The sequence below is a fragment of the Tinamus guttatus genome, unplaced genomic scaffold (assembly GCF_059628265.1).
Source record: "Tinamus guttatus ecotype Peru unplaced genomic scaffold, ASM5962826v1 Tinamus_guttatus_pri_ptg000497l, whole genome shotgun sequence".
NCBI classification, from domain to species: domain Eukaryota; kingdom Metazoa; phylum Chordata; class Aves; order Tinamiformes; family Tinamidae; genus Tinamus; species Tinamus guttatus.
The window spans coordinates 54,972-176,867 of record NW_028289031.1 but is presented as its reverse complement, the minus strand read 5'-3'; the positions used below and the strand labels follow the sequence as shown (position 1 = coordinate 176,867).

Genomic DNA, 121,896 nt, shown 5'->3' with positions numbered 1-121,896 from the left:
AGCTCAGCTTTATTCCATGGACCTGAACACACTGAAACGGGGGCGAGGGTGGAAAGAAAGAGGGTGGCAGAAAGCAATTGCTGTGCCGCTTCTGCAGGGAAACAAGAGCGGAGAAAACAGCCGCGCGGGCCCGGCAGCGCCCGCAGCCCCCGCGGCACCGGGCGGCGGTGCCGCCCGGTGCCGCGGGGGCTGCGGGCGCTGCCGGGCCCGCGCGGGGCGGTACCGCTCCAGCACCGCCCCCGGGGGCGGCCCGGCAAGGGGGGACGGGACGTGCCCGGCCGCACGCGCCGCCGCGGCCTCCGCTCGGCCTCGGCCTGGGCCTGGGCGCGCAGGTGGGTGCGCGGGGGCGCCGGGGCGCGGGGGCGCCGCGTTTCTGCTTCCGCGGCTCCCGGGGCCCGGGCGGACGCGTTTTAGCGCCGTGCAAACGCGAAACGCGCCTCTGCCGCCCGCTTGGAGTGTCGCCTAGCCGCCGGCGCGGTGTTTTTGACACGGCGAAGTCAGCTTATCCGTACAGGGAGAGCCGGGTTGCAATGCGTAGGTACAGTTTTCCTTCGCGTTAAATCACGCGTAACGTGTGCGTGACGCGCAGGCGGTGCCAGGCCCTGGGTACAAGCGAGGCTGCAGTCCCCTGCCCCTCGAGCGGGACTGCAAGACCCAAAAGGCAGGAATTTGCAAGGAATTTCTCGGGACCCCGGCCCCGTGCCGAGGCTGGAGGCATCTCTTGGCTGAGGAGCCCCTGGCAGCAGGGGTGACCGGCGGCAGCTTTGGCCTGTCCGAGCCCCTCAACATGTGGACGTTTGGCTGCTTTTTGCCTTTAAGTGGAATTAGTTGTGCCCTGGAAGTTACTCTTGGTTAAGTCAGTAAAATTTAAAAGCATTGTAAAAGTTAAGTATTGCATAAAAATTGCAGCACCGTGTTTTTATGCTCCAGTTAAGGAATGCTGCAGTCATTCTGTGTTTATTTTTGCATTTTATGTGTTGTTTATTTGTATTTCTAAATTATGTCTTTAAGGGCTCAGCAGTCTTTGGGCAGAACTAATTTCTTTCACTCCCTCTCACCTGGTCAAAGCAAAAGTGGTCACTCCGTTTTTGGGTCTCGCTGTTGAGATGTCTGCGTTTTGCAGCACGGAGGGAAAAGCTGAGGGCGCCGTTTGATCGCTTCGCAGCTCCGAAACACCGCGGGCACAAGCACTTCTCATACGCAGGGCTTCACTCGGCTGAACGAAGAGCTGGGGAGAACCACAAAGAGCGTTTGCGCTCTCCATTTGCGACAGAAATACGTTTGCTAAATGTTTCGCTTGCCTTTCGGTTGCTGTGTTTTCCAGATAAGGCGCGTGGAAGGGGAGCCCATGAGTCTCTTCCAGTTCACCTCTAGAAGGCTGCTCTCCCAAGCACGCTGCTTGCTCAAGCCTCCTCCTTCAAAGAAGCAGCGCTTCTGCTTGGAAATGGCTCGTCCGAGTTCAAGTAAGATGATTATTTGTCTCTTTCAAGATACTAAACAGGTACTAAATTAGACTGGAGCCTTCAGAGCTATCTGTAATGGGCAAAAATCTGTGTTTTAATTCAAAAAAATGTAGATTCTTTTAAAACTTAGAAAAGTGCAAAGTTGATTTTTTTTCCATTTTTTTTTCCCATGCTAAAATTTGTTTTCCATTCCTATAAACTTTTTGGTTCTAAAATCCCTCACGTAGCTGTACTCAATGTGACTGCCTGCTGTTTATGGTGTTCATTACTTATGCATGTAAACATATACTAGTTAATTGCACTTCCTTTTCATATTCCTAATGGATATTAAAATCCACTCCCACATTTGTGCAAGAATTAGGGAGGGCCTCAAGCATATATAACAATTGGGAGCAGGCCCTGCGTAACTGCAGAAGCTTTGTTATAGTCTAGTAGCAATGAATGCTTTTTTTTTTTATTATTTTAAACCTAAAAAATGGGCCTTAATTTGATGTCCAAATGGGTACAGGCTGAGATACAGGAAACACTGTTTAAACATAAGAAACAAAATCCTTATTCTGAGGATGGAAGCAGGGTGTTCAGGGGGTCAGCAGAGCCTCCATCCTTGGGGATACTTGAAACACGACTGGGGTGGCCGTGGGCTGCCTGCTCTAGGTGACCCTGCTGCTGTGGGCAGGGGCCACCTGCCCTCGCCTCAATTCGGCCATCCCCAGAGGCTGACACCAACCGCTCCGGGATCCGGAAAATCTAAAATACGTCGCTTTACAGCTCGCATCCGAGACAGACTGAAGGGGGACTGGTTGTCTCGTATTCGATGCTTTTTGGTTGTGCTTAGAAATTTCTTCTCCATTTTAGTGGGGGTCTATCTTTTCCCCATGTTAATTTACCATACAGGGAAAAATGTAGGTAATGTACACTAAAAATAGAAAATACAATTTCAGATCTACAGAGTGGGAAAGATGCCATATCATCTTTTCCCAAATTACCAAAATTCTCAGGATGATACTTTGTAGCTGTTCATAAAGACTGAAAGTTTCTTTCATCCCAGGATCTCACCTTACAGTTGGTAATCTCTTCTTGGGTGGCCATGGCTGTTGTACTGCACCATCTAGCACAGGGTTTGAGACTTCTGTCTTTCAAGCATAAAATAAATTCAAAGTTCAACACATACTGCCCTACTGGGTTTGTTTAGAAGTATTCCTGAGCATCTCAAAGAAGCTCCCTTCTAGTTACAATAGGCAGAAGTTCAGAACAAAAGATTCTGACCTTAAGGCTGCGGCACGTGTACATGTGTGGTAGCCGTTTCTGAGTGGACACATTGCTGAACGGCCTCTTGCATAAAAGGACACACATTTGAGCAGCTGTTTCCTTTCCTCCCCTGTGCTTAGACATGGCAGATTTTCGGGAGGCCTTTGCCAGAGCGAAGCACATCGCCATTATTACGGGAGCGGGCGTTAGTGCTGAGAGCGGCGTCCCCACGTTCAGGGGCGCCGGGGGCCTCTGGAGGAAGTGGCAAGCGCAGGTAGGTGCGCGCGGCGCGGCTGCACACCCCCTTCTGCACCCGCCCAGCGCGGGGCTGCAAGGGCCGGGATCGCTCGGCCGCCTCAAGGCGGGAAGCGCCCCCAGTATGTGTGGATCTCCCCGCTGCCGGGTTCTGCAGCTGCTGTGGGAATGAGGACTCTTCGAATGCCCGTAATGCCGCGCATTGAAATACTTCACCTTCCCTTTGCTGTACTAAGCTCCGATAGTTTGACAGGTAGCACAGAGCGTATCGTGAAGAAGCAGGTACCACGTTATTGATACAGGCTGTTTCCTTGTTCAGTAAGGCAGTTTGACTTGGCATCCTTATAAGGCAGGAGCTCTCGATCCACGTTCTTGTCAGCTGCATCTGGTCAGAAATAGTCTGCTTTTGATGCCTTGTTATCCAGGCAATGGTGTGAAGGGCAATACGCTATCAATCAGGCTTGATCACGGGGAGGAGGGGGGATTTCCTCCCATTTTTGTTGTGTCTTTTTCAGGAACTGGCCACCCCCGAGGCTTTTGCCAGAAACCCCTCTCGCGTGTGGGAATTCTACCACTACCGCCGAGAGGTGATGCTGAGCAAGCAGCCCAACCCCGCACACATGGCCATCGCGGAGTGCGAGCGGCGGCTGAGCAAGCAGGGCAGGAGCGTCGTGGTCATCACGCAGAACATCGATGAGCTGCACAGGAAAGCCGGCACGAAGCACCTCCTGGAAATCCATGGTGAGAACCAGCCCACCTGCCTGCGACAGGGCAGCGCAGCCTGGCCGAGGGGGAGGGAAGGGGGCAGGGCTGGCAGAAAAAAACAGGCTCGTCATTTTAAACAAGACCTAGTGGTACCATGAGCTGTGCCTCAGAGCAGGTGCGTGATTCCTAACAGACGACACTTTGATTTGTGCCTTTCAGGTAGTTTATTTAAAACCCGATGCACCAACTGTGGAAATGTGGCTGCGGATTACAGGAGCCCCATATGCCCGGCATTGGCTGGAAAAGGGTAACATCTGCCTTGTAAATTCTGTATTTCCTATTCTGTCTGATCCTCCACAGTAAAGAAGCCACTTCGGAGGTGTACTGGAATTTCAGGCAACCACTTTTTTTTCCCCTGTACTAGTACTGATGCTTAAAATTTACCCAAGTATTTTGAAATGTGGGTAAACTGTTTACCCAGCTGAAGTAGAGCTCATAATATCATGAGAGAAGTCTGCTGAATGAAGAACACGATGATAAACCCAATATAAGCACAGTATTATTTATGATTTTTATTAAAACAATATCAGAATGTCTGGGACTCTCATACTGGATGTTAACTTGATTGAAGAATGCTTTAGAGAACGCTAAGTTTTTATTAGTATACCAAGTGCTCTTTGCATGACTCAATCCATACTCCAACTTTGTAACTTCAGGGCTCCCAATCCGGAAATCGAAGATGCTGCAATTCCAGTTGAAGACCTTCCTCGGTAGGTATCGCCCTCTCTACTGCTTGCTTTTTGTATTTCAAGCACATCAAAGGCTTATATTACCGTTCCATGGTTGTGGAAGGGCACATTCCTCTGACGTATAAGGTGTGGGGACTTTGTCCCAACCACTGAAGTGGCATTTTGTGTACTCAAGAATCAAGTTAAAAATGCATAAACTAACAGATTTAGTTGTAAGTGAGGTGGGAGGACAACTGCATTAAGAACCAAGTGCTACACAAAGAGCAGCTGCTTTTTTCTCAGGTGGCGCTTTCCTCTAGTTACTCAGTGTGATGCTCTGTTCAGGTATTTCTGCCAAATACCCCTTGCAGGCTTTAAAAATGCCCTGCTGGTTTTTTTAGAACAATAGAAGCTTTATTGTAACAAGAAGCTATAGTGTTTTTCATCCAGTTCCTAAGGAAATGGGGCTAATGCGATGCTTCTGTCCTTCAGTTCCCTTTCTCCTTAAAAACTCACTGGCCACTTTTCTAGCTGACAGAAGCAGAGATCTGTATTGTGCTAAGTTCCCATGAATTTCATGAAACTTGGGAGCAGGTAAAGGAGGACACAGTTACATCCGTGTGTGGAAACAGCTCTGCCATGGCTGTCTTTTGTCTAGCAAGTAGTTTAGGGAACACAGAGGGCAGTGGAGAGTGTGGTCAAAGAGTGAAGAGAGTTGAGACACATCCAAGTTAAAGAGGAAAATGGCCTTCTTGCAGCTGAAATGTTCATGTCATAAGCAGAATATTGTACCTCTGTGTTTTTTTAAATAGGTGTGAGGAAGATGGCTGCAACGGCCTCCTCCGCCCCCACGTCGTGTGGTTTGGGGAAGCCCTGGACCCTGAAGTTCTCGCCGAGGTGGAGAAAGAGCTCGACATGTGCGACCTCTGCCTGGTAGTGAGTGACTGTTTATTTATTTATTGTGCATCCCTCACAAAATAATCCCAAATAACAGAAGGATGTCTGAAATGCCACTGAAAGCAAAGCCAGTCCCTGTGTGTTTCAGGGATTCCTTTAACTTCTTTTCCAGTTATAGCCTACAAAAAGGCATCTCTGGGTGTATTCGAGAGAGAGTCTTGATTCCTACACTATTCTATATGGCTACATATGCAGTGACACCAAACGTATGCTGACTGGTTTGGGTTCTGTGTGTATGTTTGGTGCTATAGTTGCTCTGCAGGTCCTGTGCACTGAGCGGGCTCGAGGAGGGGAGATTTCTGATGGTTTAACTAGCAGCCTGCTGCACTCATGACATTTTTCCCCCCATCCATGCAGGTTGGAACCTCCTCCGTGGTGTATCCTGCTGCTATGTTTGCCCCTCAGGTATCCAGCAGAGGAGTGCCAGTTGCAGAATTTAACATGGAAGCTACTCCTGCTACAGACAGATTCAGGTAAAATTGTGCAGTTTTAAATTAATGGGCTTTAGTTTTCCCATCCCCCTTAGATGTCACCTTGTACTGAACTGTTAAAATGCCTAGCAAGTTTTTTAAAAAACAAACATGCTACTTCTTCCTCCAAAACTTAAGAAATAATATTTTCTTATTGTTTATTAACTTACACTGAAGCTACAGCTGTACTTTTCAAACAAGACACTGAGGTCTGAGGGTTGAAATCCAATTTACTATTTCACAGCAAAAGTTTTCAACCAGAGCCACAGCTGCGTAGCAGGGTTTTCACCCTTTTAACTACATGCCACAAAATTGACCCTGGATCCTAGGCTGGCTAAAAAAACCTTTCAGGACCATGACTTGAGGGGAAAAAAAAAAAAAAAAAAAAAAAAAACAACACCCGCTCTGCACGCTGGTTACCTGCGCCCTCACGAGGCTGCTTCCTTCCAGGTTCCACTTCCCGGGCCCGTGCGGGACCACGCTGCCGCCGGCGCTGGCCCGCCACGACACGGAGCTCATCGTCTGAGCGCGGCGGCGGCCGGGAGCGGCGGAGCAGGCGGCGCGGGGCGCTCGGCGACGCGCTCGCCTCTGCTGCCGCCCCGCCACGAGCGGCCGGCGGGCAGAGGGGAGGGAGGGGGAAAGGGCCGCGCTCCCGTCGGACTGTAACTGCCCCGTGCGGGGCACAGCAATAAAGGCGCAGCGGCGGCGAGCCGGGCCCGTCGCCGCCGGGGGCGCAGAGCGCAGGCGGCCGGTCCCTGTGTCCGTGTGGGGGCTGCGGGGGCGGTCGGTGGCCGTTGGGGGCAGTCGGTGGCCGTTGGGCGCGCGGGGCGCGCTGGGAGGGGGCGGGTGCGCATGCGCGCGGGACGGCGGAAGGCGTCAGGCAGGAGTGCTTCCGGCGGCGCGGGCGGCGGGGCGCCATGGCGCGGCGGCGGAGGCAGGCGGCGGCGCTGGGCCCCGCGGCGCCCGCCGCTCCCCCCGGCCCGCCCTGCTCCGAGGAGGACGACGAGGACGAGGCCCCCGACGAGGTGACCTTCGGTGCAGCCAAGGCCGCGGCCGAGACGCAGCGGAAGATCGCGAGCGAGGCGGCACGGAGGTACTTCCCCCCCCCCCCCATGCCCCGGCCACCAACCGTCACCGTCCGCTCCCCAACGGCCCAACCGCCTCCCCCCCGCAGGCACCGGGAGCAGCAGAAGGAGAAGCGGCGGCGGCGCGAGGAGCTCTTCAAGGAGCAGAAGGTACCGCGGGCCCCGCGCCCGCTGCCGCGTCCCCCCGCGCGGTGGCCCGCGCCGCCCCTGACCGCCGTGTCCCCCGCAGAGGAGGAAGCTGCTGCCCGAGGCCCTGCTGCAGGAGCTGGCGGCCGCGCCGCCCGCACGGTGAGCGGCAGCGCTGGGGGCGCGGCAGGAGCCGCGTTCGCGCTGCTGTTCCTCGATGCCCCGTGGTGAAACCACACGCACTGCGGTGGCTTCTGCCGAGGCCGGGGGTCTGCAAGGGAAAATAATCTGCTGCTTTTGCTCTGCTTCGCAGGCGAGATGAGGCGGCAGGTCCCAAGTCGGGCCAAGGTAAGTCCTGCCTGGCCCAGCAGCACCCAGAGCTCTCTAAAGTTCCCATTCTGTAACAGGGGCTGTGGACGGGGAGCTGTGCCTGTACCAGGGCCTTTTTGAGAAGCTGCAGCCTGGACAGATACTGGTTGTCTGGTGCTGCAGGAAAATACTGAAATACCAGCCCAAAAATGGCAGGGTTTGTGTTTAATCTCTGATTCTAGAGCCTTTCAAACTGTACCGTGACTTGTGCCCAGACTGCATAAGGAAATAATGAGCAGGTGATAGGATAAAAAATCTTTAGTATTCAACTCAGTTGTAATGATAGTTCTAAATATAGCTGGTAATTACTTTTATACAGGATATATAATACTGTGATTTTGTGATAAGAGCAAAAATTAAGTAATGTTATTCAAATCCTCAACTACAAAACCAGCCTCCTGGATCCTCATGAGTATTTTAGCCTTCCTTATCTGTACTTCACAATACCAAAAACAAAAATGCTGTGGCTGTTTTTTTTTTTTTTTTTTTTTTTTCCTGCAATTCTCATTCCAATCTCCGGTAATAACATAGAGGGCCTGTTTAAGTATTGCCACTTTTTTTCCTTTTATTATTTTAAAAAATACTGCTGGTCAAGTAGAGAGGAGCTTAGGATGGTGCTGTAAATTTTTGGTCTCCACACCACATATTTAATAGGGAGAACAAGGCCAACAGTGGATGCTTTGCACGTCTTGCCTAGCTGCTGTGTTGCACAGGATTGTTACCTGGTATTGAATCCCGTTTGTTGTTGTTGACAGTGTCTAAGAGCAGGGAGGCTGAATAGCTCTGGTTCCCTGAGCCAATCTCGTACTTTTCCCCTCCTGTAACAGTCCTTCTGAGGCAAATGCGTTGTAGCTCTTGCAAGCCAGGCCTTCTGAAAAGGGGACTAAAGTCACCCTCCCCTCCTTTCAGCTTAGTGAGCATCTTGTTCCTGTTACTCTTCTGTGTATAGCTATGAATTGTCTGTTCAATTTTCTTTATATGAACACCCTGAAGCCAAGGTCGCAAAAGAGAGCGAGGGTCGTGTCCCAGAAGCGCGCAAGAAGGCCAAGCCCAAGGATTCCAGGTAGCTGGAAGTGGGAGCCTCCGTGCTGCTCACGGGGCTGCTGGGGAAGGGGCCTGGCAGCTGCTCTATCACTGGGTCGCTACCCTCTGGGCTTTACAAGGATTTTCTTGTTTTTCTCCTTGAAAGCACATTGTGGGATAAAGGCCCCTTTAATGCCTTCCAAAAGAGCCTGCTTGTGAAAACAAACGTTTCAGGAGGCTGCAGGGCCTAGTTCCCACTCCAGCTCCTCAGAAAAGCTTGGGGTGGGGACTTTGCCCTCTGCCATGGGCTGATGGACTGGGACCGTGTGGGGGAGTTGGTTTCTTTTTCCTCTGAATTATATCTTTGGTTAATCCTTTTTTTTTAAAAAAAAGTATTATTACAGGACTTTAATGACTAATTTATTATCAATTTACAAATAGTTAATTTCAAAACTTACCTCATAACTTCTTTAAAAAAAAAATGAGCAAAGGTGAACTCTTAAAACTGTGTTTTGGACTTCATTGCTGTGTGATTAGAATTTTAAGCAGCAGTAGCTGCACAGAGGAAGGAGGGAGCTTCTTTATGTGTCAGCTTTCCTTACTGACCATAAATGCCAGATTTCCTTTTCAGGCACGGAAAGGAGGAATTACAGGCATGTCCTTGGAGATGGGATGAGATGTGGGCAGGCATAAGCACAGCCATAAAGGGTCTTTTACCCTGAGCCCACTTCCCCTGGGGGAGGTGTATTTTGTGCCTGCCCCCCTCTGGAGGGGAAGCTTTTGTCAGGGCCACTTCCAGGCTGAATAGCAAAATAAAGGCAGTGATGGCAGGGGCTTAGTCTGTGTGTGTGATTTTTTTTTTTTTTTTTTTTTTTTAAGCTTTCCATGGCAGGACTGGCACAAAGCCTGACTGAGACTCAGAACCCAAGTTACAGTGTTTGTTGTTGGGGCCAATTCTTAAGCAGCTACTAGAACTTACTTCCTTCCCTTTGTTGGTTTAACCAGGTCAGAAGGCAGCTACAGGGCTGTGCGCTTGAAGGACCAGCTCGGGGCAGGTCTCCACCAGCAGACAGCCCAGGACTTCTTGTACACACACCTCTATGGCCCGGGCACCAACCGCATGGATGGTGAGCTGGGTCTGCTGAGCATGGCCCTCCTTTCTGTGTGGGGACTGTTAAACTCAGTGAAGTAGCCTCACTAATTCATCTCCATTTCAGCAAATGAGTTTTTCTCACTTGAAAACAAGAAAAACCCAGTTAAAAAGGCTGCTGTTCAGTTTGTGGACAAATCTTGGGGTAAGTGTAAAAACTGAAAGCAGGTCTTTCCTTAAGGCTGTGTAACTTCATCTGCCTTCTTTCCTGTTCACAGCTTTTCTGTTTGCTCTGGGAACTGTAGCTTGCTACACACTGATAGTGAGGAGCCACCCTGGGCACACTACAGCAGGGGGGGATGTACAGGGCCCTCCAACATGTTGCCTCCTTTTTCATACATTAAGAATCAGTGCAGTTGCTGCTAAAAGTTGCATTTACTTGCTTAGTTAAATAGCATAGTAATTGTCACTTCATTTTTATGAACTCTTGTGTTAAAAATTATATAAAATAAGTGGGTATGAACTCATAGGGTAGTGATGCCAGGATCACAAGATTTCTGCATGAAAGGTTTTATAGTAATAAAGACAGACCCATGCATCAGCTCCAGCCCTCCCAGTCAATCACCTATATGGAGTCTGTGAATATCATAAAATGTAGAGGGGAGAGTTCTAATTATTGCTCCCTGGTAGCCACATTCTGCTTCTTACCTTCCCCACTAAGTCTCTTTCGCTTGGGCTTGAACTGCTACAGTAATCTGTGCTTTGTGCCAAGAAAATGTTGATTTTTTCCCTTTTTTAAGGACTTGAAAAAAAGCAGAAAGCAGCCAAGTTTAAGAAGTGCTGGCTGGCGGCAAACATGAAGAGCCTTGTGTGAAGATGGCTCTCCAAGGAGGTTCTAGCAGGGGCTTGTACCGAGAGGTAACGTCTCGGCGCCTGCCTGTAAGGAGAGGTTTCTGTCTTCCTTCTCCCTCACCCTCCAGGGCTGCAGAGCTGCCCGTGGCCGCTACTCCTGGCCCCTCAACGCCTCCCTGGCAGTGCCTGCCTGAGGCACAGGGCAGCACAGAGGCAGCGAGCAGGAGCCTCAGCAGCACTTCCTCACATGCTGTTTTACAAGGCCAGTCTCACAGAGCTGTCTCCAGGGCTGGCAGAGAATAAAAAGGAATTGTTTTGTACACGCTGCCTCTCTCATGTTATTCCTGCTTTTTCAGCCATGCTGGGAAACACCTGGGGGCAGCTGCAGCTCCGTGTGGGGCCTGCAGCAGTGCCACTTGCTTGATCAACAGCCCTTGTTTTTGCAAGAACACCCTAAATCTCTAGCTCAGCACAGGGTTCAACCCCTGCACTCGGCCGATAGAGGCAAGAGCTGGCTCAGGTCTGGCACCATGAACCACAGTGCTGGTGCAGGGCTGTAGTGGAAGCCTTGTTCTAGGGTACAGCTCCAGGACACACACAATGTAGCATACAAGTCCATGCTACCATAGATGTAGAAGTAAGTTTTTAATGGCTGGTTAAGTATGGTATCACTACATTTTATTGCAATATAGTACTATTTAAGCACTTTTAAAAATGCAAGGTGTACAAAGATTAAATTAAGACTGTAAATTGACTAAATATTTGGTTTTTATATAAATAGGTCATAACCACACTGTGTTGACATGTAATACTGTTATAATACAACAGTTAAACTGGTGAGTCTACACAACAGAAGCTGTCTGAAGTTAAACAAGGAAACAAAGTTGAAAAGACCATGTTAAAACAAAAAAAACTACTAAGATCAACAGGTTGGGATTGTAAGTAGCAACAAACATATTCACTCAGCTCCTGAGTAATTCAAGTTTTACAGTACACATTAAAAAATATCATTTCTTCCCATCAACACTATATATCCAAACCATCAGGTGTTTATGCATTTTGCAAATTACACTGATTGAACTATGTAACAATGGGGGGGGTGGAGGTTGGCAAGTCATCCTGCTCGGCCCTGACATCACCCACCTGCTAATACTACATCCACGCCTGGAGTCTTCTGCCCCACCACGGAGCAACAGGATTTTTGGTTCATTTTGGACAATCGTTTAAAGGATTTGTAATGGTCAATTTGCATGTCGGACATTATCAGTGATATTTTCGACTCTTAGTTGTCCAAGAGGTTTGAAGATGGAAATTTTCTCCTAACACTAAGTTAGAAATCATTTGCATCATGCTGTAAACTAGGAAGCAACATAAAGCGACAGACTCGTCCTTAGTACATAATTAAAATTCCAAATTCCAGTCAGCGGAGCTGCTCTGCGCGGCGCCCCGCTAGTGCAGATAGTCCTCCACGGTGGCGAACGCGCACGAGCCGATTCCCGAGCGAGCCATGAGGCCCAGACACTGCGATGCCTGGCCCATGGCGAGGGCGAGGGGCGGCTGCTTTGGCAGATTGTGAGTCTCTGCAAGAGAATTGACAGTGGCGGCGCTGCAGCACATGGTTACTGGCACCGCAGTGTGGGGAGAATCCAGGCTAAGCTTGCTTAAATAATTCCAGGATCCCTGTATTGGCCTGCACACCTTGCCCCAGCTTAAGGCAGAGCAGGAGCAGTGAAGTGACATACTCAGATTCCCCACACAGCGCCAGCAGTGAGCAAGGCACCTCGTAGTTTCAGAACAAAGGATTTTACATGGATTGACTATTAACTCCCTCAACACTCTTCATTTTATTCTGCCGACAGACACTGCCACAGTATAGCCCAGGCCCCTGCCCCGCACGGAGCCCCACGGCCTTACCTAGTATTGCACTATTGAGCACTGAGCACACAGGTTCTCTTTGTATCGGGTCAAGCTGGTTTCCCACAGGACTGCTCCAGGGATCGGAATACGCAAGTAAACTGAACGCATCCTGTGGAAAGATTATTCTTGTTAAATCTCACAGCTGTATTTACTAGCGAAAAAAAAAAAAAATTCACCCTGACTCAGCACAAAGGTGGTTGTACTGATGAGGGATGCCAACGCTGGGATTACAAGTTAGTACGGCACTTGTCCCACTTCAAGCAAGCAGAGCTGACCAAACACTTCTTCCATTGGGAAGACCCCACAATGTTTTCCTGCTGCGCGCAGAAAGGGGCTTCAGCCAGCAGGACTAACGAGGAGCACATCCAGACCCTACCTTCAGCATTTTCTTATTCGCTGTGTTTTTGCCGCACTCTCTTCTTAGCTGCTCGCTCATTGCTTGCAACTCTCTCCCGAAGTGGATCATTCTTTCGATAGCCGCTTGGCTGCCGCCGCAGAGCTGCCGCCGTAGCTGACTGGAATCTACTTCTGCAAGAACGATACCGTCGTCACCACCATGAAACACGCTGGCAGCACAGGCCACGGGAACTAGAGCATCAGCTGCATTCAGAACAAACTGGGTTTCTCCGAGAGAAACAAGCAGAGCCAGAGAAATACTGTGGCACTACACTACATGCTGCTGAACTCTTCCTTAAGTAGTGGTATCTTAGAGGATTTTGTTAACAGCAAAGCCAGTCTAGAGGTGCTGGTGTTTTTTTTTTTTTTTTTTTTTTGGGTCATGGTTGTTTTTTAAACCAAGACATGAGTTAGAAGTGTTCGTGTTTTAAAGACCTGCTGCCTAAATACACATCTTTTTATTTCCCTCATGCAATGCGATGTATAGACAGAGCTTCCTTGGGAAGCAGACTCTGCTTCTTGCTTCAAGAGGTGCACGCAGTTCTAGCTACTTTTTTAGTTGTTTGGCATGGTACCTCTAGGGTACACCAACTGTCAAAATTGGGTTAACGTAAGAAAACGTGTGTATTTCCCAAACTGCCAAGACAGGCACTGCTACAAAACCACCAGCAGAAACTATTCAGATATATGAAGTCCTTCCAAATGATCTAATATAAAGTCCACGCTCCTTGTAAAATGTGTTAGCTTAGTAACTTGCACATTTAAGGCTCTCTTTATAATCTAGGGGAACATCAGAAGCAATTTCTTTGCTGCATACTACATTACTTCCATGTTATTTCACAAATAGGAGTGATTTCAGAGGATATTAATATTTGCGAACAGTAAATCAATCCTTATTTTCTTGGAAGTCTTTTCCAACAACTCCAGTAACCTGTAGGAAAAGGTTTATCCATTCCTTGCCTTTCCCCCGCATCGATGACACTAACAGAATTCTGAACTACCCTTCTGTTACAAAACGGTTCCTCCTTCTTGTTTTAACCTTGCTGTATTATGGTATTGGCCACTATTTAAAACAGGTACTTGAGAATAAAACAGTCATTTTCACTTTTTCTTAGAAGGAAGCATATCAGCTCTGAAAAATACTGCCTACGTAAAGCTACATACAGAGCAATACAGGGAATACTTCAGAAAGCAGAAATAGAATACAAATAATTCCCAGAGTCTGGGGCGTGCGCATGCAGCTGAAGAGGCAACATGTTTTTACAGAGGTCGAGCACCCTCAAGTCCTTGTTCAGTGGTGGTTGTTGCTAGCAGCAGCCCAATCTAAGACACCATTTTTCCAAGGCTGAAAACAACCACAATTAAAATGAACCCAAAAAACCCACAAACCAAAACAAACAGAAAAAGACCACAGCAGCTCTGCACCCTGGGCAGCTGCTCTGTGGGACAGGCTGCAAGAGAGCAGAGATGCGTTTTCTGTGCGCAAGCAGCGAGGCCTTGTTGTTATGTGGCCCTGGGCACCGGCCCTCGGTGCTGGGACAGGGCCGCCCTCTCTCCCCTGGAGATCTGCAGGAGCGAGCGGCCAGACCGTGGGGCTGGCACGAGCGCGCCCCCAGCAAGGACGTCTGCAAGGGCTGCTGCTCTCTGGGATTACCAGCAACACCATCTCGAGTCTTGCGTTTCGTGCCGGCTACGTAACTGAGGCCCGGGTAAAGCCATCTAAAAAGGCAGCTCTGCAAATGCAGAAATGTCGGGCTGGATTCAGCCCCTTCTCAGGTACTTCCACCAGTAACAACCACCGCGTCTAACCCTCCGCTGGGCACGTGGGGCATCTGCCTGCAGCCTCAGTGGCCGGGGAGGGCTGCCCGTGCCGCGGCGTGCGGAACGGCTCTCTTGCCAAGGTGCCCTGGCACGCAGGGTGCTCAAATAACTCGCCTGTCACCTCAGCAAGTGTGACTGAACAGGAAACAGCTCAAGTTAAGCAGGGTCGCCTTTTAGAGCTCTACTATGCAGAACAGGGCATTTCTTCAGTGGATAACAATCTTTCACATCACTTTTTTTTTTTTCTTTCCCTGAGCATTCCCTATTAACGCCTACGGAGTTTATATTCTTCAAATACAAGTGATCTGGAGTTTCAGCTCTTACTGCCATGTGCTAGGATGCCATGAGGACCATGGTGATAAAAGGATGGAGGGAAGACGGAAAAGTAACTGTTAGCCTTAAGCTAGGTGTGCTAAACCACTAAAATAACCTCAAAGGTATTTTCTTAGGAACTCACGGATATTTAAACTGGCATCAGTGACTACTTCCCCCTGCTGTCACGCAAACATCTGTTCCCCTTAAATCAGTGTTACAAGATTTACATAAAACATCAGCAAGACAAAACTAAGTTCTCAGCGCATATCCCTAATTTTCAAGTTGGGAAGCATTGCAAGTAAAAACATAACCTTGTTGCCATCACTTAATAAAAATGTAAGAAATATCACTGCAGACCCATTTCTGTGTCACATTCTTCCATTTCGTGATCATGTTTAGAACTACCATTTAGGAAGCCATTGGATGAAGCCTCAGCAACCCCATTGGAGTAGTGATCTGTTTCCATGTCTACATCATTGCTGCAAAGAGAGGAATACACAACAATTTTCATTCACATCCAAGCACGTAGGGTCATCCTTGTCTCAACCTCAGCACATTATTTTATCCTGGCTAACAATCCTGCTTTCAAATACTACCAGGTTGGATCGCAGATTTTTCCATCACGAGTGGTAATACCAGAGCACCAGGGATGTTAAGGCTGTCCCAACCACCACTAACATCCAGAAAAATAACATTTTCAGGTGATGAAACATTAGGTGCCCAGCAGTACAGAGGAATCAACAGCATCATACTTTCTAAATGCCTGGGCAAGCTACAGCTTGGTAATTATGCCCAGATTAATATATTTATTTTTATTCTCTGAATTGAAGAGATTGTGCAAACGCACAGTGACAGTGATTGCAGTTAAGCACACAATTCTTGTTAGAAATGAAATGCAAGAGTCCACATTTCACATGCCTCTGTTTTGTTTACCCTGCAAATATTGCTGCAAATGGAAAGAATCTAAATAACATCTCATTATCCAAACTATTTCCTATCCTATTCAATCAGAACTGGGTAACTCCTCTAAGAATAGCACTCTTGGCTACTCCCCTCCATAAAAACCAGTGTGTTCTCAGGGGACTCAAAATTATTGACAGTGTTTTAAATTAAAATCCCAAGTGCTTAGGAGCTCGTTAATCTGCCCTATACAACTTCGTAGCCGGTCATGGCTTGCTATAAGCAGTTTATTTTTGCTTCCTGCATTTCTTTAACCGAGCAGGAAAACAGCATGGTCCATTTATCAAGAGCAGCTGAAGCACAACGCACACTAGCGCAAGCGTGTACCGAGCTGAGGAGCAGCAGTGCTCTGCATGTCCCCTTGGCCGCTCGTGCTGCACATTTCAATTCTCCCTCAAAGGAAAGTCCCGTCCCACTGAACTCCTCCCTGCTCTACAAACACGTGGGGAACCCAAGCACTGAGGTAAGTTGGAAACACCTGGAGTTTATTCACCTGGAGTAGCTGTTAACCTGCTGCGATCTTGATACATTTATGTTGTTGAGTTCTGGTACATTCAAGCTGGTGGTTGTGTGTTTACTGTGACAGTAAGATTGATGCGCTTTGTTTGATATTACTCCATTACTGCAGCTACTTTCAAAGCCTGGAAGAAAGAAGTTTACACAACTGTAATTATTTATAAACCCATCTGTAACAAGTGATTTGTACAAAGGAAACAGGCCTAACTCTCAGCAAAATACAGAACTGGATTTTCAGAATTGATACACCACTGCCAGAAAATCTTTTCTAGTCCAGTGCAATCCTGAGGAATGGAAGCAGACATTCATCTTACTAATTCTTAAGTACATAATTCTCCTGATCAATATACAATAAAATTCAGTGCTGAAAACACTTCATGTGTTGCTATACTCACACATAGCAATCCCTTTCCCCCATATAATTACTTTAATTGCTAATACTATGCTTTGCTATATAAAATTATACCATACTGTTCAATTACTGGCTAATATCTCATCTGACCTTTCTGAAATATAATGAAGAAACTGCTATTTGAAGCAAATATGTAATTCCCAGTTGTATCAAGTCCCAAAGCAGAGCTCCCTGGTATCTTCTAATACAGACACAGGTCCCAGGGAGTGCTTCTGCTTTTGCCACCTAGGAAATCTCAAGGCCCCCTGCTTGCCACTGTCCCACTCACTACTCAAACACCAAGCAGTCTGAATTTACACCCGTCTGCCTGAGGCACAAGTTAGCACCCAAAGGACAACGGAAGTTTACCTTGCAACCCTCATCACCTACTTCCCAGAAGCAATCCTTTTTAAAAACCAACCTACCTTGCAAACAATTAGTAAAAGCAAGAGCAGACGCGAAAAAGATTTGACTCCATTTATATGCTTCCCATTTCTCAAACAACTGAGAATACGTATTTTAAAACACTAAATCACTAAAAAATCACTGTTCTGAGTAGTTCTGAATTCTGAAAGAGTTCTGCCTCAATTCTGAAAACAAATAATCAGTCTTAAAGTTTCAGTATTTGTTAACTTTTCCCAGTACTCCAAATTACAGACAACTCTTTACATATGTAGTATGTTCTCCAAGCCACCTTACCAGAAAAGTGTGTGCTGCTCCCTTTTCCTGTTGCCAAACTGTGAATATTCATTCCATGGCTGGGGCTCATGCTAGGACTGCTAAATGACCGGGGGCTAACAGGGTAACTATCTTGAGATTTTGGACTGTGGCCTCCCAAACACCGCACTTCGCTGTCAGTACCATTCACCATCTCTATGAACTGGCGCACCCTGAACAAAAGACAAAGCAGTTAAGCCAATAAGCCACTTCTGCATGTCACTTTACTAATGAAAACCATTATTTTAGAGTCAATTATGCAAAGAGTATTTAAAAAACACCAAAATACTGCATGTCAATAACCCAATCTTCAGTGAGCTTAAGAGTATTCAACCAAAATATAAAATTGGTGAATTTGTGAGGGAGAAGAACAGGAACCTTATCCTTCAAGGCCAGATTTCAGCAATAAACCTAAGCCATCAGAACTAAGTGAACTTGTTTTTTTGTTAACTGTTTTGTTTTATTGGCAGGGGCAACGTTATTCCTCAAGAAGGACATGAAGTTATGTAGTCCTGAGTCATTGCTCTCAAAGTAAATGTCTGGAACAGTAAGCATGACAATGATGAAGTTTAACATTAAACATTTGTATTGGAAAAGTTTCAAAAGAAAAGCAACCTCATATACAAACCTTCCCCTTAGAGGCTGTTCCTTTTTTGACAAATAACTTAACTTTATTAGGGACTTTGATGAAGTTCAGAAATACTGCATGATGTTTAGCTTTGGACTGTCTTAATAAAATAGGCAAAATTTGAACAACAGATCCTGGCTTTCACCTAGGAGGTTCACGTAATAAGGCCTAGGAGTTCTGTGATCAACTCGCAGCAGTATCATAGGAATTCTGCTTAGCGCTCGAGCACAACAGATTTGATCATTTACCTTCTAAGTTCTTAACGGTACATAAAATTGTATTACTTTCTCCTTATGTTTGACAACAGTTTGTTTTTGTTTGGCACCAAACTTTACAACATGATACAAAATGCTGGAGCATCAGTGCAGTTGGCATGTAAGAAATGCCAGAAGGAACTGAAGGACAACGTGCGCTGGGAAGCCAAGGCAACTCTTTGGGAAGGAGTGAGATAGGTCGTTGTTTATTTAAACTGGTCTGTAAATCAGGCATCCAGAGCAAGGGACCAGATTATGTGACAAGACTCAAATGTCTCGAATGTGGTAACTTCTAGGATTGGAAATGATTTTTAAAACAGCGCTAGAGGACAACTCTACGCTGAGATGTGAATTACGCTGCAGAACACAGAACCTTGATGACAAAACCTAATAAAATATGTAGCAAATAAATATAACATAAAGAAAATGTGAACTAAATACATTTGCTAAAAATGCTGCTTAAGTTTCTGTGAAAGCTTTAAATGAGTAACTGTCTAGTCCCAGAAGTACTGTGTCATCTATAAACACACATCTGTATAATTTGAAGACTCACTTTAATGCAAATAAGAGATTAGGATTTCTTTCTAGTAAACTTGGATACAACTGTTGTGTTGTTTCAATGGCTTCTCCCATTCTTCCTGCTAAAACCAATTTCTGAATTCCTGTTCACCAAAAAACAAATAAGAGATTAGGATTTTTTTCTAGTAAACTTGGTACAGCTGTTATGTTGTTTCAATGGGTTCTCCATTCATCCTGCCAAAAACAATTTCTGAATTTCTTTTCATCAAAAACAACATCAGTTTAAAAGGACATTTTAGGATCAACATGTATAAACAAATGACTAAAGACACTGCAAGCATCAATCAACAGGTTTTCCCTTTTAGAAAAAAGAAGTGTAAAGACAGACCACAAATCATTCCTTAAAGCCTTCATCAAGGAAGCTTAAAAAAACTGCAGTTCATCTATGAATACTTAAAGGACTACTCATTAAATACTAGTGTTTATTGCCAGGGTATAACTACTTTGGACTCAAATCGCTCATTTAGAGCTGGATTAAGATTACAGACACTATGCTGCAAATTTTCTTTTTCATACCATTCCAAATAAGCACATGGCCAACTACGGTCACCCAAGACCATCCAGACTGCAGCCCATTCCCAGAGGTTTGATTCTGGGCGAGAAAAACCCAATTTGTTCTACGTGCCACAGTCACAGAAATGCTCCTGTTCTTGCAGCAGGGACTCACGCAAATGGAGAAGGCACCGTTTTAATCGTGTTGCCAAACAGAACTCAACTATTAAAGTTATTTTTCCTTTGTCTTTTTTCCCCTCTTCACAACTGTAGGCTTGAAAATATAAAATACTTTTTTGACATAAAAATACTCTTTAAACTCCACTACTTTTCACAATTGAGCTGAAAGTCTCAGCTTTTGTCAGGACTATATTTTATATTTGACCATTAGCTCTTACAAACACAATTCAAGAGACATTAGAAGACATGAGACACATTTAAGACAAATAACTATTTTCCGTTCAAGAGACGCAACTGGTAACTTTCCACATTTCTCTATGTTAAACAAATTCCAAAACTATTAGTGCAGAAGTTCATCTTAATTGTTCACAGATGTGTAATTTTAGGTGAAAGCAATGAATTGCACTACAAAGTAATGCTGAAAGAAAATTCTATGATAGCATTTAAGAGAAAGTTTCAGGTTAAATGTGTTTAAAAAGAAAAGGGAGAAGGATGCAACGTGCTTTCCAGCCTTACTTTGTCTATTTTTAATGGAAGCTAATTCTTCTAGCACAGTCTGGTCTGTGGACCTGGCGAATGCCTCTGCTGTTGCACAGTATCCATGGTGAACTAAGTAAGATGAGACCATTCTAAAAATAAACAAAAACAAAACTCAGAAACATTTATTAGCTGCAGGTAAAAATAAAGCTGAGGGCTTCTTGAATGCAAGATCCCTTTCCTGGGGGGAAAAAAAAAAAAAAAAAAAAAGGCAAATTAATTAAACTCTATTTGAAATTCAAGACATTCCTAAAGCAGTCTGAAAAAAATAATATGGTTAGTTATGAGCCAGTATCTTCTCCAAAATACTGTGGGAAAACAAACAAACAAAACTCCACCGGAAAGTCAGTCTATTTTGGTAATTTTTATAATTTTGTCTTTACCCAAAGGTAGGATCAATTACAATATTACCTCCGTTTTTTTCTTTTTTTATTGTATATATTGAAGTAAAAAAGTTGAGCATTGTTTTTACTGAAGAAATAAAAAATGCAAAGCAATAACTACATTTTTTCCAACCAATACAGCAATGTGCCACAGCAGGAAGGGAAGAGAAATTTCCAGAGCACAATTAAAACTGCCAGCATTGACCATAGCATTTTTTCTAATCTCACCAACCCAAATTAGTCCCAAATCTGAATGATTTACACTCGTTGTTAGAAATTTTTAAGTAATACTATAGATAACTCCAAAGCTGTCAGTCAAACTACTCATAAGAAATTTTAATATTATTTGCACGGTCAAGACAATAGAAAAGATGTCTTGAAAACCTTTGAACTCACCCAGTACAAACATTTATATATTTGTAACAACAGGATACAAACTCTTACTTCTGAATCATTGTCTGCCACTCTCCTTCCCGATCTCCTATGGGAAATCTGTCAATCTGTGCTTGAATTTTGGTTCTCCATTCTCGCATGTAGTCTTCAATATCAAATACAAATGGATGTTGTCCAAAATTAGCATCCACAACCTCTCCTGGTGTTTGAAGGCCTACTGTAGGGTACAAGTTTGGCTGCAAGAAATTTTTTGGTTAGTTTTTCCTATTATTATCCATTCCCCATTTTTTTTTCCAAATCTCTAATATCCCAAATCTTACTCTTGGTGTGTAGAAACAAACACCTCTGGATGATCTGTCCAGTGGTTCAAGGAACTTAAACCAATACAGCAGTAAAAGATCTGATATATTTTATTCCCAGTGGTCAAAGTTCTTTGAAATAAAAAAAGCCTTACTGATAAATCTTGTTCTAGTCAGAAAATGCAGTTTTTAAAACTGTGCTAAAGTTTACAAATTTGGGTTCGATTTTATAGAATATTAAACATATTTTTAATGCTTTTTTAAAGAGATGGATTAAGGTTTCTTTTAAAAAGAGAACAAAAATTAAACTTACAAAGTGGGCCATTTTCCTTTGGGGGTGAAATACTTAAAACATCGCTGAATTTTAGTGGTAAGAATTGACAGGATAGAGAACTCATTAGCCTCAAAGTCCAAGTGTAGCGCCTAAAAGGAACTGTAACAGTGCATTGAAGTTCTCGTGAATTCCTGGACTTGTATCTAAAAAAAGACTTTAAAGCATTTATTGTGGTTTTAGTTTTACTTTCTCCTCAGAGATTAGGTCTTGGTGCAAATTCAAAGTACACCAAATATGAGAAGGGTAAAATCTGCTTGGCGGGTTCAAAGTAACTTTCTTAAACATGAGTAGAACCTAAGCAATGGCAAATTTTTTTTTTTTTTTTTAATCTACATCAGATTTACACTTCAATCAAAGGACAGTCCTATAAATAAGCATACTATTAACATATAATATGCTTAACTATAGCATATTCACATATAGTAACTAATAATCTAACTGAATTTCAGTTCTCGGTGAGGAGTCACAAACATGCAGGTCACTAGGAACACAGAATCCCAGTGCAGCTAAAGAAGAATATTCTGGTTGTTAAAGCCATAACAAAGCCCTTTTTTGCCTTAGGAAAAAAAAAAAAAAATCACAGTCTTATCTAGACTAGGTAATGCTGCAAGAGTCAGATTTCTTTCATGAGATAAAAAACACTCAACAGATGATAACGAGGAGGAGTCCAGCTCCAAAATTCAGATTAAAGTGTCCCCGTGTGTCTGCAACATCACTAGCAAGGACTCTGCCACCGCCCCTGTCTCCTAATGCCTGTCCCTGTCCCCCCGAGCTGCAGCAGCGGCTGCGTCACAACCCCATAAACCTGAGGCGACGGGGAGGAGACAAAGCAAAGCAAGCGCAGTGTCACACATAGAGGACACATTCGCAATGATGGAAGCAAAGTACAGTTTAATTGAAAAGACTTTGGGGATCTATGTCCTCCCTAGAGCATTTTTTAAAATTTATTTTAACATGTTTCATATTGTAGAACAAATAGAACAGAAAAAGATTTTGAAATCTAGCCATCAAGTAGGAACTGAACTTATCAGCGTCTCAACTAACCAACCTTTCTGTATATGACATATAGTTCTGTGAATATGCACCATGTTGGTGCTTCAACATTGGACATAAGGCCTGCACCTGCCAAAGAGAGCAATAACTAATTGCATATATTACTTTCTGGTAAATTTCAGATTTATATTCAGGTACTTCTGATTGAACAGGACACCTTCCCGCCCATCTCTGCACAAGGATTGCTGCAAAAACAAAAAACTTTTTGCTTAAGTTAACAAATCATAATTGGTGAGAAACATCTGATATTATATATGGATTATCATTGTGTTTCCAGGAAGCACAAGATAATTGTGAATTACCACTCAATATTACACATTATTATCAGCTATTTGAAAATGCACTTATCTTACCGGTAAGTCTGTGAAAGCGATGCCTGTAACAAAGACAAAATTAAGATTAGTTTCCATATGTCTGAATTCTAGCCTGATTTTCTTAAGTATATCATTGTTTGTCCAGAAAACTCCCCCAAACATTCAAAAATAAGTACTAAGTGTGATTATATCCATGATGTTTGGGCACAACTGAGGTTTTTGAGTAAAATGGGGCATCATCTGGCAAAAAATGATTTTAATTCAAAGGCGTACATATTTTCGAAGTACAGCAAAAAATTTAGAACTACCATATGGATATGCAGACTGAAAGTTTTAAAATTCTGGTATTTACAAGATAAGTAAAAATATATGAAGATCTTCTTGCACTTGCATATCTCAATATTGAGAAGAGGTCAGTGGTTTTTCTGTTCACTATTAAGTCTTCTTCCTAAGTAGTCATTATGGTTACATGGAAGATTATATATCTGTAATACTCTAAACCAGTCCAGTAAGGCGCTGTAATCTGCATGAGCGCGTTCCGGCTTTTGAACAAGGTAGTTTCATATCCTGTTACATAATCACAAACATCCATCCACCCATAAATCTGAGAGGGTAATTTTGCTGACTCAGGATTAAAGAAAAAAAAAAGTTCTCAGGAACTTCAGGCAATCTAGAAAGAACAGCTTTGAGTTACAAATAAATAAGAGGAAGTCTAGATCTGACAGCCAAACAGTAACACAATTTCATAACTTCCTTCAGTGCTGCATATTTGTTCAATTTTACTTGTGCATGACGATTCAAATTATTTTTCCCTTCAAGTTTGTATTTTTATGTGAATGCCACTTCAAATTTAACATTAAAGCAAAGCTTTTTACTTTTTATCCTGAATTCCACCCTGCTTTCTATCTTCACTCTTCAGCAAGACCTCAAATCTCAATAGTATCTGGATTCTTTACTCACATCTTGGCTATCTAAGAATCATGAATTGACTAAATCTTTCCGTTTCTTCCAAACTCATCACAGTTCTATCATTCTGCTTATTACCTATTCACACCCTGATTTTTTGTAAGATATCATCGCTTTGTCTGGCCAGCAATTTTGACATCCAAGTCATCCTCATCCAAAATGACCACGGCAGTTGCCAGGATAGGCAAGTGATGATCAAGTGGCAATTCCTATCACTTTAAACAAACAGTTAACGTACGCGCTGCATTTAGGTCACAGCTCTTGCCTGTTCTGCTTTGGTTTTTCCTTTCTCCTTTTTCTCTCAAGGCAAGATTTCACACTTGCCCAAAAATAATTGCGTGTAGTCAACACAGGCTGAGTAGTATGGCCCAAAGAAACATCAGTGTCTAAGTCATGATTTTATGGGAATTTTGGACAACGAGTAGTAACAACAACTTGGAAAGACAGATTTTTCCCCCCCCCAACACAGAGGCAAAGTTCACATCAGAGAGTCAAGTTAGAAAAGTTAACCAAACAAAAACAGCTGCCAGACCTCCTTCTAAAATTCTGAAATGTTTGTCAGGCTGTCCCTATGACAGATACCATTTTACTGGCCTCTCCTCAACTATGCCATTCAGCTCCCCTTTTAAACACATTTTAATGTGTTATTTCACAGTTGGCCTAATCCAATCCACTTGAAGACTTCCAGGGAGTGTGGAAGCTCAGTTCCTTCCCACTTATTAGCTCTTCCATGCACATAACCCCGAGGACGGTCAGAAAACTGAGGCCTTTTTCGTTGATCAAAAATTCTGATCCAACTTACCTGTGGTAAAACATTACTAGCTCCAAACATAGAAGCAGCAGGCTACTGTTCTCAGCGGTAACCCACTTTGGTTACACTTTGGTAAACAAGATATGAACCTGTATCTTCAATTCTGATATATCGCTTGGAATAGGGCCCATAGGAAAGACTGTTCCCCACTGCCCTTAACACTTAGCAGGTGTTAACGTATTAACTCCAGGTATACATTCAAATGACAAGAACATTTAGCCACGTAATGGGCCCACGGAACGGTTTAATCAGAAGGAACCTCTGGAGGCATCTAAGCCCTGTTCTAAAGAGAAGACTGTGCAACTCCAAAGTTCGGCCACATTGCTCAGGGCCTGAGCAAGCTGAGTCCTGTTCCGAGAAAAAATTAAATCGCATCACTCCCTTACAAGTTACCAACCTGCCCTCATGTTTGCAAGTGGTAGAAAACAGACCACTGACTTTTAAGAGTCCATATCTCAATAACACCTTACTTAATTTCAAGCTAGACCTTCTTTTTCTTACCGCATTCCCCTGTCATCCATGTTATTACCCTTGAAAAAGCTTTTCATTTCTTTCCAAGTCTGATCCCTTTTTTCCACTTCTTCCAATACACTTCTAAGATCAATTCACAAAGTCCCAATGCGTTGGCTTATCCTTAACGTAGGATATGGACATTCTTTTCTTACAACGTATGGTTTTGCTGAATAAATTGCATGCAGCCACAGAATTAACACAAAGTGCATCAAAAAACTCTATGCCCCCATCCCAGTCTTCAAAATAAAAATTGTCTTGCAATGTTGCATAATGTTAAAGTTCATCACAAAGACTTAATGAATTTGATTTTAGGAAAACCTGTATAATTCACGGCTTCATCTCAACTATGCATGGCTCCAGACTGGGAATACAAAAGACACTTCTATAACAGAAACAATGCCCATTTGATTTAAAGATTTTCGGGGAGGTTATATGTTCCCCACCTAGCAGCATCAAATTTTAAAGTTATCCCCATTCTCTTTGGTCCAGAGGACAGACTGGCAGTCTTGCTCCAAACTGGCTGTGTATGTAATTAAAAAATTAGAACAAATCCACAGGCTTGGGCTTAACTGATACAAATTTGAACAAGAATTACTGTATATTTTAAGCATCAAATTAGTCCCTTCAGTAGGCCTGAGTTGATAAATGCAGATCCAATGTAATAAGATGTCATGGCGAACCCTTCCAAATTCACAAGGAAAATGTGCAAATGGCACATGCAGAATCATTCTCCCCAATTTTAATTGATCCATATATTATGAGACTATTAAAGGAGCTATCCAAACACTTGGCTCATGACAGGAAGAGAGTGCTCGATCTAAAAATTCCTGGAAAGCATCAGATTTACAAAACGGTAACATTAGGAACAGTGTTTTGCCATACCCAAGCTGTGTCCATTCTTTGTGTAGAAGCAGGTATTATTGATAAGGTTGACACAACAACCAATAACGTCACCCGTAGTAAACGTTGGGCCGTAGGGTTGTCCGGTTCCAGAGGAACAGAACGAATGTCCATCATCTCCATGGTAACCATATGAGTGTTTATCCCAACCTAGAGAACAAAGCATTTCAAAGGTACTCATTTATTTTAATACAAGGCTATGCAAAGTTAGTATATTCCAATCCAAGCTAATAAAGTTAATTAATATGCTCAGCTTTCTGGTTTCTAAAATTTCTTAACAAATGCATTTCAACAAAAAGACAACTTCTCTTATCAAAATGGCTGAACATGCAGTTCAATTTATAGTATTCAGTGGATAATACCATGTCAGAAAAAAAATCTGTTTTTCTCTTTAAGCAAACTTGCAAAATTATCAACACTGAAAATATAATCAGCTACAACATTCAAATTTGAAAAGCTATCTGCAGATCTGACGCGCCCCAGTAAAGCAATGAAGATTCCTCTTGTTCTCCCTTTCATCTCACAAAACTCTTGCAGCCATATGTCATAATCAAATTCTTTCTGGCTAAAGCCCAAATACACATCTCTGGGGAAATGCACTTCTGATTATTCCTAATGACGGTTCAGCAGCAAGCAGCACTCTTCAGAATAGCTCAGTCTCTAGACTACAGAGTCACTAGCTTCACTGTCTCAAAAAAAGCTAAAAGGGGGAAGACGACAACAAAACTGCCCAAAACATGTGAAAGTCACAGTTAGCAAACCAAAATGTGTACAAATACAGTGCTAATTTTGCAGGTGAAGAAGCTGCAGAACCAGTTAACAAGCTTCATACAATTACATTTAATGAAATATTAGTCAGCAAGGAATCGTAGTCTGAGTTCATTTTAAAAATCCCGTCTGGGCTCTTTGTAGTTCACTACTAGGTAAAAACAACTAGAAAAGAACTGAACTTTTAGGCACTATAATATCTTCCCAAAAGATCTATCAAATGCCTATTCAAAATAATACAAAGAAACCACAACTCAAATTCCAATCCAATTTCCATATCCATTGAGAAAACTGAAGGGCCTGGATTAAGGAATATGACTTCAGTGAATACATTACCATGACATTAAAGACTGAGTAAAAGCACAACCTTAACACAAATTGCCGAATTTCATAGGGTAAGATGCATTCTGAGTATGATGACTGATACTGACAACTTTACGTATTTTTAACAATAAGAGGGCTGTGGGTTTTCCCTCCACACCTCTGCCAAACTGTGGCAAAACAGTTTAATTTGGAAGTTTTTCCATCTTTATGTTGGCTTTTAATCAGTATGATCCATGACAGATTTATATACACAATAAGCATCTCCGAGTAAATTAACTACCAAAAAATTATTTCAGTTACATTGATTAATAGTATCTTTGATAAATTATTTGCATTGCATCATAAATCTTACTCAGAAGAAGCTTAATGCCACGCACTAACAACTCATCACCTTTATGTGTTAACAAATGTAACTGGAATTTTGCATTAGTATTAGAGTAGTATCTGAGCTACCCTAATACTAGTAGGGCATCTGAGTGAGAAATTAAAAAAGCAAAAGAGAGAATACTGATATTTTAAGGTCATTTCAGCATAAGCCTATACTTGGTTAATAGTAAACGTTCTAAAAAAAATCTCTCCTTTATAATATAAACATGAATTGAAATAAAAATACACACAGAGACATCTTTATTATACAGAAATATCACACGCACATACTAGTCATGACAGTCCCTGATCATATAAATGAACTGAAAGCGAAAGCTTAAAGTTCATTGCACAGCCATACCATTAAAATTGGAAAGGTAACACTACTGAAAACAACAGCAGATCTCACTTTATGCTCGACAAGAAAATTTATCATAGCTGCTCATCTTTATTATTAATTTGTTTGGTATAGGGTTTTTGCATAGCATTATAAGTAACAATAAGATGCTTTACATAATGCAGATAAATAAATAGAATGTAGAGCTATGCTCACTAGCACTTACCACAACTTTCCCAAAGTCAAATACATTTCAAAAACAAAACTAAGCAATATAAGTAACCTACCAAAGCTAATAAATACTAAAACATACCTGGTAGTCTATTCATGTTCACACCCTGTGCCGAAAGCCCAATTCCCATGTAACTGTAAAAAATGAAAGAAAAAAAGAAATGAATCTGTCTCTTAACAAAAATGTGTGCGTGTGCAGGATATTGCCAAGAAACACTGCTGATTAATCACATACTAATTAAGCTGCTGAGAGACCATTTAATGCTGGCATAAATGAAATGGAACCGAACAGAGAAGTCATTCCTGCTTTAAATGGTTTACTAGAGACAGATCCTTTCTCTGCAGGACAACTTTCTTCTCCTTCAGGCATTTTGGGTTATCTACAGAGATTACTGATGACAGGGATAACCTGTAACGCAGGGCTGAGGAATGCCAAAGGCCACTTCTCATTTTGAAAGGGGTAAAATCCTAAACAGGGCAACTTCATCACCTAATCATCCTTTGCAGACAACCTGAAAAGACTGATTTTACAAAATATTTGAAAAAAATCTGCATTATTTCAGCAGCAAAATGTATCCTTTTCAACAAGACAGTTGCAGGCCTGGGGCACAAAGCACAAGCCTACCTGGAGAAATATCCTGCCTAAGCTACTTAGTTGTTGGTAACCCCGTGGCAAACAAAAGGCATCAAATATTTTACTGTACTAGTCAATAATCTTAAATCTAATCAAATTATTGCTACATAAAGTCCAAAAGTCAGCTTTATGAACACTACGTTTAAAAAAAGCATGCAATATAATTTAACTACTTAAGAACAAAATATTGTAAAGACAAAACATTGCAATTTTGTCCCCAAATCACACTACTTGAGAACAGTGAAATCTGTTTTAATAAATAAGATACAAAAGCAATTTCAAGCCCAAGACAACAAGAAAAAGCTAGACAGCATAATGAAGGGCTAGACTTTCACTCCAAAAAAAATCCAAATTAGTAACTAAAGCAAATGTTCAAAGATCACCTAACATAACATTTCCTCATTTACCAAAACACACTGCTCATTCTGACACCAGTTCAAACTGGTTGACATAAATCTATCATGAAATAAGCTGTATGAGACAAAATATATGCCTTTGTGCCAACTTAAAAAGTTTTAAGACTTCAAATCGGGCCTTCAGATTCTCTTCAAGAAAGATGCAATTTTAAGGAATTATTCTGCTAACAAGTACAGGTTAACCTAACAGGTTAACTACACACTAACTACACACAGAATGAAACTGTGTAGGAAATCATGTAAGTCATATGCTTAACTGTGTAAAAGGCTTTCTGCTTTCTCTATTGATCAACTCCAACATTTTCTAACTTAAACACACATCTCCCCAACAAACATAATGAAACCTCAAAAATATATATTGGAGATACTCCACTTAAGGAGGCTGGAGAGCTGAAGCAAAGGGCAACAAACAAAAGGATTAGTCTCTTCTGCAGAGCTAATGATGTTACTGAGACACCCTTGCAACAGCAGAGTCAACAGAACAATTATAAATGAAAGCAGCAAGTGGAAAAACCTAACATTTCATCTTGGACAATAAAGCTAGAACTGTTACTGAGGAATCTAGAGTTTGACACCAGGGACTCTAGTGAAGGGGCTGCAAATTGCTGTAAAGTTTCCTTCAAGCAAATTGAAGGACTTGTTTCTGAAATTATTATTAAAAAAAAAAAAAAAAGTCCATCAACTGCAAGAGTCTTTCAAGGTGAGCTATATTCCTAAAAAAGTTTATTTCAATATACTTACAGATACAGGATTACAGCTGTGCAGAAATTGACCACCACAGGTTAAAAATACTATGGTTCTAGTGACACTAATATGCAGACAGTGGATTTTCTCTCAGATATAAACATCTTCCGATACATAAATTTTATTCATGCCAAAACACGTAAGTGTCCCGGACCAGGCGAAACCCAGTGGCAGAGCTAGGTGTTCAAGTTTCCCTCTCTTTGCCCACCATCAAAACGCAGGAGGGCAGTATGGATGCACGAGCACTGGGCTCAGGCTGTGGAGGCATTTTGGTCACTCCTGCAGCTACTCAGCACCTCATTAAACTGCTCAAGTCTTAAAGTAGCTCAAAGTTATAAATAACAATGTGTGAAACTAGTTGTAGGATTCATGAAGTCAAGCGATTAGAGACTAAAATAAAAGAGCAAAGCTGAAAATTGATTTAAAGTCTGTTCAAATTAGAATTAAGGATCAGGGAAGCAAGAGCATCTCAAGTACTCTTTATCTTCCATTTCCAATTGTATTTACTCTTGTTCCAGGTTTTCACTTTGAAATCTCAGCATACTGTTGAGTTGACACGTCACAACTGCAAGCCATATGCAAATTCTTCAGAATACTGCAAAACTACAAAAGTCTAAAATTAGACCAAGATTCAGCTTCTTGCCACAAAGTAAGTACCAAGCACACATAATGATACCATGTTTTTCCACTATCATAGACTGAAAAGTCTATGCTTGCCTGCAGCGAAATATGAGAAGCAGCAACCTCACGGTAACAATTTTCAAGTATTTTTCCATTCAAAGAGCTGAATTCACCCATTTTTGCTGGAGTCCAAGGTTTCTATGCAGATGCCCAAGAAGACCAAGTATGAGAAATATAAAAATAAACTGACAAACAAACAAACAGCAAAAACAAAAAAGAAAAATTAGTAACAAGAGCTAGTATAGAACTGGACACTGTTATGGAAAAAAAAAATAAAAACAACGAACAGCGTTCATGTAAGACACACAATTCTCATTTCTACTCGAAACTAAGGGTTTTTGTTTTGTCTTATCACTATGTGGAAAACGTACAGAAAATTTTCAAATGTGGAAGTCAACAATGATAATCAGAATTCAGATAACTATATACTGTTCACCCTGCTCCTTAAGATCTTAATACAACATCTCAAGAACTATATCAAATCACGGGTACCTTTGAAAACTTAGTAATGCTAAAGATGAATTCAAGTGCTAAACCTCATTTCTCTTGCTAAACCAATATACATAAATATTCTATCCTATTTTTAAACACCAATAAAATACTTAGACATAAATGTAAGTAATTAAAAAAGAAAAAGTCTCTCTACTCTGAATTTCGTAAGGAAGCTCAGTGTCCATAAAGTCAAATCCCTGCTTTCACTGGGCCTACAGGTTACATTAAAGATAGTATAACTGGAAGAGCTGCTGTATCATACCTTGAAATCCAAGTTGTTTTGATGATGATAAAAAATAATCAAGCTGGTATCTGGATCTTGTTTTCACCCACAGGCTACAAATTTAAAGCAACGTGGCCGTACACCACACAGAGGTAGAGCCTAAGGTACATAATTTTCTGTATGGAACCCAAAGCAGTTGAGTTGAAGCAAAGATATTTTACACCCACAAAACAACTGCTAACATCCTGACCACATCAGCTGACAACTAAGGAAAAAAAATACATACTCTGAAAAATGTCAGTTATATGTCTTTTTTTATACATGCCAGTGGCTGCAGTTTGTTTTACTGCCAAATAAGTAGTTAAGTAAAAAGGTGAAAGCAGAAGAAAAACTGCAGTATCTGTAAGAATTTTAAGACTAAACAACATTTTAAGAGGCTTTGCAATTGACCAACTTGAAGGCTCTAAAGGTTCAAACAATGTCCTCCTACTGTTTCCTACTCTGTCCTTACTAATACTAGATTTTAAGGTCAGAAATACAACACAACAACAAGGTGCCTCAATTTCATCTTCAATACAGTTAGCCTGCACCCAGAATTTTGCAGGAATATGGTAATCCAAAAGTCTTATTGTCTACACAATCACAATAAGAAATGAGCTATTAAATTTTTTCTCTAAGTGTTTCAAAATATGCCATAGACAGTTCGAGTCTTTCATTTCAAACTGAAAACAAGTTTAATTTTATGGAATGTTTCCAAGGAAACAGTATTTTGATCATGATAAATCCAGGTTTCAGATGAATCAGGTTCTACATAAAGGGAAAAAAAAAAAAAGTCAGGCAATCATCCTTCATAGCGTTTCAAACTGATTTTTTTTCTTGTAATTCTTACAGTGTTCTTAAGAACATTCTAATTTACTGATCTAACCTTTAGAAATATTTCCGAGTTTGAGGTTGCACAGTTTCTCTCTGGTGACACTTATAAGCACAAAAGTCTTTTTGGCTAATATATTGCCAGAAAATGATAGCTGCAGAGATAAGGTAGCATATGTGAGGTCTACAGTGAGATTGGTATCCACACTTGCATGGTAGAACCTCATAAGGAAATAACTTAAAAACATACAGAGGAATCAAGAAATGAAATATACTCTTTTTAAAAAAAAATCAGAAGTCTTCATTTCTAGAAAATGCCCACAACAAATTAAAGCTCTTTTACTCCTGCTCCTCACATCTCTGACCAATGAAGTACAGATCTCTAATGATCCTCTTACATATGTAGTTGCAGAAGTTCTTCCCACTCTCTCAAACGACTGGTCCTGTAGGCTCCAGTAACTAACTTCACAGAACAGTCCTTCCTGATTTGTCACCCAATCGCTTCTTGCATCTGCTGCAATTTAAGTCACTAAAAAGACACTAATGCAAGGAAACTACTTCAGACTTTTCTTGCATCAGATCTCTACATACCTCTGCACAAGTGATCTGCTCTTAATGCCACAAAACATCCATATGCAGAGACTGGGTGCAGTTAAGATAATGTATAGGAACAAAAGACTGTTTTGCCAAGACACTGGTAACTGCCTTTTGAGAACATACCATACCATAACACACCAAAACAAAACAAACAAAAAGTCTTGTACTAAGCTTTTAGGTTAGAGTGGTAATATGCAAAGCACAAGTGAAAAACTAGGAACTGAAGTTGTTTTGCATTACGTTTACTGGTATATGTTTTTTGGGGGGGAACAAGAAAATGGGTATACTGGATGCTACTGGAAAAGCCAACTTACTGCCACAGAAACAAATTTCTAAATAGGAAAGCAAGATTCCCATTTAAAGCTATGCACATACATGCTCTAAAAGACAGTAAACATTTTTTTGCATAAACGTCACACTAGAACAGACTAAACACAGGCATGAGTGTTACATGAAAACTTAAAATTTGTGTTTGTGGAACAACTGACATAAAGAATCAAATCCCTTTCTTATTTCTCCACATACCTCATCACGAACATGCTATGTATTGCTGAGCCCTGCCAGAGCAGCAAACAACTGATGGTATGGTCAGCTTAAAAAAAAAAAAAAACAAAACAAAACCAAAAAAAAAAAAAAACACCCCACAGCTATCCAAAAGGTATGCAAAGCCTTATTTACTGTGCTTTCACTAAAGTCAGGAAGTTGCACGAGTTGCTGAACTAACAATTTATTTTGGCATAGAACATTTAGCAGAACTTGCACACATAATATAAAGCATACCCATTAAAATCTGCACCAGTATGACCAGCTACAGACTAAACAAGGGTGCTCACAGAAATGTAAGCTATTCCAAGTACTGCTTGCTAGATGATGAAAGCCTTGCTAAACCTCTACTTCTTTTCTAGACCATTTTCAGTGCTTGCTTTCATTCTCTTGAGAAAAGAGCACCTGCTTAGAGCACTTTGGACTTTAAGCACACATTTTCCACACCTGCTCTAAAAGCAGTATAGACCACCCAGAAATGAGTGTCATTTCTGTGATTTGCCCATTGCTAGTAATTGCCTTTACAAATAAATGAACAGTGCAAAGAATGGAGAGAAATACAAAACACTGAAGACAAAGGCACTTTCCTAAAGAGTTCACTTTCCCAGTAAAGGAAACGGATACCAGTGAATCTTTTCTCAAAGATTTTTTTTTTAAAAAAAAAAAGCTGAAAAGCTGTACTTAGCTAACCCTAGTGACACAAGCTGGTACCATGAGCAAAGCTAGCATTCCCACTATCAGAGTCCAGATGCTCATTCTGGCCCCACGCTCCTCTCATGCTGCCAGAGCCACCCACAAAGGCACACAAAGAGCCATACTGGAGAAGTAACGTGACTGAAAAATAACTCGCTTTTAAATCACTCTTGGAGAGTAAGCTATCCATTCTGATTTGCTGTGTACCTGGCACAAGTTACGAACTGGCACAAAACGAACAAATGTTCGAAGACTAATTCTTGTGGCCAAATAACCACAAAGTGTTTAAGCTGCAGCTAAGAGCAAGTATTGCAAACATTCACAAGCTATCGCCATGGCTGAAGACACACAGACCTACCTAGTCAGGAGAATGGCCACCATAGTCATTTGGGGGAAAGGAGGGTAAGTAACTTCAGGATTACAACAGTGTTAGACACTAAAGTTTTAAGACACCTACACCTCTACAAAACTTAGCACATAATCACTCATTTCAATTCCTAGATCACCAATCATTGGTGAGCTTAACTAATTGGCTCCTACCCTAGAAACTTAGATGAAAAAAAGGAAGGATGGCGGGGAAAACTCGATACGATGCCCATTTCATTCCCCTGAGCAATCTACTAAGAAATTACAGAAGAAAATCTTTGCATGTTACTTCTGGTTCTGTCATAAAACAATTGTAGAGTACATACGGAACTTTAAAAAGTTTAAATTAAAGCTACAGCTATGTTTAGTTTCTCCACTTATATAGACTATTTTGATAATAGTTGCTGCCATACTCTCTGCTTTGACAGACATGCTTGATTTTGGTTATTAACTGCAGGTACCAATAGCAAACAGGATATAATTTGCAGTTACTTTGGTTCTTCTTACTATGCCTTTTAATCGGCATCACCTTTGTATTTTTCCCCTATACCTACACCCATTTCTCATCTACTGCTCCCATCTCTTATTGCTCAAATGCCTGTTCGCAGTGTTCCATGTAAGGCCAAACAAACAAACAAACAAAAAAGGCAAAACAGAATAGAATATTAAAAAACAGTATAAAAGGAAAATATAAACAGAGGTCCTCAGACTGCAAAATGAGGCAAAAAATTAAGGAAGAAAACTGAAAAAAAACACAGAAAAACAAAAAATATTTACAGAGCAACATGACAACTAAGTAACACATGTAAGATTTTTTTAAAATTCCTAAAACAATTATTTCACCTATCTGTATTGCAGCAGCAGCAGAGAAAGGACCTTAGGACCTTTTGTGCTGAATACCATACGAATACCAAGATGGTGTCTGTGTCAAAGATATTTGAACCTTACTGCTTTTCAGCTTCATTCTCACTTCCCTTTTCCTTGTTTGTTACAAGTAGTTGTTGCATGGTATCCCCAGGAACTTTTATTTAGCATCAAAAAGCAACTTTCACCTCTATCTGACATCCATCAACCTCCATTTTTACAGCAAGCCTGTTTTCATAGAATCATAGGATCATAGAATGCTTAGGGTTGGAAGGGACCTCTAGAGATCATCTAGTCCAACCCCCCTGCACACGCAGGGTCACCTAGAGCACGTGGCACAGGACTGCGTCCAAGCGGGTTTTGAAGATCTCCAGAGAAGGAGACTCTACAACCTCTCTGGGCAGCCTGTTCCAGTGCTCTGTCACCCTCACTGTTAAGAAATTTTTCCTTAAGTTCCTATGGAATTTTTTATGGATTTTTTTTTTCATGCTTTCTACAAAGTGTACCTAATATGCCTAGGAATATGCCTATCATGAATGTCTGAAAAATTCACATATTGAATTCCGGCCCCCCAGGACATGCAATATATACAAAATTTACTGACTTCACTTATTAGCATGAAAAAATGCTAATGCAGTCTTTCAGATATAGCTAAGAACAGTCAATCTGAAAACCATCTAAGAAAATGGACTCTTTGGGTCAGAGTCATCTTTGAAATTGTTCAGCAATCTACGGGTATGCAAGAACATACTGCAACAGTACAAAAAAGTCTTCCAGACTAGGGAGGTTTGGGGTGAATTTAAGCAAGTTGCATCAAATACAGCACACACATTGTAAGAATGCTGATAGACTTGTCCGTATGTTTCCCTGATGAGCCAGGTTTTTACTTCTGAGACAGGTTCATGAAAAAGAAAGGCCACCACCAAAGGAAACACCAACTAAACAGCTTTAAATTATCTGCGGGCATTTATGAGGGTTACAAGCTGTACTGGAGCCACTTGCACAGACATCTCAGTTGCTTTTGGTAGTATAAGTTTTATTACTTTAAACAATATCCCAAAATATGGCTGTAGTCATAGCTTACATGGCTAGGTCTAGGTCCTGAGATGTTTTTGCTGCAGTGATGAGTTTTAACTATTAACTCTATTAGTAACATGCTGGCCCTATACAAGTAAGGTCTTCTGAAACTGTGGTCCTATTACCAGATAGGAAAAAGCAAAGAAGAAGAAAATTGAGCAACTGTGCATGGAGCCAAGCAGGTTCTCAACAGCCAGTGAGAAAGAACTGATGAGTAGCAAGACACAAACTGGCTTTTGCAGACCTACATGGCTGTCTCTGCATTACATTTCCCAATTTATTTATTCCAGGAGTACTCATTAATTTGGATGCAGGAGACCACAGAACCTTAAGAGGTTCACACTGAATCTGGGCAAAGATTGTTTGGACCCGAAAACAGCATCAAGACTCATCCACTGAGGGCCCATACGTCACCTAAGGCTCATCACCAGCTAAGCTAGATATGGCCTTGGCTCCCCGCACAATAATCCCCAGCATCCATATTACCTTACATCATGGAGAAAATGGACATATTAGCTCATTATGCAGACAGTGACAATTCTCTAAAGTGACAGTGAAAAAAAAAAAAAAAACCTCATAAGGCCGACGCAAGGATAAAGCAGTATATGTTAACATTACAAAAATCATTCTATTTTTTAAACTAAACAAATATGTGCAGCTCACAAATGACTAACCTGAAAGGTTTTATTCAGAGACCATTTCTATGCCATAACTCCATCAGAAGACTTTTGTAAGATTTCCCCGCATGACTTAGAAACAGCTAAAGCAAAATGAAGAGCTCCAAGGGTAAAGTGTCAGGCAAGTTACATAAAATTACAGTCTCTCCCCCTACAGACATGCACACCAATTTAACTTGATCATCAAAAAAACCCAAAAGACAAAAAAAGCACACACTAACTTTCAAGCAAAGCAGACAAGTGTGCATCACTAGGCAAATCAAAATAAGAACCTCTATCTAACTGGCAATAGTCAGCAAAAAAAGAAAAAAAAAAGAATACTGCAACAATATTCCTAAAATTGGCAGCATATTATTTGAAACAATAACTTCTATCATTCATTTTAAAAGCATAGTGTGATAAAAGCAGTTACAGGCATAACATTTTCATAGCAAAGGCTCTCTTTTGAGAGCAGAACCAACAATAAACTATCGTATGTACCTCTATGAAGCAGCAGTAGCACTGAGATAATCCTTTCAAAATACCCCTGTACAACACAGAAACTAAAACAAAAGAAGTTTGCTTATTATTTTTGAAGCAGAAAAGACTTACAAAACTAACACGCACACACACACACGCAGAGGAAAAAAAAGAAATGAAACAGCAGCAAGACAAAGAAAAGGTACTAAACTTTAACCAAGGAGCCAGTCTGGAATAATTCTCAAGATTTATTTTCACAGCTGGATGTTGGCATCTATAACATGATTGTAGAGTACACCTAGGACAACAGTAATTCTGACAGGAACTTTAAATATTGCCACAGTAAACACTACAGCACATCAGAAAGAAGTATTGTTTACGTCAGTCCTACATAGGCAATATAACCAATGTCTCTGTATTAAGACAAACAAAACAAAACCCCCCAGAAATGAAAAGCAACTAAGGTGGTCTAGAAAAGATTTCAGAACCACAGCAGATATTCCTAGGGAAGGTATTTGCCTCAGTAAAGTTAAACACAACTATCACCTACACTTTTAACAGAGTCATAATTCAAATTCACAGTTCTGGGAAGTAGCAGCTGTACTTGCTCATCAACTCATGTTCTTTCCACAAGGTCATTAATCCACAGCCACCTATCAGAACAGCTAATATTCCCTTTATTCCTATTATTGTCCGCTAGTATGCAGCTATAATTTTCCTTTTTAAAATTAATATGGCATCCAGGAAGAGACGGGACTGAGGAGGAAAGTTGGCCTGTTTCACACTATAAATTCTTTTTTTTTTTTAAGAGATTTTTGAACATCTGTAAAACCATATAGTCAAAAAATACACGGTTAGAAGTATGAGTAGGCTCAAACTATGGTCATTAAAATCTTAATTCTATGACAAAACAGAAAAAGAGATGATGCTTTTGTGGTAGTTTCAATGCGTACACTGATTTCTGGATAATTAATACCACAATCAATTAATTTAAAGCCATCAAATATCAGAATGCAACTTGTTATGAATAATGAATTAAGCTACATTAAAAATAGTGAGATAAGAAAAAAAGTTTGATAGGTCGAGTAATAATTAATAATGCATTCAATACTTACCCATCTCTTCCCTTACTGACAATTTTAACTTCAAAATAGTATATTCCACAGGCTGCAGGTATAGGATGTGTAGCTCGAACAGAAGCAGCATCTTTTGGAGTTTTCCCATGACCTGAAAAAGAATTATATTCAAAACACAATGAAAATGTGTTCTAGATAACCGCAGGTGACACAACAGTACACACGCCAACAACTCAAAAGAAAGGCCTTAGACTGTGAGCAAGCATCATATAATATTCTAATTGGACTTGCATGTTTCCAATGTTAAATTCCTATTCTACACATTAGCATTGTCACTTATGGTACAGGAATTTCTGTGTATGCTATTCGAACAGGTTCTGCTATCATTTGAAGGTAAATGTCAGAATAAGTCACACAATTCACAAGCCAAACTAAGTTTGGGAAAAAAAAAAAAAAAGGATAATTTCCCAAGCACAGATTTTAACTCATTTTTATACACTGATACCAAATTTTATCTAATGCTCACTGTTTCTAAATCTTCAAATTAAAGACACTTTAATACTAGTATCCTTCAGGATAAGCATCAGTCACTATACGGAATGTACCTCATGCACAGTATTGAATACATAACTCATTTCCACGTTCTGAGTGTTATTCCAGGACAGTATGAAAATCACAGCTATGAAAATCACAGCCTGCACCTGAGTTAATGCAGCTCCTCATTTCTCTTGTAAGGCCCATTATGCATCAGCTTTGCTACAGCAACCATGCCAAGCCTCAGCTTGTCCACACCATCAACATTCAATCTGAACCCAAAGGCCACTTACAATACTCCACCAAGACGAATGGATCCAAATGCATTGTCCTCACCCCAGCCCTTGGTCCAAAGAGCAACTCTGAACAGGTTGCTGCTCAGATGACTTGTTTGGCAGCCACCTCTGCCCAGACAGGCCCATTTTTTCCTGGGCATACCAGAATCCCTGAACTGTTGTGGGAATGCAGCCACTGAGTCACAGGACATGGGAAGAAAGAAGGGAAGGAAGCACACTGCACCATGGTAGGAGGCATTTCGGTAAGACAGTGACCAAGAATGGACTGTTGTTGCTCTAAGAATGATTTGCAAGGACCACATGCTCACGCTCGGCATGGAGCTGAGGCCTGCCTAGAAGAAAACCCTGTTTGGAGTGTAGAACTGATCCATACACACAAATTAAAAAAAGAAAAAAGAAAAAACAAACAAACAAAAAAAACACCACTCCTTCCAGGAAATGCTGGAATTATTTCTCATACAAATTAACTATCTCACACGTGCAACAAGTCCAGTCACACAGCAAGGAAGCAACTACATGAAAAGAATAGATGGGCTAGTCAGCCAGAAAGATTAGGCATAGCTGACCTATGTCTCTACCAGAAGAGCCATACACAAAGCCACCTAGTGCAAATGTTTATACAATAAAAGTTTCTCTACCTGCAGAGCTAGCACCACTATCTCTTACCAAATAATCTCTCCTTTTCATTGTGGCCACATCTGCATCCAAACCTTTGCTAGCACAGGATAAATCCTTCATTCACTGAGATTAGATTTAATCCACTTCTGACATGACTAGTTTGCCTCAATGTGTTACCATCTTAAGGGAAGTAGGCAACTTAATTTTAGACGAACTTCAGACAAACCTTAATTCTCTGGGTACAAATGCATTGCTCAGTTCAATAAGTTAACAATAAACATTTATTTCCTATAAAGACACTTCAATCATCTCAAAGGTTTTACTATACTAAGCTTATTACCTGCCCTCTGCACATGCTCAACCTTCTGCACTGGTTTCAAAGACTCAGATGAGGAAAAACAGCAATTTATTCCTCCATATAAAAGACAAATTGCATGTTTTATTGTTCACCACGGCTAAGCTATTTCCTCAGGCTGAGTCAACCAAGCTAACAGCCAAGCAGAGCTTCCATGAGCTTTCTGGGTTTTCAAGTGCTAGTTGCTCACCTTTCTTAGGCACGCAGTAACCCTTCAGCTAATAAAGCACCCAAAACTTTATGGGTAGGACACTGAACTTTAGAAAGATCCCTTTAATTAAGTGAAATTTTAGTTTAAAAACAGAGGGCTGAAAAAATATTTTTAAAGTAATAATCTAAGGACATTCAAAGTAGACCTACAAGGAGTTCCCCTGCTTACTCTATGCACTTGAAAAATCTGCATAGTTTCGCTTCGAGTCAGTTTCCTTATTTGGTCAAGTCTTCCACAGCGAAGACCAAACCATCAGGAACTAGCCATGTATTATTGAAAACGTACAGCTTTAGCAAGGGGACTTTGCCTTGTGAAATTACAATGTAGGTGGCCAGCAGCCATACCAATTTAAGGTATTCTTAGCACATCTTCCTCTTCTTGAAACTATTCCCCTTGCTCTCCCCTGCCAAAATCCAGGCAGCTACTTCCATGGACACACCATGAACCAGATTGATTTAACTGATCTGGCTTTAAGAAACCTACCAGATTCTTTTAAGCAGCAGATCAGTTCTCTGATCCAGTTGACAGCCCAGCCACACACAGCTGTCACACTGCAAATAAGAGGTCGACATGGGGACAGAAGTAACAGGATACCTCACCAGGGTTGCCAAACACTTCATGTGGTGAAGCAACACACTGAGGGAAGTCAGTGCCCAAAGCTACTTTCATCCCATTAAACCAGAAGAAACACTAAATTTAGTCTGCTCTCCCTTTAATGCTTCTCCTATGAATTGCATTTTACTATTAGTGTATGCAGCTTATTTGGTTGCAGATACTATGGCTGAGAACAAATTCAATGCCATCAAGAAGTTTCTTTCTTTCAAATACTCAAAATACCTCTGAAATGTTCCAACACAATTCAGTATTACCAAGCTATGTTATACTGCACAAGTTATCAAAAGAAGATGGTCACTAGCTGGCTTTAAAACAAGAGAGAGGCCCTTGGCAGAGCAGGTAGCTGAGCTGCAAAATTCCTTACAGAAGGATATTATGGTCTTTATTTGTACTATGGTTATTTTAAGTCCACAAGGGACAAGCTTCTAGAGTTGAAATTAACCAAGAAACTGCATTCGACTCTGAATGTTTTTCAGCTTAAAATGGCTGGAAACAGACGGAAACACAGATCTCCTCTACGGTTGCCATGTTTGGATTTTTTTCCTTTGACACTCACTTGTGGCCTCTGCCACTGATCAGGTACTGAGCTGGGTGGCCTTTTACTTTGACATTATATGCCACTGCCATGTCCTTTGGTAATCTGAATCCCCTCTTCTTCGCTTTTGATTAAAAGGGACCTCAGGCATGACACAGACCCTCTGAGCTGGAGCATCCAAACGCCTGAAAGAAATTATATAGATGCTGCCCTCCCTAGGTTACCTAAAACAGAGTTCTCTTATGGTTGTAAGCTATAGTTAAAGCCTAGAAGAGTATTTTTAAAGCAAGTATTATTTAACACTAAAAAACAGTTATTTTTAACACTGAGACCCCAGCAGACATATGTCAAGGCATTAGGGAAGTGCAGCATCAAGTCTAACATACTTCATGAAAGAAAAGCTGTTTTCTTTTGAAGAAGCTCATCGTTCACACTGATTATTTTTACTAAAGATAGCATAATCAGACCTTTAGTAGAATTAAATTGAGAATAAACTAAATCCCATCTCCTTGAAAATGCCACTTCAGAGAAAAACACTTCTTTGGAGAAGCCATTTCAGCTTTCAAGATTCTGATCTTTGAACCTAAGTCCAAGCACATTATGAATATGCACTGAACAGCCCAACAGAATTTGGGAGTGTCCACCTGAACAAAGGTGAACGTGTTTGTACAGTTTAAATCCTTAAATGAAGTTTACATAAGCTGAACTGCAGTTACTTCCAACAGGTGGTTCAATCATTTGCTAACATTGGCAGAAACAACATAATCAGAACCTCATCTTTTGTTGGAATCATAAGGAAAGCTTACACTGAGAAAAAGAGTAAGACCGTGTACATCTGATTTCACCTCAACTTTTCCCCTCATCTTAAAGCAGGACATCTCACAGCTACCAAGGTGTCCAGAACAGATGCACGGTGCTGTATCTTACACCAAGTACTCACTGTACTTCAAGTGTGCCTTTCTGCCAGAAGAATCTACATTGACCTTGTATCACCGCATGACATTACACAATTAGTATTACAGAATTCTTTTATTACAGTAATTAAGAAGCACAGCTTATACTGCGAGGGGGAGGGGGGAAATCAAAGTTTTCCTTAAAAAAATTTTTTTTGTATTTATTAAGTTTGGCACTAAAACAGTTCCAAGGCAACTGTATTGTAAATGTAAATGTTTGGCTAAGATTGCTTGGCCTGTAATACATTAGAAATATTTGAGCAATGGCAGCTTACTCAAAATTGCATAACTTTTATCAATCTTTTTGGACAATTGTCACAAGACTGACTTAAGTGAAATTAGTATAGGACTTTCCATGATTTTATCACCAAAGATTTAGTCTGTTTACACAGTTTTGTATGTGTTTTCTCTCATGGCTAAATCCTCTGTTAACTCTATGTTATCTCTTTATACAGCATAGTATAGATAGTACCTGCTGGAAATGTAACTTTTATCTGCTGGAAAATTCACATTACATACATCATTTATGAATTCATTGTTCTTCCACAAGATTCAGGCATTAATTATGAATGTCCAAAAAGGACATTTGAACTATTGAAGACAAATGTCTTTAAAGACATGCTTGAAGGTATCTTACCATAATAGTTATACATTGTGTGGTGACTGCTTTATATATAGATACACTGGCCAGAACTTTATGCTTTCTTCATCGCTTACCTCCAACTTAGAATGGTTAATATTATAATTACATGAAACAACACAAATTTTGTTTTTTATATTGTTTTTCATTTCTGCATCACATAAATATACCCCAACTGGTAGCAATACAGAAATGTGCATTCATCCATCTCTAAAATAATAAGGTACTTATTGGTATGGTATTTCCTATATTAAAGTATCACCTATGCCACTGCATATGCACTCCATATCCAGATTTTGTCAAAGCTTCATAATCAAGAATAGGCATTTGCAGAAGCGCAGCAGAAGCAGTGTTAACACTCAAAGAAACTGTGCTTGTTCCGGTAGACAACGTAACATTCTTACGTGTGCTTTTTTTTTTTTTTTTTTTTAAACAGCATTATGATTTTGATAGATAATGACAGAATAATATGACCCTACTGTTTTCTTCATCCCCATAACATGTAAAGAGCTGTTGTTCTGACATGAACCGCATACCCTTCTCTATACCTTGACCTTTAAATCAGTCTGGTTTTCGGGCAGTTTGGATTTTTAACCACTCTGAGATGCCTGCAAAAAGCTTCAGGTCCAGAAATGCAGCAGAGAGCAGCACAGCTGCAGTGACTGGAGACATTTCACGCAGCTTGCATCTCCATATACATTGTTCACTAGTACATAAAAAGAAAACTAAAGGACTCTTCAAAGTTTCAAAGATGACCATTCTTTCTCTCACACATCAACAAAACAAAAGTATGGTTGCTCACAGTAAGTGAGCACATTAAAATTTTTAAGTGATATGAGGAAAATTACTTTTAAAGTTTTTTTTCTCTCTTTCCCCATTTTCCTAATCTTTTCAAAGGCAACTTTCCCCAACACATTCCAGGTGGGGAAAAACACACTCATATTACCAGAAAAAGTGCTTCCTGTTAGTCACAGATAAGAAAATACTCCAGAAAAAAAAAAAAAAAAAAAAAAAAAAAAAGGAGTTTTCCAGTCAGAAAGTGACTGAGGCAACAGACAAAGCCTGAATACGGGTACAGGTACCTCTATACTAAGGTAACAGACAATACAGGAAACCTGCTTTTGATTGTAGGCTTTGGATAAATCTGTCTTTTCCTCCTTCCCTGACTATTTTTGTCCAGAATACAACAGGTCTTTATCCAAGCTCAAGGTTCGATTCAAACTTTCTCCTAACAAAAACATCTTCTGCTCTTTCACCATTGCTTCAAAAGTGCAGAAAGTGCCCGTATCCCATAGGCCTCTGTTTTTGATACCTTCCTTCAAGGCCTCTTCTTGCAACCAACTTGTAGAGAGCACGCTTCACATGGCTTCATGCAGTCTTCCCCATTCCCCTCACTCAACTTCTTAATTTCCTTCCCTGTTACCTTATTCTTTGGCTGAGGGATCTGGGAGGGGAGAGGCAGCAGATGTTTTGGTGCCTCTTCCCCAGGTCTCCTAGATAGGGATGCCCTGATATGACTCACTGCTTAGGCCAGTTAGCAATTCCAGTGCAGGCTGGTACCTGGACAGCTCTAAGAGCCAACTTCTGTAAACTGCCAGGGAGAAAAGATGGGTCCCTAAAGAAGCCACTCACTCTGTTTGCAGTTAGGATTAAGTGCATACATATTATATTGGCACCTTTCCTTTTCACATCACTCTGGACTAGTCTAGGAACCGTTCCACCTCCACCTCACACTACTACCTAACCACTAAGTACAGGTATTTAATTATCATAATCTACCACCTGTTTTTTATGACTTCTGGTCTAATATCCAGAATGCTACCAATATTTCAGGAACATGTGGAGCCTACTGTAATTACTTTGAAATGCTAATTATTAAAAAAAAACACTTAGGCAAAAAAATAGAGAGAGGAAAGCAAGAAATGGCGCCAAGAATGCTTGAAAATATATTTCTACAATTATAGTGACAGACCAGAGAGGATCCATGTCTAAGGCTTAGCTTATGAGCAATAAAAGTAAGGAGAGGAAAACAAATGAGCAGAAGGGCTTGGTGGCCATAGCACTGTGCTCATGCTGTGAAAAACACTGCAGCCCCTAAGCACCAGAAAACACAGAATCCTTCTAAAAATACAAGGTCATAAAACACTGAACAAAAGCTAGGAAATTCAAAGTTGAGTATTAAATAGCATGTCCTTAAGTCACTCAATGTCTCCCCAAAAACAGCTCTATAGCTAGTGACCAGCCTCCAAATGTATTATAGCTTTGTATGGTGCATTAAACTTGGCATTTTTAACAGAGTGTTTTGTAAGTAACAGTAAAGCCTCACTGATAAAAAAAAAAAAAAAAAAAGTCTCAGAGAGTACATTTAATCCTTTCATGGCAGCCAAATCCTACCATGTGTTTGTGTTGCCATTTTCCTCCTATGATTAAACAGTAACGTGTTTATCGAGATTTCACTTGAATTTCACTGCCGCAAACTCTGAGAAAGGCCAATTGCGGGGCTGTTTTCCTCCCCCTCTCCCGTTAGGCTCACTCGGCTACAGGCTCACAAAAGATCCAGGTCTTCACGGCCAACTCGGAAGGGGTTTCGAATCCAGCACGCTTGCTGCTCCAGGACTCAGGCCTAGAGCACCAGATGTGCCTGTGTTTTTCCAGGTCAGAGTGTACGCGCCGCGCTTCCAGGTTTTATGGCATTTCATAACAATCGACACTTAAGTTTCTCCGCCACTACCGCCCACCGATTGATGCGCACACATATTTCTATTTTTATTTGTTTTTCTTAGAAAACCCGTAACCTTCACTATGGAGCGGCCCCATTGTCACTGCCCCCCCGGGTGGCTCTGCAGCCCCTACAAAGCCCCGGCGGGGCCCGCGACTCTAATTCCATTTTTCACACGCAGTTTAAAAATAAACCCTGTTTTTCTCTGTGCTTTCCCCTCCCCGTCATTTCCGCGTTTAATAGCTTAGCGCTTGCTGCTCTTCACTCTGGTTAACCCCTTGCTGCTCCCGAGATGAGGAAGAGGAAAATAAAATGAAAAAATGAAAAAATAAAACAAAAAAGGAAGAAAAGCATGTTTTCTCGCTCATTACCATAGGCAGGACACGTCACCGCGGCTCTCCTTTATCCTCCCGGTTATTCCCAAACCTTCCGGCGGTCCCTGAGCCCCCGGCGAGTTTTACATAAGGCCCCTCCGGAGGGCGAGGGAGGCGGGGGCGGCCCTTTGCTCGCCCCCTCCCTGCCAGGCCCCACGACGGAAAGGGGGAGAAAAGGCAGAAAAGAAATACAGAAAGAAGGGAAACAGGAAAAATAAATAAAAAGCAAGACCCTCCTCCATACTGCACAGTATTCAGGGTGCAGAAACCACACAAATAAAGGATGGGGGGAGGAGGAGGGTGTCTCCGGTCATTGTCGCCCCAGGCCGGTTCGGTTCGGCCCGCCCCGGCCCTCACCTTTGTAGTGCACGCGCAGGTTGTTCTGCGAGAGGCCGATGTAGCTAAATTTGTCCTTGGGGCTCCAGGAGCGCGGCAGCGGCGTCTCCTGCTCGTCCACGGCCGGGTAGAGCCGCTTGAGCCGCCGCTTCAGCTCCTTCTCCTGCTCGTTGAGGGCCGCGTCGCCGTGCGGGAAGGGCGCCGGGGCGCCGCCGCCCGCCGCCAGGCCCAGCGTCCCCACGGCCGCCGCGGGGCCGCCGCCGCTGCTGCCGGCGGCGGGCGGCGGGTGCAGCAGCAGCGCGGCGGGCGGCGCGGGGCCGGCGGGCGCGGGCAGCGCCGGCGCCGCGGGCGGAGCGGCGCCCGCCGCCAACGGCAGCTGCGGCGGCGGCGGCTGTTGTTGCTGCGGCTGCTGCCCGGACATGCCGGCTCCGGCCTCCTCCTCCGCCGCCACCTCGGGCGGCTGTCAGCGGCGCGGCGGGCCCGGGCGGAGAGCGAGCGCAGGGGGAGGCCCGGGCGCGGAGAGCGGAGGACGGGAGCGGAGCGCAGGGAGCCGCCGCCGGCGGGAGGAGCGGAGCGCGGGGAGCTGGGGGGGGGGCGGAAGCGGGGCGGGAGCAGCGCGCGCGCCGGGCCCGCGGCAGCGCCGCCCCCGCCGCCCCGGCCCGGCCCAGCGCGCGGCCGCCCCGTCAGCTGCGCCCGGCTGCGGGGCGGAGCCTGCGCCGCGCGGCGCCGTTGGGGCCGTTGGGGCCGTTGGGCGGCGCGCGCCGAGGCGCGAGGGCGGAGGTGGGGGCTGGGGTGGGGGTGTCTGTGCGCTGTGCGCTGTGCGGGCGGGCGCCGAGGCCGGTGGCCGGGGAGAAGCGGAGCGAGTCCAAGCGGGGTGGCCCACAAGGCGATAGGGAGCACGGGGACGCTGGGATGGCCCGGGCGAGAAGTGCAAAACAGCGTTGTTGGCCTTTATATAAGTACGCAAATATGTAAATACACAAAAAATATAAATACACAAACATATATTTTTCCTCTTTGTGCTTTGAGGAATGCTTTTGGCCGTGCTTAATGCCATCTCTCAATAAGCGGGTTGCCCCTGCTGAGGTTTCGCCTGGCAACGCCGGCAGAGAAACACCTCCAAACAGGAAGGGCTGCTGGCAACGGCGGCGGCGCGAGGGGCTGGCGCCCTGCAAGCCCAGACCGCTGCCCGGGTGCTGGGGAGCAGGCCCCGGCGCTGGAAATGGCGGGGGTTAATTGCGGCCCTCGCCGCGCGAAGCGGCACGTGAGGTGATGGAGGGTGCCGCTCGGCACGGCTCGCGAGGAGCTCCGCACTGTTTCGTGCCTGTAGTCACCAAAATATCCTGTCACGTGAGGCAGCTCCGTGATCACTTGTAGCATCCACAGCTGGACGAAAGCCAGTGTCTATAAATAGCTCATCAAAAAGAGCTGCAAACTAGACAAAAGTAGAAATGCCTGGGATGGAGGCAGAGTACGTACTGGGTCATGCCTGAGGGTCACGTTATCCTGGCACTGGAAGACTATCTCCATCCGGCTCCAACTTTGATTTATGGTATCTAGAGGTTGACATTTGGATTAAATTTAGAAAATTCAGCATTTGGTTAGCACTCACTGTTTTGATTTGGGACATGTTGTTATGTTCTTGAATGTAGATGTAAACATCTAACCCCTTTCTGAATTTCAGTTTTTTTCTTTTCCCTTGGCTCCTGACTGAGACAAGTGTCACAGCTCACTTATGTTTGCACAAAAATATTCAGTCACCCATTCTGAACTTGCCACCACCAAGTTCCTCTTCTTGTTCAATGAGACTGGAGAGCAGGTGTTGCCATGCTTAGTTCTTGGCATTATCTGCTGCTCTTTTTGCTTTTAGATATATGCATATATATATGTCTTTTCCTCAAAATGTGCCCCTAGGCAGAGGTGAAATCTCTGTGTCCATATCACTTTTTTTTTTTTTTTTTTTTGCTGAGTGGGATGCACAGTACACTGTTCCAGAGGAGCAAATGAATTTCTTTATATAGATGTACTCTAATACTTGGTATTATTCAGGATGTTATTTATTCCGCCTGTGTTCCAACAGCTTGTTTGTTTTCCGATGAGAGCTTCATGTGGATTAGAGAGATCACTTAGATATTTACATAAATGGCCAGTTTCTGCTTTTCGGTTGATGTAAATAAATTAGAACTTGTCAGATGCAGAAGCAGTGCACATCTTTTCCCCAACGCACATTATTTTGCATGGTCAACACTGAACTCGGCTCGCCGTTGCACGATCCGTGCCATTTTGCCGGGGTTTCCTCGGCCTCACAGTCGCCCCTTGTCTTTCCTAGCTGCGGCAATTATGACAGCTGCGGCTCTGGCGGCTCTCGCAGTACAATGTTCCTCCCAGATCAATAGCAAACACGGCGACAATAGGAGACTTGCTGCTGATCCCTGAAGTCGTCACTGCCCTCCTGCCATCACAGCAACTCGCGGCTGAATCCCGCTCTTTGTTTCCTGTCTCCAGTTTTTGAGGCGCGATAGTGCTTTTCCTCTTGCCCAGTGATTACTTAGCCACTTGACTCATCTCTGGCTTAGGGACTTAATCCAAGGCCTTTTGAAATGCTGTAAAGTGCAGACTAGCCCACCAGTATCTATCTCATTGGTTTGGGGGTGGAGTTTTTTGACAGTTTCAAAGAATCCTAGTGGGTAGATCAACTGGAAATTGTTTTGCAGAAAGCCTGGTCAGGCCTAATTTCACATGTAGAGATTTCCTCCTCTACACTCGCTTTTTATTTATGTTTACTTTCAGTGACTCTTTCAAGCAAAGAAAACGCGCTCTAAGCACTGTGGCAATTGAGGGCATTTCTGTGGCCTCCTGTTGGACACATCAATGGGGCGTCGATATGTCAGACACAGGCTTTAACATCAGTGCAGGTTAATTAGTGCTCTCTTTCACGGCAGGATCCTGGTCCTCCCAACAAACACGCTGCGTGAACAACATCCGTTCACCCTGGGGGCTCCAGTCAGCCCTTCCCTTGGGGCATCCAGACCTGGAGCAGAGGCCAGAGCAGCCCCAGATGGAGGCACCCTCTAGGCAGTGTCCGTAAGGGTAGCACGTTCTTGCTTACGTAAGGACATCCTGTTCTCCTAGCATGGCATTCTGCATGGCCACAACACGGCTGAGGTTGATTAACTCTTGAATCCCATGTTAGCCTCTCTCCATGCTTTCATTAAGGGTGACTAAGTGGGCTACAGCCATCTGCGTGAGTGATGCCAGTAGCATTCTGGCTGTCATCGGGAAGCAGAGGCAGGATCCTCCTCGAATCTATTGCTGTCATCTCTCTTGTCTCTCCTGCAAGGCTGATCCTCATGGCAGTTATGTATGAATTTAGCATGGACTACATATGAATTTAGCATAGCTGCTACACAGACAAATTTCCAGCCACTTTCTCTCTGAGATGTAATATCTTTTGTAGTGATGGTAACTGTTGCTCTTTGTTCAGTATTCCTTCTGCTTAAGTGCAGTGCATTCTTTCTTTGCAACTGCTTCAGGAATATTTTTTTCTGATTCAAGAAGCTGCTTCGAAATCAGCAGTATGATGTTTATCTTGGTACCTACCATGCTGAATTGCTGTCCTAATGAGGAAAGAAAGCCACTAACAAGTATGCCCTGATATTTCAACAGTGTCAAGGAGAGATCTCCTTAAACCACTTGGAGGATTTTTGCTGAACCCTTTTCCATTTTGGACTATTTTTTTCCGGTTAATTTCATTGCTCATACTTAGTATGGGTTTGATGAACTCGCAAATGAAGGGTTGCAAAAATGAATCACGTATGAATTATAGGCCATCATCAGCTATTAACTTCGTTAAATCAAATGGTAATCAAGTTGCAATCTACAGCATTACTATATTGCTGCTCACACATAACACAGTGCTGCTGTTTTTACAAAACTGAGCAATCCGCTAATGAAAATAATTTTGCTATATGAGTCAAATACACCTGCACCTATCCTAGACCAGGAGCACTTAGGAATCTCTCTTGGCTGTCAATGGTTCATTTATGGTTTATTCACTTAGTTAGTTTTGATACTAAAAAAAATCATGTATACACGTCAGGAACAGGCTTGCTTTATGTATTCTCTTCTTACCTTCCCAGTATCTCCATGAACAGAGTGCTGTATTGGGATTCCAAGTTTTTTGGAAGTTTTGTCTAGCCTTTGTACAAAATCTCTCCCTATTTAATCTCTGAAATTCAATTTCTTATCCTTGAAGCTCTCTCTGCTCTTCTGATGGCCAGCTGCATGAGCTTATTGTTGTAAAGTCAGATTATTTACAGTTTGGAATTTAGCCTGAAAAGCTTCATTTTATTAATGAGTTTAATATTGACTCATAGTTATGTCATGTTTTTCTTGAAAAATCTTGGTATTTGTAGCACTTTACCATATCCACTTTCACACTGAAGAACAAGTACTTTTGATCATTTTTTGGTGCGTAGGGCAATTTTTGCCCAGTAATAAAAGACAGTTAGAGGAGAAATGAAAATCTGTTCACTGGGATAGATCATAAAAAGAAGATTTTGTGTTGCCTGGGCTTCTGAACAAGCATCATATTCTAACTAAAATGTCAGCATGAGCACAGAAATAAAATGCCCTCCAAGCTGAATAAAACATGTTTTATTCACAAGGCAAATTTGTGCGGGAGCAGGCTAGAAAATATGATGAGACACGTTGGTTTATTCCTTTTGTGAAATGAGATATCAAACTATAACACGCCATTAGAGAAGTTATTAGCTGGTCAGGATCCGCTCCTGAGTCATCATGAGTTTCTACTGAGGGTGCACGCAAGTGGGCATATTTTAAATGTTGAAATAGAAGAAAAACTGTTAGAGGTTGAGTGGGAGAAAATTACACTGGCCAAACTCCCTACAGCAAAAGAGTTTCCTCGGCCAGAGTAGCCTGGACTAAAAAGTGCTTCTGTGGTAAATAACCAAATTAAAAAAAAAAGGAACGGAGTAAGAAAAGAGGTAATCGTGCAGCCTGCTTAAACTAATGCACCGAAACACTCTTACACCCTCATGCTGCTTTTCCTCTGCTAGAAAACCTCTTGCCCTCACTCGGTGCATCTGCATTTTGACTCCTACGAGACGCTGGCCGAGTTCCAGAATTCTTCCGACTGGCAAGGAGCAGGTGGGTCCCAAAACTGCCACGTTTGGGAACTTTTGCATTACAGGGCCCAGCAGGACATGCCCTAAGTGAGGATGAGGATGGAAATGCCCAAGCTACTCGCCTTTGATAAACATGTTAAAGCTCCCGTCCCAAGTTAGAGAGTGTTTTGTTCGCAGCCTGCTCCTTGGTAGGGTGCCCATTACCATAGATGAGCAGGCTCAAAGACTGCAGCCTTTCAGAAGCGCATGGGATGTGTCAAGCTGACCCACTTCTTGAAAGCCACGCGAGGCCTTTGTGAAACGTCCCGTGCTCGTTAGAAGAGATGTCACGATGTCAAGAACGTGTAAGTCTCCAGCGGCAGCGTAATTACTGCTGTGGCGTCTACAGAGGTGGGAGGGCCCCCAGGGAAAGGAGGCCAAAAAGGAGAATCAGGAAGTGGGATGAGTAAGGCTCCAGGAATTGCACACACATGGAGTTTCGTCGGGGTTTTTTTTTTTTTTTGGTTTAGCTCACTTGCCTCTTTAGTAAAATAGATGTTTACATACGAAAAACTACTTTTTCCTCTCTCTCATTTCACACACCTACAAATTCAAATGTTCCACATGCTAATCTTAGTGGCAGAAGTACGTTTTAGATGGACGTTGAGAACTTGAAATTGGCAGGTGAAAACACTGAATTTAATTAACTTTTAGTTATTATAGCTTCTCCCAGTCCTGCTGCCAATCTCTAGTTTGCCTCTTTCAAATCTGTTCTGGAGGAAACAGTTTAGCATGAAATACTGAATATTTTGGTTGCCCTTGTTAGATAGTAGTAGTCTGCTCTAGAGGACTGCTCTTTATGCTTTGCTTTTCTGCAGATATCCTATATACCAGAAGCCTATACGATGTACAGTCACCTCTTTTTATTTTAGAAGTATAAAAACATGCGCCTACAAAGTAGATCATCTGGTGAAATGCAAAATATTGTGTTCAGTCCCAATGGCCTTGGAGAATACTTGCATGACACACCGATTAAAATATCTCAAACCAGGTCATGATTTTTCAGGTCATTATTTTTGAGATTACTTGCTGTTATATGTACCATCATGACTGAAATGTATAAACGAATGCTCTGAAGGCTGGAGGAAGAGTAACTTCCTGTTCTAGCACATATTATTGTTATTATGATCAGCAATTATTGTTGTTTGCCAAGGCACACCTATGTTAATCTCTGTCATCAGCACCTTGTTTAATCGTCTCAAAACTGACAGAATCCTATCTACTTGACCACTTTGTTTAACTTAGTTTGTGAACTTACCTGTGTGGGGATTTTAGAGAGCATGATATATATCTTTAATATATGAAAGCCTCAGTTTTATTACTGATTTGTTACAGCTACATTGTACCTCTATGCTGGTGTTTCAGTGATAAAATATGTAACTTTAGCTGCATGGGAGGAGACATTATTAGGCTAAAAATGTGCATTTGTTGGAGATTAAATCCCTGTGTTTCTATTAGTAATGACTTCACAGACTGAAGTTGAAGCAGACTAAAGAATCTGCTATTCAGTTTTGTTTGGGTGCTCTGCACTTTCCACCTTGAATAAAATGCAGTCAGTTCTTCCTGGGAATCAAAATGCTGAGAAAAAATTGATCTGACCTATTCTCCTTTCACAGCTGGACGAGGTATCCTGTGAGTGTCCCTGGCAGGTGCGTGTTTAACCTGTTCTCACAAAGCTCCTGTGACTGATATGCCAGCAGATTTCTGTTAAGTTTAAACTAGTAATGCTGCAGTGCTTGATTCTTTGGGGGAAAAAAAAGGTATTCTGAAAACTAAATGGTATGCAAGCATTTTTGTTACTTTGAAATTTTTCAACAGTGCTTTTAGAAATGTAAAATTTAAGTTTGCATCCAAATTCACACCGCTGAAACTGTAAGTGTTCAAAACTCATGAGTCAGGCCCACCCACAAATGAAATTGGTTTAAAAACCCATTTTCTTAAAAATAAGACTTTCTGAGAGGGTGGGTAGGTGATTGGTTATTTGCCATCTGTTTTCTGAGCTTTTAGGTAGACACGTTCCTTGGATATCTACAAGCCTTTTACCAGAGCCATTAGAATCAGAAACTTGTTCTCAAAAAAAAAAAAAAAAAAAAAAAAAAAGCTGGAATTCTTACTGCAGTTACTGACTTGGCAGCTGACTGAAAAAATACTGAGGTGTTTGCAATGAAATCATGAAAACCAGCAACACTGAATTTGGCATGACAGCATTTTAACATCTTCGAAGTGCTACAAATTGCAAGTTTTGTAAAGAAGCAAAGGCTTATCTATTTCATAAGGATCTCCTTATATTTAATGTTCTTTGTGTTTTGTGATAAGTGTTAATGAAAATGTGGAGTGTGATTATTTTCCATCTCAAAGAGATGTCCTAACATTTCATTGTATATTGCTAATTGCAGATCACTTGTCTTAAGGTAGCTAATGTTTGATAATGTCTCTTGATCAGTAAACATGCTGTCTGGACACACAGGCCCCGGTTTGTTAAATCTGACGGTAGAGAGGAATTTATTTTTAAACTTAAAGACTACAAACGAAAAACAGCAGGAAAGTAACAAGTCAGTGCTGTCAGGGATTTGTCACACTCAGCTAGTTCTTGGTAATTAAAGGATGGTTTGATAAACAAGGCATTTGCTTAATTTTAACTGTGGCTAGGGGTCCTAGGATAACTGTGCTTGTTGGAGACACTTATTTGTTCTGGTGAGTCTGTTGTCATTGACCAGGTTACGAAACAACTTTGACAAAACTCCCTGAATCCTCACACCTCCTTTACATAGTATCTCTCATTTAGCAACCTGAGTTGTTGAGACTGCAGTTCTAGCAACCTGCATGTTGATGGAAGTGCCATATTTATGTAATATGAGAGGTGGCGTTTATTTATCCCTGGCTCAGAACTACCAAAGTGACAGAAGTAGAAGGAGGCACCCATCTCTCCATGGAGGCACCCATCCCTCCTGCCAGCGCCCGGTTACTCCCCATCGAGTGCTCAGCATTCTCTCTTACATAAGAAGTCGTATAAACAAAGACTACCGGGATGCCTGTGCCCCCAGCATGAGAGAACTGAAGCCACAAAGCAACCCAAATTAACCTGTTTTTATTATTATGGGTGCTTGACTTTGCAACCTTTATCATGCTCTTTTAATATTTTTTGCAGGCGTGTGATATTTACTTTAAACTCGCTGTATGTGAAATTTAAATCTGTGCCCTTTCAGATAGTATAATTTGTGCCTTGTTTGTTTGCTTTTAATAATCTCTCCTTTCAGTACTTATTTGGATCCTGGAGACAGCGCATCGTTCAAAGTCTGCTTTTGTTCTCCAAAGCCTCTGCCTGCAGCATAAATTCCTTTAGCGGATGCGATTCAGAGCAAAGCGCTGGCCCCCGCTGATCGTCAGGAGCTGGGAGGTCACGCAGCCCCCTGGCTGCCCTGGGGCTGCTGGCACCCACCTGGGGAGCAGAAACCCAGCCCTCTGCGTGCAGCCCAACCAGGCCCTGCAGGAGAACCAGCAGTGACTATGGGCTGGCTCTCTGCTCCGTTTGCTTGAGCATAGCCCATGAGCAGGGAGAGCAGGAGGCGAAGTTGGGAAAATGCTGAAGTGTGGAAGAGGTGGGATCAAAAGCCACTGAAGATCCAGTGGAGCTGCAGTGACTCTGGGCTCAATGGGGCATCATCCCTAGCTCAGAGGAAGGAAGAGACAGAGCTTGGGTAAGAGGAGATACATTTGGTAAATTTAACACTTTGTACGAGAAATAGTCTCTCCACCTCAGTTACTCACATCTCAATTTGCACCTCTAATCCAGCGGCTTCTGAATGTAGCGTGGGACGTTTTGCCATCTCTAATTCTGCTGATTGCTTCCATTTGTAGGATGACATTGGTCATGCTGCAGACCTGCTACTACTTTGCAGCATCGCCTCTCTACCCTCCATGCCCCAGTCTGTTTTCTGCATTAAGCTTACCTGCTCTATATCTTTTCGTATCTTCTAAAGTGGAAGTAAAATTTCCTTGTGGGCAGAAATGCTTGTTTGTGTGTTATAGTTTACTGGCTTTATGGAATCACACAGTTATATAAAGCGTGATACTATTAATATCAGAGAAGGCAGCAACTTCTTTTTCATTTTTTAATACAAATTCTTTATCAATTTAAATGTAAAAAAATCCTCTTCTCTTGCTCCTCTTATTCTGTAATTTGAATGAGGAAGGTTCGGGTTGAACATAAGTTTTTTGCAATACATGTTGCAAGAGCCTTATTTTCCCTTATTGAAATGGCAGTGTCTTATGTACAGAAGGAATATTGAGTCACACTGAAAAATGTAAGAAAAGGAAGTATTATAACCAGGCCTACCTACACAGAGTATAGACATGGCCACACAAACCTTTTAAATATTAATTGGTCGGATATGCGGTATTGGCTAAAGCAGGATTGACTTGAGCTGGAAGCCAAAACCAGCGATTACGGCGCAGCAATGCAGGAAAAGTTCAGGATCCTGCACTGTTGCAAAGAGCTGGTCGTTGAACAGGTCGTCACAGTGTGGGTGAAAGCAGTGGTTGAAGATTGCCCAGCAAGAGGTGCCAGGTAACTTACCAGAGCACAGGTCCCCTGCTCCAGCATCCCGAGGTTCTCCACCGCTCTGGGGAAGTGAATGCTAGTGATGAAATATTCAGCAACAGCTTTTCGAAAGATACTGAAGATGGGCATCGACGCTGCCTGACAGTCAACTCTCCTTCGTTGTTGGGTGCAGTTGGGATCAGTCCTCTGTTTGAACCAAATCTCACATAATTTCTGAGAATGTTGAAGTAGTGACCATTTTAATTTTTCAATGATAAAAAGTAAATGCAATGGCATTATAGCCTTCAATGTTTAATTCAGAACTGTCAAAGCTTGGTAGGAAGGGGCTTGTACCTAGCACTGCACTGAATCTAAAGACAATATAAAATTAATGGGGCCTGAAATGTCATTCCGTTTATCATGAAGTGACATAACATGCCTTTCCATGTCCTCAAGGTCATTACCACAATGTATTTATTTCGGACCCTCAGTGATCTTGAACACTCAGTACTGTGCCTTTCACAAAAACATGCACTAAAAAAGAGTTGCTACTTCATGTTCCTTTAGTGCTGTCAGGAACATAGCAAAGTGTAATCAAGCTGCATATGGTTTGGCTGCAGCCAAGCGTCTGCACCCTGCCCACACTACAGGTGTAGATCTACTAGCAGAGGCATCCTCACCAGCTTAAAATCTAGGGGCCTGCAGAACCTGAGCGCCTGGTAGAAGAGCCTTCCCCAGATGGCCAGCTCTAACAGGATTCCTGTCTCATGTCCTGTGCCTCACACAACAGTTGCATTCGGCAGTGGGCCGTGCTGTTCCAGTCCTCAAATTTTCCCCCTGCAATTAAGAAACAATAAGCAAAACAATTTGACCAGCAATGTTTTAATTACATAATCAGTAGATCCATGGGAATAAAAATAAAAATAAATAAATAAATAAAAAGAATTTGGCATAACAAAATGATCTCCTTAAAATGACTGTTCAAATACTGGGCACTGGAAAGTCTTACCTCTTTTCACTAGGGCTGGGATCATGGACACAGAGTTGACTCTAATGTAGACACATGCATTACTCTAATGTATATATATTTGCTATGCTCTGACTAGCAGCTGCAAAACAAAAACTCTAGTCCTAATCCTACAGTCTCACTTATGTCAATAGGATTTTAAGGTCCTTTGCAGTGTTAGGCAAACTTTACATGGGTGCATAGCATAGCAGGCGAAAGGCTGAGGCCCTGTATTAGAACAGGAATGGAGATGGTCACTCTTAAGAAGCCTTAAATTATGCAGTGTGTAAGAGAGGAAATAGAGAGGTAAGAAAGAAAAAGCAAGCCCCAGTAGTAATTTGAATAAGGATTACCTAGCAAAAACACCGGGCTTCTAGTCCGATTTATTTATTTATTTTCTATGTATCTGAACTACTAGTGTGAACTTCAGACATATATGATGCTATGGTCAGCAATGAGGCACTTCAGGCTGTCCTCTCTGTTCAGGCTCTTCTTTCTTACCACATCCTGGGGCTCTTGGTGACTCAGCCAGCTCCCCTGCCTGTTTGGCCAAGGGTGCACTCAGTCGCAGGTGTGAGAAATGTTGCATTTGGACCCTCAGAGGCCACATTCAGGAAACGAAATTCAGAAACAGAGACCAAAATCTGCGCTGATTGTACATGTTCCAAATAGGTCACAAACATCCAGTTTGGATGCTCACTTCTATTACTCTTTTGTCTTTGTCTATTTAAATAGGCTAAAGAGAAGGAACATTCATTGATCATTCTCACCTGTGTTAATAAGCACACTAACAAGTGCTGGTCTTTGGATTTTAATCTTTAATAAAGACTAGATGGTGAAAGTGTAAACATGGAATTCTCACAATACCTAACTGTTATGTAGCACTACATCTGCACAGCTCCAGGTGCTTTCAGAAAGGAAAGTTCCTAATCCACTCTTACTGCTGGAAGAATGGTGCTGGAGAGGTGTGGTGCCTTGCCCAGGAATCACTCAGCCAGCCAGTGTCAGAGCCTTGGATAAATCCCAATACTACTCTTTATCCCAGGAGCTGCCTCAAAATAATACCGGGAATTGTGCACAGGAGTATATTCTTGGGAACAGTGGTAGCGCATGAGGTGAAAATAGATGTAACCAGCCCAAATATTGGAAAGTAATTAAGCTTAAGACAAGAAAATACATGAGTGTATATGTGAAATTCAACACCATCATGTAGTAAAGATACTTTCTTTTAGCAATGCAATATTTTTTAGTATAACTTGCTATATTTTCTAGAGTAAGTAGTGTGAGAGCACTTCTTTGTATCTCTTTTTCTTTATGTTCTGGGATACAGTAATGACTAAAGGACCTGAAAGCCAATTAATTTATTGAAAGGCAGCTTTCAGAAGGAGAGTAAAAGCACATTTACAGACTACGAATGTAGGCGATTGTTTTTAACTTCTCTTTGCTAGCTGGTGAGTTCTGAATTTCTTGCCCCCTCCCTTCCCCAAATTATGCTATGCTGTAATCAATGGAGCATTTGGGTGGAAGTTCAGCGCTGTAGGAAGCATGGCACAGAGCATTCCTGCTCTACATGTCTTGAGGCATTCAGCCCAGATGGGGACATCCTAGGTCGTCGTGCTTGGGCACTAGCACCTGTGTGCTCTGCAGCTCCCCTTTGCTCTGACTAGGCCGTGTGGCCGTGTGGCTAATCTGGCCCATGTCTTGGGAACGGGCTTGCTGCCTGTAGCCCTTTTGTGGAAAGGGTAGGATACCAGGACTAGTGCTGGATCTGCAAATTTCCTGCAATCTTATTTCTCACCTCTGATACTTTGAGCACTGTGGACGTCACTTGTCCTTTCAGGAAAATGGTGGCAGTCAGTTCCACATGATTCAGCTCCACCACCCCAAACAGTAGAAGAAATGCATGGATGAAGACAAAATGTGTCACATCTACTTTTAGTTCTTTATGTCACTTACTTTTCCCCCACCACTTTTCACTAGTCTTTTCTATAAGATTCCCTAGTGAACCCCTCAGGGCCCAGGTTACCGCACACATCTGCAAATCACAGAGCGTCTCTGATATTTGGCCTGTTTTTTTTCTGTTTCTCTTTCCCAAAGCTCATATGACTTCTTACTTGTCTCTTCAGGACACTCATACCTTTAAAATAACCTCATCAGGTGACTGAAATCCCTCAACATGAAGTATGTTGCTTAGCTACCTCCAAGCTGAAGGTCGTGCTTAAAAACTAGCTTGGGTCTTGCGTGAATAGATCATTAAGGTTTAGTAACACCTGGCCAGCCCTTTGCCAGGAGCCCTTGGAAATTTGGTCCAGCTTCCCAGCTGGCTACAAGACAGCAGAGTCAGAGTGGATTTTCCACTGTGCACACATGTAGAAAGATGCCAGCAGCAAATAGGGCTCACAAGGTGTACTTAGATTCCTCAAGTCATCGCATGCGTTATCTGGCTAGGACACAGGCCTAGCTCCCTGCCAGGGCCTCCTCCAAGGCCGCGTGGTCACTGAGGCAGCTCATGAAGTCTCTCAGGGGTACACGCTTGCAGCAGAAGCCTCCTGGTTCCCCCAGCCCATGCTCTGGAAGGGAGACCATCCCCAATCTGTAAGTGCTGGGGTTACCTGTGTGGAGGTGGCCTAGTTCCTGCCCGCATCTCTCCTGGGCAGCAGGTTTCCCTGCTGCCAGGAGTGTGGGCGATCCCACGCCAGCGCGCGCGTTCCCCAGGACACCGGATGCAGCATGGATGAGTCAGCCGGATTTTTTCCATGGGCTTCCTCTGCTCTCTTTGCCAGCTGAGCTGTGGTTTAAAACCACTGTCTGGGCCTAACATTTCCAACATTTTTTTAAAAAGTATTCCTTCTGGTTGTCTGATAGTGCACTCTGTTGCTGGGCTTGGGGAATCCCTGACATTTGTGCAGTGTTAGACCCTCAGGTCCATAACGTTTCACTAAATAGCCTAGCGTATGTTAGAAATTGTTTGGTCCTTTCTGCCTGCTTTGCTCCTCTGTTCCTCCCATTAGCTGCCTGTGTCAACAGAGTCAATTAAGAGACAACAGCAATGCTAAAACTGATTTGAATTTCAACCAAGATCCACTAGCAAGTAGAGATACGTACAGAGAGCTTGTGGAAAACAGTTACCCAAGGGCCTAGAGTCTGGCTCTGTGTGTGCGTGTATAATAAAAGTCACTATTTTAGTCCTTAGCTTGATTCAGATTAATTTATGCTTAGCAAATGTTGATTACTGTTGCACTTCTTTGAGCGCATGGAATGCGTGTGGTCTTAATTTGTAGTGCTAACCTCATGGAAAAGAAACAGTCCAGTTGTGTAAATATTTGCAAATACTTCCTATGAGACAAAGGACAAAATCTTGTAACAGCAGCATTTGATGGGTCCTTTCAGAATGACTGTAGCTTTTGTAAATGCTTGCAGTGATGAAGCAGTGTTGGTGTCCAACTATAGGGCACGAGAGACTAAGCATTAATTCACGTCTTATCATAAATTTCTATTAACTGCATTCAGATTGCATCTAGAACTCCCAATCAAGACGAGCTTCAACTATGCTAAACACTACATCCATAGAAATGACAGTTGGTGCTTTAAAGCACTTAGCATCTAAATAGACAACGTGAAATAAGAGGGTGTGAAGTCAAACAAATGAGAAAAAAAAAAAAAAGAAGGTCCCCACTGGCTTTTTACTGAAACACAATCAGTCAATCAGTAGGCTGTTTAGTGCTGTTCAGAGAGGATTGAACTGTATGTTTATCTTCAGACAGTCTGAAATCCCATTGATTTCAATGACAGAGAGGCAGAGGCATGTATCTTTTTTCCTAATACACATATGACCCTGGTTCCAACCCTATGGAAGACCTGGAAGATGCACAATGTAGTTTCACAGGCTGCTGTGGAACAGGTAGCGCAGCAGAGATTGCACAACCACTGCACTTCTGCAAAGACCACATCCGGTGTCTCTTGGAAGTGCTTGCACGTCCCCCCATTAAGAACTATTCAAATGGAGATGTTGAGTTCTCTGAGCTCAGCTAGCTGCAACGGCACTATTTACGTAGCATTTCTTAATAATTCACAGAATTCATTTCATGACACCTTTGCCATAATAATTAAAAGAGCCACTGTGGTTGTTAAGCCACATGTGCAGGATTCAAGCATAGTACCCTGGTGAAGTTAATTGATCTTTCCCCTTATTTCTAACTTTGGCTTCCTGCCATAAGATCTGGTTATGTCTTTGTCTGCAGGATGACAGACTTTGCAACCAGGAACCTGCACAACCCAGTACCTGGTGTCTGCCATCGGGTTCCCTCTTAGCCAAGAAGGATTCTTCATAACAAACTTAGCAGACTTATCATAAGTCTCTTACCGTAAATTAGCTTTGTCTAGATATCACATAATATCTTATTGCCTCTCTGTGAAGTTTAAATTGTCAGCATCATTTTTTTCCTCATGTGTGGGCACCAGAACAAGACACGCTATTTCAGTAATCGTGCCATAATGTCACCTCTTTCCTCCTACTGAAGGTATCCTACACCCAAGGATCACATTAGCCTCCTTAGTCACACCGCTGTTCTGGCAGCTCCTGCTCTGCTCGTTGCCTGCAGGATGAGGATTGCTCTCCGATTCCTGGAATTCTGTGATTCACCCAGAGCTGTCTGTGCAGCTGCAGCACGGGCTCTCCTGCAAGGGACAGGGAGCAGGTAGTTCTGTGTCACCTTTGATTTTTGCTTCTTGACTACATCAATGTAGCATCCACTTAGGGTGGCCACAGGCAGTGCAGCGATTTCTGCCGACCACTATTTAAACATTGTTGTAGTCCTATGAAAAACGTGTAGTTACGTACAACTAGTCACTGAACAAACTTCTATATTAGTCTGAAATATACAGCTTTGGTGTGCTGCAAAAGCTGTAGCCCAAGAATTCCTGTGGAGCACACTGCAATGTCATTTTCTTGAAGAGGAGCATCGTTTCTTCAGAGGTATGAATTTCTCCTTAAGTAAGCAAAAATGGAGCGAAAAGGCTGTAATTAATAGCTGCCCATTTTCCTATCAAAATGAACATACAATACTATGTTTACAAATGTATTTAACAAGGCAAGACTTCTAAATGCACATTTACTCAGAAAATTTTAATCTAAGGTTTGAAGTTTAGACAAAAACAAATCAAGGGATTATAAAGCAGGTTGTGTTGTGTGTTACAAGTATTGTAGCATCATGGTGTAAGTCAACAAAGCAGAATGTCCTTATTTTGATAGACTAGGTTTTAATCACCATATCTGAAAGCAAAAGAATTCTATTTTCATTTCTTTAATAATTAGATTTTCTAGCTTTGATATATGTTGGGCCTAAGTAAAATGATTATGTTTGTACAGGATAAAAATACATTGCAAAAAGCAGGCAGTGCTGACCTGCACTTAATTTTTCTTGTCTGAGATTACAGAGTCAGAGTCCACAAAATGAAAAAATAATAACAGTTTGAAGACAATATATTGCCTCTGGGAGCAGGTTGCTGAAATTTGGAGTTAGCTGTGAGCCAACAGATAAAGCATAAAGAAAAAGAAAGAGGGGAGAAACATTTAAAAAATGATATAAGATCACTGCAAACTAAAGTAGAAAGTGAGGGAACTTTGCTCTAAATCATGTTTCTGCGAGTTCAAGGGTAAAAAAGCTCACCAGTAAGTCAGGATACAAAATATGGTATAGTTTATAGGTATAGTGCCATTTTAATAATGGTGCTCAAAATGGAAACATACAGCAGTCTCAATGCAGAATAGGCATAAATTAATCTCAACTCAGTACCCGGTTATCTCTGTCCTGTGCTTCCGTTACCAGAGCAAAGAAATACACTTTGGATCAGTTTATAGTTGCTCCATCGGCCCATCTGTGACAATCTGAGGACTGTGTCCATGCCAGATTGATGTATTCTCACTCAAGATAAGAAATTGCCGAGTTCCTGCCTGTCTTACTGAATGCAGGGTTGAACTCTCAGGACCGTGTCACACACCTTTCAGAGAAGGGACAGCAGAGAGTTGTTAAAATTCAGTTGCTCCCATTCAAAATGGGACATCTTTGGAAAGTGGGATAGCTGAGGGCTGAGAAAAATCCGTGTGGATGAGTTCGTCTGGCAGTGTGGAGTGTGGATTATGTGAATTTTCCTAGGCAGGGATCACGGAGCAATATTAAGCATGGATTCTTTAGTACCATGCAGTACAGTGTGATGATATAGCCAAAATGATCTAACAGTCCCGCATCCCCGCTGGCTGCACTTGTGCTGGGATGGCTTAGCTACCTAAACCAGGACACACACTATTAGCCTGCTTTGGCAGGATTGGTTTCCTGCTAGTTTAGGTCCCTGCAATGCTCACTATGAGACAAGACGAGCTGCAGTGCTGTGGGAAGGAAGCCACAGGGGCGCACGGCTAGGAAGGAGGTGGAGCGGGATTGCCCCTTTTGGCAGCAGGACACGATTTGTATGATTTTAGCTGAGCTGTCTAATCTCACTGACGGGCTGGGAGCACGCTTGGAGGCACGGAAAGCTTGGACCAGAGAAGGGAAAAGAAAATTCTCTTTTTACAGTACGTTGCTTTAAGTTGTGAGATCTAACCAACAAGGAAGGAGGTTTTCATGACTTGAAGGAGAGCAGAAGGCTTACAAAACTCCTCACCCCAGCCCAAGAAAGCTCACAAGACTCAAGCAGGAGGAAACCTGTAATACTGATTATTTTGCACAGCTCTGTGTGTTCCTTGTGCTGCCTGACTGATCATTGAGTGATCATTCATCAAATGGGTGTCCCCAATCGCTTCCACACCTCGACATCCCTGAAGCAGCGCTGCAAAGTCAGCAGTCTGACATTTTAGGAAGGGTCTAACAAACCCTGTACTTGAGCTAATGGGGAACATGGGGTAAAGGAGAGGTGATATATATTTAAAGAGCTTACTGGAGCCAAGCTGTAAAAGGTCTCATTTCCGCGGAAGGATAACAAACAAAAACAGAGATGGAGCCAGCTGATCAGATTAAACACATTTTAAGAACATGGGGACTCAATATAGCAGGAATTAAACATCATGGCCTGGTGGCAGGCCTGGATGACACAGCAAGGCCTAACTCCACCTCTTTTTCATCATACTTGGACGCAGCCCTGTGCCACTTGTTCTAGGTGACCCTGTGTGTGCAGGGGGGTTGGACTAGATGAGCTCCAGAGGTCCCTTCCAACCTTAAGCATTCTATGATTCTATGATTTTTTCCTCAGTGAAATATTCAGATCCACTTTGAGCCAGTCTACATCTGTATTTCCTGACTTAAATGAAATATAACCCCCTTAATAAGATGTGCTCATTTGCTTTAGGGGAAAAAAATGATTTGCATTTGCTGACCCTATTTTTCTACTTAAGAAATCATATCTCAGTGTGCTACACTTTGCCTGCTGAGCTAGCCCACATTAATAAAACAAAATGCAAATGATATGCTTGTCTCTTCTGACCCCAACTTTGAAAACTGGTTTTTCTTCCCCCGCCTCTCACCCTTGACAAAAGCGAGACAGCCACAGGAGTCAGCAGGTTCATCTGTCTGTTGGTTGACCTGAATCTTCCATGTCCTCATAGAGCTATTCTGCACAGCGGAGACGAAGGATTTGGCAATGCCATAGGAAACGATAGATGCTGTTAGTTAGGCCAATTAGATAGTTCACGCTCCTCTACTGAAATCTTTCCTTTGGTTTTCTTAACCCCTTCTTCTGGTTAATTTTCCCTTTCCATCTTGATTGTTTGCCCAAGAGCTGTCTTGGATGTACGTACGTCCACTGGTTTTCAGACAGTTTCAGAAAAGGAAAATCTCAGGAAACTTCTTCCCTACCTACACTGGCAAGCTTCTTCTCCTTTGAGCTTTCCTATTTATGTGCAAGATGATACGGACTAATACCTAAAGAAAGCAAGACTCCCTCCATCCTTCTTCCTCCTCGTCCACATGCTGTCTCTAGCCCTTCTCCTACATTTTTCTCATTTCCCCCCCACATGCTGTCTCTAGCCCTTCTCCTACATTTTTCTCATTTCCCCCCCACACGCTGTCTCTAGCCCTTCTCCTACGTTTTTCTCATTTCCCCCCATACTTACGAACCTCCACTAACTTTCCTCCAGAATGCACACTCCTGTTGCCATTAGCCATAATGTCTTCTTTAGTTCTGTGGCTTGGCTCATCTTTTTCCATAACTAATACCCAACTCAGCTAGGGTATGGACTTTTGTAGTTCCAACCTAAGAAACAGGTTGTCCAAACCTGTTTCTTATTCCATCTTGCACTTCTGACATTCTGGTGTATACTCTCTTCATAAAACTGAAATCACTGTCATGATTTCTGTATCCTTAAATGATGTTATCTTTGATTTATTTATACCTTGCCAATCCCTTCCTCTTACTTTTGTCCCTGCCAAATTCATCTTTCTTCTCAACACCTCTCCTTGGCTTTCACAGCTCCATCCTCACATATTCTTTTTGACAGCCGAGGCTTCATTTTCCATTCTCATTGACCATGGAAATGTAAACGGATTTTTCTCTCTTCTTTGTCTCTCCTTGGATCTGTACCTAGTTACACTGGCAACAGTCTGTGCAACAGCACATTTATCCTTATCTCTTAATCTATCCAATCCTACTTTTCAGCCCGTGCATCTTCTTGGGGAAGTGTTTTTGCCAATTCAGCTTTCATATGGCTGCTGATGAACTTATGGTTAGCACCTTAAGTACTATTCCACTCCTCCTAGTACTCTGTTGTTAATCTTGCCTGTCCTTTTGTGCTTCCAGTTGCCTAGAGCAATCAAAGCTAGTTCTGCTCTCTCCTAAGGCATCCAGGCCATGTCTTTGCAACCTTTTCTCCCGAAGTGTCAGCATGAACCTACATCTGATCTCCCTTATATCAACAACTGTCCCTTCTCTCCCTGTTGCAAACCAAGAGTCAAGACATTTTTGCCAGTTTTATCATCCATTTAAATCCTTCCACCGACTCCCTCTTTTACCATGATTCATGTTCAAATCTTTTTCTTCCTCCTTCAGAGTCACACCCTCTTCTGCTCACTTGTACTTCTTATCATGCCTTGCTTTTCTTCTTCTGCTTCATCAGCGATGCAAACATGAAACCTTGTGAAATCTGCTGATATTCCTTATTCCATACTTCTTCTCATTCTGCCTGGAAATCTGTGACACAAATCATAAAATTTGTGTGATTTTTTTCTCTTTCCACCCTAATAAAAAAAAATAGATAGGAAGCTGGAGTTAACTTCTAATTTGGCAGCCTAATGGACAGGAAAAAAATCCATTGGTCCTTAAAGAATAATTTGATAAAATTGAAAAAAATATTTTTTCCACTAAGGGTATAAAACATACAATGAACAAATAAACATAAGTTAATGAAGGCCAAACAATCATAAAAATAGGAAAATAGTCTATTAAGCACCTTCAGTGGACTGAAACATGTATTAAAATATTATTAAGGACAGTGTGTGGGAGAGAAAATGATGGTTATGCTTAGAAAGGAGGAAAATGGATGAGGCAAACTAAGCAGGCAAACACTTCACCTTCCCTTCCCTTCCCTTCCCTTTTTTTGCCTTCCCTTCCCTTTTTTTGCCTTCCCTTCCCTTCCCTTTTTTTGCCTTCCCTTCCCTTCCCTTCCCTTCCCTTCCCTTCCCTTCCCTTCCCTTCCCTTCCCTTCCCTTCCCTTCCCTTCCCTTCCCTTCCCTTCCCTTCTTTTCCCCCCCAGTCCAGCAATTCACCAGTCTGTCTGCATTTCAGCCCAGCACTTTCTCATTCAGGGCTTCACCCTCTGACCTGTGCTGTTGTGCATAGCTCTGCTAGTGCCGATGTAAACAAAGCAGCTGTGAGCTTGGAGCCCTAGAGCCTGATAGTCTTTAGATGCAGCTCTGCCACCTCCACTGAATTCCATATGAATGCAGGGAATAACCAGCCTGACAAAAACAATAATGATGTTGTTGCCTAGTACTCAAAAACAACAAGGAAGGATGAATACAAGTTTGGCCACACTTGAAGATGAGTTTTCTCTCTTTCAGCTTTTTCAAATCAATGCCACCTCTCCACACTGAGCAGAGCGAACGCGCTGTAAAGTGTATCAATATGGAACACGTCTGTGATCGCACACGGCGTGGATTCGCGCTGCGCTTTCTGCTAGCCGAGCCCGGAGCCTAGATGATGGACATGCCAGACAGGACAGAATCAAACAAACCTACGCCAGGAAAGGGGTGCAGCGGAGAAGGCTTGAGTTACAAAAATATAATTATGCAGTTACTCAGTTTAGTCACGCCTGGCGTTAGATAGGTTACGTTATGAGTAAGCATACGTACTTGTCAAATGACTAATCCGCTCCTCATAAACAAGGGCTTCTCTCATGTATGGAGAGCAGCAGGACACCTGAAACAAAAAGCTACGCATATGAAGGTCTTTCCAGAATTGGCCAGCAAAATTTCTCCTAGCTAGGGGATTTTTCTCACCCTGCTTTTACACAGAGAACTATGTATTGCTGCAGTTACAACAATATAATGAAAGCAGGGTGAATTCCCTGTTTGGCAGGCATGTATATCTGTATGAAAGGGACTCAGGGCAGTGTACTCATTCCCACTGTATACGGTACCAGTGTAACAGGATGAGGCCGGGCTCTTTTCAATGGTGGCCACCAACAGAACTAGAGGTAATGGCCACAAACTGAAACACCGAAGTTCCATAGGAACTTCAGGAAAAATTTATGAACAGTGAGGGTGATGGAGCACTGGAACAGGCTGCCCAGAGAGGTTGTGGAGTCTCCTTCTCTGGAGATCTTCAAAGCCCGCTTGGACGCAGTCCTGTGCCACGTGCTCTAGGTGACCCTGCGTGTACAAGGTGGTTGGACTAGATGATCTCTAGAGATCCCTTCTGACCTTAACGATTCTATGATTCTATGAACAGCATCTGCAATATACATATTTTTACAGCTATGGAATTTGATGCTTAAAGAGGGAACAGAAACACCGCCTTGGCAGAGGCTGATCCCACCATGTGTCTGCAGAGAGGGGAGAGCTGCTGCTGCCGGAGAGGGGGGCCGAGACTCCCCGTGGGGAGGGAAGCGAGTGGGGCGATATGAAAGCCAGGGGAGCTGCCACCATCAGTCGCTGGTGGGACTAGACCCCTCAAGGAGGTGATCTCTGCTGTTTGCCTCTGCAAAGCAGCAAGGAGAGGCCTCAAAAGCCCCGGGAGGCAGCTAGGCCCTGCCTGGGCCCGGGGCAGGTCTTGGCTGGGGAACTGGTGGCATCGAGGAGGTGAGGAAGGAAAGGTCCTTGTCACTTCCCCAAACAGCTGTGAAAGGGGCCAGGGCATCTAGGCCAGCCGTGGCCACTCCCTGGCAACTTTTGCTGTTGTTTTGGTTGTTAAACATAATCCTGGTCTCCCCCTCCCTTTGACATAGGCCAAGGCAGAGTGACTCAGTCTCTTCCTAAAGGAGCAAACCTCAGAGCAAAATGTAGTCTCATTAACTTAGGCTACTCATCCATAATTTCTGCATGCTCCCTCCAGACCTCTTTGTCCAGCCAGCGAGCCATTTATTTAGTCCCAGAGTGCTTTAATCTACATCAGGACTGCTGTCGCAGCTATCCAAGAGACTGCATCTCTCTGGAGTTTGCATTCTTGGATTGAAAATTCCTGAGACACAGCTTTTTGTCCCTCACGGGCAAGCCAAAAAAATGCAACTCATGCCATTCAAAGACTCTCACCCCCCAAACACTTTCTGATTTCACACCAGGCATGTGCCATGATAGAAAAGCATAGGGAACAGTGCTCAAACAGCATAGGGAGGGCCAGGAAGGCTTTGAAATCCTGCATGAGGTACACACAGTGATATGTACTAATTAATCACTTAAATGAAGCATATGCCTAAAGCAAGTGTTTTTGAGCAGTGAAACCTGAACTCCAAACAAGGGCTCTGAAGCCCACTCTAAGTTTTCCACCTTGATGCTTTTTTTTGTGGCCCTTTTAACATATTTGTGTGCTTAGTAGAAAGAAGAAGAAAAAAAAAAAAAACAGTTACGAATGATGAAGTAGGAAACAACGTAAACCAGTTTGACTAGATGCGACTGAGCTAATGTTGACAGACCGGAGCAAGTTACTGCAAAAGTTATGAGACAAACCCCATCCCCGCCACCGCCGCGCTGGGCAAAGCGCTGCCCTTCGCAGAATCCTCCTGCCCCGGCCTGGGACTCGCGTGGCCACGTTATCAGCGCGCGGGGCTTGTCGGCGGGGGTGTTTTAGCCTTTTAATGACAAATTTGAGGTGTTTGCTTGAAAGCAGATCTGAGCCGCCAGGCTGTAAATGTACCAGTGTGTTAGGTTTGGCCCAGGGTAAGATTTCTCGTGAGCAGGGAAGCTGATGAGTGGAACTAATTCATTAGCCAGCGTACATGTGCAACACAAGCTTTGTGTTAGCCTTGGAGCACCCACATGCAAGGTGAACGAGACTGGAAAGGCGGTTGTAAAATTAGGTTTTTCTGTTCCCCCACTAGATGCAGCCAGCTAAATTAAAACAGCCATGCACCAAACAAGCAAGCAGGAACAAAAAAACATTTTTATCTCCTTTTTATTTGTTTTTTTCCAAGATACCTTAGAGTACTAATCCATATCATGTGCAAAGAACCTGTAAAATTACAACAACAGAAGGAACTAGGTCAGCTGCTAGAGAAGAGTATACATAAAGAAGACTGTACTAAAGAAGAAGGGATATAATCCAGTTATAGCAGCACTGGGACACAAAAGATGGCGCTTTATTACGCAGCATTTTGTCAGGTAATTTATTTTGGCACGAAGCATTCAAGGCAAATAATGTCAAGATTGGGTTTGCCAAAACATAGGAAAAGTGTTTGTCCATTAATCGCATTTGCTAGGACTGTGATTAGGGGAATTGCTCTGCATGTCTTTTCACAAACCTGTTGTCAACGGGGAGATCAGGAAGGGCTCCCTGCCACCCCCACAAAGCGCTGTGCTGCTTATTTGGCTCCACTTGGCGTTTCCTTTGTGCCTTTTCCTCTGAGCCTCAAATACATGCCCCTGGAAAGGGCACAATACTAGAGGCTGAGTATGAGTGGCCTGGTAGTGGGGTTTTATAAAGTAATATCTGATTCGCTGTGATGTATCTCATTTTCTTTCTAGGTGGCTAGTTATTCTTTGGAGCAATTTTCAAAGTGCTCAGCAGTAGGGGCTTTGGTTGGACTTTCCCAAAAGCCGAGCTCCGAAACGCTGCCTGGTGTTTGAAAACGCTGCTTTTCTTCAGCGTGGCTAGCACCAACAGCAGTAGCGCGTTAGGCCTCATGTTGTCTCAACGCTGTGTCGCGTATGAATGCTGCCCTCCACTTTGGCTCCGGCTTCCTTTTTTATTACACAACTGAATAAAAAGGTTCTTGTCTGAAGCTGAAGCAATATTTGAAAGCTGTGCTTTAATTACTAGCACATGCATTTCTGTGACACACATCCCTGAGGAATCTGGGCATTGCTACTTTAATTTAGAAGTACTGATATCACTGTAATGAGCAGAATACAGACCTGAGACAACATGAGATGGAAAGAAGAACACAGCTCCTATTCTCTTTCCTTACAGATTAAAAACCCTTTTGGATAGTGCAGCAGTCCTTTGAACAGCAGTTGTAAAAGTTTCCTTGTGTTTTTTTTTTTTTTCTCCATGCTTTTTATTTCAACATGTACATATAAAAAGTTCACAAGGAAACAAAAAAATCCTGTTTTTCCTGTTGGCGCTGGAGCTCACCTTCCGCGTCAGAACCCCCCCGGAGTCCTTCCCTCACCTCCGCGGTTACAAGGGCTCCGCGGGATGAGCGATTTTCCCTGTTTACGTCGCCCGGCAAGGGCGTCCGCGCGGCGCACGGAGCTGCGGCCGGCTCATTCGCTTTCTCTCTGTTGTTTCTGCAGAGCCACGAGGATTAAAAAAGGCAGCGAGTGTGCAGTGCTGTTATTAAACAGTCCTTTGGACTTTAAATAAACAGAGCAATAAATCTGTTAAGAAGTAAGATGCAGTTTTTGCAGTTACTCTTCAGGGGAACCTTCAGCCCTGGGGAAGAGGGAATACTTGCCGCGCGTTATGCCGGCAGCATTCCTGGGAAAGGTAGAGAGGTTTGCAAATAGAAATCTAATCTGGCTCTGACGTCCGCGCTCAGGCACCGAGCTATTGTTAGACAAACACGTTGTTCCTGAGCAGCAGAGCTAACGAAGCCTCATTTCCTATGGATTTGTGTCCTTTGTCCCACATCTCTTTCTCCTTCCTCCCAGTAATCCCAGCCCTCCTCCTGCCTCCGATGCCCCTGCCACGAGACTAGATACTCTGCGACTTGTTGGGAGCTATAAAAATCCTCGCTGGCTGCGAGTGCATGTGCCGAGGGGCCAGCTGGCTGCCAAGCAGCACGGAATGGCTGCGATCCCCTCGCCTTTCCTTCAGTCAAAGCAGTAATTTGACTCTCTGCCTCTTATGCTGCTGCCAAGCTTTATGAAATGTTTTTCAGAAAACAATCATCTCTGTCATGTTTATCTCTCTTTCAACTTTGGTCAAAATCTGATTTGCCAAAGGCTTACAAAAATTATTAGGTGCAGGACAACAGTGCGGTTGCGTAAGTTGTGTTTCCACAGGAAACTAGATTCAGAAGTTCAGCTTCTTTTCTCTTCCTAAAAAAAAACCCCACTGTTAATTAGGAAATTTTCCCATAGTTATTTTCAGTGGTAGTGGAGTTTGCGCAAGAGCTGGTGACTGACCTGCTCTATCTCATGCTGAAAAGCTAATGTATGATTTTTTAAAAAAATTAAATAAAAGAATATGTGAAAGCTTCTATTGCTGCTGCTTTCATGGGGAAACCCCGAGGGCTTTCGCGGGGCTCAGCATATCCAGGGCGCCGTGCTGTCCCTCTTGTCCCTTGGCAAAGGAAAGTGCCCCGCTCTTCACCCCTCTCCCCTTGCAGCTGGAGCCGGGCTCTGCTGGACGGCATCTACACACGGCTTGGACTTTTGACTACATTGAGCAATAAACATCATCTGCTCAGAGTGCTCCCTCTGGCATATTTGCTTGAATCGTGACCTTATGTTTTGTTTGTGCTGTTTATTCCAGTTTCTTCAAATACACCCTCCCACTGCCTCTCTACCGAGCTGCCAGTGAGCAACCTTTGCTAAGGGGCCTTACCGGTTTCTCCTTGGGAAACCTGAACAGAGAAGTAAATAATTGAGGCCAGGCGCCCTTGCAGCAGATGCCTCCCAAACTGCTTTATTTCTTCTCCTTAAAATATCTCAGTTTCCATCCCTCTGGCTGAGGAGAGTGGGATGCAGCGCTCCGGGAATACAAGAGCAGGGCCATTTCCCCAAAGGAAAACGCGGTGCTGCTGGTGGCGAGGGGCTGCAGCGTGGTGCCAGGATGCTGACCAGCAACGATGGGCTGCTCAAGGGCAAGAGGCTTCAGGAAAGTTCCAAGAAAGGCTTCCCTTCTATCAGTTTCTCCTCAAAAATGGCTGCAACTTCCTGTTGCTGCTGGGGAACAGCCCAAACCCGCTGGATGCCCATAGGAGGGGACAGAGCAAGGTGCTAAGACTGCAGTGCAGCTGAATGGGTCCCGAATTTTGGTGCTTGGAGGAAGATCTTCCACAGCAATATAAAACACTCCGTTATTTCTTTTAGGGCCACGTGCACAGACGTAACTGAGGCACTAGATCTGGACACAGTGAATGCAAACCAGGATGGACGGAGCCCTTCTTGCCCTTGCTGCACTCAGCCTTTACTGCCCTTGAGTATCCAGGAACGGGGCACATCATCAGTGTGATGCAGGGAGGAATAGAACACCCCAGGTACAGATTTCTCTGGGATCTTGATTCGTCTGCCTAGGACCTGGCAGGAAGGGAGGATAATTGTAGCACAAATTATCTTCGGCTGTAATTAGATGTTCACGTGTATTAAAAATATCTGTAAGGAGTTTTTTTTCAGATGTAATTTCATGATGAAAATGAGGCTTAATGTGCTTCAGACACTAGATGTTTCCCTTTTCAAATTCATACTATAAGGAGGGGAGTATCCCATTAGTGCTGGCTTGACTTTACAGTAAATTATCTCAGATGAATTGGAGGAAGATTAGAAAACTGAGAAAAACTCTTTGAAAAGTCACTTTTCGAATACATGAAACACTAGACCATCACATGATTTTTGAACAACTGAAATTATGTTAAAAAATGCCAACATAGCCCTGACATTTGAACCAATGGCCATAGTTTTGTAGTTACAACTCTGGTAGAAATTTCCAGCTAGCCACAAAAAAGATAGTGCCATTTACTGTGCTAAGCATTTTAATAATATACCCCCAATTTGATAAAATACCTAGAGTGGACACGGCTTCTAGAGAGTCCTGCCTTTGCTACCTAAGGTAGGCACTACGCAGCATGAACTTCCTGCATCAGCTCATGCTGGTCTTCCAACCAAACAGATTTCCTTTAGGTGCTCCTGCTGGCTCACTATTCCACAACCCTATTTTTCCTGTGGCGAAGAACATCTCTAACTTCCATCCTAAATGTTATATGGGAAGTCTGTTTGTGTCCTTTAATTCCTTTTTTTTTATGTTTGCATCTAAAATAATGGCCTTGAGAGCACTCATAGAACCAGCTTAACCTCAATTTTCATTTGCTAGACTAAATAAATTAGTTTCTGGACATCATAGTAGCCTTTCTCCCCCACACTTCCAGTTTGCATTGATCTTTCTTGAACACCAGTGAGCAGAACTGTCTTTCGACTCCTGATCATAAGGTTGCTTCTGTTACGGAAGTATCTTTACATCTTCAAGTTGGGTTGTATGGGATCACAAGCCAAAATATATTGGATCCACTGCACTTCTTTTGCCTAGGAAGTCTATTACCAAGAAGAAGGCGCCAAGCAAGTCTGACATAATCTACCCTTGGTAAAACCAGACTGCTTTTCATTTAGTTTTCCTTCTATGTCTGCAAGTGTTCTTGCCTTTTTTTCATTTTAAAAGCCTGATATATTATTGGAGACCATGCTGCTGCTATACGATTGCAAGAAACACACGGCAGATTAAATTAGCTGTACTAGGAAAAGAGCTCAGAGAATCGCAATTGTCACACAGGTCAAAACATGGCCTATTAAGCCTGGTTCACTGACACCGATCATGTACCAAAAGAGAATGAAATGGAGCTGTGGCCACAGCCACGCCGGTGCTCTGCGGCAGCAGCACGGAAACAAACTCTGCGTACTACCTAGCTGCACTTGGCCGTATTTATCCATCTGTGTCATAAGGGCTAGTTACGTATTTGATGAGCAGTCTCATTGACCTGAACTCTACGGTAGCAAAGAGACCACACATAAATAAAAAGCAACCCACATACAGGTCTCTTGGGAGGAGGCTTAAAGAGAGTGAATCTATTATGCTGCCAGCAAGGGACTCATTATGGAATCCGCAGTTCTTTGTCTTTGGGAAGGCGGGAATCCTTTCACGGAAGAAAAGCCCTTCAGCCCTCAGTATCCCAGCAGAAGATTAGACTCTTTTTTTTTTTTTTTTTTTGGTATCATTCAGCAGCCCGTTTCCTACCCAGCCCAGGCAAGATTACAGCATGGCCTCCTTGCCTCCTGCAGCCTGCGATCTGTTTGGGGAAGGCAGGGTTTTTAAGGACTTGCAATCCTGGGTGAAAAATGCTGTGAAAAAACAGGCAGGAGCCACCTCTGCCCTTAAAAGCTGGCATTCCCAGAAAACTGATTGCAGCAGGAGCTTGAATTTGGAGGACTTGTCTGAGTGCGGGCAGGACAGAGACAGCCACCAAGCTCTTCTCCCCGCTGCCTCCTTCCTCCCAAAGCGCAGATCCCTTTCCCAGGAGCCCAATCCCTCTGCTCCGGGCTGTGTGTGCAATGCCTGGACATTGACATAGTGCTTCCATATAACCTCTGAACGCAGGGACTGCAGCACAGACCCGCTAAACCATCAGGAAATGTTAAACCTACAGAGCTCTGTCCAAAACTACCTCGTAACTTAGCAACTAACTTGCTACCTGCTCTTACTCATAGGCCTTCCTCAGCATTACCATTTTCTGAGCTTTCCCATTTCAGCGTGTGTGGATTTCAAGCAATTTCCCTCTCATTTGCAGTGCTTTAAGAAGTAACTCCTTTTTTTTTTTTTTTTTTTTTGGCTGTATATCTAATTTCTCTGTAGTAGCTCGATCTCATCAGCATCACTACAGCTCATTCCCACTGAAACGTACCTCCTTACTACCTCTCCCACCTGTAACTTCAGCAAGGATAGGGAGCAAGGAGCAATCGTCCTTCAGCAGGTTGTAGTCAGGGCTCAGACACAGGATGTTGAGAGAGAAAGTTCCAGAAAGAAGCACGGCGCCCCCTTCCCCCTCCCCACACCCGCCCTAACGCAGCGCACACAAAACTTTTTGTCTGTTAGCCGTGGACTATCTTTCATTCCAGAAGAACAGAAAAGCACACAAAGTAAACATCCATTTTCGGGATTACCACACCACAGCCAGCAGCCAAAGAGCAGGCAGCGACACACACGGCAAGCGCAGCCGCTAAATAACTGTCTCTGTTGCTGGGTTCTGTCTATGAGTGAAAACGACGCACGCCCTAGCCGTATTTATGCACTGAAAGCACTGGCTTTGCTCATGTTTTCTTTTCACTGTTGCTACAGGCTCATCGTTTTGGATCTTGGATACATATACAGTAAATTGACAGATTTTAGCACCTTGCAGTTCCCTCCCGCCCCGTCTTTGTATCTATTTATACATGATCCTGTGGCTTGTTTTATTCGGAGATTTTAGTACCGCAGGGCCTTGTGGTTTTGATGCAGATGTTGATGTACTAAAAGCGTACAGAAATATTTAAATTGCTGCTTGAAAGCCAATTTGTAGGGAAACTTAAACAAGCATCATTCAAAAGATTGATCATGAACCTTTCATATAAACATGCCTTGGACCTCAGTGAACAAGTAAGGGCTTGCCAAGAGGGAGCCCTTGGCCGTATTTTAATGCATTAAATACTGTTTCATTAAATCTCTCACTAACAAACTGAAAGAAAAACACTTTTCTCTTCCAAATCTCTTTGCAACCCCAGGGGAAAAAATAAAAAGAGAAAGAAAAGAATAAAGAAGCTTGGAAACAATGCTGAAATTACAACTAGCAAACAAAAGACTCCAAAACAGATTTGTTTGATGACATTTTGAATATTCAGGGTTAGGAACTGCAAAGAAAAGTAAGCGAGGGGTGCACAAGTACAGAGCTGTATATTTTATTACTGTTAAGTAACAGTGCAAAAGGAAAATTGGCATGTATGAAAGTGGAGGTGAGGCTTCTATTAAACATTTACTTTGCATGGCAAACATATTTTTGCTTTGCTGGGTGATGACTACCACAGCTTTCTGTATCAAACAGGATTATCTGCCTTAGACCTCCCCCCCCAAGTTCACTGCACTTTGTGAATCATCAAATATATAACCTCTCTGTCAGGTGTGGCCTAACACCTTAAGGCAAACCAGGACCCCGATTCACACGAGACAAGTTCACTGCTTGGCAGCTTGGTGGGCAAAATACTGTTAAATTTCATATCATATTTTTGAGGGCTATGAACCCAAGTATGCTTGAATCAAGAGAATAAAAAAAAGTAGCATGCTGCAATATATACACTGGAACATGGTTAGAATTCTTAAAAAAAACCCAAACAAATAAACAAACAAGCTTGGAAGCTCAAAAAGCAATAGTTTAATTTTTAAACAAGGCTCATTTTCAGAGCAAATCATTAAAAATACTATGAGCTCTGCAAAAGTTTCCTAAGAACTTGTGGAAAGTACAAGCCTTGTTTTGCATTCTTACCCCCAACTTGCATGGAATCTCAGCTGCTCCTTAAAAGCTTCCCAGAATCCCTGTTTCAGCTTCGATAAGATAATGCCCAGAACAAGATGACTACATCAAAGGCAGGATTGCATGGAAAGAGAATATACATCCCACACAAGGCATCCACGCTATGTGCATGCTCAGTCTCACTGGTGCATCATCAGTGATTTTTTAAGTATAGACTCATGCCAGCAGCTCTATTTGGTCTTAAAAGCTCACTGAAGAGCTTGGTAGCTCAGCAACAGGGTGTTTTTGTCTAGGCCTGTCTAACGCTGCTGCCACGTAGGTTTGACCATACATCATGAGGCATCGGAACTGCCGTCTTGCAAAAATCTCATATAAGAGAACAGCAAAATCTCCAGCCGCTCTCCAGACCTGGCGGGAGTATGCAGGCTGCATGGAGCACCCCGAGGGGGCCTTCGCGTTTATTTCTTTTATCACTAGAACTTTGTGAATATACAATGCTTAGAACTTCACTGCCCCAAGAAAACAGATTTGGGTGGAGCGACAGGAATGGCTACTAGCGACACCAGAATTGTTTTGGACAAAGCCACAGTCAAAAATGACGTATGGCACAACTTGCTTATTCACAGAGTTGCACACACAGTCCAACGTAACAGGATTTCCTAACATTGGAGAATGATCGAAACATGCTGGAGACTAAGATACAAATGAGGAATTTTACCTTTCACTGCTGGAAACCTGTCCTGCCTCCCTCCCCATGCAGGCAGGTAACTGGTACTCACCCTGTTGCTTCTGAGGCCAGCTCCAAAGCTCTGCATACAGGCCTGATCTGATCCAGGTCAGCTGCTCGCCTTATGCAAGCTCATATACTCGAGTGCCACACATCTCCCTTTAAAGGTCTTGCAGGGCATGTGCTAATTACTTACCCTTAAAAAATACACAACCATAACAAAAAAATCTTCTCTCACTACGTTTCCCTCAGGCTGTGAGAGCCTGTGCAGGATCAGTATTAGCCATGACTTGAGCCAAGCTGACTGTGTTCAGAGTGCAATGGGGCATCCAGTGGGCTCCCAAAAGAGCTCCATGGGGTGCATATTGGAAGAGCAAAGTGAGTTAGGGTATTGAAATATTGCACAACACTAACGTGCCTAAGTACAGGAATAAACGTTGGCCCCAGGATGATAACTTGCTACAGCACTTTGTTACTCATTTCCAGTATTTTGTTTTGATACCAGGCTGGGCACCCTCCCAAGAAAGCCAGGATCTGCTTTCTTGGAATGGACAGAATTCGGAGGAGCGCTACGCAAACACTGACATCTTCCCTCTCCATCTTCATCTGCAGCAACAAAATTAACATGTTAAGAGGAAATTACTTTGATGGAGAATTCAAATGTAAAATGAAAAATTAACATTACTGCTTTGAAATCTTCAGCAAGAGAGTTTTAAAACAAAGTTTTAAAAACGTCGTTTAAGCCAGAAGAAGCTTTGCTAACCGACACGGCAGGGCCTCCATCGCTAAGAGTGTAAGCACTCAGGCAGAAAACTTTAATCTTAATATCTTAATCTTAAACAAACAAAAGACTCAAAATTCTACAGATACAAAACTGTATAAACAAAAGATAGTGAAAAAGAAACTACCATCGTCAAAATATGCAATAAATAATTTATTTTGAAATATAACTTGTTCCGAAATATCAAAACACCAATAACCATTCAAAAAATAGTTTACAATGTAGTTATTCTTTGAAAATATATTTTCCATTGAAGTTTTATTCAATATTGTGTTGTCCTGCAGAGAGTTTCAATCATTGAAGAAAAAAAAAATCCACTTGATCCCTGAAAACTCCATGGGAGATGCAAAGCCTTGCCCACATCTTGCAGCCAGGGGCTAAAAGGAACTAGTCACAGGAAGTCAGCTAACTTTTCTGACTAAAAACCAAAACCAAAACCACAAGACCAAGAAGTAAAATCACTGCCATGATACCACCGAAGTGTTAGGATCTGGAATTTCTAGAAGGTAAAAATATGCATTCTCCAAAGTCAAGAGGAATGGTATTAAAAACTGCAAGTAGTGAGATTTGCCCATTTATGAAGAAATCAGTTATGTGAGTATTCACTGCCAGAATAAGGCTTATAAGAGAAGCCTGGTCGTTAATGTGCAAAATGGATTTGTGTGTGCACAGATTGCAGCAGATTTCTTATCTATGTTAAAAATACGTTTCCATTTGTTAACTCATGGTTTTAAGTAAAATTCCTACAGCGTGCTGGGGAAAAACGATGCAATCAGTGTTTCCAGATTCCAGGGGGTTAAACAGCAAGCAATTTTACTGTAATACTGAAATACTTCAGGTCAACAGCTAATACAGACTAGCGAAAAAGACTTCTCCCTTTCAGATTTAACTAAAATCAGGCAGGAAAGCCTAAGACAGACTAAAGCAGCTAAATTCAGTATATTGCTGCAGCCATGCTACAAGTTTTGCAGGAACTCTACAACCCTATTTGTTCTCCGAAGCACAGAAAAGCTTTAGGATGAATTTATGTTTTGCAGCAAATAGACTGATGCTCAATCTGCCTTCCAGAAAGGAAACACATCCTTAAAGAAACTCTAGTCTTTGCTGTACTGTGGTCATTGACAACCTGTCTAGATGTGGAATTTCAGAAGGAATATTCAGAAGTTTTAGCATAGGCAGACAACTACCCTTAGGTGCTCTCAGTGGAGGGACAAGCTCTTCTAGAAAGCAGATCAGAGCTAGAGCTCAGTTTCAGCTGCATCCTCATTCCCCGTGCGCTACCTCTGAGACAGTCTGGGAAATCCAACTTTTCTAGATCTTGTCTTTAATAGCTTTGCTCCAACCTGCCAGGCAGGAAACAAACAGATACATTCTTAACCAAGAGGGAGGGAACTACAGTTTTACAGCTGTGGTGGTTTTATGGGAATACAGCCCATCTATTTTTTCGCTTACATCTTTTTAATAAAGTTCCACAAATATGATGACAAGATCTGAAGTGAGGAAAACTATTTCTGTAGAGTCAGAATTGCTACTTACGCCAGACTAAAGACACAGACAGCATAATGCAGAAAAAAGGCATCAAGGGGAAAATATGGGAAAATGCCAACTTTAAACCTCCCGCTTATGCTTTTATTAATCGTTTGGTACTTTTAAATAGTGCTTTTCAAAATAAATTTAGCTGTTATGTTCTAAGTTCTTGCTTTTCACCTGCACCAGTTAGTCTTTCGGGTTTAAATACCCATTTGAAAGAATCTGAAAACAACACACAGGGATTTTCTATCTTTTGGAATGCTAGTACAAATAAATGTGGTGCACCATATTGGAAGGAGTACTAGAGTAGTGATGCTGACCTTGAAAATCAGAAGAAATGGGAAAAGATTGTTAAGTACACTACACTAAGACTTTATGAGCTTGAAAATTACAGCTATTTATTTATATTGTCCTCTTCCAAAATGACATATAAACTATATTCCCTGTTTGGAGCCGTCACCAAAAAATGCTGTTTTTTTTTTTTTTTTTTTTTTGACTCTTTCTTGCTTTCAGGATGATGCTGTTCTACATTCTTCTGTTTGCTCCCTCTACTAGACCTGCCTCCCCCCAAAAAATCTATTTGTATAACATCTATTTTCAGTAGAATATTTAAAATTCTATATTTAAAATTACTTCTAAAGAATTATTTTAGCAAGCATTTTTCAGATATTCAGGCATACAGGCAAAGATATACAGATTACCCAGACATATATAGAATTATCTGTCCCCAAAAGATGGGAACAGACACCAAGATTGTTCCAAACATTAAAGCTTCTGTATTGGAAAAGTCAGTACAAAAGTCAGTACTCTAAGTCAGTACAAAAAAGACAAACAAACCAACAAAAAAAATGTATAATTCTGAATAGACAGATTCATTCATTTGAAATAGGCTGTTAGGGTGGAAACGGTTATTTTGCATTCATAGTTTTCTTTATACTGCTTATTGAAAGTTCTTTCCTTTTCAATGTTACAGTGGTGATCTAAAAGAATTAAGTTTAAAATATTTTTAACATTGTATTTTATAATGAAAACTCGGTATATTTTATACAAACATCCAAAATTCTTTATTTCAGGCCAGTCTAGAATTGTTACAGACATCCACCACTTCCTTCTGATTTGCGCATAATCGAAGATGGCACTCCCAACGTTTAAAGAGTTGAACGGTTATTACAGTACAGTCACAAAGTAGCCAAACAGCTTTACTTTGATTACGGATTGTGCTCTAACAGCATTTATGACCACTGCATAGATTGTTCTCTTCGCCTACAAGCGGGCAAGAGGAGGAAATTTCCATTAATTGAAGAAACACAGATGGTAGCTCTGTTATCAAAGCAGTCATTTTATCAGTGGAAGAGTGACAGATCTCTGGACACACTGGACATTTTCCTCCATTGCTGTCAGCTGCTTTAACTGGTTCATGGGCTTGTTTAGAACCAGAGCAAGCATACTTTCCATTACTGCTTTCATCTTTATAACCACTAATGAGGCTCCCCATTTGAAGAAGCAAGGGGAATTTCTTTTTCCCTTTTTTTTTTTTTTTTCTCTAAATCAGTAGACTGTCAGTATAGCTGTTCCCCAATCTAAGACACTGCTTCATAACCACCAGTTAAATCCTCCTCAGAAATATCAATTCCCTTCTATCAAGATAGCAGCACCACAGATATTTTGTATCACTTAACTGCAAAAACACAACACAATTAATGCATTGTACTGCATTTCAAACTTCTGGTTATCATGGTAAATTTAACAATTAGCATATGGAATGAGTTTTAAATACTTAAATGTACCAAAGGCAAGTTCCGAAGAACACTAGAAATATCTTACAGACAAAACATAGCAGTAAGCTCTGCTATCATTACATGGTACTCTCCTGAAACATGATTGATTGGACGGTCATCTGAAAAACAAGCTGATGACTGCAATGTTACAAAAATAGCAAAACAAATATTTGATCATAGTAAGTATATGAACAAGTGTCAGGAGGAAGAACGTAAGCATGATTCAGTTAACACAAATCCTACTTACACAAGAGTGCCTCCAAGCCACGCAAAGGGTGGTTTCACTTAGACATTAAGAATCAAGATTCCATTCCGACACATACAAGCATCTGAAGAGACTCTGGGACATAATTCCAAGGGGATTCTTCCAGCATCATGCAGCCCTGTACAAGTGGTATGAATTCCAGTCTTTACTGAAATGATACTTTGTTCATTTCAGTTCAGAGGGGAAGAGAGCAGCAGAAATGCCTATACCATGCTTCCATCAGTGGTAAATTTCCAAATATGTAGATATACGTACAATTTGTTTCTAGGCACATCTTTGGTCACATTCTCAATATAGTCTGCTTTACAAAAAATAAATAAAACAGTAAAGAGCAGAGAAAAAACCTCCTCGCTTTTCAGAGAGCGAGACAGTAGAAGTCCAATATGATGCTGTATCACATCCATAAACGATAAAATCCCAGTGCTACAGTAAGGCATGTAAATACTGAACCTGAAAGACAAAGCAAAAATGGGGCAAAAAAATAGAGACTGTAAATTGTGAGCTGTTAGAACATTTCTTCAGAAAGCTATGCATGCATCTTGCTACTATGCTCTGTTATCTCTTGTCCATGTCAGAAAATAAGGGGTTTTATTCACAGAACAAAGTATTTTTAATTCACAAAATAAACAATTGGGAGGGTTGGGGAGCAGGTAGCACTAAAATGACAAAGGACGAGGAGGGAAGAAAAGTGCAGGAAAACTGGTCTGGAAAGACTATAAGAAGTCTGGAAAAAATATCCCATGGTTGCTTATCCTTCTAAACAAGATCAATATGGCAAGTTATAGTTACAGTGAAGAAATGAACGTAGGATTATTAGATCACAGTAAAATATTTAACAATCAAGTAAGCATAAACTGTCTTTTACTGAAGCTTATCAGTTTGCAATCTTAACATTTTTACTGAAATAAACTCAATGTTTGGTTTCCAGATATTCACACATTTTTTCCCATTGTTTTCAACAGGATCACTTCAAATACAATGCAAGATTTTTCTTCTTTTTTCTTTATTTTCCCCTCTCAATTTCTGTGCAGACTTAGCGTGTTTTTTTTTTTCAGTGGGTTGGTAGGGAATGGAACTTCTTCTCATTTTAATATATTATCTTCTATTTTCTAGTTATGCTTCTCAGTAAAGGATATCTCTGAACTAGCAGCCTGTGAATATATGTGACTGTACTTGCGACAAAATCCATTGTCAAAGGATGATCAAAATTCTATATTAGAAGGATAATTTTCTATTTTAGAACTGCTCACTTGGTAGCACTGCACATGCACTAGTCAGAGCTACACAGAGAATGTCAAAACACTGAAGTTATCTGGAGCAATAATACAGATACATAATGTATATTGTATTTTCTCATGCACATGCCTGAAGAATCAGCTTTAAGAATTTGTGGTGCTGAACAGTCAGAAAAGCTGAAAGGTTCCACTTTGCAGCGGAACCAGACTGCTTTTATGATAACGTTTTTCAAACGCAGTTCTGTGGTAATCAGATAGTGTGTTTTTAAGAGAGGCATTTTAAGGGAGAATTTTTTTGACCCTTGCTGAGAGCCAGTCAAGTCTTTCAGACTTCCCATACACCTTTCTTAGTACAATATAAAGCAGGGAAAAAGCATACAGACAAAGTGCATTCAAAGTCCAATAAAGCTGTGAATCGTTAAGAACCTCATCCTGGATTAAGCACGTGGATAATGCTACTAATGGAGCATGGAGACATTTGAAGTGTTTTTTTTTTTTTTGAATCTGGCTTTTTACAAATATTCTCTCCAGAATTAACCACCTTTACTTCCAGATTACTTACCTGCTAAGTACTTAATATTGTCCAATTTGTGCGATTCCAGCATTGTCTTCAGACCTGCAACTTCTGTATCTATTTTTCTGTCTGTCTGTGTTAGAGCTCGATCCTGTTGTGCGTGCTAAAAAGCAAAAAATGACTCCATTTGAAAAGCTTTTAGTTTATTTAGAAATTAAACCTATACCTTTAAGCTCTGTTTTGGCTACTCCTTAAATGTATGTTAATGAAGTATTTAATTTGCATTCAAAGCTAACAAGTTCCTTCCTGGTTGATTATATCCAAGGAACTGGATAATTTGGCGAACTCAGCAAATTTATATGATTACTCTCTCCCTAACGCATCATCCACAAAGTTGCAGAACTGGATGTCATCTTATCTCAGTCTAGCAGCATAATCATTAACTTGAATATCGGTGGGCCAAACGACACATTGAAGTCACTGCTCAGTTTTAACAGTTACTGTAGAATAGGAAGTCTAAGAGCCTCTTGTGACAGAAATATATCGGAACATGAAGATTTACGGAGCATTAGAAATATGACAATTGCTCTTCTGACTTAAGCAGCATGTCTTCGTCTTGTAACAAATTCTACCACAAAAATAGTAACAGGCAGACAGACAAATACTGAATCTGATTATGACAGAAGACAGTGCTTCTGAACAAAACGGGATGGAATTACTCAGAAAGGACTGAAAGATCAACGATATAAACTGAGAACAACAGCTGTTGTGTTGCTGATGCTTTCAGATCAGCACTATTGAAACACTGAACCAATTAATGATTTACTGCTAGTCACCTTCCCACAAATAATTCCTATGCTAAAAGACTCAAATGGAAGGGAGAAAGGACTTGGCAAAAATCCTGTAAAAAGAAGCCAAATCAATCACGCAATTTGTTTCAGTTTCAACTAAAATGGAAAGAAAAAAAATCATTAATTTTAAAAACTAATGTACAAATAAATTCAATCTGGAGAAAACACTATACGCATGAAGCCTCAAAATAAAATGAGCAGTGAATAGCTTATGCATATCCTGCAGGAATCTAAAAGTATATATAAACTTTTTTATTTTGTAGAACACTTCAGTTACCAGTATGGAAATACACATGGAAATAAATCTATAAAATGTCATCGTACGATATTACGTGCCTGAAGACATGAGCAATTTTGAAAAGAATAACAGATCTATAAGGCAAGAAGGTTTTTTATATGAGTTAATAATCAACTTCCAAGCTCTTACCAATTCCACTATTTCTGTCCTCATTTCGAGTAGTTTTCTTTCATTAAGTGAATACTGTTTAAAAACAAACAAACAAAAAGATTAAAAGAGGGTGATGACTTTTACACTTTTAAGTACGTGAAAAAGTGTATGTTTTTTAGTTCCAAATTCTGTAGAATGCTGAATCTGCCAACAAGACTGGTTTCTTGACAATGTTTAGGGATAGTACTGTGGAATGACTGGTATCATTGGGGAAAAGATAATTTACAGACAGGTATTTAACCACATCCCTGAGTTCCATCTGTAAAGTGGAACAAATCTGTCAAGAGACATCTACTACAATTGCATGAATGTATAAACAGTTGGAGGAAAAGCTGGCAGATGCATATTTCTGAAAAACAAAGACCTGCAATTCTAAATAGTAACTCTGAAACAGTGAACTAATCCACTGGGTGCACAAAGACAATTAAAAGATGTCAAGATAAAACTATCCTGTCTTTAGTAAGGGCATAGGGTTTTAAAATATCATATCAAATCTAGCTTTGAAGGAAATGTTTAGGCAGCATATCTGTTCTTCACTTGAAACTTTGAGATAACGGTCAGAACAATACATGGGGAACACAAGTATCAGGCAGATGCACTACGTTTGCTTCTTATGATCTCATTCATTTACTGAACAGCAGCAGCTGTGATTTATTTATAAACTATGGCTATTTGGGCTCAAGGCAAGTTAAATCCAAATGCAGTAAGAGGCAATACCTCCAAGGCAGGTTATGTTGCTGCCTCATGAGCAGGCATGATTTACCTTGACATCTGTAACAGCTCCTATCCCACTACTGGAGCAATTCAATTATTCATAAGACAGCTGCTAAACCACCAGACTATAGTACAGAGTATTAAGGTCATCGGGCTCCCATCTCAGAATCCTTAGTTAACCAGCAGTAACCTCATCTGTTGACATTACCATTTGGAAAGTCACTTTATTTTTCTCCAGTCTGGAAGCTTATTCTACTTTAATATTCAACTCAGATTAATCAACATAAATGCCTCAGCACTGAAAAACCCTCCTTAAAGATCCAAAGCTCTATTTGGACTTCTGACCGATCTAAAGATCAAGCTGAGAGGTAGCAGAAGGCTAAAAATGTGGAAAATGTTATATTGTACAGTCAAATAACAGCATGTCCATAACTAATGAAACCAGTACCTAGAATCTCCAGAATGAAGGAAAAATGAAATTCAGACATTTTACATAAATAACTTTTTTTTTGAAAGTGATAACAAAATACCTATAAGAGAATCTAATTTAAAAATGTCTGAGGTGAAGATTCGTATCAGAATGGGACCTTGCTTAACATAGAAACTGATCATCCCTATCAAAATGAGCATTAGATTTAAAACAACTCAATGAAGTAGTTAATCAGTTACTTGGAATAGATGCTCTTAGCCAAAAATCAAGTTTCTGAATAATTTCCATAGATAAAAAGTATACAGCTTAAAACATTTAAAATGCCCTCTTTAGCCTTGAAGAACTAAGTTTTCCTTCAGTAGTCAATTCCAAGCAGGATTGAAGGATAAGAGCATTTAACTTAGTGCTTCAAGTTAAGTTGATTTAAACTTAGGACTTCTTGATAGCATTTTAGTAAGAGATGCATAGTGGGCTGTCAGTTATCCAGAGTGTTATTCTCAGAAAGCCACAGAATTAGTCAAAAGTCTCAATTATGTCCAAGTAAACATGCTATCATGCTTTATATGCTGTGACTACTACTCAAAGTACTGGGTTAGGTCTCTCCCCCAACTTAACATACATGCTATGGTTCATGTTCACTTTTCCTGTTAATCCATTACAAAGCTGGCAACTTAAGGAAAGAAAGAAGCAACCCACCCCCCCAAAAAACAAACAACCCCTCCCCCCGCAAATACACTTGAATTATAGTTGTATGGCACAAAGTAGGTCAACTTTCTTCAGAAGGTGGACATGCCCAGAGTTTGCTTTCCCCAGGAGGCAGTCAATATTAAGTAGTTCTCTGAACAGCAGCCTGAGTCCAGATTCCAAGATTCTATCCAAATATACAAAAAAAAAAAGTGCTCCCTTCTCCTCCAATTTATCACCTGTAACATAACGGGTTTAACTAGGGTTTGCAAACCCAGCATATGGGCTTATGCTTCATGTGAAGGGTTTTTCACTTTTAATTTTTATTATGTTTGCATGAAATTTTAACTTGTAAAAATGAATGTACTTTACTATAGGTAACGGTGTTAAGTCATTATATTAAACCACTGACACAGCTGTTACCTAAATTAATCATTGTAAATAACCTCCAGGAGCAGGTACAAAAAATAGATGAATTTTACTTGAATAGTTCTTATTACCTGGATTCAAGATAATTGTTACTTCATTATGCACCTGTGAAAAGTGACTGAACATGAAATAAAATTCATAGACAAATGTTATTAAAAGGCAGATCTATGGGAATAGAATGCTACATATAATGCAAAAATCTCTTTATCTTCTGTGTTATTCTGATTTAAGATCGTTAGAACTACGGCAGTTCTAACATATTTGGAAGTAAAAAAAAAAACTCATTCAATACCAGTTACAATAAAATCAATTACAATTATTTTCGCAATACAATTACCTTATAAATTAGATATAGTTCAACAGTGGTAGTTTAATGAAATGTTTACGTTTCATCGTGAAAAACACGGATACAATATGAAAAGCTTCAGATAACAAGTCAGCATTTCAAAACATGCATTTCAAAATATTAAGATCTAATATATTGAAGAGTACCTGATTAATTCCAATATTAAAAGAGTATCAAAATATGTGAACGTATTAAAAACAAACATGACACCTTATACTGAAGCAGCATATGGATAAACAATTTCGACTGAGATCAACTTGAAGAGAAATGATACTACAGATAAGAAATTTACGCTTTTATCCAAGCTTGAAGATTACTCAATATTTTGATATTTCTAGAAAAATGCCACCAACACTTACCAGTTCTTTTACTCTGCTCTTCTCTAGGTTGAGGTTCAACTTATTATCTGCACGAACTTTTGTAATTTCATCCTAGTGGACAAAAATGATATAGCAGCAAGCAAAAATTTCTCTCTATTCAACTATAAGCAAATACATAAGAAAAAAAAATGTGCCTTTCATTACATATCTCAGGAATCAAGTTTCTCTCTAATTAAGGTGCATTTTCATCCAAACTAAGTATTCCTATACTTCTTTCAGAGAAATAACTCATGTTTTACAGGATGAATCGGATCTCAGAATCAGAAAATGACAATTGCTTTTAAAACCAGAGCACTGAGAGCAGAAGTTAAACTGACAGCACATATTTCCATGGATGCTAGGAATATTTCATATATCTCATGATTCATTCAGATCTCTAGAAATCTATGCCTACCTACATATGTGAGTTGTACATTATGAAGCAATCTTGATGCTCAGAATAATTTCTAAAAGTATTTTCTAAACTTTCCAATTAAAAAACAAAGCAAATAAAAAAGGTACTTATAAAGACCACAGTTAGGGCTCTTAGAAAAATCTACAGACATCACAGAATCCAGCATTTTTATTTTATTTTTTTCCCTAGCAGCAACTGCCATTTTCATGCAACCTCCCGGCAGGAATTTCAGGCAGCTGACAGTTTGTCATAAGGCAAACTGCTCATCAGATGAATGTGTGGGAGAAGGAAAAGATTGATAAGTCTTCCAGGAAATTTTCCTATTAAAAACAAGCAAGCACCTCTCCAGTAGGCCAGTGTTAGCTAGTTCACCAAGATACCAACAAAAATAATTACATTCAAGGAATTTCTATTTTAACATTTTTATACCTAATTATTTTATAATTACATGTCATTGCAACACTTGACATGTTACAATTTAGTGAAATTACAGAATCTGAAATAACTTTTTAACAAACATACAACATCGTGTCATTCTGTCTTTTAGAAGAAGGAACAAGTATGACTAAATAATTATCATAAGGACAGTTATATTCACAGTTAAAAGTAAAATTTGAAGACATCCAGTTTTTAATATGAAAATGACTCAAATTTATGTTCTACCACTAGATTGCTCCAGCTCACACTAAATGCAACTAAAACAATAAAATAAGTTATAAATTAAAAATTGGATGCCTTGCTTCTTAAAATTTTATTTGAAAAAAACAAATACATCAAGCACTTTATAAGGCAATGCAAAACACATGATCAGCCCTGAGAAATCTTCATTCGCCTTTTGGAGACAACAGCACAATGAGGGGGAAAAAAAAAAAAAGCACAAGACACTGGGAAAGAAAATGCAAGGAAAAAGCTATGTTGAACTTGATCACATGGTCAGTTTGCTGGACAGATCAGTATTTTGACAGATCACAGAATCACAGAATGGTTAAGATTGGAAGGGACCTCTAGAGATCATCTAGTCCAACCTCCCTCCTCAAGCAGGGTCACCTAGAGCACATGGCACAGGGTGGCATTCAGGCAGCTTTTGAAGATCTCCAGAGAAGGAGACTCCACAACCCTAGAGATGCATGGAAAAGGCATCGCCCTTCTAGGTGACAGTGACATGGTAAACAGCTGTTCTCAAGTAAGAGGACTATACTCCCCATAGACAGTCAACAGTATTTCCTAGTTTCCAGTCTTAACCAAATGCTTTTAAAACATTTTTTCTTTCTGTGTAAAGGCTGCTTATGACTACACACCCAATGAAGGAATAGGTTTTGAGACAATGTTGTTTCTGATGGCAGAAAGGTCTGTTTGATCTATTATTTCAGGAGAGGCAAACCACAAAGACCAGAAACAAAACAGCAGATATTAAACCTAATAGGAACCTGCAGTTTTCTCAAGGGGTCTCTTTTCCTCCTAAGGTCATTTGCTCACAAACAAATGGGGCCAAAATTCTTAAAATAGCTTCTAATTTTTTTTTAAAAAAAAATCTTGGACAGCTAAGTCTTCAGGGCAAACCAACTAGTACCACAATCAACTAGTAAGTGATGTAATTTTGAAAATACCTTATATTTTTACATTAATAAGCAGCCTTAAATGCAGAACTTCACTCAGCCCTAGCTATGACATGGCAACCAGACACTTTCTGAATCTGAATTAACAACATTTAAAACACAGAACATCTTCAGTTAAAGTTTATTCATCATTAATAGAGCTTAGTGCTCTTGCACCATTAATTAGGTATGCAAATTCTTTGCTGCAGTCCCTAGTGCAGCATCGCTTCCAGGCCTAGAATCCTGGAACACTGCCATAGCCAAGTGCAACTCTTAAAATCTTAGAGAAATCATTTTTAAAGCAAACTAGACAGAAGCTAATTCTTAACCATATTAACATAGTGTCTTACCATGACTTGCTTCTTTATCTGCAGGAGTTCAAGTTTTATTTTCTGTGAAAAAAATGTACACTTCGATATTGTAAATACAAAAATACATCATCTAAACACAATACTACCAAGTCTTCCCTTATTACTAAGTGGATTACCTACACGGATTCATTTATGCATGAACTAACAACCTATCCTTTATAAAGATCCCTTTAAATGAACATAAACAAAAGAAGATAAGTTAACTGCTATCTATGAAATAACATAATCTGAATAACATAACTGACTCTATAATTGAAAAGGTAATATTTTATCCTTTTTTTTTTTTCTTTCCTTTTCCCCCTTTTTTCCTTTGTTTTTGTTTTAGTCTCCAAGGATGGAAAATCCACAGCCTTCCTGGGCAACCTGTTACACCCTTCCATTAAAAATGTTTTTATGTTCAAATGGAATTTCTTGTATTTCAATTTGTGCCCATTCCTTCTTGTCCTTTCACTAAATAGCACCGAGAAGAGTATGGCTTCATCTTCTTAAGCGCCCCCAATCCCTCCTGACCGTCAGGTATCTATCCATACAGATAAGATCCCCCTAAGCCTTCTCTTCTCCAAGCTAAACAGTCCCTCCTCTCTCAGTCTTACTTCATGTGACAGATGTTCCAAGCTCTTAATCATCCTCATGGTCCTTCCCTTAACTCACTCCACTAGGTCCCTACCCCTCGTGTAGGGACCAGCTCAGCTCTGGACCCAGCACTGCCACATGTAGCAGGGCTGAGCAGAGGGACAGTGTCACCTCCCTCCACCTGGGCCCTCTGCTGCCTCCTGATCACCCTGGTGCCAGCAGGGAGTCCTTCTCTGCCCAGCTGCTCTGCAGCTGCTTGGCCCCTGAGATAAAGGCCTTAAAAAATACTAGAATAGCCTCTCACAGAATACTGATTTTTACCTCATTTTCTGAACGTAGTGCTGAAAATTCACTTTTTTCCAGAATAATCATATCCTTTTTCACGCCACCAATATGGGACATTATTTGTTGAAGAGCAATCTCCTTTAAAAGACGAACAAAAACAAAAACACCTCGGGTCACATTGCAACTATTACGGTTTTTTTTTTTGTTTGCACACAAATATGATGGGCTATTTTCACTCCCCGACATGTTTAATCAAACAATTTTTAATTTATTATCCTAGTTTCAGAAGACAGGGTAAATTAAGACAAAGTGTCAAAATAAGTAAGTTAGTACTAACAGAAAGTAGAACGGCTTAATGAATAGCTTGGGAAACCGTTCCTTCCAAGTATTTCAACTCTTAAGCTAACAAAGGCAGTAGGGATAGTTGAGACGTTCTTGTGCTAAATGAGGGAGGTGGTTTCAGGCCAAGACTCCCCAGTGCAAATGCACTGTTGTGTAATTGCTCCCTTTCTCACCCTGCCCTGCATGGGAGCTCACTGCTTCTTTACTTGGTTAAACAGCATCATGTGCTATACTCACACTTCTACATGCTCTTCTGTAGCAGAAGACAAAAAAAAATCCTTTGCAATTTTCAAGGATGGAAAACACTGTAGACATTCTTCTGGATCGAACACCATTCACCTACAGTCACTCCCTTTTCTTGACATCTCCCTCTAACAAATAGTATCTTGCTCAAGATTCTTGACTAACAGCACACTACAAATCTGACATGGCGCTTCAGCTTCACTTTTGTCAGGAAATGCTATTCTTACTTACAAATGTTACAATTTAAGACATCTGGCAATGCCTCTCCAGGCTATCTGACCACATGCTAAAAAAAAGGGTAGGCGTAATGGACGTATTACAAAAAGTCTACAGAAAAAGTACCATCATGGACATTTCTCCTGTTCTCTTGTGTTTCCAGCCTACTTTTGATCTTTCCCATCTTCATGAATCTCAGTAGGCCAGAGAACAATCTCTTGTATATTATTCCTCTTCCTCAAATGTACCAATGCATATATGTCTTTTTCTAAGGCTTTATCTACCCAGTGTAATTTAATAGTTCCATCTTTTACATGCTCAACTAAGGCCTAAGAGTAACAGCGACACCAAAGAATGATGTGAAATTTAGATAGTTAAGGAAAACAAAAAACACACCATCATATAACTCCTCCTCTACTCTTCATCATTTTCTTCTACAAGGAAGCCCAGGTATACCATGTTACTTGAAATTCATACACAACACCTGATCTGCTTCTATTTTGCCACAGCTGCATGGCTTAGTATGTCATACAAACCTGTCCTCCTCTGAATCTCAATGGCAGAAAGTCATCTGAGGGCCTGATCTAGCAGAGTCTCAGAGAATGTCTACATCAGCAGCAAGGCTTAATTCAGTACAAGGCACAGGGGAAAAAGGCCTACTTTCATTAAAAAAAGCTAAACGGAGAAAAAAGCAGAGATGCAGTGATTGTGTGTTGTAAAATACAACCAACCACAATAGAAATGCTCCCTTTTGAAGCTATATTCCTTGATGGACTGTGGAAAAAAAATGACGCAGAATGCAACACTCCCATTTCTGTTTTGCTTGGAGTCTAAGAGCTAGGAAGCATGGGCTGAAGCCTCCTTAGATAAAATTACTGACTGACAAGACTACCATACAAAGAAGGCAGAAGACACTGTTTTCTCATGTTTTAAGAGTAGCTGACTAACCAAGAAATGAGTGAAATGCTTATGCTCATAAGGTGACTTGGGCCTGGGCTGTTCCTGGACTCAAGGAGCAGCCCTAGAGGATGGTACTTGGGTTATGCTTCTTGCCTGCATTATCTGTTTGCCTAGCTTAGGTATCAGCAAATCCTAGCACACTACATACTGTCAATCTCATTCTAAGACGCTCAAGTTTCACATGAGGCGATTGTCCTTTACTCTGAACTTCAGTTTCATTTCTGGAGCCAGTTGCCTAAAGATCAGACATGGCAACATTCAACTCTGTCATGTCTGGTTCCTTATTCTCATCTATCTTTGTATCATCCGACAAAGGGCCCGAAAAAAGTAGTCAACACTAGAACAAGAGACCTTGCTTCCAAGCACATTTTTTCATCAAAACAGTATTTCCCTTAAACACCAAAGCTAACAATTCAGCTCAGTTCTGTGCAATTTCCTGGTAGCCAGGAAGGATCTCTGGTTTTGCCCTGCATTATCAGTCTATTTCCAGCGAACTTTTCTTCACTTCCTCCCACTAAGACGCAGGTACTGGATAGGTGTAGTGTGTGCTGTGAATGAAGTATGCATCAAAGAGATAGATCTCAATCTTAGCGTCCCAAATATTACATTCCTGAAAGCTACCAATGTATACAGCTACACCAAGTCTTAAAATCATCTTATAAGAAAAAGTATTCAACTCAATTTTAATACAATATGAATGTCATGATGACAGAACTCATTAGTTAGAAGATATGCAAGGATGCTTGTTCTTCAGATTTTTCAAATATGGTGTCTAATGGTAATAAACAAAATATCAAGGTGCGTTTCATTAACTGGCATACTAGGTTTTGATTTGTTTTAAATTCACCACCTTCCACCACCTAACCTGTTGTACTTTGGTGACCATGTCCTTGTAAATCATATCCAGGTTGGTGTTCATAATTTTCACTAAGGCAGAAACAATGATCTCCGACTGCTGCGCAGTGAACCCTAAGCAAAACAAAATGCAGCAACATTCAGGAAAAAAAAAAGGAAAAAGCCTGGACAGTTTACAGAGATACCTCTTGCTAATTACTAGATTTTTTTAAAAAATCATTTATGAAAAAAAAAAATACTCCTCTCTATCCACTTTATATATATAAAATGTCAACAACCAGTTGATACACCCAAGTATTTCCATCCAAAATTGTGTCTGTGGCACAGTATAACTGCTTTTATATATAGCTATATCACAGTACCAGCAAGCCATGTTGGAAATTACTTTTCCAGAAATATTATGGAATGTAGTCTTTCACATGTAGTTATTTCTATGAGCAGGAATCCTGACCTTTAAGAGAAGAAACCTACTTTCAGTATACTATAAATAGCATCACACAAAATAGGCAAAGCCCAATAACTCAAAACAGACATAACTGCTCTAGTTTAAGCCTACCAGCCTCTGAGTCCCTATAAAACCTCTTGGGTCCTTTTAAACTGAATACATTACAAACTAATCTAACAATGCTATCATGTAAACAATTCAAATGGCCAAGGGTAAAACACAGCTCCCCAGAATATTGTCATCTTTTGTTTAAGACAAAAAGAACGATAAAGGTTTAAAAAACAAATTTTAACTAGGAAGAATGTTACAAAAGCACGATAGTTTCAAATTAACTAGCAGTCAAGTGCTAGAAAACACATATGGGTCTGTGAGTCACTTCCAACAGCTGAGCTGATCTAATAGCTTGCCACCACTAAGAGGAGGAGATGCTCCTTCTCTCTTCTCATTCCTCCTCCTTGTGTGCGATCCGGTGCTCCTGGAACTGCTCAGTAAACTCATTAAAATAACTTCTCAGATTACTATTTGAGAACTAGGTTGGCACAAGAAAGAGATGAAACCACATGGCTGGGAAAAAAGGATTGGGAGCTCTCCTTTTCAAAGACAGGGGTCTGTTAGAAACCAACTCAGCTGTATATATCTTCACTCTGAGTCTGACCTCAGTAACATTAATGTGAATCCAAGTAATCTGCACCCTCATTTTATGTTTTGGCATAAGAAATGCTGTGTTTTATAGAGTATTCTACATTCTATCCCAAGAGCTGTAATTTTATAGAATAATAGTCTATATTTAATCCTATTATCACATTTTCAAGGTGCTATTGCTAAATGTATAATAATCCAATTAACACATCTTAGTGTCGCTTTGGAATCTTTCTTTTCACTCAAATTTCAGAATTGATTTTTTCTTTATTTTTAATTAGCAGGAAGATAATAAATGACGCCAATCAAAGTTACATAAGCTCATAATATCCTTTTAAAAGGAGAAAATATCTGCATGTTCCTACCTAATATTTATAGAAACCATTTCGTAAAACTGAAGTTGTAATATTAGGTGTGAAGGAGAAGTAATTAATCAAACTTCATAAACTAAAATACCGCCAATGAAGTGACATCAAGAACAGTTACATATTTCTAACAAATTACCGTTTTCTTCCAAAAGGCACACCAGAGCATGAGTGTCAAAAAAGAGCTTCCTATTTCCTAATAAGGAAAGATTCCCTTTGCTTTGTAGAGAAGATGATGCAGAGATGCTCACATCTGTAAAGATAAACAAAATATGGATCTATTTTTATGAAAGAAAACTCTGCAATGTAACTATTTCCCAGGATTTCCTTACTGCTCCAAATAACTAAAAAATTAATTTCTTTCATTTCTCACTTACTAACGTGCACTCCGGTTAATCACAACAACTTTTCAAAACACCATAAAAGTTTCTGACTGCCAAGCACCACGGACATGAGCTTGAAAATAGCAGACAACACTACTGCTGCAGTTCCCAAGTATTTCTCTGGAGTATTATCACCCTGGAGGAATCTCATGTCAGAGTTTTAAAATTGTTCCTTTAATGTACTGGCATAATCAGTGGTGGGTATCTCACAGGTCTGACTACTAAACACACTGCCTCTTTCTGTTCTTTACTGAAGTGAGTCGGTCTTCACTGGTTACTGCTAGGACAGACAGTAGGTATTTGCCAGTGAGCAATTTGCTGCTCACTATTTACAGAAAGTACATTTTACATTTTCGTGAAGAAAGAAAAAAGAAAACCTAAGCGAAGTTCCAACTTCAGACATTCTGGAGAACTCTTTTTGGTGTGGATAGGCCTGGAAAGATGAACTGCCATTACAAGAACTATTAACTTGTTCCCCAAATAACGGTATTACAGAAACAGCACATTTGGATAAACACAAACCAGTGAAGGGAGAAGATGCAAGGCAGAACATGCTGTGAGCTACCAGCCAGCAGAACTTTGTGTCCTCAAACACCTGAAGCGCTCGGACAGAAAAACAACCATTTTTTTTGACAGCTCCCCTCAAAGATCACTAAAACCCGGTGGTTTTTACAGGGGAGCTGTCCTCCAAACGCGCTCCCGGGGGCAGCTGCGGGCAGTGTCCGTCCCCTCCCCCCTCCCGGTGGCGCCGCTCTCACCACGCTGGCCGTGCGACCCGCGCCGCCCTCCGCCAACGGCCGTAACGGCCGCGCGCTGCCAGTCGCCGAGGCAGCAGCGGGGAACGGGGGACGGCGCGCGCGGCCGCGGCCGCCGCAGCAGCAGCAGAGGCAGCAGCGCCCGCCCGCCGCCGCTCACGGCTGCCAGGCCCCGCGCCATGGCCGGGCCCCGCGCCATGGCCGCGCCGCCGCTGCCCGCGGCCGCCGTCACGAGGAAGCCATCGCGGCGCGCGGCGCCCGCTTCCGCCTCCGGCGCGCGGGGAAACACCCCGGCGACGCTGCGTGACGTCGGCGCTTGATCTTGAGGCTCGCGCACAGGCGCGGCGAGCAGAGCCGTGCGGGCGGGCGGCTGCGGGACGGGCAGGAGGCCTCAAGGGGCCACCGGCCTCCCCCTTTCCGGTCCAAACCCGGGTCCGGGGGGAGTAGACGTGTGGGCTTGGTGTGTGCCAAGCCAAACCGAAACCCGCTGGGATACAGACCATCCCCATGTGTAACATCTTCCTTCATACTTGCTCTTCAAAGACCCCTTTCAAAGCCTTCCTACTGCGATTAAAGGACAAAATTGTGACTGCTGAAGTGTCTCCTTTTATACTGTGTGCGAGTTTTCATTTTGCAGTCGATCTTCCGTTACAAAATGTGAGACGGAGGTGGCAGTGGCAAGAGAATCAGCCCATGCAGAGTCAAATGCACGAGACCTGTCCCAGCAGTGTCCGCTCTCGTCTTCTCCAAGGAAAGCAACCTCTCATTTCAGGGAAGCTGCTGGTGATGGTCTGCGGCTTGCACTCACCTCTAGGTTTTTACACTTAACCTCTGCCTGGTGCAAATGACTTTGTGTCAGAGATAAGTTTTTCACTTTTTTTTTTTTCTCCAATTTCCCAAGTAATCTTCCATAACCCCTCTTTCCGCCTCCTCTAGGTTGGAGATCAGAATATAGTAGTTAGCTGTTGAATTCGCTGAGCTCCAGAGGCTCCTTGGGGATCTGCAGTAGCTCAAGACCTGATTTCCTAGCTGTGCCTTTGGGACTAACCTTTGCACCGTGGCGCAAGCCAGTAGTCACAGACCAGGAGCGGAGAGGATAAACTTTTTGCTACCTTGTGGTTCTAGGTTGCTTAATACTTGTCTTTAATCTCTGCATTGCTCCACAGAAGTCACTGGATGCTGTTCGGAGACTATAAGTGAAAAATGTGCCGAAGGTGACGTTAACTCTTGAGACTTGATCTGGGCAGGCACACTGCATTTCCTCATATATGGAGTTGTAACCCCCCTCAGTTAAAATAACGTGAAATCTGCTGGTGGCAAAGACATTAGGGGGCAAAGGAGGATTAGGAAGAGCTGGATGACTTTAAAAACTGGGATAGTAGAAATGTCCAAGTAATACGAAGTGCAAAGCAAGGACTAATCACAATATCTGCTGTACTTTGGAGGCTGCTCACATGAAAACTAGAGGGCAAGGCAAAATAAGTGCTATGAGATGCCTTTGACTATAGCTTATGTGCCATGGTTGCAAAGAAAGCAAAGGTAACCCAGGATATGTCAAGTAGCATGGAAAGTGTTAGTCACCCTAGAGTATAACTTCATCTCAAATACAAGATGCAGCTTTGGTCACTGCAATAGAGGAGAGATGAAGTCATCGTGGAACTCGTAACTGAGTGTCAATAGGACAGTGAAGGGGAGCAAGGAGGCTTTTCTATAATAGAAGATTAAAAGGAGATTGGCTAGCCAAACCAAGACTGAGAGGGCATCTTGCTTCCCTCTGTAAATAAAATAGCATAAATGCAAAACAAAGATAAGGAAAAAAAAGAGTTTATGCAAAAGGGTATTACTGATAAAAGAACATATGGTATAAAATGGCTTTGAATAAATGGAGACTGAAAATTAAAATGTTTGTGCCTAACAGAAGAGTCTAGGTGAAAAGCTTCCCAGGATGAGGAGGTATCAAAAGCCAAAATCAGTTTGGAGGTGGGTGTGGTTGGCTTACGAAAGAGATTTTATGATATAGTTGCCTATATTAGCAAGGGACTGACCAGTAATAGCAAGGGACTGGTTCCTGTTATCTTTGTTAATTTTCTACTATAGATGTTTTCTGCTTTTCATCTTAAACATCTGGAACTGGCCACTGTGAGAAGAATGGACCACAGGTGCAAGGCAAAATAGCATGAAATAGTCCCTATACTTACTTCTAATATTTTAACATAGTGATTATTTAGCATTGAGGGGGATTAACAGCTGTCAGGAGTGATGAATACACTCAACCACTCTCAATTCCAAGAGCAAAAAGCTAAAAACTCCCAGACTGAGAGTTTTTCCGTTCAGAAAAGACAGAGAACCACTTGTATATGAATACTTTCCCACTTTAAAGGATTTTTTTTTAAATAAAAAGATTATAATACCATTCAAATTAACATGCAAATTACATGGTGCATTTGGAATAATTTCAGTGCTGCTATGTCAGGGACATTTTTTTTTCCCAGCACTTGTAGAGAGAAGATTTTCCCCCAACATACTGAGAGAAGAAAATAGGGCAACATCACTGCTTTCCTAGTGTATGGCAGATAATCATTCTGGGTGTTTGAGCACTTTTCACTGTTCTCAGGTGGATGCAGAGGTAAAGTCCATGCACTGCTATTTGGGTTTTTTTCTTCCTTTCTTTAGGGGAGCTGTCACTGATATTTCTCTTATTACATTAGTTTATGTGCAAGAACAGATATGTTGTGTTTAACAAAGACACAGCCAGAATTCCTGAGAGCAATAAAGCTAAAATGATTCTACCCGTAGATGGCAGTAACTGCTAGTAGTGCCAGCTACCAACACCACTTCAATTCTAAGTCTAGGGTTCGGACACGGTTTAAAACAATTGCTCTGCTCCCCCAAGTTGCTCAAGAGCCACTTTGTGGTTTGTAAAACAGGGTTCTGCAGCAAGCACCTTGCAGTAACCAGCAGCAGAGTGTGGTGCTGTGGAAGCTGCCCCGATTTCCAGATATGTCCCCGCTGTTACTTCTCATCTCTTGGAAGGTGTAGTATTTAGTCAAGTCAACAGCAATAAGAAATGGCATTTGTATTAGAATATTAAATCTTGCTAAGTTCTCATTACCCATCTTTTATTTTATTTTTTTACCTGTGTAATGAACCGAAGAATACGTTCTGGGTATAAAGCTATCAAAACCACTGGAGATCAATTTGAGCCAGTATCCCCTCCCTCCAACCTAAGAATTACCCTTGATGCAAAATATTGATGTGTTTGATGCCTTTGGCTAAATAAAGGCAGGAGGAATCAGCACAGAGGGGCAGAAGCAGCTGCACCGGGTTGCAGAATTCAGGGAGGCAAAGGTAAGGAAGGCAATTTCCTATAAGTATTCCTTATTTTCTTTTTTATGTGGAGAATACTCTAAGTTGAAAGAGTTTCATTTTCCTGGCCTTACTCCTTTCCTAAAGGAGTCCTGCAGCTGCCTGTCCAAAGTCAGACAGTGTCCTTGTTCCTTTCCAATTGCATGTGGGATATCTGGCTCATACGGAGGGAGGTTCTGCAACAAAATATAATTTCCAAGCAACTGAAAAAGAAAGGAATAGACTGAAGTCGTGAAAGCAGCCCTATAGGGAGGAAAGAAGCTGGAATGGATATATATTCTCTATCTGACTTTCTGTAAATATATTTATTATTTATATTACACTTGTTCCCAGAGATCTCAGGTAGGGCACTGTCAATATACAAGACAAAGTCAGCATGCATAAGTGAGTGAAAAAAAGTTCATGAGAGTCAGATGACCAAAAATGTCTGTGGGAATGGCAGATGTGGATGTGAGAGGGGTGAAAGGAAGACAGAAGTGACTAGCATAAAGGTATGAAAGATGGGGAGAGACTGGGTTGTGAAGAGATCCGGAGGCAAAGCTCTGAAGACCACAATGCTGCTGTGAGAGTGAAGGGGAAGGATGCCCTTCACTGCAGACAGGGGTCTGGAAGCATCAGGATGAGAGCCTAGAGGTGTTTTGAAATGGGCTGAGGAAGTAAAATGGTGTCAGGAAAGCTGCAGAACACTCAAAATCCCTCAAAATCCCTAGTGTGGGATAGGGAAAGGGAGGTGAAAAGTGGATGGCCACTGCTTGCAGTTTGCCATCGTCTGAGCCAGTTAAGCAGGGAATCAGTTATGATACCAAGCAGTCGTGTAGATAATGAGCTAAGCAGTGAAGCAGTTACAGAGCAAATCATTTCTGGTATTAAATAAAAATGGGGAGAATCAACAGCAATATGAATCAATTATGCAGGGAACTATTACCAAAGTGAGTCAGTTAGGTAGAGAAACAGTTATATGGCAAGATGAGGAATAAATTAATTACGAAGTGGGACCATTAGGTTGCGAATTAATTTTTCAGAGTCTCCTTTTGAGATCAGGGGCATGTCTGGCCTCTGTAAGGGAGGTTCAGGAAGAGGGAAAAAAATCCAATCCAAAATCATAAAAGTAGATGCAAAACCGATGGAGAATTTGTAGTCACTTTCTCTCTGGCATCCTCTCCTCTGCTTCTTTGGGCTGGACTTACTCTTATTGCAATGCTAAAGCTATTGCAGAAACAGAGGCAAGGGAGCTTGTTCCTCTACTGTGCCTTCCTTCTGCAAGGACATGGAAAGACATCAAAAATATCAGAGATGACAAGAGGAATGTAGAAGATGGAGGTCTACCAGGGTGGTGTTTGCAGCAGTCTGGCCTGCACAGAGAGGCTCAGGGCTCTTCGTGGCCCCCGAGTATCTTGGAGTTGAACGTCTTTGCATGCTTTCTGCCCAAGAGACAGAAAGCTTGATTCTGCCTTGCATCTATTTCCACCTTTACAAAATAGGTGCCAAACATCATCAGAGAATGCTTGCATTTTATCATCTATCTCTTTTTCCTGATACAGCTGGGAAATAAAAACAATCAACGTTCCAAACACATCACCCTCTGATGGTGTCAAATGTAGGCAGTCTGATTCACGAGCAAGCTGTCTTACTTTAAACAGATAAAAGTGCAATATAGACCACAAGGTCGTGGAAGGAAAATTTCGAAGTTGTCATTCCTGCAGTAACAATGAAGGAGCCCAATTTATGCAGTGGACGCAATGTGCTGTATCATTTTTTGTTTCAGTGTTTTTCATGCTGCAAAATAAAGAAAAATGGCCAGAGGAATCTATAACATCCTTGAGAAAAGAACAAATGTTACCAGCTCAGGTTTTAAACCTCTTACTTACACAACACTCCCATCTAATTCTGTGATGGATTTGCTTGACTGCTGGATCCAACACAATATAAATACTTCACTAGATGCCTTCCAAGCATTATTTGTTCCAAGTCTGGACACTGGTTGAATTATAGCTGGCAAAATATAACTCCTGCTGTTCCCATTCTCTCCCCCAGGGGTTAAATAATAAAAAACATATTTCCCACAGCATCTCAAAAAAGCAGTTTGGAAGAAGTCGGTCTTACCTCAACAGCATCCCCTTTGGCTGATGCTGCAATGAAAGCGAGGAATATTTAGGTTTACAACATGTGCTTTGGACAAACAAGTGGAGCTGAATGTTCAAATACCAAAATTAGTGTCTTACCTAATGAGGTAAAATGGTCTTATTTGTTGAACAGAGAGGACAAACTTGGATATGGTATGTTCTTAGGTTAGAAGGTTTGGATTACTAGCATTGCTTTTGGTTAATGAAGGGCAAGGTTAAGATGTGCTAATAATACAAACACGCTAATAAGTATTGATGTGTGTTTGGCAAAGATTTATGCAACTAGTAAATGCAATTTGCTAAAATATTAGCCAATGTTGTTAAAATACTTAGAATAGAAATGCATGAAACTTGGAAACTCAGAGCAGAGGAGTGCCTAGAGCCTCCCTGCTGTGGCCTTGCTCGGCAGGGAGGGATTTGGAAGCAGGAATTCCTCCTTGCCCAGCCAGGGCAGACGGGGTTTGGTGCCAGTGGGAGCTGTGAGGATCTCCTGACTCCCAGCTGGGCAACTCCCAGATTGCTGGAATTCAGTGTCAGAAGCCTGATTCAGTGTCAGAGGTGCTCATCTGTTTAGCTTCCAATGACCAACAAAGCTCTAGGTCTAGACACAGGGGAGAAAGAGCTTACTTAATCATCTGCACAAAATTCACCTTTCGCTTGGAGCCAGAAGCTCAGTTCTGGGGAGCAGGACAAAAGCATTACCAGCTCACAGTGATGAATACATCTAGAGATGTACTCAGCCTGATAAATATTAATGAATGCTCTCTTTTTTTTCCCCTTCCCTGTAGGAAATTGCAAGATTATGTATTGTCCCTATAAAACAGGTATTTGCTCTTAAAATAGTTAGTCCATGACTTTTTTTTTTAATATGTGTATTTTTTCTAAGAGTTCCTACAGTTCAGTAGGGTAAGTGGACCAGCTCGCTTAAGAAGTGAAAGATTTTAAAATGTTTTGCTTAATATAGTTTTGTCTCGAAGGAAACGTGCTAAAAGGCAAACCCAGGCACTGAATCTTGCAAACCTAAGTTCAGTGCCTTGAGCTTTGGGCTTATTCTTTGCTCACTTTTACCATTTAAATGGGACCTCGTGTTGTTTCTGAGTACTGATTCAGGAGCTAAGTGGGTTCCAGGTGTGGAATTTCTGTATTGCAAAGTGCTCCGTGCTCTCCCCGCCACAGATGAGAGCTGCTGGGGTCCACGTGTGCCGAGTGCTGACCTTGAGGGGATGCAGCGCAGCCTCCAACATCAGTAACAGCTCTGCCCGGCTTGTGTTTCTGAGCATCTCCTCTGCAATCCAGCACATTTCATGAAATCTGCTGAGATTACTCCTAAGAAAGACGGATGTAGATGAATTTTCAGAAAGTAAGGGGCAAAGTTATTCCATGTTTTTTTTTAAAAAAAAGGCAAAGCAAAATACCATACCTCAAGATGATCACTCAAGTTGTAATGCTTGACAAAAACAATCAATATGGGGCCTGAACAACTATTACATCTTCCCAGAGAGCTGTATTCACAAAGAACATTACTCAGAGAATTAAAAACTTTTAGCAGTACTAGTTCCACAAAATATTTAGATTTTGTTTATTATTATGATTCAAGGCAGCCCTTTGGAGTGCAACAGGAGAGGATACATATCATTTCCATCTCAGCAGAGAACAGAACCTATGATCAAAAACAGACACAGAGAGAATTCTCAGCAATAGTTTTTGCTGCATCTTCACTTGCAGACAGAACTGTTGATGGGAGCATGATCTAAATATTTCACATCCAATATAAGTCTAGTCTTTTTCTTGTGATATAATATTGGAGATACAAACAGCTGGAAAAAAAAGATACATTTTTGTTGATTGATAGGAATGCAGAATGTCTAGATAGGGAATTTTACACATACCAGAATCAACTCTGTAATGTCAAGAAAGTCACTTGAGATCCCGTATTCTGACAGCAATTTTATGGCTGGCCTTTAGCCTCTGGAATTTATCGAGTTTTCACAGTCTGATAGAGCGAAAAGCTGATGACTTTTTGCCTTCCTTATGAAGACCCTTTTTTTTTTTTCTTGAGAAGGTCTGTGGTCGTGGTGGGGAGAATCTCACTGGTATAGAAATATGATTTTAGCATTTCATTTGCCAAGAATATTTATAACTACTTATTTTGAGTGGCAATTCCGCAGTTTGGTGTTTGAGTGTTATTTTTGTAAACATAATTTGTAGCTGTGTAAAAGGTGCTGAGGGTGCACTTCCAGAACCCTTTTGCGCGTATGCAGAAAATAATGAATAAATAAATAAATGCTCCTTTCACATGACCTCATTAAGAGCAAAGCCAAAAACCAGCAAGGGAAAGCCAGCTGGGCAGCATTTGCCCAAGCCACTTTATTATGACATTGTTTCTATTCCCGTTGCATCTGAGGGCCTTAGTCCCAGGTAGGACATGAACGGTGCTAAGTGCTGCACAGAAATAAAAAAAGGATGCCTTTGCTCCAAGGGGCTTTTATAGCAGCCGTGGCTAAAGCAGAGCACTGCAGGGCGGTAGGACCCAGGAGCATTTTTCAGAGCACAGAAGTGTCTATCGGCACTTTCCTTCCAAGCAGGCTCAAGGACAAATGGGATCTACGCTGCAACAGCCAAGCTTCCCGTGCAGCTAGTGTCCATAGGCTCATGCTGGCTTAAGAAGACCCAAGCTGTACACGTACTGTGCTTTAAAGAGGTGAGATAAAAACCAAATGCTAATCAAGCAGCTATGCAAAGAGGAAGCAGAGACGGCTCACATTTTTAAGGCAGTGCTGTTGATGGATTTTGCTTATGTAAACACTTGTGATCAAGTTTTGTATGTCTACAGCCATCTGAAATTTTGCATAGCTGCAGACTGAACATCTGCATAAATCTGAATGAAGGGTTTAGAAAACAAATAGGAAGATTATGTATCAAAAGAGAATCTTTGTTGCAGCACTTTAGAGCTCAGACACACACAGACAAACAGAAAAATCAGACACGTTATATGAAAGGAACAGGATGAAATAGTGTTTTCAATACATATCATCCACCTGGGCATTAACTCTTATCATCTGTTACCTGTATCCTCAGGTCTGAGTCAAGGTGACCTACTGATGATAGTACAGAAATTGTTATTGATTGTTAATCCAGTCTGTATAGTTCCAATAAATAAATCTGGATACGTATCTGTGGAGATAAAGGTAAATGGATTCACCTTCAAATTTCCAAGTAGCAGCAATGCAGATCAGCTACATACTGCCGGAGCCCCAAGATTCATTAGGCCACAGGTAGCTCCACAGAGCCCTGTGGCAAGTCACGCTGTTCAAAATTAACTAGTTGCCAGGATGCAGGAGACTTCAGTGGCCTGAAAGTTGAATCTTTCTTTGGGCATCCCTGTCACGACCAAATTTGTCTCGTGGGTCTTCAGTTGTGTCCTCCCAAGTGGCCATTGGATCTCACCACTACATGTAATGTGGCGAAAGTAGAGAAACGTGAGTGACTGGTGACCGCAGAGGCAATCAAAGAAAACAATTACATCTTTTCTGTATGAAAAAGAAAAAACTATAGAATATGATTTGACAAGCTGTGTGTTTCTTGGCAAAACACATGCGTTGTTAAAATGGTCCAGAGCTGCGCTGGTGGGAGCTGCTGAGAAATAACCTCCACCTTTTTTTCTAGAAAGGACAACTAAAAGCATTCCTGCAGAAATCTGAGTTTTTGCCCTGATTGGGGAAATTGGAAATGAAAATTTGAAAAGATTTTGGAAATCAACCAGAATCTTTTTCTTTTCTTTTGTTAACCTAAATTAAAGCGGTTCATTCTAGGTCAGAATAACAGCAATCTTGGCTGTTGCTTTATTTTACAGCAGCCAGTTTATCCCTAGATGAGGTTCTTGGGCAGGAGGAAGCCCCTGGGTACCCTGTGATGGCCCAGTAGGCCCTGTAGATGGCTGTGACGGTCCCCCAGCTGTGAGGCGTGAGGAGGGATGGAGATTTGGGCAGTGAGGCCCTTAGACACAGGCACAGTTCAGATGGACCCACTTTCATTTTTGGCAGTGTTGTAAACTTCCAGGGAAATGAAAATTCCACTGAAATTATCTTTGGACAGTAGGAATGGGGCTTGCAAGTAACTGGTGGGTTAAAGTTACTGCAAGTGGGAATTTTAATCCTTCAAGTAGTCTTGAGTCCTTTGGTGACTGACCAAAATCTGCATTTTAAATACAGTCGACAAATAATGTCTCTGTAGCTTATTCATATATCGTCCATACACTTTTCCCAAGAATATTTCTTCAAAGAAAGGTTGTGTTTGAAACTATGCTGGAAGTGAACGACTAGCAAGCAAATAGCAGGGGCCCTTATTTCACACTGCCAGTTAGAAGGGTATCTTGCGCTGCTTGCGTGGCTGACAATGTGCTGTCAAAATCACCACTGGCCTCTTGAGCTTCTTCCTCCATTAGCTCCTATTGTCTTTAGTGTAAGATGCCGTAATTCTTCCACTGCTTTGAATAAATAATAATTACAGTTCAGTAATTCTTTTTATTGGATAGCTTAATTAGTCTCTGTAGCTGACTGGGGCTTTTTAATCTTGAAGATAGATGTGATTTAAGGAGATGAAAAACAAACAAACAAAAAAACCACACAAAACAACTTTCCTTCCAAGATCACAATTCTGTTTCTCAAGGAAATTTGGAAAAATAACATACTATTTAATGAAGCATTTTAACTTCTTTTCCTAGGCAGCTGCCAGTTCCTAGCTTGTTGACATTTTTCTTTTGCTCTCTTGGGTCTCAGTTGGAAGATGTCTTGAGACACAGATAACATTTTTATCCTTAAGTCATCTTCTCCTTGGAATGGTGCCACATGTATAAAGCATCTGACACACAAAAGACAACTAAGCTCTTGTACAAGTCTATTAAAGTCTGTGGAGTTACAGTAAGAATGCATTTGCCCCAAAGAAGTATTCTGCAATGTAATGCAAAGCCTATCAGACTGGGTACAGACAAAGAAAATACCAGTCCCGCATTGTCGCACTGTTTAATTCTATTTTCATTTTTAAATCAGCTCCAAAGCCTGCTGGCTGCTAGTTTCTATTCTACATAGGTTTTTATTTTGCAGTTGTCACCATAATATCTGCGAATCTTCCAAAAACACATTAAATAATGTGACTAACATTGAGTACGTTTGCTTTCTCATCTTTCTCGAATGCCGCAGGAAAGGTCTGTTTATGATGAATAATTATCAGGAGGAAAAAGTATTTGTCTGCTAAGACCGTTAAGAGGGGGAACAACAATTTTCACACAGAGAACCAAATACGAGGGAAAAAATGTTTCTTTTCTGCAGCTCATGAAGATAAGTTTAGATTAATAATCCTTTAGAACAGCTTCACGATGCCTTTACGTGCACAGCATTGCTCTGAGGCAATGTCTGGAAAGCAGCGGCGAAGCTCTGGAGTCAGGGATGGGAGAGGGGCATCTCCCTGGGGAAAACACCTGGCCCCTCCAAGACGTTCCCCCAGAGAGCCAACCAGGAGAGCGGAGAGCTCGGCCTCGAGCCCGGGGTGGAAGAGGCAGCAGCTGGGAACGCTCGCGCTCTCCTCGCCCGGAATACGGTGGAGACGAGAGCCTCAGCCATTCACGCAGCCGAATCAGAAACAAAGCAGAACTTGTCTGAGCAATCCTCTCGAGGCACAGAAAAAAAAAATGAAAAATGAAAAAAAAAAGTGGAGAATGATCATAAAGAGCAGAATTTCCACTTTGTTTTGGGTGGCTTGAAGCAAAGTGTGTGCTTAAGCCTCAAATTTGATTCTCTGAATGCGTCTGATAGATGATAAGTCATGCACTTGTTTGATCATCTACATTTGAAGATTATACTTGAATCTCAGCAAGCACAGGAATTGCTACTCTCTAATTTAAATTCAACTGGGTAGCATCTGTACAGACAAGCTAATTGCAGAGATTTTTCTGAGGTCCTTACATGAAACATTTCCCTCTCTCCATTTGGGAAGCGAGGCTTTCGCCAGCTTTGCAGATAATCTCTGTTCCAGTTCATGCTTTTCAGTATCATGTTTTCCAGTTTCAAGTCAGGTATTTTTGTGAATTTGATTTCATTTTCTTGCCCAGAGCTGGGAGATAATGTCAGTGGTTTCCCCTGGCAATTGTTTTCTTGCCTAAGAGTATTTCTCTTCATTCTTTCATAAAGCACAAGCCCATTCATCAAATTTCCTGCACTCCAGTGAGTCCTGTCTTTATAACTGCCGAAGTTTCTGCTGGTTTGGGGTTCTCTGCAGTATGATTTATTTCAGCAACGTTTTAAAAAGACAGTAACTTAAAAAAAATAATAGAAGGAAAATGAGGGATTTGATATGCAAGATGAAGTTGTCTCCAAATTAATCCGGCTTGGAACTGTTGCAGGGAGTGACTCAGCCCACTGCTGTGGGTGCTCTTCCTGGAGGATGCATTACAGCAAGTTTTTTTGTCTGGCAGTTTACGTTAAGTAATTAACAGAGCTGAAAAAGTGTGGGCATCTTCAGAGCCAGCCCGGCTCCTGAGGAGCTGGTCAGGGGCTGAGGAATATTGTCTTAACAAAGAAAATCAAGCTGGTGAAATGCAATGAAGTTGTCATCTGCAGTGGCTTTCTCTCTGGTGCTAGAAGTCATAACCTCACTTCAGCTACACCACTGCTGATGCCAAATATCACAGAATGATATTTATAACATTCAAACTGATATCTTAAAAACAGTTCTGTCCTGAGATATTCCAATATTTTGTTTCAATAGTACCTGACTCTTTGAATTCCAAATTTTGTCATTCAAACAATTCACCTAGTCACTGTCCATAAAAACAAAAACAACAACGAAAAGTGTTTTAAATATTGTACTGAAAGCGTCACCAGGATCAGCTCTTGGCTGAGGCAGTTGAGGCTGACTTTGCAAACACCCAAAAGCGACTAGCTCACCCTGCCTAGTTTATTCACTTTTAGCTTTACGTGGCTTTCTTCTTTATTATTTTCTCATTCATGGTGGAACAGAAAGTATATTCTTCTCCTTGCTCTGAGAATTGTATTGATAATATATTTTAGAGAGAAAGAGCCATGAATGCACCTTGCCTCACCTTTCCCCCATGAGCCTGTTGGTGAAAAACCACATAAAATTCTTGAAACTAAATTGCATCCAGAACTCTTGAGGCAAAGGCAGGAGCAGTTTCAGAAAGAGCTAGACAAAAGAAGCAAAGACAAAAACAAACCAACACAGCCTTTTATCTCTTCTATTCCATTCCCCAGTTTTCCAGCTGTAACTCTTTATCTTCCATGAGATAAAGAAAAGTTTAGATCAAAACTATTCCTATCATTTAAATGCTATAACAACCTGCAATCTCCAGGCTTTCGGGCCTGTGAGGGATTCAGTAACCACCTTTTGTTCAGCTCCTCAGTTTCTATCATTTTCATTCCAGTGCCTAAGACAGCACGTTACAGAAATCTCTGGGTTGATTTCTACTTGAGCAGAATTAGATAACGCTAAGTGTTATAAAAGTGCCTGTTACTAACTGAGAAGATCTCCCTAATGAGCACCAGGGTATCAATGATTTACACCTGTTCTCAATTGCCATCCTCCACGTTCATAAAGGGCTGCAAGATCACCTCCCTCTCCTTTCAAAAGCATTCTGTTTTTACAGGTTCCATATAAAATTTCATGATAAATTGTAAAATGGAAATGTACTGTGGCCAGGGGGATGGATTTATTTTGTCATAATATTATGACAGCCTACTTAATTGTTTTATTGCTTGAAACTCTGAAGATAATATTGTGCTAATGCAGAAAATCAGCAGAAAGCTGTGGGAAGGTGCTAGAGCATTCAGCACCTGTGGAAGGTAAACGAGCTTTATATTGCTGCTGCAGTTTTAAGGGGGAAAAAGGGACGATCTAAAAAAGTCCCCTGTAGACTCATTAAGATACATTCTATTTGCACATTAGTATATTGTGCTAAATTTAGTTGCTAATATTGATGCCAAAAACAACTAATACTAATGCAAAGCTTGTGCAACATCACACTTTAATAAAATAAAAATAAGTCAATTTAAAGAGTTAGATTATACCAAACTAATTGGTAGCTCAAGACTAAACAAGCCAGTAATTAACAGCTTTATGTTACAAACACTGTCAAAAGACAATAGAGAAAAAAAACTTACAAATACCACTGCTAGTAAGGATTTAATACTTTTTTTTCCCCCTCCGTTTTACTAGCTTAGAAGAATAGATGCCAGTAGAGAAATCATGCCAGATTAATGTTGCCTACTATGGTTATATTCAGGAAGAGTCTAAAATTGAAGCTAAGTTCACCTTTATATTTAAGTTCATCCGTATTTATAGAAGTAAATATAGAGAAACGACCTAAACATATGCTTGACAGCAGCATGTGTTAAGACTACATTTCATACAGCACGTACAGGGAATACTTTCCTTACTTAGAGCTGGAAAGATATAATCCTCATTTTAAACCCTTCCAATTAAATCAAAAAAAAAAATTAGTCAACATGTCAGTAGGAATGTTATAGTGTAAAACAGTCTCCTCTCCAAAACAGAGCCAATAAAAATGAGACAATTCTTGTTAATATGTGGCCAGGTCCTATGGGGAAATTAGCAGAAGATTCAGGATTGATTTGTTGCCTACAGGATGGTGAATTCACTGCCTTTGACGGAACGTTTCATTAATTACATTAGAAAAAATATATGACATGGGCTACCAATCTTAATGGAGTGGCATTGAGCTTCTATAAGCTAGACAATAAATTTGAAGGGGGCTTATCAAAGCAAGGACACATTCATTAGTTAGTAGTTAGTAAAAAGACAGCTTGTATTTCTCCCAGGTGTCAGGTGCTTGGAACCAGCCTTCTGCAATGTTATGGAGAGAAATGGGAGCAATTCAAGGTTATCTCTGAACTTCTGGGGTGAATTTTCCTTTTGGCTTTGGACAACTATTTCTTACGTAGACTTCTTGCTGTCATATCATATTGCTTAAATGGGCATCTCGACTGCCTGGCAGACTATTCTAAGTGTTACTGAAGAGGAGTGGCAACAACATAGGGAAGAGCTAATAAATGGTCTCCCTTGCTTGCTCCAAAACAGTAGCACAGCTGAGGCTGACTATGGACTCATTCAATGTACTAGACTGGGCAAAACACACATTCAATCTGATTTTCAAGAAGGGAACACTGACACTTTGGGGTTTTATCCTAGCGAGGGCAATGTGCGCTTTCACCCCCTTTCCTCTCCTTACCAGATCTCTCTGCAGTTTTCAGCATTGCTGATCATGGCACACCACACCTTTTTTTTTGTCTAGAGAGCTGGCAAAAAATCAAGACATAATCACTAAAGTAATGTAATTTGTATTGGGAGGGTGAAACCAATGGCCAACAAGGAGAAATGGCATCTCTACAGCTAGACTCACCCTTGGAGACCCACATGGCTCAGTTCTTTCCCCAGCTCTTTTCAGTTCCTCTTCGGAGTCCCACAATTTGCTGGCCAGATGGTATGATGGGTTGGCTGAAGTGCTGGCAACACAAGCAAAGACGTTGATTGCACACAGGGCTCCTCGTTATCCAGAAGACCTAGTCCTTCACACCCTGGTCATCTCCCTGGTGTTCATCTTCAGGCAGGCACCAGTGCTTAGGAAATCTCACGTCTCGATGGTTCTGTCCAACTACTGCAAATCCCCTCTGCAGACTGAATTACACCTTCCTGCTTTCCCTATAATGCCGTCTTGAATGCTGAACTGTCAGATTTACCACTGCCATGATTTATGCTAACTGGAAGTTTACCTCCAACCAGCTTGTTGAGCTCCCTCCTCCAGCGTGAGAAGTGCTCAGACCAGAACTCACCTTGGTGGCACACAGAGCCTTCCCTGGACCTCCTGCGAGGGTCTGGTACCTCCCTTTCCACAGCCTTAGCGTTTTACCAGTTTTAGCAGCTTTGCTCCACCCCTAAGATGGAGTTCTCTGATTTTGTTGTCTGAAATATCCTCATAAAGTTATACATTGTGTTTATTTATGTTTCAAGAGCATGCCAGCAAGTTTTTATTTTTCAAGCTATTAAAAAGCAGGCATCCAATATGTGCGTTCCCCCCGTGTAGAGAAAAGAAGTGAGAGAAACCATCAGTGAACTCAGTAGTATCTGGCACTTCATATCCTGCGGGGAGGCAGAGCATATCGTGGTGTTGTGAGCGGGAATAGCAGAGAGTATTAGCCTTTGCAGCTAAGGCCTTGCACACCCGAGGAAGTCATATTCCCCATGACTGTTCCAAGCAATATTTGTCTATTCTAGAATCTGAAAGGATGGGAACATGGGTGTTTTGGCACTAGCACCTGCATGCTCAGTATACTTGCATTAATTTTTGTTGTGTCCGTGTTACCTTGTTGTAGTGTCTGAAAGAGCTGATGCACCTCAGGCACGTTATTGACTGTCTGGATCCTTGCTCACTGAATATGAGCTGGTAGCGTATCTGGTTTGTAATTAAAGTGCTGCAGTGGGATTAACAGCAAGAACTTCTGGCGTGTTATGTACTACAGAAGATTTTGTCAGCTAGAGGAATTCAATGGGAAAGTCTTACAACAAAGCTACTAAACAAAGAAATGCTTGTGAAAGTCTCTTTTAATAGCTATATGCATATATGCTCCGTAAAGCTGAAAGAAAAAAAAAGACATAGTTGAAGTGTTTTAACTCATCTGTCACATATACTAGGCAGTTAACTTGAAAGAGGTTTAAACATGCTAACAACATTGCTGCAATCATTTTTTTCCTGTTTTCAATTCTTTCTAATTTTTGATAGTGGACATACAGGATCTAGTGCCTCTATCAATGTTTTTTGCACAAGCACAATGCAGGCTTGTTTTAGATGGCCATACGGGGAGCAGTAGGAAACATTCCCTGCCCAAGGATTCAAGCACAGATTCTTGGGTCCAAAAGAATTTTCTCACATCAGGAAGAAATTTTAAAGAAGCAGATATTTGCCCACTTAACTGTTTTTTTTTTAAACAACCGCATTTGCCCTCACTGTGTCCCTTAATGTTTGAGACTCTGCATGATGGCTTGAAATAACTTTCTAAAGTCATTTTCACATTCTTGTTTATTTTGACTGAGTTCTTAATAGAATATAATGTATTCCCCAGAAACAATCCTTCTCTGGCAGACAAAAGCTCTAAAGTAAACACTCCATGATTTGAGCTTGGCAACAGTTGGAGAAAAACTCTTGTCATGAAAAAATTTCTTTTAATGTTGAAACAACTGGTTATGAAATAAATCTTAGATGATTTTTCAGGACATTCAAGTTCTCCAGTGTTTTTTTTTTCTCATTTTTTTCCATTTAGTTCCTTTTCTTTTTCTCTCTCTCTGTTGATTTCTTCTTATCTTCACTCTTATCTTTATTATCTTCAATTATTCAAGCAGAGACAAACTACTCGTGGGAGCATTGGACAGTGCTGTTTCCACATTCCACATTTAATATATATATCCTGAATGCCAGGTTAGGTAATGCAAATATTGGACCTACACGTGGCCATTATTGAGGAGAATAACCAATTTGATTTCCATTTTGTTAGTCATCATTTGATGATCTTGTGTTAAATATCCAGTTTTGATACTTTGCAGTAGTTTCATACCTTTTTATTCTTTGTTTATTAGATTTTGTTTTCTGAGCTAGTATCAAAACCCTTACTAATACCCAGATGTAGGACATACACTTTTTTTCCTAAATGCCAAGGCCTATTACCTTGCTGTGGAAGGAGATCAGACTCCCGGGATTTGTTCTTGATAAAACTCTTCTGTTTTCCCCCTCTTTACAAACCTTTAGCATACAAATGGCTTGATCAGGGGAACTGGAGAGAGCCAAAATTGCACTGTTCAGTAATTCCCATAGCATTCATTCAGTTTTATCAGCTTCTTTAGTTGAGACGAAGCTCATCTGACCTATCCAACAGGAAAACCTCCAACAACCAGTGACTCTCTCACCTATCCATAACCCACAGTTGACCATTCCTTAATGAAGGCAGAAGCAAAAAGAGTCTCTTTGCTCTCATATGTCGAGAGCATTTCCTCTGGATGTCAGTGGAGGTTACATTAGCCTCCACCTTCACATTTCCCCTCCCCATGGCACAGCCTCCCCTGCTCATTACACATTTCTGTCCCCACCATCATGCAGCCCTGGCTCCTGCTCGCCCATTTTCCCTTGCTCCCCCCCAGCTTGGGTTCCTACCCTTCCTGATTAGTCAAATACTGGAGCCACAAAATCCCTTTTATCCTGTTTGCTCCATGCTGTTTTTTTTTTCTTGTTGCTGTTGTTTTTTCGGTGGGTTTGCGGTAGTTTGCCATGCAGTCCAGTGGCAAAAGCTCAAGGAAGAGTGCCGTTTGTGATACAGGTTTTTGTGAAAGCCAGTTGCAGAACTGGCAAAAAAGTGACACCATACACTTCTCACCTTGGCATGTCAGAAACCTGGGGACTCTGAGTGGATCAAAATCGCAGTTACATTTCCCTTAAGAATAGACATTCACATTTAAAACTGGTTTGCCTCAAACCTCCACAGTCCATCTTCCGTGAGTGTATGAGCTTTGATTGCACAAATGTCAAAGCAAAGTTACAATTTTGGGCACAAATGTTTAGGCATTGCAAGTACTTGGGTCTCACACTGTTGAAAATCTATCAAACACCACCCCAATTTCTTGTAGACTACTGTAATCTACAATATTTGTCTATTAAGACAAACATTCAAAAAGGCATTAAGTTAAAGAAATAAACCAACAACTAAACATTTTCAGGAAACGGTGATTTTCATTTTGATACTCTGCAAGCAGGAAAAAGGAAGGTCTAAACTGATCATATAAAATATTTGATCTGAATTACTCAATCAGGTCCCATTACAGCATCGTTTAGTCTAACAATATGGAGTTTATAGCTTGTTCAAAGATGCAAGGAATTATGAAGAGAACCATGTAAGAAGCTAAGTGGAAAGCGCAGAACTCTGAACATCCCTGCAACAGTTATTTGTAAGAAATATAATAGTGAGGTGGGTAAAGGCAGCAAAGGGAGACTGGGGAGATGGTAAACACTAGAAACTAAGGTGCAAGGAAGTCCCTTTGGGACGGCAGGGAAGCAGCCCGGCAATTTGCAGGATCCTGCTATCCTGTTTTACCTGTTTCAGTGCTACCGATCAGTCCTTACTGTAAAAGGTCACATTCCCACAGGCATTGAGCTCACACAGAGAATGCCCTTTAATAGTAATACAGACAAAAGCAAAAGATAAGAGTAAAGCTGAAGCAGGTAATTTGGCCTATTAAAGAGAGAGCTATCATCTGACCCAACCTCATTACAGCTGGTTATGTTTCACCACCAGGGCAAAGCATTGCATAGCCAAGAACACTTAATGCACTATGAACTACTTACATTGGGGTAAATACGCAGTATACTGGTCTGGGAATTAAATGCTTTGTTCCCATTAATGGGAACACAAGGTTTCTTCCCTCCTTATTGTGCCTACTCCATAATATCCATGAGGCTGTTCTACCAAACTCACTCCTCCAGACTACTTTGGATACCCAGAAACACCTGGGAATGTACAGTTTTACTATATAGGAAGATTTCTTGAATGTGGCTGGCATCAAATGATTCAGCTGTTATCTCCTTGGCCAAGGCCACAGCAGTGATTTAAGTTTCAGACAAGGATATACAGCTGGCAGGTAGCATCTTTCCAGAAGCATTTCTGAATGTCGTCATTAAACAACACTTGGGAGAGCCGCCTTTCCCAGGCTTCCCTGCCTTGTTGCTATAGAGATATATAAACACGGGAAGCTGAGTTATAAGGGATGTACATTCCCCTTGTCATAACAGAGGCTCGGTCCCAAGTCAAATTCCCAAAACCTTTAATAAAACCAACTACTGAATATTTTGTCTTTAGGTCATTGACAAGAAGGATTAGTTTTCCTCCCTGTGTTGTATATAAGCAATTTCTGATATTTTCTGTATTTGAGGATGTGGAAGAGATGCTCTTTAGCTCTGAACATGCCAAGAATTCAGGTCTAGGCTTCTTTCATTTTCCTCTTTGGAGGTGACAAGCCTGCTGGCTGAGCACTATGGGCTGAACTTAAAAAAGCTGCCTCTTCTCTCAAAATGCCTGAATTTCTGATGTGGTAAAAATGAAGCTGAAAAGAAATATTTAATATTTTAATGAAAAAAATAGGGAGAAAAAAAGCCTTTTTTTTCATCTCTACACTAGAAATAGACAAAGACTGTACACCTTTTTCCAAGGATGGTTTAGTCTCAACTAAGAGTACGTTTAGCTCACAACTCAGGTCTCAAAAATCTGCAACTATCTCCTGAGATCTGGATGGAAATCAGAAAGCTGATTTCTCTCATACACTTTCTTCTTTTATCTTAAACATATGTGGTTGAGTGATCACTTTAAAAAAATCTGCCTTTTGTTTAGTTTTCTATAATCTTCCTTTAAGGAAAATATATTCTCATGTAATAGGCAAAAGTATTGTGTCCTATATGGTTAAAACACTGTGAAATACTAACACATACTCACTTTTTATCTATTTTTAAAGTGATGCTGTGAATAATAGGAAGGAAATCTAAGACCTCCAAATCCAGGCACTAATAAACATTCTTACCATGACAAATTGTTACTGAAAAATTATTTTTTTAATGAATGAAACAACTACTTTTACACAGTAATTCATTATTTCAGATGGTAATAGTTACACTTTCGCCTTTTTCTATCATGGTAGAGTTTCTGTGTCTGAAAGATTATGCTGTATATCATTGTTCCGCTCCCGAAACAAAAGTTAACAAACAAAAAGAAAACTCTACACTGTGACTTTCCTTTTCTTTGTAATCACTCTCTCCCCACAAAAAAGACAGCTGTAGAAGGCAAGCTTACAGCAAATCAAGCTCCTTTCATAAAGCTCCTGTTATATATTTCCTTTGGCAAACCCCAAACAACAAACCACAAAAAAACACAAACTCAAGAGGTTTCCAAGCTCCGTAGTGCCACACACAAGAAGGTGTATTGGAAGAAGCATCAGTGTCTATTTTGCATGCATTTCCCACCAAAAGCTGTTAGACAGTTTTTGGATTGCCAGATCTTTCTCCATGAGCCAGTTTCAGTGTTTCTTTATAATGTATAGTACTGCTTTGTAAAGTAACCATCTTTTGAACGCAAGGCCGTATGAAGTACGTGTATTCATCTAAGATTACCTTAGTCACATTGCTCCTTCATGTCATTTGAGATAGCCAGAGGATTATCAAAGATGTTGTAATTAAATTGGAAACACGGTGTTTCTGTTGTCAAGATGTGTCAATTTTCATGCATAAATCTGATCCCAGAGACATACTCTCAAAGCTGTCTTTCCAAACTTTCGTCTTTAAAACTGGATTAATTTTTTCATCTGGGCTAAATTGTCAGCAGAAACTGCCTTGCAGTAGCTGGCACTCAGTCCAGTCTTGTCTCTTAGTAAGGTAAGAGTTCTGACATGGTACAGTTCTCTCACAGAGGTTTCCTTATAGATAGAATTTTATTTATATTTTAAGTATATTTCTACTAAAAGAGGTAGTCTTCTCTTCTAGAAGAAAAAGCTCTACCAATGAAACTATGCTGCTTGCCTCAGCACTTCTTGACATTTCAGGATATTGCCACAAACGCCCTCGGGAGAACGTATTTCTTCACTTCCATTTAACGTATTTCACTCCTTAATGTGGAGAGAAGCATCAGCTGGGATTTACCAGAGAATATGTTTTACTGATACGTGGCCTACCATCTCAGTGAAAGATTAGCTGTTCAGAAACTGGTTGCTTCTCTCTCATGTTACTTGAGCAACACAGATTATGAATTATCAAAAGCTGTGAGAAAAAAAAAATGATACATTTCACAGATTTTATACAAATTCAAGGAGTGGGTGTTGAATAAAGGCATTACATTATGAAAAAGAAAAAAAAAAAGCTCCGCATGAAGAAAACATTTCCTAACAGAGATGTCTGTTAAATGGCTGAGAACTCCCTCAAGGGAAGAGGTGGAGGCCTCATCACTTCAGTTATTTAAAATCAGACTAGACAAAGCATTCATTTCTAAGATGCTGAGGAAATGGAAAAAAAAAATGATTTACTAGGCTTTTTTTTTCTGTATATCTCTGATTTCTATGATTTGATACATTTTTATTTTAAATGCAAACCACATTGTATAACACAAGAAAGAGTCAGAAATTCTAGAAGACAATTTTGGTTGAAGTGTTGCCAAACACAATGAAATTTGATTTAAACTGATATTTATGCTAACAGTTCAAACTACACAATGACTCCTCCTTGTTTAAGGTCTAGGACTGAAAGCTTCATTACTGTCAGGACGATGGCTAAGACTGCTAAAGGATCAAACTCAATCTTGTGCAACTGTTATTGAAGCATAAAATCCAGCCATTAAAAAAATCTAATCCTTTAGTCATAAAAAAATGTAGTGTGTTTAAAGTACCTTGTTTTCAGGTGCCAGCCTGCATTTGCACAGGTAAAGACTGCTACGGATTTATTTTCTATGCCAGGATCTTTAAGCTGTGAAGATCCAGCTTTTGATATGGGAAAGTGATGCAAAAGGCAGAATGGTGCTTTATAGAGTAGGAGGTTTTGTGCCTAAAGTCTGACAAACCCATAAACTCCCTGAGGAATCACCGGCACTAACTATTTACTGATGGTACACAAAGGATAACACTTAATCTGCTAATATAAAAGCTGACTCTAAAAAAGGATGAGTCTCTTTCAAATCTTCAAATGCCTTTAAATGATTCCACAATTCCCACTTCTCTCTCTCCTTCATTTTTTTTCCCCAAAGGCACTGAACTATTTAAAACAAATAGTTCAGGCATTGGGGATTACATCTTGCCTTGTAAAAATAGGAAGAAATTCTGTAATAAAATTGGAGAAACTTTAAAATAGCTAAAATAAACCTGTTTTAAGAGTGCAACACTCATCCATCTGAAAAGGAAGATGAAATAGTGACTTACAGCTGCTATACAACATATCAAGAACTGCAATTCAAGTGAACTACCAGAGACCGTCCCAGGTAACACAGGGGAGGACATCAGGTCGTCGTGGTCCTTGGGCCTGGGACAGACCCTTGCTAGTTTTGAACCAGACAAGACAAGACATAGTCGTATGTCATATGTAGTCATATGTTTTACTTGTTTTGACACCAAAACTGTCAGAATCCATTTAAAGTGTTTTAATCCTCTGCATCCCACTCACTCACATCCTGGCTACAATTTGGCATCTTCTCGGTTTTAGTGTCACTTTTCTGGACTGAACTGCAAACTCAGTGTAGCAGAAAGAGTTGTTTCATTTCAGAATGCTGCTTACCTGCAGTTGCATAAAGCCTTGGTCTCAGCGCAGCAGAAAAATCATGGGTAAAAGTGGCCGGGGCTGGAACGGGGAGCAAGAGCTACTTAAGACAGTGAAGTGACCAAGGGAAATTTGCACTTTTAAGTGAGATGAATCTAACCCCAGGAAAAAACAAACAAACAAAACAACAACAAAACCCAGAAAAACCATAGTTCTGTACCCTAAAAGTGGAAAACCCCTCAAGCACAAAACCAGCCAGCTTCCTGTGACCTCCTCGGTTCCCCTTTGTGTGGTTTGGGTGACGTGTGGCCACTCAGCGTTGTTTTCCTGTACTACGCTTGCCTGGTTGGCTGGGTACTATTGGACTCGTTTGGATCTTCTGGTTATAAAGCCCATCGGGAAGACAGTGGATTCATGGTCATATCGTGGACGCCTGGCCACCCTGAAGCATGCCAGCACTGTTATGAGGACAATATTTCACCTAATTTAAGTAATTTATATTAGTATACCTAGTTTTGCAGATTTATAATTAATACAGTAGGACAGAGTTCCGAATGCAGCTAACACAGACATGAGCCCTTATTTTGGTCAAACCTGTTTATAAGATCAAGATCTTTAAATGGCATCATAGAGGGAATATGCCCAAATCTAAAGACATCTTTTAATTATAAAGTCTAATACTTTCTCGTTTAGAAAGTAAAAACATTCAAGTGTGCTAGCAGTACCACGTGACTTTCCTTTTTTTTTTTTTTTTAAAGGACAGTCTCTTCCCAGGCAGAGACCTCTGCTTCTCAGCCAGATCCTGCCTATGATCCCATAGCCCCTCCTCACCTTTGCAGATGTCCAGATGTCCCTTAACTTGGCTGTTGGCCCCACACCCTGCTCCCTTCCCCCTCAACTCCCAAGTCACAGCCCTGAAGCTTCCTGCACAGTCCATTACCTCCCTCATCGTCTTCTTTCCCTGTAACCTGCCCTTGGTCACCTCATCTTCGGGCTCTAGGTTCAGCCACACTTCAACGAGAGCTCCATTCCCTTTGGAGCCCTGCTCAGGTGAAGGTCCAGCTCAGGATGTCCTTTCAATACAGGTCCAGTGGCTCCCACTCACCATTCAGCCTTAGCCCTTAGGTGACACCAGCATATCGCACTGGAAATTAGCATTTAGTGAGGATATAGTCCATATCCATAGGGGAGGCAGGAATTAAAAACAAAACAAACACCTCATTTGGGCTAAAATAATTCTGTGGTCATGAGTCAACAACACTTTGCACCTTGTGAGTTACGTGTCTGGGTGAAACAGGAGTAACAGCGAATTTGGCAGAATTATTTCACTGCCAATGAGACAAGAACCATGGGGTTTCAGTTCTAGGAATTCTGGATGGTCCAGAATAGAAATAGAAAGAGAGAGAGAGAGAGAGAGAGAGAGAGAGAGAGAAGAAGTAATATCTGAAATTCTTTTAGCCTCAGTCACAGAGCAAATATTTTCTTCTGTCTTCACAAATAATTAAGATTTAGACCTGCTGGCTAATTCTCTATGGCCATATCATAAGTCATAGAGGAATTTTACAAGGTCTTGGCTGTAATAATATGGCTAAGCAGTAGAATAGCTATTTAATCAATACATTTTTGCACTCTCACGTTTTTGAGAGGATTAGTATTGTGGCACAGTCTAAAATAACAGTGTAAATTTAACAGGTTAGCAGTCTTAGATATAGAAGTCTTAGATATAGTGAACCAGTGTCAACTAGTACTGCTACAGTGCTGAAATTAGGCTTCATTTTAAAACATTACAAAATGGAGACTAGGCTCCATCTTATAATGTCTTATAATGGAGTAGAAAACATCTGGTGCTCGAGCTGAGAAAATTATCATTAACCTGGAAAAAAAAACAGTAAAAACATAAAAACATCCAGGAAAAGACAATAGGTGCAGACATGTTGTGCAGAGGTAAGACACGTGTCACACAGTTTCAGAACCTACTTTCTCTTTCAGCCAGCCCTTTATTTAGAGATAATATATTCAGACATAATGAACAAACCCTAAAGTATATAAATCCCCTAACACTACAAATACATATTTTCCCAAAGTTATGAAGTACTAAAAAACCATAGTTTTCTTTCTTTTTTTTTTTTTTTTTTTGACATGATTGTGTTTGGATGCTCAAAATTTATGAGTTCATAGATCGGTCACACCTTGCAGTATACCAAGACTGGAGATGATAACTCTTCTAACCACATGTACTTTACCACGAGCATTAAAAACAATTACTTAGGAATAGT

General features: G+C 41.5%; 4 protein-coding genes across 6 annotated transcripts; 2 read left to right on the top strand and 2 right to left on the bottom strand.

Annotated features, from left to right (window-relative positions):
• Window positions 1–1,327: 1,327 nt before the first annotated feature.
• On the top strand, window positions 1,328–6,405 carry SIRT5 (sirtuin 5). Its single transcript, XM_088533377.1, has 8 exons — window positions 1,328–1,463; window positions 2,852–2,985; window positions 3,482–3,707; window positions 3,891–3,978; window positions 4,388–4,441; window positions 5,212–5,335; window positions 5,714–5,829; window positions 6,277–6,405. The coding sequence occupies exons 1-8, from the start codon at window positions 1,349–1,351 to the stop codon at window positions 6,350–6,352; spliced, it is 933 nt and encodes a 310-aa protein (XP_088389503.1). The 5' UTR covers window positions 1,328–1,348; the 3' UTR covers window positions 6,353–6,405.
• Window positions 6,406–6,743: 338 nt separating this feature from the next.
• NOL7 (nucleolar protein 7) lies at window positions 6,744–10,434 on the top strand. Its single transcript, XM_088533369.1, has 8 exons — window positions 6,744–6,919; window positions 7,001–7,061; window positions 7,141–7,199; window positions 7,351–7,385; window positions 8,400–8,469; window positions 9,435–9,556; window positions 9,647–9,724; window positions 10,320–10,434. Exons 1-8 carry the CDS (start codon window positions 6,744–6,746, stop codon window positions 10,391–10,393), a joined length of 675 nt encoding a protein of 224 aa, XP_088389495.1. The 3' UTR covers window positions 10,394–10,434.
• A 598-nt stretch (window positions 10,435–11,032) lies between these two features.
• Window positions 11,033–47,169, bottom strand: RANBP9 (RAN binding protein 9). Its single transcript, XM_010228235.2, has 14 exons — window positions 46,686–47,169; window positions 38,518–38,629; window positions 28,149–28,201; window positions 26,023–26,190; window positions 22,890–22,912; window positions 20,902–21,086; window positions 20,054–20,166; window positions 18,840–18,948; window positions 17,387–17,577; window positions 16,274–16,421; window positions 15,178–15,299; window positions 12,665–12,816; window positions 12,286–12,397; window positions 11,033–11,951 (listed from the first exon to the last, which is right to left on the bottom strand). Exons 1-14 carry the CDS (start codon window positions 47,083–47,085, stop codon window positions 11,821–11,823), a joined length of 2,019 nt encoding a protein of 672 aa, XP_010226537.2. The 5' UTR covers window positions 47,086–47,169; the 3' UTR covers window positions 11,033–11,820.
• Window positions 47,170–82,049: 34,880 nt separating this feature from the next.
• Window positions 82,050–96,980, bottom strand: MCUR1 (mitochondrial calcium uniporter regulator 1). 3 transcript variants are annotated; one of them, XM_088533385.1, is made up of 9 exons: window positions 96,785–96,980; window positions 95,783–95,896; window positions 94,205–94,308; window positions 91,615–91,716; window positions 90,700–90,741; window positions 88,340–88,411; window positions 85,357–85,410; window positions 84,127–84,241; window positions 82,050–82,779 (listed from the first exon to the last, which is right to left on the bottom strand). In XM_088533385.1, exons 1-9 carry the CDS (start codon window positions 96,978–96,980, stop codon window positions 82,724–82,726), a joined length of 855 nt encoding a protein of 284 aa, XP_088389511.1. In that variant the 3' UTR covers window positions 82,050–82,723. The 3 variants fall into 3 exon arrangements, with proteins under 3 accessions (XP_088389511.1, XP_088389512.1, XP_088389513.1); XM_088533386.1 differs by lacking the exon at window positions 85,357–85,410; XM_088533387.1 differs by lacking the exons at window positions 85,357–85,410; window positions 88,340–88,411.
• Window positions 96,981–121,896: the final 24,916 nt, after the last annotated feature.

Bases quoted from the DNA above. Each gene is read 5' to 3' on its own strand.
- SIRT5 (XM_088533377.1), top strand. From the start codon at position 1,349: ATGAGTCTCTTCCAGTTCACCTCTAGAAGGCTGCTCTCCCAAGCACGC. The intron at 2,986-3,481 runs GTAGGTGCGCGC...TGTCTTTTTCAG, and splicing joins GGAGGAAGTGGCAAGCGCAG to GAACTGGCCACCCCCGAGGC. The intron at 3,708-3,890 runs GTGAGAACCAGC...TGTGCCTTTCAG, and splicing joins GCACCTCCTGGAAATCCATG to GTAGTTTATTTAAAACCCGA.
- NOL7 (XM_088533369.1), top strand. From the start codon at position 6,744: ATGGCGCGGCGGCGGAGGCAGGCGGCGGCGCTGGGCCCCGCGGCGCCC. The intron at 7,200-7,350 runs GTGAGCGGCAGC...TCTGCTTCGCAG, and splicing joins GCGGCCGCGCCGCCCGCACG to GCGAGATGAGGCGGCAGGTC. The intron at 9,557-9,646 runs GTGAGCTGGGTC...TCTCCATTTCAG, and splicing joins GGGCACCAACCGCATGGATG to CAAATGAGTTTTTCTCACTT.
- RANBP9 (XM_010228235.2), bottom strand. From the start codon at position 47,085: ATGTCCGGGCAGCAGCCGCAGCAACAACAGCCGCCGCCGCCGCAGCTG. The intron at 20,167-20,901 runs GTAAGAGTTTGT...GTTTATTTTTAG, and splicing joins TGGCAGACAATGATTCAGAA to AATGGTCTCATCTTACTTAG. The intron at 12,398-12,664 runs GTAGGGTCTGGA...ATCTTTCCACAG, and splicing joins CGAATAAGAAAATGCTGAAG to GATGCGTTCAGTTTACTTGC.
- MCUR1 (XM_088533385.1), bottom strand. From the start codon at position 96,980: ATGGCGCGGGGCCCGGCCATGGCGCGGGGCCTGGCAGCCGTGAGCGGC. The intron at 84,242-85,356 runs GTAAGAGCTTGG...TTTGCTTTTTAG, and splicing joins GGACAGAAATAGTGGAATTG to CACGCACAACAGGATCGAGC. The intron at 82,780-84,126 runs GTAAGTAATCTG...TTTGTCTTTCAG, and splicing joins CAATATTAAGTACTTAGCAG to GTTCAGTATTTACATGCCTT.